This window comes from Muscardinus avellanarius (genome assembly GCF_963383645.1).
Source record: "Muscardinus avellanarius genome assembly, chromosome: 3".
In the NCBI taxonomy this organism is placed as follows: Eukaryota; Metazoa; Chordata; class Mammalia; order Rodentia; family Gliridae; genus Muscardinus; species Muscardinus avellanarius.
In genome coordinates, this window is record NC_137788.1 from 25,901,395 (window position 1) to 26,010,644 (window position 109,250).

At 45.3% G+C, this 109,250-nt stretch overlaps 2 protein-coding genes across 2 annotated transcripts; both read left to right on the top strand.

The window, feature by feature from the left end:
* Window positions 1-16,492: 16,492 nt before the first annotated feature.
* On the top strand, window positions 16,493-43,915 carry TMEM39B (transmembrane protein 39B; the record flags this gene model as incomplete). The annotated part of the gene is made up of 8 exons (XM_080692885.1): window positions 16,493-16,635; window positions 18,214-18,433; window positions 19,032-19,115; window positions 19,431-19,585; window positions 32,170-32,506; window positions 35,422-35,609; window positions 40,267-40,387; window positions 43,673-43,915. The coding sequence occupies 8 exons, from the start codon at window positions 16,493-16,495 to the stop codon at window positions 43,913-43,915; spliced, it is 1,491 nt and encodes a 496-aa protein (XP_080549011.1).
* A 4,151-nt stretch (window positions 43,916-48,066) lies between these two features.
* KPNA6 (karyopherin subunit alpha 6) lies at window positions 48,067-97,911 on the top strand (the record flags this gene model as incomplete). Its single annotated transcript, XM_080691370.1, is given in 16 exon segments — window positions 48,067-48,091; window positions 48,673-48,734; window positions 48,736-48,754; window positions 63,135-63,268; window positions 70,920-71,012; window positions 71,349-71,448; window positions 74,291-74,385; window positions 76,985-77,116; window positions 83,038-83,126; window positions 85,803-85,902; window positions 86,202-86,365; window positions 86,550-86,628; window positions 90,030-90,155; window positions 91,395-91,522; window positions 95,918-96,096; window positions 97,724-97,911. Coding segments are annotated over 16 exon segments (1,713 nt in total).
* Between the last annotated feature and the right edge of the window lie 11,339 nt (window positions 97,912-109,250).

Sequence of the window (109,250 nt, forward strand, 5' to 3'; positions counted from 1 at the left end):
GAATGCTCCTGGGTTCCACCCCTAGTACCGAGAAAAAAAGAACTTCAGTCCTCATGAGTCTGCCCCTTCTCTTTTTCTGGGCCAATTTGTACCTCCTGCTCTCTAAATTTATAGTCTCATATGTTAAAAAGCTAGCACACATCTGATGAATATTTAATAGCATTGAGCAGACAGGCTAGAAACAGCTGTCAGACAGTAGCTGACAGGGAGGGGAGGGAGTGCACTACGCTGCCTAGCCCATTCTTTTGTTTCTTGGTCTAGAAAGTAGGACATTCAAGGCCTGATAGAAGCAAAAGCTGGGTGATGGGCATTATTGCCTGAGTTCTGATTGCTGCTCTGTGATCTCAAGGAGGCTATACTCAAGCAGCAACAGACTGAAACTTTTTGTTGGGAAAACAACAGAAATATTCACTGTCATCTAGAATTGATTTTCTAAACCCTGGGCTGGAATCATCTATTTTGTTGTCTTTTCTGGAATTCGGGCTGAGTGTACATTCTTATCTAGTGTTCTGCTAACCACATCTCTTCTGAAATGAGGGAGGCTTGCAGGGGTTGGGTAGACACACATATAGTAATCCCAATTACAGGAGGCCGAAGCAGAAGGGTCACAGGTTCCAGACCAGCCTGGGCAACTTACTGAAACCCTTTCTCAAAATAAAAAGTAAAGGCTTAGGGATGTAGTTCATTGGTAGGATGTCCTTGACTTTGATCCACAATACAACCTTAAAGCCAAAAAAATAAAAAAAAAAGAGCTGGGTATGATGGCACATGCTTCTAATCCAATACTTGGGAGGCTGAAAGGAGTATTATGGGTTTGAAGCATCCTCAGCAATTTAGTGAAGCCCTGTTTCCAACTGAAAAATAAAATAGGGTTTCCCAGTACCACAAGAAAAAGAAATACTTCACTTGCTGATAAATAAGAGAATGGATTCAGGCAGAGGAGGACTGTTAGGAAACCTTAGTCCAGGCAAGAAATGAGAAAAGCATGTATTAAAGATAGGGGTATAACTTCATTGATGCCAGTCCTCAGCAGTATTTAAGGTGGGAGAGCTGGGGGTTTAGCTCCATGGTAGAGTACTTGTCTAGCCATACCCAGTACCACACACACACACACACACAAAAATAGGAAATAGAATAAATATAATTTGGTAATTAATTAGATGTAGGAGAAAAGGGCTATCTTAAGATTCCAGGTTACTGACTGAAACAGCTGGGGTAATAGTGACATTTTATTTTATTTTTGTGGTACTGGGGCTGGAACCCAGGGGCATTCTACCACTGAGCTACACCCCCAGCCCTACTTTTTATTCTTTATTTTGAAACAGGATCTCACTAAGTTGCAAAGGGCCTCACAAAGTGGCTGAGGCTGTCTGTGAACCTCAATCCTCCTATCTCAGTCTCCAGAATGCTGAGATTACAAGTGTACACCACCATACCCAGTTTTGTTGTTGTTGTTGTTTTTTAGGTGGCACAGGGGGTGGAAGCCAGAGGCTTTCTACCTCCAGGCTATACTCCCAGACCTATTTTATATTTTATTAGAAACAGGGTCTCACTAAGTTGCTGAGAGCCTCACTAAGTAGCTGAGGCTGGCTTCGAACCTGTGCGATCCTCCTGTCTCAGCCTCCCAAGCGCGGGGATTACAAGCGTGCGCCACCACGCCCGGCTCAACCATACCCAGTTTTTATTCTTTATTTTGAAACAGGGTCTCACTAAGTAGTTGAAGCTGTCCATGAACCTGGATCCTCTTGTCTCAGCCTACCAACGACTGGAATTACAAGCTTACACCCTTATACCCATTTGATAGTGACATTTTTAAAAAATAATTCTTTGGGTGTGGTAGCTCACACCTGTAATCACAGTACTTGGGAGGCTGAGACAGGAGGGTCACATGTTCAAGACCAGCTTCAGCAACTTATCAGTCTCTCAGCAACTTAGACCTTATTTCAAAGTAAAAAAAAAAAAAAAAAACAGGGCCCGGGTGTAACTCAGAGATTATCTCTGGGTTTATTGTCTAGTACCACAAAAAAGAAAACAAAGAATCCTGCTTTAGCCATGAGGTCAGGACCTTGCCTTGTACCCCAGGCTTAAGATGTATCTCTCCTTTGAGCAATCCTGAGTCTTCGAGGCTAAGATTTTAAATTAAAGAATAAAAAATAGTGCTGGGGATGTAGCGCAGAAGTAGAATGCCCCTGAGTTTCATCCCCAATACTGCAAAAAAAAAAAGAAAGAAAGTGGAAGCTATGAAGTGTGAGACTCTTATTACCTAACCAATTTTTTTTTTCCTTTTGCGGGTCTAGAGATGGAACCCAGGGGCATTCGACCTCCAAGCTATACCCCCTGCGCTATTTTTTTTCTTTATTTTGAAACAGGATCTCACTAAGTTGCAGAGGGCCTCACTAAGTAGCTGAGGCTGTCTGCAAACTGCGATCCTCCAGTCTCAGCCTCCCGAATGCTGGGATTACAAGCGTGCACCACCACACCAAAAAGAGTTTATAGCCATGCATGGTGGCACACACTTATAATCCCAGTACTTGGGAGGCTGGGATAGGAGGATCACACAAGTTCAGAGCCAGCCTTAGCTACTTAATTAGGCTCTCAGCTAAGAACTTAGTGAGATCCTGTTTCCATAAAAGTATAAAATAGGTCTGGGAATATAGCCTGGAGGGAGAAAAGCCCCTGTGTTTTACCCCCAGTACCCGCTACACACACACACACAGCTTATAGGCTGTTTTCAATCCATACGTGTACCTAGAAACCTGTACTGAATGCAACAATTGGAGTTGTGCTGTATGGTGGAGAGACTGAAGGGAGGCAGCCTGGCTAGATGGGAGGCTAAGAATCCCTCTGTGATATAGTAGCTTCGTGCTTTTTAATTTTTTTATTTGTATCTTTGCAGCTTTCAGAAGATTGGAAGCCAGGAGAGTTACCTGCTGTATAAAGGCTGACCTGAGAACATTTGCTGAGCACAGAAAAACCCAAGAGAGGAGATCAGCAGTTTTTCACCCTACCTTTTGAATCTGAGTTACCCACAGAAAACCAGCCAGGATCATCCTGAGTTCTTAGGCCCTGAATGGAGTCCTCAGGGATACAGGGGACTGTGATGCTAACAGCTTGAGTTGTTTAAGATTTTAAAGCGTTGAGGGGACTGACCCTGACTAGCATAACCCTCTAGATCTGAATAGACTGGCAATTGCTGTCTGCTTCCTCTTAATCTCCCACAGAACTGTTTGGAACACTGCCGCCACCACCTAATTCCCCTGCCATACCTGTGTAAAGTGCCCTTGACACTTCAAGGAAGCTCCCAGAGAGAGGGTAGCCCACTTTGTAGCAGGCTAAAGAAAGCCAAGTTACTTGGGCAAGTTGTTTAACCTTTGAGCCTGTTTTTCTCTTTGTTGTTCATTACTTGTCCAAAAGCTCTTGAAGGTTGGGCTTTTCCTGCTTTACCTTTGTACTATATTCCTTCCCCAACAAGTGTCTGCTCCTGAGGCTCTCAATAAAGGTTTGGTCAAGTGATGAATGGTCACACTCTCAGCTTTGGGAGAAAGCTAAAAGCCTCCCTGTTTAGCTCCCACTTTCCCTCTGTACTGGGCCAGCCATTGGTCCTAACATTTTCTCTTGAAGGATTGGAAAGTCTTTGATAGGGTTTTGGTTTTCTAAGGCCTCTGCCTAACTGATTTACACTGAGCTTCCTGAGAGGTTAGGAACCTACAACACTGCATTTTCCCCTAATGCCTCCTGGTTATTTATCCTAACAAAAGAACCCTGGGGAAGGACTCCTTTGAGAGAGGAGCCATCTGCATTTTAACTTTCCCTGGGGCATATTCTCTGCCTCTTGGGTTTTTGTTTTTGTTTTTTCATTTTGTTTTGTTTTTAGTTTTTTGGATTTTTGTTTTGTTTTTTTATATGGTACTGGGGGTGGAATCCAGGGTCTTTTCTACCTTTGGTCTCTACTCCCCGACCTATTTTATGCTTTATTTGGAAACAGGGTCTCACTAAGTTGCTGAGAGCCTTACTCAGTGAGGCTGGCTTCGAACCTGTGTGATCTTCCTGTCCAGGCCTCCCAAGCGCTGGGATTGCAAGAGTGCACCACCATGCCCAGCCTTATTTTTTAATTTTGAAACAGGGTCTAAGTTGTATAGGGCCTTACTGTAAAGTTGCTAAGGGTAGTCTTAAACCTGTGATCCTGTGACCCTTTTGTCTCCGCCTCCCAAGTATGAGGATTACAGGCATGTGCTACCATGACTGGCAACTTTATTATGCATTTGTTTATTGTGGTACTGGGAATTGAACCCAGGGGCATTCTATCTTTCTTTCTTTTTTTTTTTTTTTTTTTTTTTTTTTAGGTCTGGGGATGGAACCCAGGGGCATTTGACCTCCAAGCTACACCCCCTGCTCTATTTAGGCTGTCTGTGAACCTCGATCCTCCAGGTCTCAGCCTCCCGAATGCTGGGATTACAAGTGTGCACCACCATGCCCGGCAGAGGCATTCTATTTCTGAGCTACATCCCCAGCACTATGTATGTATTGAACCCAGAGGAATTTTTTTTTTTTTTTTTTTTTTTGTAATATTGGGAATGGAACCCAGGGGCATTCAACCTCTGAGTGACCTCCCCGTCCTATTTATTATTATTATTTATTTATTTATTTTTATCTTTTTTTTTTTCGAGTCTGGGGATGGAACCCAGGGCATTCTACCTCCAAGCTGCATTTCCTGCCGTATTTTTTTATTCTTTATTTTGAAACAGGGTTTCACTAAGTTGCAGAGGGCCTCACTAAGTAGCTGAAGCTGTCCTTGAACTGTGATCCTCCAGTCTCAGCCTCCCTAATGCTGGGATTACAAGCGTGCACCACCATGCCCAGCTTTTTTTTAAAAAAAAAAACAAAAAACAGGGTCTCACTGAGTTGCAGAGGGCCTCACGAAGTAGCTGAGGCTGTTCATGAACGGTGATCCTCTCATCTTAGCCTCCCAAATGCTGGGATTACAAGCATGCGCTACCACGCCCAGCTCAGAAGCATATCTCCAAGCTATACTGCCAGTCCTGTTTTACTTTTTACTTGGAAACAGGGTTTCATTAAGTTGCTGAGGCTAACCTTGAACCTGTGAGCCTCCTGTCTTGGCCTCCCAACTACTGGGATTTCAAGCTTATACTGTGGTGCCCTGCATGCCTGGAGCATTCTGATTAGCTTGGATTCATTCTTGGCAGAAACAGGTGTAAAGGGAGCCAGGCTTGGTGGCACATGCCAGCATTCAGGAGGCTGAGACCAGAGTATCTCAGTTCAGGGACAGCCTCAGCTATTTCGTGAAGCCCTTTGCAACTCAGTGAGAACCTGTTTCAAAATAAAGAAAAAAGGGACGGGGGTGTAGATCGGGGGTGGAATGCCCCTGGGTTCCATTCCAGACCCACAAAAAAGAAAATATAAAGGATAGGAACCTTGAATTCTTTGGTTTACATTAGGCAAACTATTTAACTTGTAGCCTGCTTGTCTTCATTTTTATTTTTAATAGAGATGGGGGTGTAGCTTTTTTTAATTTATTTTTGCGGTACTAGGGATGGAACCTAGGGGCTTTTTACCTCCGAGCTACACCTCTTGACCTTTTTTTATTCTTTATTTCGAAACAGGGTCTCACTGGGTTACAAAGGGCCTCAGTAAGTAGCTGAGACTGTCTGGGAACCACAATCCTCTTGTCTCAGCCTCCCAAATTACAAATGTGCCCCACCACTATAAATTTGATTACTATAAATAGTAGCTGGTAATTACCAGTAGGTTAGTAGATGCCAGGCACTATGTCAACCATTTGTATGTAGTTTCATTTAGTCCTCTAATCCATTATACTTTAAAGATAAGGAATCTGAGGATTCCTCAAGGGGGATTAATTAACTTGCTTAGGGTCATACAAGGTTCTATAGAACAGCCATAAGTACCTTGAAGTGGTAGTTTTCTGGGATGTGGGACTTGGACTAAAACTGGGAAAGTCCCAGGCAGACCTAAGTGGGTAAAGTCCATCACTTTACATTGGAGGCTCTGAATCCAGGGCCAGGAGTTAGGGCTTCATTTTCCTTGGCTTTTTGGTCTCTTAGGCCTGCCTTACTTTGTGGCTACAGTCCCTTCTGTATGTCAGAGGCAGGAGTTGCAGTTGGACTGTGGAAACCGAATGGCATCCTGGTCATAGATAGTGGAGGCTCTTGGCAGGTGTCCCCTCAGTCCCCAGGGTCAGGACATCTACTACTTGGATACCACAGAGTTTTATAGGGAAGCTCACAGGGCTAAAGCCAACCAGGTCTAGATTCAAATCCAAATCCCAGCTCATCAATATTTTCTTTCTTTTTTCTTTTCTTTTTTTTTTTTTTTTTTGCAATACTGGAGATGGATGGAACTGAGGGGTACTCTACCTCTGAGCTATACTCCAGCCCTATTTTATTTAAAGTTTTTTTTTTTGTTTTTTTTTTTTTTTTTTTTTTTGTCTTTTTGGAACCGGGGATCGAACCCAGAACATCACACCTACAAAAAAGCAGGTGCTTTGCCACTGAGCTACATCCCGGCCCCAGCCCTATTTTTTTATTTTTATTTTTGTGTGTGTGTATGGTACTGGGAGTGGAACCCAGAGGCTTTCTACCTCCGGGCTATACTCCCAGACCTTTTTTATATTTTATTTGGAAACAGGGTCTCACTAAGTTGCTGAAAGCCTCACTAAGTAGCTGAGGCTGTTTTCGAACCCGTGCGATCCTCCTGTCTCAGCCTCCCAAGTGCGGGGATTACAAGCGTACGCCACCACACTCGGCTTTATTTGTTTTAAAATGGTCTCACTGAGTTGCAGAGGGCCTCACTAAGTAGTAGCTGAGGCTGTCCTCGAACCTTGATCCTCCTGTCTCAGCCTCCCAAATGCTGTGATTAGAAGCATGTGCCACCATGCCTGGCCTTCCAAGGGCCTCTTTAATCCATAAAAGTGAGATAATAATTTCTCCCCCCTGAATGGGATTTGGGGAACAAATGAATTATGTTTAAAATGCCGAGTACACAATGCTGCCCAACACTTAAGCTTCTTCCTGCTTTATTTCAGGTTTGTGGGTCTTACCAGTCCTGACACCTGTCACACTGCCTTCACCCTCCTCCCAATACCACTTAGAGCGCTAGAAATCTTCCTTTGAGCGCTCTGACCTAGTGGGCTTGGCCCGCCCAACCAGCTGTCCTGCATGTCATTCACCTCCTGTGCAAGCTGAGAAGGATGACATTAGCCTTCTGCAAGTCTCTGGACTGTTCCATAAATATTTTAGAAGGGCCTTTCTCTGGCTGTTGCTAGGGTGATGGGCTCTCAGGGGACTAGGATGGAAACGTGGAGGTGGGGCTGGCAGTGCAGAGACTGGCAGCAGAGCTGGTCCTGGAAGGGCAGTATGAGGCCTGGCCAAGAGCCACGCTCCCAGCCCTGAAGGCTGTTGCTCTGCCTACCTGCCTTCCCTGTTTTGGCCCCTCAGAGCTGCTTTCATTGCTTCCAGGCCCAGCTCTGCCTCTGTGTGCTGTTTGATCTTACATTTGTTAAGTATCTCCAGGCTGTCTTTTGTAACATCTGTAATAGATTCCTATCTTAGCGCCCTTTCCGATAGACCCACTGACTTGTGCATAATTGGATAGGACCTTCCCTCTTCCTTCTGTTCCTCAAACTGGTCTCAGCTCTTTTTTCTAAGGTTCCAGGACTACCTACACTTGACTGGCCTGGCATATGGTATCCCAAAGAGTAGACTAGTGGCTTTGGGGCTTCTGATAGGTCTTTTTGGCTTAAGATACAGAAACCCAGGCTCCCAAATAAATGGCCTCCATTGCTGGCCCCGTACCATCTTCGAGACTTTACCCTGGTTGGCTGCCAAGCTCTAGATGGTGCAGCATGCCTCACCACCACCATGGAGGAGTCCTGGGTCCAGTCCAGGATTTCATGTCTCTGCCCAGTGGCGGCCAGCTCAGTTTGCCCTTTGCTCTGGGAGCTCTACCTCTCATTTCTTTGTATCAGGCGCCCTCTGGTGGTTGTCATGTATGCTGCAGGAGGATAGATCAGGCCACCCTTAAAAGTGGAATGGTTTGCTCCATGCCAAGGAAAAGAGTCTTCTCCACTCAATGAGTCAGTCACTCCCTTCCTCGTACAGGATAGCTCATTCATCTACTCCATCAATAACCTCATGACATTAAGAAGTATCTGAATTTACCGTTGAGAGAAGTAGAATCTTCAAATCGCTTATATCTGTAGCATTAAGGGATCCTCAAGTGAATCTGAACTGAATCTATTATTCCAACCTCATCTTCAGTTATCTCAGGCCAAAGTGGACTTGCTCCTCTAGGATACCACTGGACCTCTGCTTGTGCTGTTTCCTCATGTTTTCTCATGACCTCCCTCCTCCCAAGCACCTTGTCTCAAAACCCTGTGCTGTTGCTACTGCGCGCGTGTGAATCTGCAACTCTCCTGCTTTAGCCTCCCAAGTACTGGGATTACAAGTGTGTCACCATGCCCACCTCTGCTTTTTTTCTTCTTTTTGTGGCGGATGGAATCCAGGACATTCTACCTCTGAGCTATACTCCCAATCCTATTTTTTATTTATTTTGAAACAGGGTTTCACTGAGTTACAAAACGCCTCAGCATTTCCCACTGAGTTGCAAAGGGCCTCACTAAGTACTAGCTGAGGCTGTCCTCAAACCGCAATCCTCCTGTCTCAGCCTCCCAAATGCTGGGATTACAAGGTGCACCACCATGCCCAACTTTTTGTGTGTGTGTGTGTGGGGGGGTTCTGGGGATGGAACCCAGGGGCATTTGACCTCCGAGCTACACCTCCTGCCCTATTTTTTATTCTTTATTTTGAAACCTGATCTCACTGAGTTGCGGAGGGCCTTACTAAGTAGCTGAGGCTGTCCACGAACTGCGATCCTCTGGTCTCAGCCTCCCAAATGCTGGGATTACAAGCATGCACCACCATGCCTGGCTAACTTTTTATTTTTTTAAACAGATTCTCACTAAGTTAATGAGAATTTCACTTCTGACTGAGTTTTTTCTTGAATCTGTGATCCTCTTGTCTTAGCCTCCCAAGTACTGGGGTTACTTGCATGTGCCACAACACCTGGCTGTCTAAGTTTTGAAATGGTCTCATGAAGTTGTCAAGAGCCTTGCTAGATTGCTGAGGCTGGCCTTGGATCTGACATCCTCCTGTCTCAGCCTCCCAAGTACTAGGATTATATGCTTTCGCCACCATGTCTGGCTGGAGAAAGTGCTCTTGCCTACATTTTAATTCTGAAAATGCTGCCTTTTATTTCCATTGAATAAAACTGACACTCCAGAAAGCTGTGTTGTGTTTTATGCTCTGATTTCAGCACCTCTCTGTACCACCAGGGGTATGCATAATCCAAGTGAAAACTGCTGATCTAGAAGACAGACTGACAGCTTTGGTCCTGGGCTCAGAATAACATGACCCTGGAAGAGATCTCTGCTCCTCCTGACCCCCAGTGACAGGACTGGATTGGAACCAGTGGCATTTACTCAAAAACTCAGACTCCTAGAAGAGCCAATAGAGAGCAAGTTACTCAGGAAATAAAGGCTGAAAGAGGAGATGTGAGGGCTTCAAGGTCACAAAGCAGCTGAGATGTATGGTCACAGATCGGAAGGACAAGAGCCTATCCAACATCCTGCCATATTATGTTCTCTAGGAGGCAGATGCAAAAAGACTTAAGTCTCTAATGTTTCTGGTAGACACAGATAAAAGTGTATATTGCTTTTTTGTTTTGTTTCAGTTACAGTTATCAGACACCAAAATTTTTATAACAGAAAAATGCTTGGGATTGAGCCCAGGGCATCATACATGATAGGGAAGCTCTTTACCTCTCAGATATATCCCAAGACCACCTTTTTCTGCTTTTCTAATTTTGAGACAATCTCACTAAATTGCTCAGGTTGGCCTCAAACTTGCTATCTTCCCGCTTCAGTCCTCCAAGTATCTAAGTTAAAGACCTATGTACTGTACCTGACCAAGAAAATGATTTATTTTTTCTTCTGTGGTACTAGAGATTGGAACCAGGGGCATTCTACCTCTGAGTTATACCCCCAGCCCTATTTTATTTTTATTTTGAAACGGTCTGGCTGGGTTGATGAGACTCTCACCACTTGTTGAGGCTGTCCTCAAATCTGCGATCCTCCTGTCTCAGCCTTCTAAATACTGAAATCACGGGTACGTGCCACTATACCCAGCTGAAAGTGATTTCTTGATCATGTTTTCATTGTCAGGTTCTTCCTCCAAAGTGTTAAGATAGCTACCAAGAGTTTCTAGTTTATGTTCTACTTGATTACTCATCCAGGGTTGGGGGAGTAAGTTTCTTTCCCGATAGTCCCAGCATAGATTTTAAGATTGCATTTTATTTGGCCTGGCTTGGATCACTAATACCACCTGCCACCAAACCTAACGAGTCACGAGCTGGCAGTGGCAGCGATATTGGATGTTTTGATTTGCCAGTCAAGGATCATCTCCCCACCGGACCTGCAAGGTAAGGAAGCCCCACCACACCACAAATGGACTGAGTGAGGAAGGAAAAAGTCTTCCAGAAGGAGGAGGAATAGATAGTGGACATAAGTAAATGTTCCCTGAGTATTAAATACATACAAGGTCCAGCACCTTCCATACAACAGATGCACAGCAAAACATTTCCCTGCCACCACCCACAGAACAATTACCAGACTCAAGTCATTGCTTCTTCCTCATTGGGGTAGAATCCCACAGAAATAAATTCTGATGAGACTACCTCTTCATTCCCTCCCCTTTCTGAGTTAAGGCACCTCTGTCTACCTAGAACTACTGCCTTAAATTTTTGTTGTGATAGTACTGGGGATTGAACCCTGGGGCATTCTACCTCCAAGCTACACTCCCAGCCCTGTTTTATTTTTATTAGAATCAGTCTCACTATGTTGATGGGAGTCTCATTACTTGCTGAGGCTGGCCTCAAACCAGTGATTCTCCTTTCTCAGCCTCCTACCAAGTACTGGGATTTACAAGGGTGTAGAAGGGTGTAGCACCAGGCCCAGTTTTTTTTTTTTTTTTTTTGTTTTGTTTTAACAAGGTCTAGCTAGTTGCTAGTCTCAAAGCTGCAAACCTAGCCAGGTGTGGTGGTGCATCCTTGTAACCCCAGCATTTGGGAGACTGAGACAAGAGGATTGTGGTTCAGCTGTGAACCACACAGCTACTTAGGCCCTCTGCAACTTAGTGAGACTTCGTTTCAAAATAAAGAATAAAAAATAGGGCTGGGGGTGTAGCTCAGAGGTAGAATGCCCCGGTTCCATCCTTAGTACAAAAAAAAAAAACAAAACTGAGATCCTGTCTCAGCCTCCCAAGTACTGGGACTACAGGTGTGGGCCACCATACCTGACTTTAAAGTAATAGTTGTGTGTGTTGGGTGTGTGTGTGACACAGAGTAAGAGTTTGTTACTGGGTATTGAATCAGGGGCATGGGACATTCTACCTCCAAGCTACACCACAGATTTGAGGCCAGTCTCAGCAACCTAGCAAGACCCTATTTCAAAACAAAAAATAGGGCTGGGTAGAGCTTAGAGGTAGAACACCCCTGGGTTTAATCCCCAGTTCTCAAAAAAACAGTAACACAATAGAAGTTGTGCATGGTAGCACATGCCTGTGGTCCCAGCTACTTGGGAGGCTAAGACAGGATAATTGATTGAACCTAAGAGTTTGAGGCCAGCCTAGTCCTGAAAGACAAGGAAAGGAAACAGAGAAAGGAAGGGAGGGAGGGAAAAGAAGGATGGACTGGGCTCGTGGTGGTGTAAACCTGTAATCCCAGTACCTGAGATGCTGAGACAGTAGAACTGCAGGTTTGAGGCCAGCCTCAGCAATTTAGCAAGGCCCTTAGCAATTTAGACCTGTTTCCAAATGAAAAATAGGCTAAAGGTGTAGCTCATAAGTCAAATATCCCTGGGTTCAATCTCCAGAACCACAAAAGAGGAAAAAGCTCAAGACCTGGGGGTATGGCTCAAAGGTAAAGTATTTGCCTTGCATGCACCAGGCCCTAGATTGCATCCGCAACACAGGGAGAGGAGTTGTTCAAATCCTCTAATGGTTCCTTATTTTATTCATAGCAAAAGCCATATAACCCTACATAAGCCATCCCTCTGTCTTCTTTTTATGTCCACCCCAACTAAGCTGCACTGATCTTATTTCTTTTCTTTTCTTTTTCTTTTTTTTTTTCCTTTTCTGTCTTGTCTTTTTTTTTTTTTTTTTTTTTTTTTTTGCGTTACTGGGGATGAAACCCAGGGGCATTCTATCTCTGACCTACACCCCCAGTCCCATTTTTTATTTTTTATTTTTTTATTTTTTATTTTTTTGTGGGTCTGGGGATGGAACCCAGGGGCAGTTGACCTCCAAGCTACACCCCCTGCCTTATTTTTTATTCTTTATTTTGAAACTGGGTCTCACTGAGTTGCAGAGGCCTCACTAAATAGCTGAGGCTGTCTGTGAACCACGATCCTCCTGTCTCAGCCTCCCCAATGCTGGGATTACAAGCATGCTTGTTATTCCTTAAACACATCGAGCACACATTTGCCTGGAGGCTCTTGGACTGGAATGTCCCTTTTCTCTAGATATCTGTGAATAACTCAATTCCTTCCGTGAAGCCTACTCTACCTTATTTATTTATTAGTATGGGGGATTAGACTCAGAGGCATTCTGTCTCTGAGCAACATTCCCAGCCCTATTTTATTTTATTTATTTATTTTTGTGGTGCTAGGGATTGAACCTAGTGACATTCTATCTGGAGCTACACCTCCAGCCCTATTTTTATTATTTTGAAACAGAGTCTCACTGAGTTGCAGAGGGCCTCACTAAGTAACTGAGGCTTACCGAGAACCTGTATCCTCCTCTCTCAGCCTCCCAAGTACTGAGATTACAACCGTGCCCCACCATGCCCAGCTCCTATTTTATTTAGTTTTTTAATTTTTGAAGCAAGGTTTTACTAAATTGTGGAGGACCTCATGAGGTTGCTGAGGCCTGTGGTCCTCCTGTCTCAGCCTCTCAAGTACTTAGACTATAGGTATAGCTGTATGCCCTACGCGTGTGTGTGTGTGTGTGTGTGGTACTGGGGTTCCTGGAAACCCTTCTACCTCCGGGCTACACACCCAGACCTATTTTATACTTTTATTTGGAAACAGGGTCTCTTAAGCCAGCAAGGCTGGCTTCTAACCTGCACCTGCGAGATCCTCCTGTCTCCACCTCCCAAGCCCACGCCTGGCTGTATGCCCTATTTTAACTTGAAATCTTAACCCTTTTCTCCTTTTCCTTCTATACCAATCATTACCTTCTAAGCGACTACAGAATTTATGCGCCAACCACTGTGCTAAGAAATAGTGCTACAAGATCATCTAAGTCTCATAAAGGAAGAAAGTCTTAGAAGTCCTCTGAGGGGAGAAACCACAGTAAGTTCGTAGTAATAGCAGTAGTAGCAGCACATTTATCAAATGTGTTAAGTACGAGCCAAACATATTAACAAGGATGTCTAACACTGATTAAACCAGACTATTCTACACGCGTTATCTTATTTAAGCCTCACCAAGACCTATAAGGTGACTATTACCTACCTCACTGCAAAGGGTGTAGAGAAACAGGACTTCGAGGCTCGGAAATCGCAGTCAGGATCTACACTAAGGTGATGGCAGTGAGAAGGGAGAATGAGGTCAAATGTGAGAATTTAGGGTTAGCAAGACTAAGTCAGATTGGGTGTGAGAGGCGACGAAAAGGAGGCGGTGACTCCCAGGTTTAGTACGGGGTGGACCAAACTGCAATAAAGCCCAAGGGAAAAATAAAAACCAATTTGGGATGCGTTGAGTTCGAGGTGTCCATGAGCTGCGCACGGATACAGAACATCTCAGCAGCAGAAGCTGAGAGGCGGTTCTGGCCTCTCGCTCCCCAAGGGTTTCTTCAGCAGCTGGTGAGGGAAGGATGTGGGAGATCGGGAGACAAAGACTGAGCAGGCACCGCCTTTGTCCCGGCGGCCCCTTTAAGAAGCGCGCCCCCAGGTCCTAGCCCGCCTTGTATGCAAATCCGGCGGAGAGGCGGGAGCGCGCGGCTGATACCCAGGGACGGGGCTGCGGCGGTTAGTCCTCTCCCGGCCGCCGTCGCCTCCGACATATTGCCCGCAGGAGCTGCGGCGGCGAAGCCAGAGAGCGCCGTGGGAGGAGATGGGTGAGCAGAGCGAGTCAGGCTCGGCCCCGCAGCCAGCGGGCGCGGGGGTCAGCGTGGCCCAGCTGCTCAGAGCCGCCCCGTGCGGACCGGACCCGGGCCCGGGGGGAAGGGGATGCGGGCGCAGACGGGACCCCGCCCCCTCCTGGCGTTTTAAGGGGTGGGGCCTCCGTGCGGGGGCGGGGCATTCGAGTGGTGGGCGTGGCTTCCAAAAAGCGCTTGGGGGGCGCGGGCTGTCGTGAGGACCCCCCCTCACGGCTAGAAATGGGAAGGGACTGGGTGGTGGGCGTGGGTTCGTGCTAGGGGCGGGGCCTCTCCTGTCGGCGCTGGTGCGGGGGCGAAATTTCAGGGCTGTAGGGGCTTATATTGGGGTGGTGGGGCAGAAAGGAGCCCTTTCAGATCATGGGAGCCCATTTGGGAGCAGGGCTTCTGGGCCGAGAGGGCTTTCATTGGCTTGTGGGCGGGGTTCTGGGCTGACAGTTGTGTGTAGGCGGGGCTTCTGGGCTAGGGGGCTTTACGTGGGTGCAGAGCTTCTAAACACAGGAGAGTGGGTGTGGGCAGAGCTTCTGGGTTGAGGGTGTTTGTGTGGGTTTTTCCAAGCCAAATATAATACCGAACTTCTGTGCTGGGGGTTTTTTTGAGCGCCGAGCTCCTGGACAATAGCTTTTTGGAAACACGAGAAAAGCATCAGAAGCTAAGGAGCTGGGGCATGGGGTGTGTGCAAGCGAAGGCCGCTGTGTTGCCATGAGGAATACGGACGGATTTTAGCAATGATAGGTCTTTAGAAGTTTTTGCGGGTGGTTCCTGGGATTTTTGGCTAGACTATCAAGCGTAAGGAAATAGGTTGTGAACTCACGTTTCTCATCCACAACCATGGCATTCTCCCAGAGCCCACATCTTTGACCTGAGACCCAGAATTCTCTTTGATTTGGATCTCAGGGGACCGGAGGAAACGCTGTCATCGTAAACCTCCAGCAATTTGTAATCAAATGGGGCCCCCCGATATTGTCTCTAACACAGTGTACGCTCAGTTTCCTAACTGGAGAAACCTACCTTGTTGGGCTCATTCACTCATCATCTTACACTTGCTGGGCATTGTGCTAGGGATGGGGAACAGCAGTGAAAAAGATACCTGACCCCACTGACCTTCTATTTTAGTGTGCGAGATAGGCAATAAACAGGTTAACAAATGAAAAAGATAATTTCAAACAGTGAATTGTGAAAACAAAAAGTAGAAATAGGATAGAGAGTGATGGGGGCAGCTGCTTTAAAAATGGCAGTCAGAGCCAGGCTTGATGGCTCATGCCTATAATCCCAGTACTTTGGGAGGCTGAGACAAGAGTTGCAGGTTTGAGACCACCCTCAGAAACTTAGCAAGACTCAGCAACCTAGTAAGACCCTATTTCAAAACCAAAGAAAAAAAGGCTGGGATGTAGCCCAGAGGTAGAATGCTCCTGACTGCAATTCCCAGTAACACGCACGCACGCGCCTGCGGTTAGGGTGGGGGGTTGATCAGTGGTAGAGTGTGTGCTGAGCATATAGAGAAGGCTTTGGATTCAATGCCCAGCACTGCGAGAGAGAGGGAGAGAGAGAGAGAGAGAGAGAGAGAGAGAGAGAGAGAGAAATTAGGATCTCGGTTCATGGATAGCCTCAGCTACTTAGTGAGGCCCTCTGCAACTTAGTGAGACCCTGTTTCATTCTTTTTTTTTTTTTTTTTTTTGCGGGTCTGGGGATGGAACCCAGAGGCATTTGACCTCCGAGCTACACCCCCTGCCCTAGTTTTTATTCTTTATTTTGAAACTGGATCTCACTGAGTTGCCGAGGGCCTCACTAGCTGAGGCTGTCCGCGAACCGCCATCCTCCAGGTTTCAGCCTCCCGAATGCTGGGATTACAAGCGTGGGCCACCACGCCCGGCTGTGAGACCCTGTTTCAAAATGAAGAATAAAAAAACTGGGCTGGGGTATAGCTCAGAGGTAGAATGCCCCTGGGGTCCATCCTTAGTACCACAAAAAAAAAAAAAAAGTCAGGGAAGGGCATTTCAGACAGGAAGGATACAGCACGTGCAAAGGTAACAAACAACAATAAGCATAGCATGCTGAAGAAAGAGAAAGGCCGGGGTAGCTGAGCATGGGGTGAGGTGGGGCGTGAGGCAGAGGATGGTAGGAAATGAGGTTGAAGAGCTGGGCAGGGTGAGATCATAGGCCTGGTGAGGATTAAATGATAACACGAGACACCAGGTAACTGGTAACTAATATCGCTTTTACCCTCTGGCTTGAGCATCTCCTTTATGTTGAGCCCCACAGGAGGACGAAGAGGTCCCAACAGGACATCTTACTGTCGAAATCCACTCTGCGAACCAGGATCCTCCGGGGGCTCTGGTGGGGGCCACTCTTCCAGCGCCTCGGTGACAAGTGTTCGTTCCCGCACCAGGTGAACCGCCTTCCTTTCTCTCACCCCTCCCACAGCAGCGGGGACAGAGCTCTCTCTCCCTGACGGATTCTGGGATGCCACGTCCTGGATGCCAGGCGGGGCTCACAGCAGAGTGAGCAGCAGGAGGACCAGAGGAGCTCAGTTGAGGGCGGTCCCTGGGACAGATGCAGTAGACATGGCAGAATAAGTCCAAAGGACTGCATTTCAGTTAGTTCTCCTGATTTGCTGGTGGCTCAGATAAATCGGGCCTCTTTTTCTTCATTTGTAAAATGGACCTAATAATTCCCTCGTGGAGGATGTTGAAAGACCTGGATAAAATTAGGCATCGGAAAGGATTTCTTGGCTACTTTATCTGTAAGGCAATAAGCGGGGTGTGGTGGCCCACGCCTGTAATCTTAGTACTTGAGAGGCTGAGATAGGAAGGGTGCAGGTTTAAGGCCAACCTCAGCAACATAATAAGGTTTTCAGCAACCTTGCAAGACCCTGTTTCAAAATAAATGAAGCCGGGCATGGTGGTGCACACTTGTAATCCCCGCGCTTGGGAGGCTGAGACAGGAGGATCGCGCAGGTTCGAAGCCAGCCTCAGCTACTTAGTGAGGCTCTCAGCAACTTAGTGAGACCCTGTTTCCAAATAAAGTATAAAATAGGTTTGGGAGTATAGCCCAGAGGTAGAAAAGCCCCTGGGTTCCACCCCCAGTACCACAAATAAATAAATAAATGAAATAGGTCTGGGGTATAGCTCAGAGGTAGAATACTCCTGGGTTCAATCCCCAGTACCACACACAAATAAAAATAAAAAATAAGCCAGGCATGGTAGCGCACACTTGTAATCCCCGCACTTGGGAGATTGAGACAGGAGGATCACGCAGGTTCGAAGCCAGCCTCAGCAGGCTTAAGAGACCCTGTTTCCAAATAAAATATAAAAAAATAAGTCTGGGAGTGTAGCCCAGAGCTAGAAGGGTTGCATCCCAGTACCTAAATAAATAAATAAATAAGCCAAGCATGGTGGCGCATACTTGAAATCCCAGCATTTGGGAGGCTGAGACTGGAGGATTGCAGTTCGCGGACAGCCTCAGCTACTCAGTGAGGCCCTCCGCAACTTAATGAGACCCTGTTTCAAAATAAAGAATAAGAAATAGTGCAGGAGCTGGGCGTGGTGGTGCACGCTTGTAATCCCCGCACTTGGGAGGCTGAGACAAGAGGATCGTACAGGTTCGAAGCCAGCCTCAGCTACTTAGTGAGGCTCTCAGCAACTTAGTGAGATCCTGTTTCCAAATAAAATATAAAAAAGGTCTGGGAGTATAGCCCGGAGGTAGAAAGCCTGTGGGTTCCACCCCTAGTACTACCAAAAAAAAAAAAAAAAGAAATAGTGCAGGGGGGATAGCTCAGAGGTCAAATGCCCCTGGGTTCCATCTCCAGACCCATAAATAAATAAGTAAATAAATAAATAATAAGGAGGATGTTGTTCTTGTTATAAGCTGCTTTTCTCTGATCTTTCTCCACAGTCCTGTGTCCCAGAAGCCCTTCCTGGTAAGGTTCTCAGCTCAGCTCCTGATGCTATTCCCTTCCCTCCCCCAGGAGCAGTTCTGGGACCGGCCTCTCCAGCCCTCCCCTGGCCACCCAGACAGTTGTGCCTCTGCAGCACTGCAAGATCCCTGAGCTGCCGGTCCAGGCCAGCATCCTGTTTGAGTTGCAGCTATTCTTCTGCCAGCTCATAGCCCTCTTCGTCCACTACATCAACATCTACAAGACAGTGTGGTGGTATCCACCTTCCCACCCACCCTCTCACACCTCCCTGGTAGGTGCCGTGTGTGTGTGTGTGTGTGTGTGTGTGTGTGTGTGTGTGTGTGTGTGTGTAAGAGAGAGAGATTGGCGTACTTTCAGTTTAGCAGAGTCTACCAAGCATCACTGTGCACTTATCCCCATGTTAGGCATCAAGGGTATAGAGAGAATAGAAAACAAATTACTATTCTTGAATATTCCTCGTGTACTTAGGACCACACCGGACTTTGTAAAGGGCCCAGAGATGAATCTGACACAGATTTTGCCTAAAGGAGCTGAGAGTCTTCAGTCTTGTCTGGGAGATGAGTCACATGCATACATGGGTGTTTCAGAGTGTGGGAAGAGCCCTGCGCAGCAGAGGAGGGGCATGGGTGTTGAAAGGCAGAGGGCTCACACGCCACTCTCTTATCCCCAGGGACTATCCCACTTCCCTTCTCTGGGTCCTGTTCTACTCCTATAGGTAATTTCGTGGCCTGACTCAGCTGGAGGCCAACGAAGGTCAGAGAATGGGGACAGTCTCTGTGGAAAGGACTGGGTAGGGAAGGTAGTGGGTCTGAGAGATGCCCACGTATGGGCGAAGGGCCCATGTGACCCTCAGGCCTCTGCCCCGACAGAACTTCCACCTGATCGACTTCAACTTGCTGATGGTGACCGCCATTGTTCTGGGCCGCCGCTTCATTGGGTCCATCGTGAAGGAGGTGATTGGGTCTTAGAGGCTGGCCAGGGACTTTGGGGTCCCTTTTTCCCCTGGGGGTGCCAAGGACATATGCCCAGCCCTTCAACCCTAGGTATTTCCTTGGGGCTCCCTTTGGACTTATTTGAAGACTATTACTCACATTCCTTTCAGTCTCAGAGTTTACTGAGCCGCAGAGGAGGGATTCACCTTGCCAGGCTCTGCCCAGCTTGCTGTGCACCTTTCCCCGGGTGGGATCACATCCCTGCTGGGTGGGATTTGGGCACGGCCTGTGGCCTCCGTCCAAGGCCCCATCCCATCCTGTCTCGCCCCGCCCCAGGCTTCTCAGAGGGGAAAGGTCTCCCTCTTTCGCTCCGTCCTGCTGTTCCTCACCCGCTTCACCGTTCTCACGGCAACAGGCTGGAGTCTGTGCCGATCCCTCATCCACCTCTTCAGGACCTACTCCTTCCTGAACCTCCTGTTCCTCTGCTATCCGTGAGTACCCCTCACTTCACCCCGCACTGCCTAGCACCGCCCTGATCTCTGCCCTTAGTGTGGCTGGGTTATCAGGCCTCCATATCTGGAAGATTCCCAGACTGGCCACAACTGTATCCTGTCACATTGCCTGATAACACCCCCCTGAGATCATGTTTAGTCTTCTTTTACAGAAAAGGCTGAGGTGGCATAATTTTCCCAAATTCCCACTGATGGGAAGTCGGAATGGGACTCGGATCTGAGTGTATCTTCTGGAGGAACATTCCCAAGTGGGAATGCGCAGGCTTTGTCTCCCTGTCTTCCTTTTCTCTGTCTCTGATTCCTTATTTCCTCTCTCCTCCCTCACCTCTCTCTAATCTGTTATCTCAGGGTTTGTGTCATCCTTTGGAACCTCCCAAGTCTGTGCTAGCAAGCACCTGCATGCTCGCATGTCTCTGTGTGGTGTCTGTGCATGGATTGCACCTGGGTGTATGTACGTCTGCACATGCATGTATGTATGTCTGTCTAGCTCACTCATTCCTTCCATCTCAGCAGAACCCAGATTGTTGAGGATAGAGGGATAGTTCTGGGAAGAGCCCAGGACTACCCTTATCTGGCCTTGGGTTGGGGAAGGCTTTGGCAAGCTATCTAATTTAGCTGCCTGGGAAGGGTTTTCAACTGCCTAGACATTAACAGTTGTTTCCCAACCCTGGCCTTTCTGGTTCATGAACTTCCTGAGGATGGGCTGACCCTGGTCACAGGGAAGCTTCAGAGCTGGATGCTCCTCTTTGCATGACTAAGAAGGCACTGGCTAAGCTGGGCGTGGTGGTGCACGCTTGCAATCCCAGCATATGGGAGGCTGAAACAGGAAGATCGTGGTTCGCGGACAGCCTCAGTTACTTAGCGCGGCCCTTTGCAACTCAGTGAGACCCTGTTTCAGAATAAAGAATAAAAATATAGGGCCGGGGGTATAGCTCGGAGGTAGAACGCCCCTGAATTCCATCCCCAGTACTGGGGGGAAAAAAAAAAGGCACTGGCTGGGAGCCCTGTCACACTTGCTTCAGTGATATCCAGCTTTTTAATTATTAAAGAAGTGACACGTGTGTCTTATAAAAACATTAAACTCTACGGAAGGTTTTTTTTCTTCTTTTTTTGCAGCGCTGGGAATGGAACCCAGGGCCTTGCGAATGCTAGGCAAGCGCTCTTCCCCTGAGCGCTATCCCCAGCCCTCTATAGAAACTTTTATCATAGAAAATGTTTCCATTTTCAAGCTCCAGAAATCCATCCATCATTTGCAGCACATTATTCCTTTTTTTCTTGTGCAAATACACATACATACAAAAATGGGATCATACTAAGAACAAAAATGGGGTTTATGCTGTGCGTGTTATATAACCTACTACTACATTTTTTTCCACATAACCATATTACTTGCATATTTTTCCATGACAATAACATATGAGAATGACCTCATACTATTCTGTTATTGTATAGAATGTTAATTTGATTTGTCTTCTATTGGTAGACTTTTGAGTTGTTCCTATCTTTTTTTTTTTTTTTTTTTTTTGCGGGTCTGGGGATGGAACCCAGGGCATTCGACCTCCGAGCTACACTCCCTGCCCTAGTTTTTATTCTTTATTTTGAAACTGGGTCTCACTGAATTACGGAGGGCCTCACTAAGTAGCTGAGGCTGTCCGCGAACCGTGATCCTCTGGTCTCAGCCTCCCGAATGCTGGGATGACAAGCGTGCGCCACCACAGCCGGCTTCCTATCTTTTTCTTATTGGTAACAATGAGGCACATACATCTTTGCACACTTATCCAATAGTTCTTTACAGCAGATTCCCAGAAGTAGAATCACTGCACAAAAGGTACGTCCGTTTACATTTGTACAGATATTTTAAAATTGTCCATCAAAAGGATAAAGTTTTCAACAATTGATTTGATACTTTATAGTTACTCTTTGGTAAATCTGGTCTCCTGGAATACCCATATCCATATTTTACTTTATTTATTGTAGTATTAGAGATTGAACTCGCATACACTACCTCTGAGCTACATTATCACCTTTTTTGGTACTGGGGATTGAGCATAGGGACATTCTACCTCCAAGCTGTACCCCATGACGCTCACCCCATTTTTAAATATGTTTTTTTTGTGTGTGTGTGGTTCTGGGAATTGAACCCAGAGGCGTTCTACCTCCAAGCTACACGCCCAGCCCTATTTTTTATTTTTAAACAGAGTCTCACTAAGTTGCAGAGGGCCTCACTAAGTAGCTGAGGCTGGCGGAGAACCTGAGTCTCCTGTCTCAGCCTCTTAAGTACTGGGATGACAGGCATGCGCCACCACGCCCAGCTTCATTTCCTTTATTTTTTTTTTTTTAAACAGGCACTACCTAAATTGCTGAGGCAGACATCAAACCTGCAATCTGCCTGTCTCAGCCTTTCAGATCACTAGGATCACAGAGGTGTGCCGCTGTACTTGGCTTCAGCTATTTTTTTTTACTTCAAAACAGGGTCTCATGAAGTTACCTAGGCTGACCTTGAACTTGTGATCCTCTCGCCTCAGCAGTGGGATCACTGGCATGCGCCACCATGCTCAGACATACTTCTTTTTATTTATGCATTAATTTTACACTGTAGATTGAACTCAGGGGCATTCTACCTCCAAGCTACATCTCAAGCCCTGTGTTGTGTGTGTGGGTGTGGTACTGGGAACTGAAACCAGGAATATTTCTACCTCCAAACTATATCCCTAGCCCTAGTTTATTATGTTTTTGAAACATTCTCACCAAGTTACTGGAACTGGCTTCAAACTTGCTATCCTCCTGCCTCAGCCTCCCAGGTACTGGACTATAGGTGTGCACCACTACACCTAGCTGCTAACCCTACCTGTCTGTCTATCTCTCTATCTGTCTGTCTGTCTATTAATTTTTTGCTGGTACTGGGTATTGAACCTGGGCGCATTCCACCTTTGAGCCACACCCCCAGCCCTATCTCCCTAGATTGCTGAGTCTCACTACTTGCTGAGGCTGTCCTTGAATGTGTGATATTCTTGTCTCAGCCTCCCAAATACTGGTTTTACAAGTATGCACCACCACACCCAGATTATTTATTTATTTTTGTTTATTTATGTATTTATTTTGTGGTACTAGGGATGGAACCCAGAGGCATTCTACCTCTGAGCTATACCCCCAGCCCTTTTTTTTTTTTTTTTTTTTTTTTTTTTTTTTTTTTTTTTTTTGGTACTGGGGTTCCTGGAAACCCTTCTACCTCCGGGCTACACTCCCAACCTATTTTATACTTTTTTTAAAAATTTGGAAACGGGGTCTCTTAAGCCAGCGCGGCTGACTTCGAACTTGTGCAATTCTCCTGTCTCCGCCTCCCAAGCATGGGGATTACAAGCGTGCAGCACCACACCTGGCCCTGTTTTTTATTATTTTGAAATAGGGTCTCACTGGGTTGCAAAGGGCCTCACTAAGTAGCTGAGGCTGGCTGCGAACCACGATCCTCCTGTCTCAGCCTCCCAAATGCTGGAATTACAATGCACCACCACGCCTGGCTAATTTTATTTTGAAATAGAGTCTGACTAAGTTGCTGAGGCTGGCCTCAAACCTGCATTCCTCCTGTTTCAGCCTCCCAAGAAGCGGGGTTACAGGCATATACCACCATGCCTGGCTACTCTGCTTTATTTTTTGTTATTTGAGGTTTTTTTTTTTTACATAATACAAATACATCATAAGAAAAAAAATCAAACCTAGGGCCAAAGGCTTGTAATGAAAAGTGGTAGCCTTCAATCCTACCTTCAAGATCTTTAGTCCTATTCTTCAAAAGCAGTCTCTTTCATTTTCTGTTTGGAGGTGTGTGTGTGTGTGTGTGTGTGTGTGTGTGTGTGTGTGTGTCCACCACCCTGCATCTTCAGGCCTTTTTATTTTGCAACAGGGACTTGTTAAGTTGCTGAGGCTAGCCCCAAACTTGGGATCCTACTGCCTCAGCCTCGCACATTGTTGGGATTTTAGATGTATCTGTCTGCACCTGGCCTCACTTTCAAGTTTTAAATATTTTCTTTCCTATTTTTTTAGTGGTACTGAGGATATAACCCAGGGGTATTCTTCATCTGAGCTCTATCACCAGCCCTAATTTTAGTCTTTCTTTTGAAATAGGGCCTCACTAAGTTGCAGGAGGTCTCACTAAAGTAGCTGAAGCTGGCTGAGAACTGGTGATCCTCCTGTCTCAGCCTCCCAAGTATTGGAATTACAAGCATGCGTCACCATGCCCAGCTAATCTTTCATTTTCTGTCTAAGGCTATTTATAAAAATTAAATATTAAGCCAAGCATGGTGGCGCACGCTTGTAATCCCAGCATTCGGGAGGCTGACACTAAAGGATCGTGGTTCACAGACAGCCTCAGCTACTTAGTGAGGCTCTCTGCAACTCAGTGAGATGCTGTTTCAAAATAAAGAATAAAAAATAGGGCTGGGTGTATAGCTCAGAGGTATAAAGCCCCTGGGTTCCATCCCTAGTACCTAAAAAAAAAAAAAAAAAAAAATTAAAAATTAGCCAAGCCTGGTGGCTCACGCTTGCACTCCCAGTACTTGGGAGGCTGAGACAGGAAGATCACAGGTTTCCTGACATCCTCAGCAGTATAGCAAGACTCTCAGCAACCTAGCAAGACACTTTATTTTTTTGTGTTTGTGTGTGGTACCAGGGATTGGACCCAAGGGCATTTTATCTCTGAGCTATATTCCTATCCCTATTTTTTTTTCTTTAGTGTGAAACAGGATCTCACTTGGTTACTGGGGGCCTCATTAAGTATCTGAGGCTGGCCACAAACCTGTGATCCTCCTGTCTCAGCCTCCCCAGTACTGAGATTGCAGCATGTGCCACCATGCCCTGCAAGACACTGATTCAAAAGAAAATAATAAAGCCAGGCGTGGTGGCGCACACTTGTAATCCTAGCATTTGGGAGGCTGAGACAGGAGGATCACAGTTTGTGGACAGCCTCAGCTACTACTTAGTGAGGCCCTTTGCAACCCAGTGAGACCCTGTTTCAAAATAAAGAATAAAAAATCAGGCTGGGGTGTAGCTCAGGGTAGAATGCCCCCTGTGTTTCATCCCCAGTACTGCAGAAAGAAAAGAAAAAGAAAGAAAGAAAGAAAGAAAGAAAGAAAGAAAGAAAGAAAGAAAGAGAAAGAAAGAGAGAGAGAGAAAGGTGTAGCTCAGAGGTAGAATGCCCCTGAGTTCCATCCCCAGTACCATAAAAATATATGGCTCAATATAGTGGTACACGCCTGCAATCCTAGCAACTTAAAAATAAAAAAATAAGAAAAAAAGTAATAAATAAATGTGTTAGTAAGTAACTTTAATATAATTATGTGTACAGAAAATATATCCTGCACATAAATGCCATTCCTTCTTTATGGTTACTGAATTACAATTTTGGGTCTTGTAAAAAAGAATGTTCCAGCCAGGTGTGGTGGTGCACACTTGTAATCCCAGTACTTGGGAGGCTGAGACAGGAGGATCATGCAGGTTTGAAGCCGGCCTCAGCTTTTTTTTTTTTTTTTTTTTGTGGTACTGGGGATGGAACCCAGAGACACTCTACCTCTGAGCTATACCCTCAGCCCTATTTTTTATTCTTTATTTTGAAACAGGATCTCACTGAGTTGCAAAGGGCCTCACTAAGTAGCTGAGGCTGTCCGTGAATGTGGATCCTCCTGTCTCAGCCTCCCAAACGCTGGGATTACAAGTGTGTGCCACCACGCTCAGCTGAGCCTAAACTGTTTAGTGAGCTCTCAGCAATTTAGTGAGACTCTGTTTCCAAATAAAATATAAAAATAGGTCTGGAGGTAGCCGGAGGTGGTGATACATGCTTGTAATCCCAGGATTCGGGAAGCTGAGACTGGAGGATCATGGTTCACGGACAACCTCAGCTATTTAGTATGGCCCTCCGCAACTTAGTGAGACCGTGTTTCAAAATGAATAAAAAATAGGGCAGGGGATGTAGCTTGAAGGTTGAATGCCCCTGACCTACAAAAAAAAAAAAAAAAAAAAAGGTTTGGAGGTGTAGCCTGGAGGTAGAAGGCCCCTGGGTTCCATCCTCAGTACCACCAAAAAAAAAAAAAAAAAGTTTCAGCCTGGCATGGTGGCACATGCCTGTATCCTATACTTGGAAAACTGAGATAGGAAGCCAGGTGTGGTGGCGAATGCTTGTAATTCCAGCATTTGGGAGGCTGAGACATGAGAATCATGGTTTGTAGACAGTCTCAGCTACTACTTAATGAGGCCCTTTGCAACTCAGTGAGACCCTGCTTCAAAATAAAGAATAAAAAATAGGGCTGGGGGTGTAGCTTGGAGGTAGAATGCCATTTTGAAGACAGTACAAAAAAGAAAGGAAAACATCATTAATAGATATTTGTTATATGTTGAAATGTTGAAGTTTCCAACATTGGAGTAAGTAAAATAGAATATTAAAATTAAGTTCACCTCTTAATGTGGATACTAGAAAATTTTATTTTAAGCCAGGCATGATCACAGAATCTATCTGCAATCTTTGTTTTTTCTTTTTGTGGTACTACAGATTGAACCCAGTGCTATTTCATTTATTATTTTAAAACAGTGTCTCACTAAGTGGCTGAGGGCCTCATTAAGTTGCTGAGGCTGGCCTTGAACTTGTGATTCTTCTGTCTCAGCCTCTTAAATACTGGGATTACAGGTGTGCGCCACCATGTTCGGCTCGGCTATAATCCCAGTTGGAGGCAAAGCCAGGGAGTTTCTTACCCCATTATGCCATATCATGTCCTCTGTAGATGACAAGTATAAAAAAAGTAAATTGAGCAACAAATATGCCCCCTATATCACTTTGGAATTATACCATTTTTAGAGTTTTATTCTCTTGAGAAAATAGGTGAATGACTAGAGTATTTGGAAAATATATATATGTGAAAATATATCTAAAGGACATTTAAATCCTAGATTATAATTTTTTTCTTTTTCTTTTTCTTTTTTTTTGCGGGTCTGGGGGTGGAACCCAGGGGCATTCGACCTCTGAGCTATACCTCCTGCCCTATTTTTTTATTCTTTTTATTTTTTATATTTATTTATTTATTTATTTATTTATTTATTTATTTATTTGTGGTACTGGGGATGGAACCCAGAGGCTTTCTACCTCCGGGCTATACTCCCAGATCTTTTTTATATTTTATTTGGAAACAGGGTCTCACTAAGTTGCTGAAAGCCTCACTAAGGTAGCTGAGGCTGCTTCGAACCTGTACGATCCTCCTGTCTCAGCCTCCCAAGCGCAGGGATTACAAGCGTGAGCCACCACGCCCGGCATTATTCTTTTTATTTTGAAACTGGGTCTCACTGAGTTGCAGAGGGCCTCTAAGTAGCTGAGGTTGTCCAGAACCTAATCCTCAGGTCTCAGCCTACCAATGCTGGGATTACAAGCCTGAGCCACCACGCCCAGCTCTAGATTATAATTTCTAACCTATTAACACACCTTTCAATTTATAGAATTGAAAGCTTGGGACTTAAAGGGTTAAGTTTTTTAAAATCAAGTCTGAGTTCCCTATTTTTTCATATAGCCTCGCCCCTTGTTCACATCCCACAAAATATCCTGAAAAGTGTTTTGGGACTTCAATTGCAGTTTTCTTTCCTGTTGCTACAGAATCTCTACCCTGTTTCCTTTCTTTCTTTCTTTCTTTCTTTCTTTTTTTTTTTTTTTTTTTTGGAACCCAGAGGCATTTGACCTCCAAGCTACACCCCCTGCCCTGTTTTTAATTCTTTATTTTGAAACAGGGTCTCACTGAGTTACAAAGGACCTCACTAAGTAGCTAAGGCTAGCTTCAAACATGCACGATCCTCCTGTCTCAGCCTCCCAAATGCTGGGGTTACAAGCATTTGCCACCACGCCCAGCTTCCTCTTTTCTTTCTGAATCAAGTTGTATTGATCCATCTTCTATTCTGAGGCAGGCGTCATGTTGGAGGTTGTTGCAAAGACAAAACAATAATTTTTATGAAAGCCTGGCATGGTGGCCTGCCTGTAATCCCAGCTACTCAAGAGACCAAGAAGTCTGGGCAATTTAGCAAGTTACTTTCTCAAAGTAAAGTAAAAAAAAAATAAAAGGGCTGGGGATATAGCTAACTGGTAGAGTACATGCCTAGCAGGCATACAAAAACATACTTATGAAAATACTAATTTAAAGCCAGGCATGGCGGCACACACTTGTAATCCCAGCATTCGGGAGGCTGAGACTGGAGGATCGTGTTGGATGGCGGTTCGTGGACAGCCTCAGCTACTAAGTGAGGCCCTCTGCAGCTCATTGAGACCTGGTTTCAAAATAAAGAATTTTTAAAAATAGGGTAGGGGGTGTAGCTTGGAGGTCGAATGCCCCTGGGTTCTATCCTCAGACCCACAAAAAAAAAAAAAAATTACTAATTTAAGATAGGCATAGTGGCACACACCTGTAATTCATGGCCTAGAAGGCTAAGACAGAAGGATTGCAGGTTTGAGGATAGCCTCAGCAATTTAGAGAGACCCTCAGAAACTTTATAAGACTGTTTCAAAATAAAAAGATAAATTAGGACTGGAGGTGTTGGTCATAGGTAGAATGGAAGAATGCCCCTGGATTCAATCTCTAATACCACAAAAAATTATAATAATAAAAAATAAAAGAAGCTGCTGGGTGTGGTGGCACACGCTTGTAATCCCCGTGCTTGGGAGGCGGAGACAGGAGGATCACACAGGTTTGAAGTCAGCCTTGCTGGCTTAAGAGACCCTGTTTCCAAAAAAAAATATAAAATAGGTCTGAGAGTGTATCCTGGAGGTAGAAGGGTTTCCAGGAACCCTAGTACCACCAAAAAAAAAAACAAAAGAAGCTAGTTTAATGCCTAAGAGAAGAGGATCAATATAAGCTTTTTTTTTTTTTTTTTTTTTTTTTTTGGTGGAAATGGGGTTCCTGGAAGCCCTTTACCTCCGGGCTACGCTCCCAGACCTATTTTATATATTTTTTAAATTTGGAAACAGGGTCTCTTAAGCCAGCACGGCTGGCTTCGAACCTGTGCGATCCTCCTGTCTCCGCCTCCCAAGCGCGGGGATTACAAGCGTGTGCCACCACGCCTGGCAATATAAGCTATTTAACTTAGGGGAATTTTAAAAAACTGAGGCTCATAGAGGATATATAATTTTTCCTAAACCACAGACCTACTAAACTAAAGAGTGGTAGAGCTGGGATTTTAATCCAGGCCTCTTTGACCTCAAAGGTTATGTTGTTTATGAAACAGGGTCTTGCTCTGTTGCCCAGCATGGTCCCAGACTTTATCCTGGGCTTGAGAAATCCAGCCTTAGCCTCCTGAGTAGCTGGGGCGACAGGCATGTGCTACTGCGCATGGCTAAAGTTATACTTTTGACCACAGTTCTCTTAAGTGTGATTCTTAACCTTAACCTAGAAAGGATTGTGACATCCTTATTTTATAGACCAGAAAACAAAAAGCCAATCAGGCTAAGCTACTTACTCAACAGTACTCAGATATCTCTTCTTGGGACTCCAGAAAAAAAGAAAAGAAAAAATTATTGCTGTTAAATTATTGCTAGCCGGGCGTGGTGGCACAAGCTTGTAATCCCAGCATTCGGGAGGCTGAGACCGGAGGCTCGCGGTTCGCAGGCAGCCTCAGCTACTTAGTGAGGCCCTTCGCAACTTAGTGAGACCCTGTCTCAAAATAAAGAATAAAAAGGACAGGGGGTGTAGCTTGCAGGTCGAATGCACCTAGGTTCCATCCCCAGACACACACACACACACACACACACACACAAATTACTGCTGTTATTGGTGCTTACCTTCTGGGGACAGCCCAGGGACCCTTTTGGAGCTGGGGAACTAGGAAATTGAAGATGAATAAAAGGGAATACTTGTAAAAAGTTCCTACTGTGCAGATCATAGTAGCACACACCTTTAATCACAGTACTTGGGGTAATGAATCAAGAGAGCTAAAAATATATATTTTGGGGGGTGGGTGGGTGCAGTGGTGCACACCTGTAATCCCAGTATTTGGGAAGCTGAGACAGGAGGATCAGAGGGTCGATACCAGGCTCAGCAAGTAGTGAGACTAAATAACCTAGCAAGACCATGTTTCAAAATATAAATAAAAGGCTAGGATTGGTGGCGCATGCTTGTAATCCCAGTATTTGGGAGGCTGAGACAGGAAGACTGAGGTTCACGGACAGCCTCAGCTCCTTAGTGAGGCCCTCTGCAACTCAGTGAGACCCTGTTTCAAAATAAAGAATAAAAAATAGGCTGGGGTGTACTTTGGAGGTACAGTGCACCTGCGTTCCACATCCCTGGTACCACAAAAATACACACACATACACATACACACACACATAATAGGGCGGGGGGGGTTAGGTTGCAAGTAGAATGTCCTTGTGTTCAATCCCTAATACCACAAGGAAAACAATAATAATAAAATAGTGTAGCATTTGCATTATAACCTACGCATATCCTCCTGTATACTTTAATCATTGTAAAGCCAAGTGTGGTTTGTGTGCCTGTTATCTCTGTCACTCAGAAAACTGCAGCAGGAGGATCACCTGAGCCCAGGTGTTCAAAACCAGCATGGGCAACAGATGTAATGAGACCCATAAAAAAAAAAAAAAAAACAAACAACTGGACAACTGGGCATGGTGGTGCACGCTCTTAATCCCAGTACTTGGGAGGCTGAGACTGGAGGATCCGGGTTCGGGCCAGCCTCAGCTATTTAGTAAGGCACTCTGCAACTTAATGAGACCCTGTTTCAAAATAAGGAATAAAAAATTGGGCTGGGAATATAGCTCAGAGGTAGAATGCCCCTGCACCACACACACACACACACACACAAAAAAAAAAAAAAAAAAAAAAAAAAAAACTGGACAGACAAACTGCTATTCACAGTACAGCACTCATGTAATCCTAGCTGCTAGCTGCTGGGGAGGCTGAGGATTGCAAGTACAAGCAAGCCTGGGCAATTTAGAATACCTTATTTCAAAATAAAAGTAAATGGATTGGGGATATAGCTCAGTTGTAAAATGCCCCCTAAGTTCAGTCCCCAGTACTAGAAAAAAAGTAATTAGAAAATAAGATTATGAGCCAGGCATGATGGCGTACACTTGTATCCCACTACTTGGGAGCCTGAAACAGGAGGATCACTCAGGTTTGAAGCCAGCCTCAGCTACTTAGTGACACTCTTAGCAACTTAGTGAGACCCTGTTTCCAAATAAAGTATAAAATAGGTCTGGAAATGTAGCCCAGAAGTAGAAAGCCCCTGGGTTCCATCCCTGATAAAATAAAATTTTGGGGTTGGTACTGGGGATTGAATCTGGGAGTGTTCTACCTCTGAGCTATACTCCCAGCCTTATTATTTATTTATTTATTTATTTATTTATTTATTTATTTATTGCTGGGAATTGAACCCTGACGCTCTTAACGTCTAGGCTACACCCCTAGCCTGATTTTATTTCTTATTTGTCAGGGTCTCACTAGGTTGCTGAGAGCCTCACTTAGTTGCTGAGACTGGCTTTGAATCTCTGATCCTTTCTCAGCCTCCCAAGTACTGGGATTACAAGTGGACACCACCATACCTGGCTACTTTTAATATCTAATTCAGTGTAAACATTATGTAAAATGGCTTACACTATTGTTTGAAGAATAATAACAAGTAAAAAAAAAAAAAAAAGCCTGTTCATGCTCAGTATAGACTCGACCATGATAAGCCTAACTACATACACATCAGAACCAGCGTGCCATTTCTTCTTGGATATTTCCAGTCAGAGTTGGTTGAACTTGCAGTTGTGAAATCCACACATAAAGAATTTCCACTGTCTTCTTCAGGCTATGGGTCCACATAGTTTTCTCTTCACATAGTTCCAGACACACACTCAAAATCTCTTGACTCATTAGTTCCAACCCTGCCTGAAGGGTGCTGCTCAGGGGGGTGGATTTGTACTAAAGGGTCCACTGCAGTGCCTGGCACAAAATGAATATTTGTTCCTGAACTACTCTCCTCTGCACACAAAAAACTACCTCTCATCTGTGTAACCAGTTGCATAACTTACACCTGTTTTTTACAGTATTGTGTATACTTAATTACTGACTGTTTTGGTTTTTTTTTTTTTTTTTTTTTTTAGTATCTGCCTCTATCTTTGGTATCAGACAGCTGGGTCTGAACCCTGGCACTGTTTCTTCCTTACTAATTGTGTGATCTTTGGGAATTTCCCTCCCTTCTCTGAGCCACAGCTTCCTAGGCTGAAATGGGACAAAAATAACAGTACCTAAGGCATATTGTTCTTATAAGAGAAAAGGAGAGGCTGCGAGTAAAGCCTGGAACGCAGGCTGCGCCCGATGAGTGTGGGCGCTCAGTCATCACCGGCTGTGGGGTGGGACTCGGCTCTGGCTCCCCTCTGTATTCCCAGTGCTCAGGACACACTCGGTGATAAGACATGCCGGGTGAGCGTCAGATGGCTGGAAGATGGGCAGACTCTCCCCTCAGAGCATGCGCGAGAGCAGAGGCCGCTCGGGCTGCGGGCTGGGCCCAGGCCTGGTCCGGCCTGCACTCACTGTGGTCTCCCCCAGCAGGTTCGGGATGTACATTCCGTTCCTGCATCTGAACTATGATCTCCGCAAGGCCAGCCTCTTCAGCCACGTGACCTCCATGGGGCCCCGGGAGGCCGTCAGCGGCCTGGCAAGGAGTCGAGACTACCTGCTGACACTTCGGGAGACGTGGAAGCAGCACACGAGGCAGCTGTACGGCCCAGAAGCCATGCCCACCCATGCCTGCTGCCTGTCACCCAGCCTCATCCGCAGCGAAGTGGAATTCCTCAAGATGGACTTCAACTGGCGCATGAAGGAAGTGCTTGTCAGCTCCATGCTAAGTGCCTACTATGTGGCCTTCGTGCCCGTGTGGTTTGTGAAGGTACAGAGCCCAGCCCAGGGAGGGAAAGGTCTGGCTGGATGCTCCCTCTGCGCCCTCCTGTTTGCATGAATAACACTGCTTTTTTTTTTTTTTTTTTTTTTATGTTACTGAGGATTGAACTCAGGGGTATTCTACCTCCAAGCTACACCCTCAGCCTTATTATTTAGTCTTTTTTTCTTTTTTCTTTTTGGTGGTACTAGGGGTGGAACCCAGAGGCTTCTACTTTAGGGCTATACTCCCCAGACCTATTTTATACTTTATTTGGAAACAACGTCTCACTAAGTTGCTGAGAGCCTCACTAAGTAGCTGAGGCTGGCTTTGAACCTGTGCGATACTCCTGTCACAGCCTCCCAAGCGCAGGGATTATAAGTGTGCGCCACTACACCTGGCTTTTAGTCTTTATTTTGAAACAGGGTTTCACTGAGTTGCTGAGGCCATGTACCGAGATCCTCTTGTCTCAGCCTCCCAAATACTATGATTCCAAGTGTGCATCACCAGACCTGGCTTAACACTAATCTTTTCAATGGAATTTTCCATCTTTTCTCCTCTGGAGAGTTAGAGTAACTACTGCCTCCATTTCTTTCTTTCTATTTATTTATTTATTCATTCATTCATTTATTTATTTGTTTATTTTTGCAGTCCTGGGGATGGAACCCAGGGACATTCTACCTTTGGGCTACACTATTTTTTATTCTTTATTTTAAAACAGGGTCTCACTGAATTACAAAGCGCCTCACTAACCAGTAGCTGAGGCTGTCTGGGAACTGCAATCCTCCTGTCTCAGCCTCCCAAATGCTGGGATTACAAGTGTGCACCACCATGCCTGGCTCATTTCTATTTATTTAGATTGAACCCAGGGACATTCTACCTCAGAGCTATACCTCCAGCCCTAGTTTATTATTTTATTTGGAAACAGGCTCACTAAATTTCTGAAGCTGGCCTTGAACCTGCATCCTACTGTCTCAAGCCTCCCAAGTCTTGGGATACAAGCATGTACCACAACACCCGGCTGAACCCAGTGGCATCCTACCTCCAAGTTACACCCCAGCCCCATTTTTTATTTCTTATTTGGAAACAGAGCCTCATTAGGTTGCTGGGAGCCTCACTAAATTGCCAAGGCTGGCTTTGAGCCTGGGATCCTTCTGTCTCAGCCTCCCAAGTACTGGAATTACAAGTGTACGCTACCATGCCCACCTTACTGTCTCCATTTTTAAAGGAAGTGACCTGCCCAGGGTCATTCAGCCAATGAGATAAACAAAGCATAGTTATTCTTACTGCATGATAACAAAGAGCGTGACTTTGCACTTCATGGCTGTTTTGACACGGGCATGTCACAATATCCTTAGAGCTGAGTGACCCCAAAAGCCTGCGTTCTCTTTCTTGCTATTATATGCCTTGCTGGGAAGGTTCCTTCTCAGCTTCAATAGACTTGAAACTTTTCTTCAGGGAGTACTTTACCTAAAGATTTGAGGCTGAGAGGACTTAATGTCTGTTGAGCACCTACAACATGCTGTGAACTTTCATGTGTATTTTTGTTTTTTGCGGGTCTGGGGATGGAACCCCAGGGCATTTGACCTCCAAGCTACACCCCCTGCCCTATTTTTTTTTTTTTTTTTTTGGTGGTACTGGGAATGGAAACCTTCTACCTACCTCCGGGCTACACTCCCAGACTTATTATATATTTTATTTGGAAACAGAGTCTCTTAAGCCAGCAAGGCTGGCTTCAAACCTGTGAAATCCTCCTGTCTCCGCCTCCCAAGCGCAGGGATTACAAGCGTGCACCACCATGCCCAGCCCCTTGCCCTATTTTTTATTCTTTATTTTGAAACAGGATCTCACTAAGTTGCAGAGGGCCTCGCTATGTAGCTGAAACTGTCTGCAAACCGTGATCTTCTGGTCTCTGCCTCCCGAATGCTGGGATTACAAGCGTGCGCCACCATGCCTGGCTACTTTCATGTGTATTATAATCCTGCGGATGCCTCTCAGAGGTGATTAGAAGTACTTTTATCCTCTTTTAATAGATAGGGAAACTACAGCACAGACAACTTCAGTGACTTGCCCAAAGTCATCTGGTTAAGATGCAGCAAAGAAGCCGGGCGTGGTGGTGCACGCTTGTAATTACTGTGCTTGGGAGGCTGAGACAGGAGGATCGCACAGGTTCGAAGCCAGCCTTGGCTACTTAGTGAGACCTTGTTTCCAAATAAAATATAAAATAGGTCTGGGAGTGTAGCCCGGAGGTAGAAAGCCTCTGGGTTCCACCCCCAGTACCACCAAAAAAAAAAAAAAAGATGCAGCAAAGACACGACTGGAATCCAAGTCTCGTGGACCCCAGAGCGTGTGCTCTGGCTGAGTGGAGGAGCAATTTTTCATTGTAGGAAACTAACTAGTGAGGTGGCCATGGTGATGCACACTTGTAATCCCAGTACTTAAGAGGCTAAAACAAGAGGATTGCAGGTTTGCGGCCAGCCTCAGCATTTCAACAAGGCCTTCTGCAACTTAGTGAGGCTGTTTCAAAATAAAAAATAAAGCTGGGTGTAGTGGTGCATGCCCACAATCCCAGTACTTGAGAGGCTAAGACAGGAAGATCACAGATTGAAGGGCAGCCTCTGCAAATAGTGCAACTTTCATCAAACTATCAAACTAGCAAACTATCTCAAAATAAAAATAGGGCTGGGAATATAGTTCAGAGGTAGAATGCATCTGGGTTCCATCCCCGGTAACACGTGTATACGCGCGCATAAACACACACACACACACACACACACACACACACACACACACTGACTAGTGAGTACAGGGTCTAAGCCTTTGTCAGGTGTTTGACTCTTGGTTTGAGGCAGGTAAAATCGGGGAAGGAAGCGGAAGTGATGCTGTTATGGGCATGCCAGGCCTTACCTACTTCCTGCTGTCCCCAGAACACACACTACTATGACAAGCGTTGGTCCTGTGAGCTCTTCCTGCTGGTGTCCATCAGCACCTCAGTGATCCTCATGCAGCACCTGCTGCCTGCCAGCTACTGCGACCTGCTGCACAAGGCCGCAGCCCATCTGGGCTGCTGGCAGAAGGTGGACCCAGCCCTGTGCTCCAACGTGCTGCAGCACCCGTGAGTCACCCTCCCCCACTCTGCCCAGCCCCACCCCTCCTGCCAGTGTCTGGTGTCACTTGCCCACTTGCTCATTAACTCATCTACTCAGCCAGCAAAGAGCTATTTAGCTGAGTCATGCCTGGTGGCGCACGCTTGTAATCCCAGCGTTTGGGAGGCTGAGACAGGAGGATCACACGGGTTCATAGCCAGCCTCAGCTACTGAGTGAAGCTCTCAGCAACTTAGTGAGACCCTGTTTCCAAGTAAAGTGTAAAATAGGTCTGGGAGTATAGCTCGGAGGTAGAAAGCCTCTGGGTTCCACACCCAGTACCACACACACACACAAAAGCTATGGAGTTTGTCTTCTATATTAGGCGTGGTGGCACATGCTTGTAATCCCAACATTTGGGAGGCTGAGACAAGTTCACGGGTTCGTGGGAGGCCCTCCACAACTTAGTGAGACCCTGTTTCAAAATTAAGAATAAAAAAGCCGGGCATGGTGGTGCACGTAATCCCAGTGCTTGGGAGGCTAAGACAGAAGGATCACACAGAGGTTCGAAGCCAGCCTCATCTACTTAGTGAGGCTCTCGGCAACTTAGTGAGACCCTGTTTCCAAATAAAATATAAGATAGGTCTGAGAGTATAGCCTGAAGGTAGAAAGCCTCTGGGTTCCACCCCTAGTACCACCAAAAAATAATAATAGTAATAATAATAAAGAATAAAAAATAGGGCTGGGGGTATAGCTTGGAGGTAGAATGCCCCTGGGTTCAATCACCAGCACCACAAAAAAAGAAAAGAAAAAAGGAAAAAAGAAAAGAAACATTAGTCTGAGCCGGGTGTGGTGGCACACGCTTGTAATACCAGCATTCGGGAGGCTGAGACAGGATCACAGTTCACAGACAACCTCAGCTACTTAGTGAGGTCCTTTGCAAACTCAATGAGACCCTGTTTCAAAATAAAGAATAAAAAATAGGTCCTGGGGCATAGCTTGGAGGTAGAATGCCCCTAAGTTTTAGCCTCAGTACCAAAAAAAAAAAAAAAAGACTCTATTTTAAAATAAAAATAAAAGCTGGGCATGGACGCGCACACTTGTAATCTCCGCGCTTGAGAGGCTAAGACAGGAGGATTGCACACGTTCGAAGCCAGCCTCAGCTACTTAGGCCCTCCAAAACTTAGACCCTGTTTCAAGATAAAGAAGAGCTGGGTATGGTGGTGCACACTTGAATCTCAGTATTTGGGATGCTGAGACAGGAAGATCACAGTTGAGGCCAGCCTCAACTACTTAGTGAGGCCCTTTGCAACTCAGTGAGACCCTGTTTCAAAATAAAGATTTAAAAAAAAATAAGGCTGGGGGAGGTGTCAATTGAAGGTAGAATGCCCCAGATTCTATCCCCAGTACCACAAAATAAATAAATAAATAGAATAAAAATAGGGCTGGGGTGTAGCATGGAGGTAGAATGCCCCTGGGTTCAATCCTCAGTACCGCAAAATAAGTAAGTAAATTAATTAATTAATTTAATTAATTGAAATATGGCTAGGAGGTATAGCTCAGAGGTAGAATGCCCCTTTGGGCTCAGTCCCCAGTAACACAAACACACACACACACACACAGAAGAATGAACCATCAGTCTGGAACAGGTTGTGGTGCTGTTAGCTGGTATCTGGCCAAGGAAGGAAAGCCACAAGGAGGAAATGACAGATGAGATCCTTAGCAAATTCATAGACTGGTGGGAGAGATATCCAGGTATATAAATAGGGTAAGTGAGGTGAGAGAGAACTAGCTAAGGATAGCACTGCACCCAGAACAGAGGCAGATGTCACCTTGCTCAGGAGCCCTGCGGTGCCAGGCTGTCCTCCCTATAGCCTGGTTCATTATCGGTGCCTAAAATTTCTACAGCCCTTTATCCAAGTACTTCTCACTCCATTAGACTGTGGGCTCCTCAAAGTCAGGATCATCTCAGATCACATCTGAATCTTGGGCCCAGGACAAGGCCTGGCAGAGAGGGGAGCCCTAGAACAGGTTTGTAGAGGTAGGCCCACCAAGGAGCAGGAATGCCAGGGAGGCCACAGGAGCCAAGTCTCGCGTTGGCCTTCCACGCCGTCAGGGTCCCTTCCGTTCTCTGTTGAGGTCCAAAAAAATGACTGGACATGCTGAATGGGCCGAAAGGGAGCTTGGCTCACCCTGGGCCTGAGGGGAGGGAGCACTAGAAAGAAAAAGCGTAGCAGAACTTGAGGATGAACCTGTATGTGGCTCACCCAGGTCCTCAGATAAGATCCACGCTCCTTCCGGTGGCTCACAGCTGAAGAACAGTCCTGCCAGCCCTTTCCGCTCATCCCGAACCATGCCTTAATTCATATTCTGCTCTAGTCAAAACTCTGAGTTCTCCTGTCTTGGTGCATTTCTGCGTCTAAGCTTTTGCCAATGAATTATCCTTCTATCTTTCTTTTAAGGGCTGACTCCTATCCATCCTGTAGTACTTTGCTTCACGCTCTTCTTCCTTTCTTCCTTATTATTATTTTTTTTTGCCGTACTGTGGATTGAACCCAGAGATATTCAACCTCTGAGCTACAACCCCAGCTCTACTTTTTATTGTTTATTTTGAGGCCCTCACTAAGTAACTGAGGCTGGTCTCGAACCAGTGATCTTCCTATCTCAACCTCCCAAGTACTGGGATTACAAGCCTGCACCACCACACCTGCCTTGCTTCACATTCTTTTTTTGGGGGGATGGGGTCTGGGGATGAAATCCAGGGGCATTCGATTTCCGAGCTATACCCCCTGCCCTATTTTTTATTCTTTATCTTGAAACAGGGTCTCACTAAATTGCAGAGGGCCTCACTAAGTAGCTGGGGCTGTCCGCGAACCTCAGCCTCCCGAATGCTGGGATTACAAGCCTGCGCCACCAGGCCCGGCTTTCAGATTCTTTATGGGTTTTGTGTATAGTCTTTTTGTTGTGGTGATGGTGGTAGTGGTACTGAGGATGGAACCTAGGGGCATTCTACCTCGGAGCTACACCTCCAGCCCTATTATAGTCTTTTTATTTTGAAACAGAATCTCACTAAGTTGCAGAGGGTCTCACTAAGTTGCTGAGGCTGGCCATGAACCTGTGATCCTACTGTCTCAGCCTCCTTAGTACTGGGATTATAGACATGTGCCACCATGCTGGGAATGTATTTGTTTTTTAAAGAAGTTTATTTATTTTTTTTATCTTTTTTTTTTTTTTTTTTTTTTTGGTGGTACTGGGGATGGAACCCAGAGGCTTTCTACCTCTGGGCTATACTCCTAGACCTTTTTTATAATTTATTTGGAAACAGGGTCTCACTAAGTTGCTGAAAGCCTCACTAAGTAGCTGAGGCTGGCTTCGAACCTGTGTGATCCTCCCAAGCCTCCCAAGCGCGGGGATTACAAGCGTACGCCACCATGCCCAGCAAAAGAAGTTTATTAAAAGATAGAAATACAGAGGATAGGTACAGCTCCATACCAGACTGGCATGGAGGGGTGACTCAAATGAATACACCCGGAATGTATTTTTTATAGAATGAAATGTACAAGTTGCATCATGTACAATTCTTTGAAGGGTTTTATTTTTATTTGTTTTATTTTTTGAGGTGCTGGGAATTGAACCCAGAGGCATTGCACCTCCAATCTACACCCCAGCCCTTTTTTCTTTTCTTTTTTTGCATTTTTTGTGGTGCTAAGGATTAAACCTGGGGCATTCTATCTCTGAGCTATACTCCCAGGCCTCTTTTTATTTTTTATTTGGAAACAGGATCTCACTAAGTTGCTAATACTGACTTCAAACCTGTAATCTTCCTGGGTCAGCCTCCCAAGTACTTGAATTACAGGTGTGTGCACCACGCACAATTCAGTTCTATGAGTTTTTTGTTGTTGCTTTTGGCTTTTTTTTTTTTTTTTTTTTTTTTTTTTTTTTTTTTTGCAGTACTGGGGATGGAATCCAGGGGCATTGTATCTCCAAGTGACACCCCCAGCCCTATTTTTAATTAATTAATTAATTTGGTGGTACTGGGGTTCCTGGAAACCCTTCTACCTCCGGGCTATACTCCCAGACCTATTTTATACTTTAAAAAAAATTTTATTTGGAAATAGGGTCTCTTAAGCTAGCGTGGCTGTTTTCGAACCTGTGCAATCCTCCTGTCTCCGACTCCCAAGCGGGGATTACAAGCGTGCGCCACCACGCCCAGCTATTCTTTGTTTTAAAACAGGGTCTCACTGAGTTGCAAAGGGCCTAAGTAGTAACTGAGGCTGTCCGTGAACAGAGATCCTCCTGCCTCAGCCTCCCAAGCACTGAGATTACAAGCGTGCACCACCGCTCCTGGCTAGTTCAGCACACTTTAAGCAGGATATGGTCCAGCTCAGCCTGGTGTTTTACAGAGACCCCTCAGGCCGCTGTGTGGTGGACTAAAGCCGAGATCTGATAAAGCAGATGCACCCAGAAAGGAGTTTTCTTGACAGTCCCTCAGTTCTTGACCCTCTGACTCCCACTGCAGTGAATTCCTCATAGTTCTGCCTCCATGTCAGAGAGACAACTTATAAAAGGATCCAGAAAAGGAGTGATATGCCTAAATGATAGAAATGGGAGTAGAGCCTGTGCCCGAACTTCGGCACCCCTTTTGTGGGCGAGCTGGGTGTAAGGGCTCTCTCGGACTCTGTCCCCAGGTGGACTGAAGAATGCATGTGGCCGCAGGGCGTGCTGGTGAAACACAGCAAGAACGTGTACAAGGCCGTGGGCCACTACAACGTGGCCATCCCCTCGGACGTCTCCCACTTCCGGTTCCACGTGAGTTTCCTCCCCTGGGAAGGATTTCGGGGCCTGACGTAGAGGGCGGGGCCAGGGGATCTGCAGGGAGGAAGTTGACCAGCAAGAGAAAGCTATTTTCAGTGTTTCCCAACCTCAGAGGAAGTGCATGCGTGCAGCATGAGGACAGCCACACAGATGACTGTCACCTAACTGCAACAAGCATTGGATGGAAGGAGAGATCATGCCATCAAAGGGGTTCTTGGCAGTGAAAACAATAACCATTCCTTGCCGTGTGCAGGCACTGGGCTAAGCACTTCCCATGCACCCTCCGGTTCCATCTTTCCCACGGCCTGTGTGTGAGAGAAGTGTCTTCAAACACTGAAATCAGCTTAGAGAGTTTGACTTATTCCAGGGTGCCTTACCGGGAGACTTGGGGATGGATAGCGACAACACACACCTCAGCACTATGGAAAAAGGCTGCTCAAAATCAGCCAGGTGCCGGGTACAGTGCCATACACCTGTAATCCCATTATGTGGGAGACTGAGGCAGGAGGATTTCAGGTTCAAGGCCAGCTTGGGGCAATTTAGTGAGACCCTGTCTCAAAAATGTGCTGGGGGGATAGCTCACTGGTAGAGTTATCTCTAGTGTCATCCAAAAAAGAAAAAAATCACAACTGGGTGTGGTGGCTCACACATATGTAATTCTAGTAGTTGGGAGGGTGAGACAGGAGGATTGCAGGTTCAAGGACTGCCTCAGCAAGTAGTGACATTCTCATCAACCTAGTGAGACCCTGTTTCGAAATAAAAATAAAAATATGGGGCTGAGGTTGTAACTTGGAGGTAGATGCCCCTGGGTTCAATCCCTAGTACCCAAAAAAGAGAGTGAGGGAGGGGGAGAAGAAAGGGGAAGGGGAGGGGAGGAAAAAGAGAATAAGACCTGGGCTAGTGATCTTTATTTCTTTTTTTGTTGTTGTTTTGATACTAGAGAATAAACCCAGGGGCATTTTACCTTCTACCTCCCAGCTACTTCCCCAGCCCTATTTTTTATTTTATTTATTTATTTATTTATTTATTTATATTTATTTATTTTTGTGGTATTGGGGATAGAACCCAGGGACATTCTGCTCCTGAGCTACACTCCCAGCCCTACTTTTTATTCTTTATTTTGAAACAGGGTCTCACTGAGTTGCAAAGGGCCTCACTAAGTAGCTAAGGCTGTCCTTGAACCACAATCCTCCTGTCTCAGCCTCCCAAATGCCAGGATTACAAACATGTGTCACCACTCATGGCTAGGTTTAGGTATTTTGGCCCATACAAGATCCCTAGATATTGAATACTCTTTCGGACTTAGCAGAAAAGTTTTCTGAATCCAACACTCTCCCTTACTCTGAAGCACCAGGTAAGACTGAGGCGTTGCTCTGTACCCTGGCAGCTTTCCACCTAGCTAGTGTTGCTACACAGGAAGTAGTTCATTCTCAGGCTGTAGTATCTATAGTAAATTTCTATTTTTATTTTTATTTTTTGGTGGTACTGGGGGTGGAACCCAGAGGCTTTCTATCTCCAGGGTATACTCCCAGAGCTATTTTATATTTTATTTGGAAACAGGGTTTCACTAAGTTGCTGAGAGCCTCACTAAGTAGCTGAGGCTGGCTTTGAACCCATGCGATCCTCCTGTCTCAGCCTCCCAAGTGCGGGGATTGCAAGCGTGTACCACCACACCGGGCTCTATAGTAAATTTCTATGCCAATGCCCTAAGGTTCTAATGTGTTCAGGCCCAGTAATACCTCCTTTTACGTCATATAAAAGGAGCTTGAGCTGGGCATGGTGGCGCCTACTTGTAATCCTAATTCGTAGGAGATTGAGACAGGAGAGTCTCAGGTTCACAGGTAGCCTCAGCTACTTAGGCCCTCCACAACTTCGACCCTGTCTCAAAATTAAGAATTAAAAAATTAAGAGCTGAGGATGTAGCTTGGAGGTGGAATGCCCTTGAGCTCATTCCCCAATACCATAACACACACACACACACACACACACACACACACACACACACACACAGAGTTGACTTTAGATGAGAGAATTTGAAAGAGCAAACAAGAACTCTTAAAGGTTCCTGCTGGGCATGGTGGCACACACTTTTAATCCCAGCCTTTGGGGAGCTGAGACAGGAGGATCTCGGTTCGTGGACAGCCTCAGCTACTTAGTGAGGCCCTTTGCAACTCAGTGAGACCCTGTTTCAAAATAAAAAATAAGCCAGGCGTGGTGGCGCATGCTTGTAATCCCCGCGCTTGGGAGGCAGAGACAGGAAGATCGCACAGGTTTGAAGCCAGCCGCGCGCTGGCTTAGGAGACCCTTTTTCCAAATAAAAATGTAAAAACAGGTCTGGGAGTGTAGCCCGGAGGTAGAAGGGCTTCCAGGAACCCCAGTACCACAAAAAAAAAAAAAAAAAAAAAAAAAAGAATAAGCCGGGCGTGGTGGCGCATGCTTGTAATCCCAGCATTCGGGAGGCTGAGACCAGAGGATCACGGTTCGCAGACAACCTCAGCTACTCAGTGAGGCTCTCTGCAACTTAGTGAGACCCAGTTTCAAAAATAAATAGCCGGGCGTGGTGGCGCATGCTTGTAATCCCTGCGCTTGGGAGGCTGAGACAGGAGGATCAAAACCAGCCTCAGCTACTTAGTGAGGCTCTCAGCAATGTAGTGAGTCCCTGTCTCCAAATAAAATATAAAATAGGTCTCGGATATAGCCCAGAGGTAGAAAGCCTCTGGGTTCTACCCCCAGTACCACCAAAAAAAAGAAACCAAAAAAAAAAAAAAAGAATAAAAAATAGGACAAGAGGTTCAGAGGGACAGAGGTCAAATGTCCCTGGGTTCCATTCCCAGACCCGCCAAAAAAAAAAAAAAAAAAAAAAACCAGGGCTGACAGGGCTGGGTGTGTAACTTGGAGGTACAATGCCCCTGGATTCCATGCCCGGTACCAGAAAGAAAGGAGAGAGGGAGGGAGGAAGGGAGGGAGGGAGGGAGGGAGGGAGGGAGGGAGGGAAAGAGGAAGGAAGGGAGGAAGGCTCCTTAGAGGAGGTAGGAGTTGACAGCATCTTAAACAACTTGGGTGAAGCAGCAGCCCTGCAGCCCTGTCAGGAGGAACTCCACTGAGCCAAGGCAGACGAGACAACCAAATCTACTTCCAGTCCTACAAAGTCTTCCTCCCCACTCAAGCCTGCATAGGTCCCAAGAGTATTTCCCCTTCACTGACCCACTCAGAGCCCCCATCCAAGAGGCAGGTTCCTGGAGCATACCTTCTGGTCCATGCCTACCCTGTCCTGGGCAGTTCTTTTTCAGTAAACCCCTTCGGATCCTCAACATCCTCCTGCTGCTGGAGGGCGCGGTCATCGTCTACCAGCTGTACTCCTTAATGTCCTCTGAAAAATGGCACCAGACCATCTCACTGGCCCTCATCCTCTTCAGCAACTACTATGCCTTCTTCAAGCTGCTGCGGGACCGCCTGGTGCTGGGCAAGGCCTACTCATACTCAGCCAGCCCCCAGAGAGACCTGGATCACCGGTTCTCCTGAGCCCTGGGTGTCCCCAGGGGCAGCATCTGGGCTTCAGCCAGGAACTCCCTGGCAAGGGGCTGTGGGGAGGGGCAAGTGAGGGGTGAAAAAAAAAAAAGACAAAAAAAGTCCACCAGAGCTTTGTATTTTTGTTACGTACTGTTTCTTTATTTGATAATTGATGTGATAAGAGGAAAAAAAAGTCTTATTTTTATATTCCCAACAAACGTGTGTCCTGTGGTTCTTTTTCTTCTTGCCTGTCAGGCAGAGAGCCAGAGGTGAGGCATTCTAGGCCCGAGGCTCCACACGTGGCTCCCGGGATCCCAGGCTCTGCCTTCTCTGCTGGGCATGAGCTCAAGAGGCCGCAGCAGGGCGGGGATTGCTGCTGCTAACTGAAGGCTCCCTGCGTACCAGATGCTGTTGTGAACTTCCAGCCTGTCAAGTCTTTGATGATAGCCCTTGGAGTGTGGGCTGTCACTCCTATGAATGAAGACCTACAGTGACTTTCTTATGGTAACACAACCAAGACGTGGTACAGCTGGCCATAAAAAAAAAAAGCTCTGGCCAGGCATGGTGGTGCACACTTGTAATCCCAGCATTTGGGAGGCTCAGCTACTTAGGCCCTTTGAAACTCAGCAAGACTCTCAAAATAAAGAATAAAAAACTGGGCTGGGGGCATAGCTCGAGGTAGAATGTCCCTGGGCTCCATCTCCAGTACTTAAAAAAAAAAAAAAAAAAAAAAAAAGCTCTGGAAGCCAGGCATCATAATGCTGGCACTTGGGAGTCTGAGACAGATTGTAGGTTCGAAGCTATTCTGAGCAACTTAGGCTCTCAGCAACGTAGCAAGTACCTGCTTCCAAAAAAGCACAGAGCTGGGGGTGTACCTCAGAAGTAGAATGCCGCTGGGGGGTCAGTCTTCAGCACCACACACACACACACAGTCTCTGAAAGATGGCATTACTGTTCTACAGAAATGTGATGTCTTCATCCTCTCAGCGTGCAGTCACCAGTCTGCTGTGTGCCAGATGGTGAGGATGTGAAGGTAGAAACCAGCACTAGCTAGGCGTGTGGCTCACGCTTGTGATCCCAGAACTGGGAGGCTCAGGCAGGAAGATTGAGCAGGATCAAAGCCAGCCTCAGCTACTTAGGCTCTCAGCAATTTAGTGAGACCCTGTTTCCAAATAAAATATAAAATAGATCTGGGAATATAGCCCGGAGGTATAGCGCAGAGGTAGAATAGCCTCAAGGAAGGGTGGTCTATCCCTGGTCCCCTCCCACACACACACACACACACACACACAAAAGCAACACTGAGCTGGGATTAGTAAGAGTAGCAGAGGAGTGTTTAATGTTCTCTGGACTCTTTTTTTTTTTTTTTCTTTTTTTGCGGGTCTGGGGATGGAACCCAGGGGCATTTGACCTCCGAGCTACACCCCCTGCCCTAATTTTTATTTTTTATTTTGAAACCGGGTCTCACTGAGTTGCAGAGGGCCTCACTAAGTAGCTGAGGCTGTCAGTAAACTGTGATCCTCTGGTCTCAGCCTCCCGAATGCAGGGATTACAAACATGCACCACCATGCCCCACCACGCCCAGCTGCTCTGGGCTCTTAAAGGAGGAAAGTGTCTGAGCTGTATCAGGCACTTACTTCACAGGTGGAGAAGAGGAAGAAAGACAGTCCAGCAAGCAGGGGTTGCACATCAAGTCACAGGTTCAAGGCCAGCCTCAGCTACTTAGGTCTTTGCAATTTACTGACACCCTGTTTCTTTTTTTTAATAAATTTTTTTTTTCGGGTCTGGGAATGGAACCCAGGGGCATTTGACCTCCGAGTTACACCCACCTGCCCTATTTTTTATTCTTTTTTTGAAACCGGGCCTCACTGAGTTGCAGAGGGCCTCACTAAGTAGCTGAGACTGTCCACAAATTGCGATCCTCCAGGTCTCAGCCTCCCAAATGCTGGGATTACAAGCGTGTGTCAGCGTGTGCCACCACACCCGGCTACCCTGTTTCAAAATAAAGAATAAACTAGGAGTGGTGGCACACTCTTGTAATCCCAGGATTTAGGAGGCTGAGACAGGAAGATGGAAGGTTCAAGGATGGCCTCAGCTACTTAGTGAGGCCCTGTTTCAAAATAAAGAATAAAAATAGGGCTGGCATAGCTCGAAGGTATTATCCCCCTGGGTTCCATCCCCAGTACAGAAAAAAAAAAAAAAAAAAAAAAAAGCTGGTGTGGTGGTGCATGCTTATAATCCCAGCATTTAGGAGGCTGAAACAGGAGGATCTGGGATCATGGCTAGCCTCAGTGATTTAGTGAGGCTCTCTGCAACTTAGACCCTATTTCAAAATAAAGAATAAGCCGGGCGTGGTGGCGCACGCTTGTAATCCCCGCGCTTGGGAGGCAGAGACAGGAGGATCGCGCAGGTTCGAAGCCAGCCGTGCACTGGTTTAGGAGACCCTGTTTCCAAATAAAAATGTAAATATAGGTCTGGGAGTGTAGCCCAGAGGTAGAAGGGCTTCCAGGAACCCCAGTACCACCAAAAAAATAAAAAATATAAAAAAAATAAAGAATAAAAAATGCCGGGCATGGTGGCGCCCGTTTATAATCTCAGCATTTGGGAGGCTGAGACAGGAGGATGACGGTTTACAGACAGCCTCAGCTACTTAGGCCATTTGCAACCCAATGAGATCCTGTTTCAAAATAAAGAATAAAAATTAGGGCTGGGGGTATAGCTCAGAGGCAGATTGCCCCCTGCGTCCCATCCCCAGTACTGCAAAATTAGATAAATAAAAGAATAAAAAATAGGGCTGGGGGTGTAGCTTGGAGGAGGTAGAATGCCTCTAGGTTCAGTTCCCAGTACTGGAAAAAAACAAACAAACAAACACAAAGTTAAGGTACAAAGATAAAAGAGAGATAGTTGGGTGTGGTGGCGCAAGTTTGTAATTCCAGCATTTGGGAGGCTGAAACCGGAGAATCTCAGTTCCAGGTCAGCCTCAGCTACTTAGTGAGGCTCTTTGTAATTCAGTGAGACCCTGTTTCAAAATAAAGAATAATTGCTGGGCGTGATCCTCTGGTATCAGCCTTCTGAATGCTGGGATTACAAGGATTACAAGTGTGCACCTCCACGCCCAGCTGGCTGCTTTCAATTTTATTTATTTATATTTTGAAACAGGGTCACTAAATTGCTAAAGCTGGTCTCAAACTTGCAATCACCCTGTCTAAACCTCTCAAGTACTAGGATTACAAGCACACTTTTTTTTTTTTTTTTTTTTTTTGTGGTACTAAGAGTGGAACCCAGGGCTTTTTTCTACCTCCCAGACCTATTTTATACTTTATTTGGAAACAGTGTCTCACTAATTTGCTGAGAGACTCACTAAGTAGCTGAGGTTGGCTTCAAACCTGTACTATCCTCCTGTCTCAAGCATGCACCACCACACCTTTCTCTAATTTTCTAGTTTTGAAACAGGGTCTCAGCTGGGCATGGTTGCACAGTTTGTAATCCCAGTACTTGGAAGGAAGAGAAAGGAGGATCACAGGTTCCAGGACAGCGTCAGCAGGTGGTGAGATTCTCATCAATTTAGCAAGACCCTGTTTCAGAATTATAATAGGTGCCAGGTGTGGTAGCACATGCTTGTAATCCCAGCATTTGGGAGGTTCTGAGTTCACTAACAGCCTCAGCTACTTAGTGAGGCCCTGTTTCAAAATAAAGAATAAAAAGCCGGGTGTGGTGGCGTATGTTTGTAACCCCAGCTTTTGGGAGGCGGAGACAGGAGGATTGTACAGGTTCAAAGCCAGCCTTTGCTACTTAGTGAGGCTCTCAGCAATTTAGTGAGACCCTGTTCCCAAATAAAGTATAAAATAGGTCTGGGAGGATAGCCCGGAGGTAGAAAAGCTCTGGGTTCCACCCCCAGTCCCACCAAAATGAATACATAAATAAATATAAAAATAAAAAATAAAAATATAGGGTTGTGGTTGTAGCTCGGGGGTAGAATGCCCCTTGGTTTCATCCCCATTTAAAAAAAAAAACTAGGGCTGGGACATTAGCGAGGTAGAATCCTAGGTTCAATCCCCAATTCCAATTCTGCAGGGAAAACAAAAATTCCAAGTTGTGGAAGGTTTACTAAAATTGCTGAGGCTAACCAGGAAACTGTTCTAGGATTACAAACGTCTGTCACCATGCCCGTCCGAAACAATTTAGCACGTTTAATTTTCTCCTTTTTCGTGTGTGTGTGTGTGTGTGTGTGTGTGTGTGTGTGTGTGTGTACTGGGCACTACACCCCTATTTCTATTTTTATTTTAAATACAGTCTCACGTTGGGCGTGGTGGCGCACACCTATAATCCCAGCATTCGGGAGGTTGAGACGGGAGGATTACAGTTCAAGGACAGCCTCAGCTACTTAGTGAAGCACTTTGCAACTCAGATCTTGTTTCAAAATAAAGAATAAAACAATTGGGCTGGGGGTGTAGCTCAGAAGTAGAATGCCCTTGGGTGCCATCCCCAGTACCGCAAAAGGAAAAAAAAAAAAAAAAAAAAAGGGGTCTCGCTAAATTTTTAAGGCTGCCCTTGAACCTGCGATCCCCTGGTCTCAGCCTCCCAGATACTGGGATTACAATCGTGTGCCACCACGCCCGGCTTCCCAGCTCCTTCTTGGGTTTTCCTAAGCTATTTCCCTTCTCCGAGGCTGCGGTCTCTTTAAGCGCGGCCTGGGCTGGTCCCAGCGGCGAGCCGGGGACGCGTTCCGTGCCGGGGGAGGTTTGTCCCTTCCGGGCTGCCGTCCGCAGGTCCGCCATATTGTCTGCTGAAGCTACCGCTGAAGCTACCGCAGCTGCCTCCGCCAAGTCGGAGCGAGCGGAGCCGCGATGGGTGAGTAAGGAAACCCAGCCATTGGCTCCACGAGCTGCGGCGGTGTGGGGCGTGGGGTCTGGCGAGAGCCGTGTCTGGTCTGCAGATGTCGGAGCTTCTCCTCTCCAGGTCCGGGGAGAGGCGCCAGGCCGAGGGCGCCCCGCAGGCCAGCGCGGCGGGACCCGGGCGGCGCGGGGCGCCGCGCTCGGGCGGTGCGGGAGCCTGGCGCGCCGGAGCCCACGTGGGGCCTCGGCCGAGCCCGCGCGCCCCCGGGCGGGGAGCCGCCCCCGGACGGCTGGGACCTGGCCCTGGGCGCCCGGACCGGTCGGCTGCTGCCTGCGGCGGGCGCAGTCCTCGGTGAGGCCGCCGGGGAGCCCGCCCGGGCCGGTAGCCGGGGCAGCCAGGCCGCGGCAGCTCGGGCGGCCGGCGCCCGGGAGAACCCGCCCATCGAGGCGGAGGCCGGGCGGTTCGGTTGGCAGCGAGGGTCGCCTTCGTCGTGGTAGCATACCGGAGGCCGAGACCTCTTGCCATATATATCGGGGACTTGGATTGCTGGGCCAGCCCCGGTTAGGAGTAAAGGAGAGACCTGTTGATCTTTTCGAGAGGACTCTGGCGGCAAGGCCTTTGCCCAGAGAGAATACGATGGTGAAGTCTTTGGAGTTAGAGACAAACCCAGCCGTGGCAGACCTCTGCAGCATTAAAAGCTGCTCAGTTTGCTGAAGTCTCTTTGCAGGCGTGGTTCTGAGCGCTTTGCATGTCTTGTTTCACTTTATTTGTACAACCTAATAGGACAGGTGCTACCGTTATCTCTGCTTTACAGACAGGACAACTGAGGCTTAGATAAAGTAACTTACCCAAGGTCACACAGTCAGTGGCTAAACCAGAGTGATCACTCTAGAACCCTAGTTTATGGATGCTGCATTTTATGGCCTGGCCCTCTAGTGGTTGGGCTGGAAGAAGGGGGGAAAAAGGCTTTTCACCCTACACAACGTTGTGAAGGTATTGTTTGTTGTGATCCACTTTGAAATCTTTAGTTTGAATGAAACTCAAAAAGTTTGAAGTGAATTGTTAACCCCAACTGTTGTGTGGAGGAGCTGAACGGTATTCTGGAATTTTGTATGATCTCTAATTATTATTATTATTATTATTTTTTGTGGTACTGGGGTTCCTGGAAGCCCTTCTACCTTGGGGCTACACTCCCAGACCTATTTTATATTTTTGAAACAGGGTCTCTTACGCCAGCGTGGCTGGCTTCGAACCTGCGCGATCCTCCTGTCTCAGCCTCCCAAGCGCGGGGATTACAAGCGTGCGCCACCACGCCCGGCTGATCTCTAATTCTAAACAAATTATTCCCTTGAACTGCAAGGCAGTGACTTTAGCATCAAATCTCTTAAAATCAGACCTATCACTTTAATGTTATTTTGCTTCATTTCTGAGCCTTCCTTTCCTTTTCTTTAAAGAGAGAGGTGCGCTATTTCGTTTGGGGACCAAATGTTTGCCACCTAGTAAAGGCTTTGTAAATATCAAAACAGATTATGTTCCATCTTCCATAATGTTGGTTCCTTTCCCTTAAGAGGTTTCCAAAATCCTCTGAAAATAAGATTGATAAGCCCGTTAGTAGCTCCATCTTTTTTGTGTGTGGTCCTGGGATTGAACCCAGGCGTGTACTACCTCTGAGCTATACTCCCAACCCTATTTTATTTTATTGTGAAACAGGATCTCACTAGATTGATGAGAGTCTCACTACTTGCTGAATTTGTGATCCTCCGGTCTCAGCCTTCCAAATACTGGGATTACAAGCCTGCACCACCACACCCAGCTTTATCTTTGTTTTATTTTGAAACAGAGTCTTACTAAATTGCTGAGGCTGGCTTCTAACCTGTGATCCTCCATTCTCAGCCTCCCAAGTACTGAGATCACAGGCATGCACCACCACAAGGGACTGTAGCTCCTTTTTTTTTTTTTTTTTTTTTTTTTGGTGGGTCTGGGTCTGGAACCCAGAGGCATTTGACCTCCAACCTACACCTCTGCCCAATTTTTTATTCTTTATTTTGAAACAGGCTCTCACTGAGTTGCGATGGGCCTCACTTAGTAGCTGAGGCTGTCCGTGAACAGGAATCTTCATCTCAGTCTCCTGAATGCTGGGTTTACAAGGGTGAGCCACCACACCCGGCTTGCATCTTTTTTTTTGTTTGTTTGTTTGAACTGCATCTCGTTGTTTCAGTGAAAAAGATTATAGTGGGATGAGGATGTAGCTCACTTTGCCTAGCAGGTGTGATGCCCTGGGTTTGACTATTAGCACTAAAGAATGAGGTTTTTTTTTTTTTTTTTTTTTTCCGGGTCTGGGGATGGAACCCAGGGGCATTTGACCTCTGAGCTACACCCCCTGCCCTATTTTTTAGTCTTTATTTTGAAACCGGGTCTCACTGAGTTGCAGAGGGCCTCTCTAAGTAGCTGAGGCTGTCCACAAACCGTGATCCTCCAGGTCTCAGCCTCCCGAATGCTGGGATTACAAGTGTGCGCCACCACGCCCGGCTCAAGAATGAGTTTTTTTGTTTGTTTGTTTTTCCCCAGTACTGGGGATGGAACCCAGGGGCATTCTACCTCTGAGCTACACCGCCAGCCCTAATTTTTATTCTTTATTTTGAAACAGGGTCTCGCTAAGTTATGGAGGGCCTCATCAAATAACAGGCTGTCCACAAACTGCGATCCTCCTGTCTCAGCCTCCCAAATGCTGGGATTATAATCATGCGCTACCACGGCCGGCTAAGAAAAGAGTTTTTGTTATAGGCTTTGTATTAGACTTAGTTTTCTTTTTTTTTCTTTTTGGGTGGTACTTGGGGTGGAACCCAGAGGCCTTCTACCTTTGTGCTATACTCCCAGGCCTATTTTATATTTTATTTGGAAACAGGGTCTCACTAAGTTGCTGAGAGCCTCACTAAGTTGCTGAGAGCCTAAGTAGCTGAGGCTGGCTTCGAACCTGTGCGATCCTCCTGTCTCAGTCTCCCAAGAGCAGGGATTACAAGCGTGCGCCACCACGCTCAGCTTTTTTTGTTTTTGTTTTTGTTTTTTTAACTGGAACTGGAGACTGAACCCAGGGATGTTCTACCTTTAAGCCACACCCACAGCCCTTTTTTAAAATTATTTTTTATTTGGAAACTGTCTTGATAAGTTGCTAAGGATGGCCTCGAACTTGCAGTCCTCCTGTCTCAGCCTCCCAAGTACTGGGATTACTGTTATGCACCACCATGCTCAGCTGGACTTCAATTTCAGAAATTCTTGTGCCCCAAAGGAAAAGAACTAATGGACTGATGGTTATTAAGCCCAGTGAAATAGATTGAGAAACAACTTCAGAGAAGGTAAAAGCAAATATACAGCCAAACCAAGAATGAAAATTGGAAATTGAACCCAGGGACATTTTTTTTTTTTTTTTTTTTTTTTTTTTTGGTGGTCCTTCTTAAGCCAGCATGACTGGCTTCCAACCTGCGCGATCCTCCTGTCTCCGCCTCCCAAGTGCCGGGATTACAAGTATGCGCCACCATGCCCGGCTTTATTCTTTATTTTGAAACAGGGTCTCACTAAGTTGTGGAGGGCCTAAGTAGCTGAGGCTGTCATGAACTGCAGTCCTCCTGTCTCAGCCTCCCAAGTACTGAGATTACAAGTGTGTGCCACTGTGCTGAGAGCCTCACTAAGTAACCAAAGCTGGCTTCGAAAGATCCTCCTGTCTCAGCCTCCCAATTACTGGGATTACAAGCGTGTGCCACCATGCCTGGTTTTTATTACATGTGGGGGGAAGGAGTGTTATAATATACCATAGGGATAGAATGAATTTAAGGAGGATATATTTAAATCTAATATCTAAGGCAGGGTAGTTGGAGCTATCCCCATTCACGGTGAAAAACTGAGGCTTTGAGAAAATTAGGTGGCTAGTCCAAGGCTGGTAAACTAGGCCCTTTGATGCCAGGGATACTAACATGGTCTTCTCTCACCTGCCCTGTCCAAAATCTCTTGTATTCACTGTCTCCTAAGTGTACTTTTTCTCCAGCTCGGGCCTATATCCTATACTATTTCTTCTGTGCCAAGATTGACTTCCTTTATCAGACATTTGTAGTGATTTTACTGCCATTAGGAGTACTGTGTGGCTGATACTTGAATTTAGGAGGTTGCTTGTTTTGTTTATTTCTTTATTGTGTAGTACTGGCAATGAAACTCAGGGGCGTTCCACCTCTGAGCCATACCTCCAGCCTTATTTTATTCTTTTATTTTGAAAAGGGTCTCACTAAGTTACAGAGGGTCTCACCAAGTGGCTGAAGCTATCCTCAGCAACTTGCAATCCTCCTGTCTCAGCCTCCCAAGTTCTGGGATTATAAGTCTGTGCCGCCACCATGTCCAGCTAGGCAGTTGCTTTTTTTTTTTTTTTTTTTTCCTCTCAGTACTGGGGATGGAACCTAGAGACATTCTACCTCAGAGCTGCACCCTCAGCCTTATTTTTTATTCTTTATTTTGAAACAGGGTCTCACTGAGTTGCGAAGGGCCTCGCTAAGTACCTGAGGCTGTCCCTTGAATTAAGATCCCCCTGTCACAGCCTCCCAAATGCTGTGATGATGTGTGCCACCACACCTGACTTTTTGGGGGGGGTGTCTGAGGATGGAACCCAGGGACATTCCACCTCCAAGCTACACCCCCTGCCCTATTTTTTATTTTTTTTTTAATTTTTATTTTTATTTTTTATTTTTTTGCAGGTCTGGGGATGGAACCCAGGGGCATTTGACCTCTGAGCTACACCCCCTGCCCTATTTTTTATTCTTTATTTTGAAACCGGGTCTCACTGAGTTGCAGAGGGCCTCACTAAGTAGCTGAGGCTGTCCACAAACCGTGATCCTTCAGGTCTCAGCCTCCCAATGCTGGGATTACAAGCGTTGGGCCACCATGCCTGGCTCTTATTTTTTATTCTTTATTTTGAAACAGTGTTTCACAAAGTTGCAGACCTCACTTAAGTAGCTGAGGCTGTCCAAGAACAGATCCACCTGTCTCAGCCTTCTGAATGCTGGGATTACAAGTGTGTGCCACCACGCCTGGCTCACGCCTGGCTTTTATTCTTTATTTTTTTTTTTATTGGTGCATTGTAGTCAAATTAAATTAAATTAAAAATAAAAGGAGCCAGGTATGATGGCAAGAGCTTGTTAATCCCAGTACTTGGGCAAGTTCACAGCCAGCCTTAGCTACTTAATGAGGCCCTCTGCAACTTAGTGAGACCTTGTAGACCCTGGGCTACACTCCCAGACCTATTTTTTAATATTTTATTTGGAAACAGGGTCTCACTAAGTTGCTGGGAGCCTCAACCCGGATTCTTCTGTCTCAGCTTCCCAATGCTGGGTTTACGGGCATGTGCTACCATGCCCAACTTTTTCTATTATTATTATTATTATTATTATTATTATTATTATTATTTTTTGTTGTTGTTGTTGTTGTTGTTTGCAGTACTGGGGATGGAACCCAGAGGCATTCTACCTCCAAGTTATACCCCCAGTCCAAATTTTTTTATTTATTTTTTTTTAATTTTTTTGTGGACTGGGGTTTCTGGAAGCCCTTCTACTTCTGGGCTATACTCCCAGACCTATTTTATACCTTTTTTTAAAATTTGGAAACAGGGTCTCTTAAGCCAGCGCGGCTGGCTTCGAACCTGTGCGATCCTCCTGTCTCTGCCTCCCAAGTGTGGCCCAGTCCTTATTTTTTATTCTTTATTTTGAAACAGGGTCTCACTGAATTTCAAAGGGTCTCACTAAGTAGCTGAGGCTGTCTGTGAACCATGATCCTCCTGTCTCAGCCCCCCAAATGTTGGGATTACAAACACGCGCCACCATGCCCGGCTTTCTTTTTATTTTTTATTTTGAACCAGTCTTGCTAAAATACCTAGGCTTCTCTGGAACTTGAGATCCTTCTGTCTCAGCCTCTCATTCAAGTACTGGAATTATAGACAGGTGGTACACTGACTCAAAAGATTTTAATTAACCTGAATATTCATTGCATTATCTTCTAAGCAAACCCACAGTGAAAAAATAAGCCAAGCAGGGTTGGGGACGAAGCAGTTTGATATGGCTCTTGCCTCTCATGTTTGAAGGCCTCAGTTTGGTCTCCAGTATCACAAAAACAAAGCAAATCACCATAGGTACAGTTCTGAAAAGAATGATACTTTCTAAAATGGGCGTAGCGGCGCACTCTTGTAATCCCAGCATTTGGGAGGCTGAGACAGGATTGCAGTTCCCGGATAGGCTCAGCTACTTAGGCCCTCCACGACTTAGTGAGAACCTGTTTCAAAATAAAGAATAAGAGCCAGGCGTGGTGGCGCACACTTGTAATCCCTGCCGCGCTTGGGAGGCTGAGACAGGAGGATCGCACAGGTTCGAAGCCAGCCTCAGCTACTTAGTGAGGCTTTCAGCAACTTAGTGAGACCCTGTTTCCAAATAAAATATAAAAAAGGTCTGGGAGTATAGCCCGGAGGTAGACAGCCTCTGGGTTCCACCCCCAGTACCACAAAAATAAATAAATAAATAAAAAATAAATAAATAAAATAAAAATAAAATAAATAAAGAATAAGAAATAGGGCAAAGGGTGTAGCTGGGAGGTCTAATGCCTCTGGGTTCCATCCCCAGACTGGCAAAAAAAAAAGAATGATACTTTCTCAAGAGGAGCTTCAGACAAGCCCAGCATGGTGGCACAGGTTTGTAATTCCAGTACTTGGGAGGCTGAGACAGGAGGATCACAGATTTGCAGCCAACCTCAGTTACTTAGTGAGGCCCTCTGCAATTTAGTAAGACTCTGTTTCAAAATAAAGAATTAAGCCAGGCATGGTGGTGCACGCTTGTAATCCTAGCATTTGGGAGGCTGAGACTGGAGGATGCCGTTCACGGACAGCCTAAGCTCTTAGTGAGGCCCTCCATAACTTAGTGAGACCCTGTTTCAAAATAAAGAATAAGCCGGGCGTGGTAGCCCATGCTTGTAATCCCCGCGCTTGGGAGACTGAGACAGGAGTATCGCATGGGTTCAAAGCCAGCCTCAGCTACTTAGTGAGGCTCTCAGCAACTTAGTGAGACCCTGTTTCCAAATAAAATATAAAAAAGGTCTGGGAGTATAGCCCAGAGGTAGAAAGCCTCTGGGTTCCACCCCCAGTACCACCAAAAACAAACAAACAAACAAAAACACACAAAAAAAACAAAGAATAAAAAAAAGGGTAGGGGGTGTAGCTCGGAGGTGGAATGCCCCTGGGTTTCATCCCCAAATCCGCCAAAAAATAAATAAAGAATAAAAAATAGGGCTGTGTGTATAGCTCAAAGGTAGAATGCTCTAGGTTCAATCCTCAGTACCTCCAAAAAATCCAAAAGAACCTGTTGTTACAGGAAGTAGCAGTTGGAGCATGTTACTGTCCTGAAAACCTTCCAGTGAGGTAAAGATGTGGAGGTTGAAGACGATGATACTGAGTTTTTAGGCCAAGGTGTGTGTGTGTGTGTGTGTGTGTGTGTATGTTTTGCTGGGATTAAACCCAGGGCCTTGTGATATGCTCTGCAAGTGCTTTACCGTTGATCTACATCTGCAGCTATAATATGTATGTTTGTGTCTCAATTTTGTGTGTGTGTGAGTGTGTGCGGTACTGGGGATGGAACCCAGGGACATTCTACCTCCAAGCAACACTCCCAGCCCTATTTTTTATTCTTTATTTTGAAAGATTCTCACCGAGTTGCAAAGGGCCTCACTAAGTAGCTGAGGCTGGCTTCGAACCTACGCAATCCTGTCGCCTCCCAAATGCTGGGATTACAAGCGTGCGCCACCACGCCTGGCCTTGGTCTCAGGGTTTTTGTTTGTTTGTTTGTTTTTTGTTGTTTCTGCTGGTCTGAGGATGGAACCCAGGGGCATCCAGTCTCTGAGCTACACCCCCTGCCCTATTTTTTATTCTTTTTCATTTGAAACAGGGTTTCACTAAATTGCGGAGGGCCTCACTAAGTAGCTGAGGCTGCCCGCGAACCACAATACTCGGGTCTCAGCCTCCTGAATGCTGGGATTACAAGCGTGCGACACCACGCCTGGCTGTGTCTCAGTTTTTAATAAGTCTGAAAAGTAAAAACTACTACTAATACTTTGTGTGGTGCTGGGATTGGGCTTCCAGGGGCATTCTACCTCTGAGTTACACCCTAACCCCTATCTATGTTTTGTTTTGGTTTTTTTTTGTTTTGCTTTTGAAACAGGGTCTCACTAGGTTGATGAGAGTCTTACTACTTATTGAGGCTGTTCTCACCTATCCTCTTGTTTTAGCCTCCCAAGCACTAGTATTATGGGTGTGCACCACCATGCCCAGCTATCAACCCTTTTTTTTTTTTTTTTGCAGTACTGAGGATGAAACCTGGGGGCACTATACCTTCAAGCTACACCCCCAGCCCTAGTTTTTAGTCTTTTTATTTTTGAAACAGGGTCTGAGTTGCAAAGGGCCTCGCCAAGTAGTTGAGGCAGTCTGCCAACTGCGATCCTCCAGTCTCAGCCTCCCAAATGCTGGGATTACAAGGGTGTGCCACAATGCCCAGCCTCCTGGTTTTTTTTTTTTGTTTGTTTGTTTGTTTTGTTTTGTTTTTTGGTGGTACTGAGGGTGGAACTCAGAAGCTTTCTACCAGACCTATTTTTTTATATTTTATTTGGAAACAGGGTCTCACTAAGTTGCTGAGAGCCTCGCTAAGTAGCTGAGGCTGGCTTTGAACCTGTGCGATCCTCCTGTCTCAGCCTCCCAAGCACAGGGATTACAAGTGTGCGCCACCACGCTTGGCTTTTTTTTTTTGTTTGTTTTTTACTTTGATGCCAAGGATTGACCCCCCTCCCGGGGTGGGGGGTTTCCTACTGCTGAGCTACACCCCCAGCCCTATTTATTTATTTATTTATTTTTGGTGCTACTGGGGTTCGTGGAACCCCTTCTACCTCCGGCCTACACTCCCAGACCCATTTTTATATTTTTTTATTTGGAAACAGGGTCTCTTAAGCCGGCAAGGCTGGCTTCGAACCTGCCATCCTCCTGTCTGCCTCCCAAGCCTGGGGAAGGATTACAAGGGTGTGCCTATTTATTTTTTTGTTTTGAAACTAAGTTGCAGAAGGCTTTACTAATTTGTTGAGACTGGCCTTGAACCTATAATGCTCCTGTCTCAGCTTCCCAAGTACTGGGGTACAGGTGTGTGCCACCACACCTGGCCTTTTCTCTTCTTTTCCTTTTCCTTCCTTCCTTTCTTCTTCCTCCTTTCTCTCTTTCTCCTCTCTTTTTTTTCAGTACCCAGGGGCATTCTGCCTTCGAGCCATACTACCAGCCCTATTTTTTATTCTTTAAATTTATGAGATGGTCTCACTGAGTTGCAAAGGGCCTCACTAAGTAGTTGAGGCTGTCGCAAACTGCAATCCTCCTGTTTCAGCCTCCTAAATGCTGAGATTACAAGCATGTGCCACCACACTCAGCTTCTCTTTCTTATTTTGGTACTGGGGATTAAATTTAGAGGCATTTTACCTCCAAACCACACCACTAGCCCTATTGCCCTGTTCAAACAGGGTCTTGCTAGGTAGGGGAAAGCCTTAAGACTTGCTCAGGCTGTCCTTGAACCTGTGACCCTCCTGTCTCACCTCCCAAGTACTTGGATTATAGGTGTGTGCCACCACGCCTGCTTAATTTTATTTTTAATTTTGAAATAGAATCTTTTAAGTTGCTGAGGGTCTTGCTAAGTTAATGAGGTTGGTTTTAAACCTGCACTCTTCCTGACTCAGCCCTCCAGGTACTGGGATTACAGTTTGTACTACCCTGTCTGACACCAGCCCTTTTTTATTTTATTTTAAGACAGGAACTAAATTACCCAGTTGGGCCTTGAATTTGTAATCCTGTCTCAACCTCCCAAGTATCCAAGAAAGTAGGTATATACTACCATGTCCAGCCTGAAATAACATTATTGTAGTACTGTAGATTGAATCCAGGGTCATTTTACCACTGAACTAAATCCCTAGGCATTTTATGTTTATTTTTTTATTTATTGATTCTTAGTACTGGGGATTGGACCTGGGGCATTCTACCTCTGAGCTACATACCCAGCTCTATTTTATTTTATTTTATTTATTTATTAATTTTTGCAGGTCTGGGGATGGAACCCAGGGGCATTTGACCTCCGAGCTACACCCCCTGCCCTAGTTTTTATTCTTTATTTTGAAAGTGGGTCTCACTATGTAGCTGAGGCTGTCCGCGAACCGCGATCCTCTGGTCTCAGCCTCACGAATGCTGGGATTACAAGCGTGCACCACCATGCCCGGCTTATTTTATTTTTTAGTTTGAAACAAGTCTCTCTAGATTGCTTCAAGTCTCACTAGCTTGCTGAGGCTAGCCTTGAACCTGGGATCTTCTTCACTCGGGCTCCCAAATACTGAGGTTGTAGGCAGTGCCACCATGCCTGGCATCACCATCTTTTCATAAGGACACCAATTATTGAATTAGCAGTAACCTCATTTAGCCTTTTTTTTTTTTTCATATAGGGGATTGAGCCCAAAGGCATTCTAACTCCAAGATATATATCCCTAGCCCAATTTTATTTTTCTTATTTAAAAACCGCATCTCAGCCAGATGTGGTGGCGCACGCTTGTAATCTCCGCGCTTGGGAGGTAGACAGGAGGATCATGCAGGTTCGAAGCCAGCCATGCTGGCTTAGGAGACCCTATTTCCAAATAAAAATATAAAAAGTAGGGCTGGGAGTGTAGCCCAGAATTAGAAGGGTTTCCAGGAACCCCAGTACCACAAAAAATAAAAATAAAATTTAAAACAACAACTGCATCTCACTAAGTTGCTGAGGCTGACTTTGAACCAGCAGTCCTCCTCTCCCAGTTACTAGGATTGCAAGCATGCAGCCACCACACCTGATTTTAATTCCATTTTGAAGGATTCTGACTAGTGTCACGTTCTGAGGTACTGGGTTAGGACTAGATTGTGTGAAATGCAGGCCTCGTCGCTGTTGTGTTATTGTTGCTCTTCTCTTGATTCCAAACATTTTCAGAAAATGCCTGGTAACAGGAGAAACATACTCCTTAAACATAGGTGTAATTTCAAGGACCTTTGTACTTCGAGGCACTTGAATATGAAGCAGACCCGAAAAGACGCGATGGCACGCTCCTGTAATCCCGCGTGTGGGTTGCTGAGTCAAGAGGATCACATTCAAGGCCGGCCTCAGCAATTTAGCAGGACCCTGTCAGGTGCTAGGAAAAGGTTTATATTGTAGTTTTCTTTTTGTTGTTTTGTTTGTTTGTTAGTTTAGGTACTGAGGATCCCCAGGGGCATTCTATCTTCGAGCTACACCCCAGCTGTATTTTTTATTCCTTGTTTTGAAACAGGGTCTCACTGAGTTGCAATGGGCCTCACTAAGTAGCCGAGGCTGTCTGCAAACTGTGATCCTCCTGTCTCCGCCTCCCAAATGCTGGAATTACAAGTGTGCGCCACTCTGCCTGGCTGTGTGGTGGATTTTCTTGATCAGCCTCAATACGTAAGGAATGAGTGCTAATGAAAGAGCCCCTGGGCCCTCTGTTTTCTGATGCCCATGTACTTCCTTCCAATCAAACCTTCCCTGCCTGCTTCCCAGTGAAGTCATAAACATATATTTGTGATAGTGTCTTATCACTGTGGTGACACGCAGAGTATGGTTCACCTTCCAACTTCACTGTCAAGTCTACTCAAAGGACGGGACAGCTTTTGAGGAAATCAAGATTGAGAGTCATGAAAAACCTTGTGTCAGATAATGGAGGACAGCAGAATCTTTTCCACTTGGTAGTCTTAGGAACAGGAGGCCACTGCAGGTTCTTAGAACTTTTGTTTTTAATAATAAATACATCTGGGTTTTGTGAGATGGATGTGAAGGTGGGCATGTTGTAAAACTCTACTGCTGTTTCAGGTTCTGTATAAGCATTCTACCTCTGAGCTATATTCTTAGCCCTTTTTATTTTGAAACAGGTCTCACTAAGTTGCTGAGGCTGGCCTCAAACCTGCAGTCCTCCTGTCTTAGCCTCCCAGGTGTGCATCATCAAGTCTAGGTACTCTGTCTTTTTTTTTTTTTTTTTTTTTTCCAGTGATGGGAATGGAACCCAAGGGCATTCTACCTCAGAGCTACAGTCCCAGCCCTTTTTTTTTTTTTTTTTTTTTTTTGCAGTACTGGGATGGAACCCAAGGACATTCTACCTCCATGGTATACCCCCAACCCTATTTTTTATTCTTTATTTTTAAATAGGGTCTCACTGAGTTGCAAAGGGCCTTACTAAGTAGCTGAGGCTGTCCAAGAACTGTGCCACTACACCCAGCTAGATTGGGCAATTTCAATTATCTTGTCTGCAGATTTTGCTGCTACTTTTCTTTCTATTCAATTCTTCTTTTGAAACTCAGATGTGATGGCACACACACTTATAATCCCAATCATTATCTGGTCCCATGGGATACTCAGCCTGTAACAACTCTGTTAAATAGGAACTTTTTTTTTTGTGAGTCGGGGGATGGAACCCAGGGGCATTTGACCTCCAAGCTACGGCCCCTGCCCTATTTTTTTTTTTTTTTTTTTTGGTGGTACTGGGGTTCCTGGAAGCCCTTCTACCTCCGGGCTACGCTCCCACACCTATTTTTATACTTTTTTATTTGGAAACAGGGTCTCTTAAGCCAGCACAGCTGGCTTTGAACCTCCGCGATCCTCCTGTCTCCACCTCCCAAGCCCAGGGATTACAAGCGTGTACCACCACGCCTGGCCCTATTTTTTTTTTTTTTTTTTGGTGGTACTGGAGGTGGAACCCAGAGGTTTTCTACCTCCAGGCTATACTCCCAGACCTATTTTATACTTTATTTGGAGACAGGGTCTCATTAAGTTGCTGAGAGCCTCACTAAGTAGTTGAGGCTGGCTTCGAACCCGTGTGATCCTCCTGTCTCAGCCTCCCAAACGCGGGGATTACAAGTGTGTGCCACCACGCCCGGCCCTGGCCCTATTTTTTATTCTTTATTTTGAAAACTGGTCTCAGTGTGTTGCGGAGGGACTCACTAAGTAGCTGAGGCTGTCTGCGAACTGCAATCCTCAGGCTTCAGCCTCCTGAATGCTGGGATTACAAGCGTGTGCCACCACTCCTGGCCCCGGCCCTATTTTTTATTCTTTTTTTCTTTTTTGTGGGTCTGGGGATGGAACTCAGGGTCATTCTACCATTCTACCTCTGAGCTATACCCCCTGCCCTGTTTTTTATTCTTTGAGACAGGGTCTCACTAAGTTGTGTAGGGTCTCACTAAGTAGTTGGGGTGGCTGTGAACCTTTTATCCTCATGTTTCAGCCTCCCAAGAAATGAGATTACAAATATGCACCCTTTGTAATCTCAGGTTTTGGAAGACTGAGACAGGAGGGTCACAGGTTCATGGCCAGCTTCAGTAACTTTATGAGGCTCTTTGCAACTTAATGAGACCTCGTTTCAATATATAGATAGATAGATAGATAGATAGATACATACATACATACATAGATACATACATACATATAGGAGGGCATGGTGGCACATGCCTGTAATTCCCAATATTTGGAAGACTGAGATGGGAGGATTGCAGGTTTGAGGCCAACCTCAGCAGATTAGTATGGCCCTATTTCAAAATAAAAAAATAGGACTGGGGATATGGCTCAGAGGTAGAATGTCTCTGGGTTTAATCCCCAGTACCCCCCTACACACACACACACACACACACACATACACACACATTGGGGTGAATATAGCTCAGAGGTAGATTGCCCCTTGGTTCTATCTACAGTGCAGCCCCCCCCCAAAATTTTTTTTTAAATAAAGATAAGGAGCCAGGTATGGTGGCACAAACTTGTAATTCCCAGCATTTGGGAGGCTGAGACAAGGAGGATCGCAGTTCGCGGACAGCCTCAGCTACTTAGTGAGGCCCTTTGCAATTCAGTGAGACCCTGTTTCATAATAAGGAATAAAAATAGGGCTGGGTTGTCGCTCGGAAGTGGAATGCCCCTGGGTTCCATCCTCAGTACCGCAATAAATAAATCAATAAATATTCAAGAGCATAGAGATTAAAAGAATTTGTGATTCTCAGCAAGTAGAAGAGCTGGGATTTGAACCCAGACAGTCTTGATTTCAGAGTTCACACCTTTAACTGCCCTTACACCTGTTGCTGTAATCTCTTATACGTACCAAGCGTGATGTTTACATGTGTGTTGGGATGGGGGTAACACAAGAGGTGTCAGGTGCAGTCATTGGGATGGCTAGGCCACCCTGAGAAGTATGGATTAGGGGACAGTGGGGCATGGGTGGGTCAGAAACAGTGAAAAGGAAATGTTATTCTCTTGAGAGTCTTTGACAATGTGTTTGTATCTTCTTCTAGAGACCATGGCGAGCCCAGGAAAAGACAATTATCGAATGAAGAGCTATAAGAACAATGCCCTAAACCCTGAGGAAATGAGGCGAAGAAGAGAGGAAGAGGGCATTCAGCTCCGGAAGCAGAAGCGGGAACAACAAGTGGGTTAATCCAGAGCATTCTCAAACATAGTATTCAGAGCCAGGCATGGTGTATGCTTGTAATCCCAGTATTTGGGGGGCTAAGACAGGATCACAGGTTTGCTGCCAGCCTCTGCTATTTAATGAGGCTCTTCCCAACTTAGACTATGTTTCAAAGTAAAGAATACAAAATAAGGCTGGGGGTGTAGTTTGGAGGTAGAAGGCCCCTGGGTTCAATCCCCAGTACTGAGTAAAAACCACACCAAAAAACCCCCATAATATTCAGAAAAACAAGCCAGCCTGTGTGGATGTCCTCCAGTCTCACAATCTTTTATTTATTTTAATTTAATTTTATTTATTTATTTTTTTTTGGTGGTACTGGGGTTCCTGGAAACCCTCTACCTCCAGGCTACACTCCCAGACCTATTTTATATTTTTAATTGGAAACAGGATCTCTTAAGCCAGCGAAGCTGGCTTCGAACCTGCCCGATCCTCCTGTCTCCACCTTCCAAGCGAGGTGTGCCAGTGCCCAATCTCACAATCTTACACACTCACTTTCCCCTTAGATCGCATTCTTTTTTTGTGGGTCTGGGGATGGAACTCAGGGGCATTAGACCTCTGAACTACACCCCCAGCCCTATTTTTATTCTTTATTTTGAAACAGGGTCTCACTAAGTTGCAAAGGGCCTCACTAAGTAGCTGAGGCTATCTTCGAACCGCGATCCTCAAGTCTCAGCCTCCTGAATACTGGGATTATAAGCGTGTGCCACCACACCCGGTTGCTACATTCTTTACACCTTTCTTTGTCACACTTTCCTTCAGTGTTAGGGTTGGCCTTCAAGCCCCATCTCTAATCCTGGTCCATTAAGAGGTTTGTCAGCCATTCTAGGCTATTTTCTTCAGTATGTTCTTAAATATTCCTAGGACTAAGACTTATCTTTTTTTTTTTTTTTGGTGGTACTGGGGGTGGAACCCAGAGGCTTTCTACCTCCAGGCTATACTCCCAGACCTTTTTTATATTTTATTTGGAAACAGGGTCTCACTAAGTTGCTGAGAGCCTCACTAAGTAGCTGAGGCTGGCTTCGAACCCGTACGATCCTCCTGTCTCCGCCTCCCAAGCGCGGGGATTACAAGCGTGCGCCACCACGCCCGGCGTTCCATTCTCTTTTTTAAAAATTTTTTTAGCCGGGCGTGGTGGCGCACGCTTGTAATCCCCGCGCTTGGGAGGCGGAGACAGGAGGATCGCGCAGGTTCGAAGCCAGCCGTGCTGGCGTAAGAGACCCTGTTTCAAAAATATAAAATAGGTCTGGGAGTGTAGCCCGGAGGAAGGAAGGCTTCCAGGAACCCCAGTACCACCAAAAAAAAAAAAAATTTTTTTTTATTGGTGCATTATAGTCATACATCATATTGAGGTAAAAAACTTGTGTGGACATACATGTCCACATTACCCATTTAGCCCCTACCCAATTCCTACTCCTTTCCTCTCCATCCCTCCTTCCCATGTTTGGCTTGGTTGACTTCGATATGTTTTAGTACATTGTGTGTTTTAGAGAATTTCCTTCTTCCTCCCTCCCATCCTCTCATTTAGGTTGTATTGTTTGCTCTCTATAGGGTTTCCTTTTTCATCTAGAGTTCCTACTATGACCCATTTCTCCTTAGCTTTCACATATTAGGGAAAGCATCTGATTTCTTCTTTTTTGTGACTGACTAATCTCGCTTAGCATAATGTTCCATCCATTTACCTGAAAATGATGTAATTGAGTTTTTTTAAATGGCTGAGTAATATTCCACTGTGTACATATCCCACAGTTTTGTAATCCATTCATTTGTTGATGGACATCTTGGTTGGTTCCATAGTTTGGCTATGGTGAATTGTGCAGCTATGAACATAGATATATATGCATTAGTTTCGTAGTTTGGTTTCCTTTCTTTTGGATAGATACCCAGAAGTGGTATTGCTGGATCAAATGGTAGATTCGTTAATGGTTGCACTAATTTGCAATCCCACCAACAATGTTTCAGAGCTCCCACTTCTCCACATCCTCGCCAGCATTTGTTGTTGTATGTGTTTTGAATGATTGCCACTCTAGTTGGAGTTAGGTGAAATCTCAGAGTAGTTTTGATTTGCATCTCTCTGATTGCCAATGATGTTGAACACCTTTTCATGCATTTATTGACCATTTAAATTTCTTCTTTCGTGAAGTGTCTATTTCACTTGCCCATTTTTTAAAATTTTTTTTTAGTGTTGAGTTTCTTGAATTCTCTGTAAATTCTAGATATTAGTCCTCTATCAGAGGTGTAGGTGGCAATAATCTTCTCCCATTCTGTTGGCTCTGTGTTGAGGTTCTTGACAGTTTCCTTTGCTGAACAGAAGCTCTTCAGTTTCATGCAATCCCATGTATTGATTCTCCTTTTAATTTGTTGTGCCTTTGAGGTCTTGTTGAGAAAGTGTTTATCTGTGCCTGTGTGTTGCAGTGTTGGACCTATGCCCTCTTCAGGCAGCTTCAAGGTCTCTGGTTTAATTTCCAAGTCTTTGATTCATCTTGAATTGATTCTTGTGCAGGGTGAGAAAGTGGGATTAATTTCCAATTTTCTGCATATGGTTAACCAGTTTTGCCAACACCATTTGTTGAACAGGCTTTTTTCCAGTATATATTTTTGGCCCCTTTGTCAAAAATCAATTGGCTGAAAGTGTATGAATTTGTTTCTGGGTCTTCTATTCTGCTCCACTGGTTTATGTATCTGTTTTTGTGCCAGTACCATGCTGTTTTTATTACAATGGCTTTGTAGTATAGTGGGGTTTTTTGTTGTTGTTTTGTTTTGTTTTGGTGGTATTGGGGTTCCTGGAACCCCTTCTACCTCCGGGTTACACTCCCAGACCTATTTTGTATACTTTTTAAATTGGAAACAGGGTCTCTTAAGCCAGCGCTGCTGGCTTCGAACCTGTGCAATCCTCCTGTCTCTGCCTCCCAAGCGCAGAGATTACAAGCGTGCGCCACCACGCCTGGCTATAGTATAGTTTAAAGTTAGGTATTGTGATTCCTCCTGCATGATTTTTTTTTTTTTTTTTTTGGTGGTACTGGGGGTGGAACCCAGAGGCTTTCTACCTCCAGGCTATACTCCGAGACCTTTTTTATATTTTATTTGGAAACAGGGTCTCACTAGGTTGCTGAGAGCCTCACTAAGTAGCTGAGGCTGGCTTTGAACCTGTGCGATCCTCCTGTCTCAGCCTCCTAAGCGTGGGGATTAAAAGCGTGCGCCACCACGCCCGGCTCCTGCATGTTTTTTGTTGCTGAGAACTACTTTGGCTATTATGGGCTTTTTGTTATTCCAAATAAATTTAAGGACTGATTTTTCTATGTCTGTGAGGAATGATCTTGGTAGTTTAATGGGCATTGCGTTGAATCTGTAGATCACTTTTGGAAGGATGGTTATTTTATTGGTATTTATTCTGCCTCTCCATGAACATGGAAGATCTTTCCATCTTCTAAGATCTTTGATTTCTTTTTTCAATGTTTTATCATTTTCTTTGTAGAGATCTTTTGCCTCCTTGGTTAAGTTTATTCCTAAGTATTTTATTTTTTTGTGGGAGATCCTGAGTGGAAGTGTTTTCTGAATTTCTTTTTCAGTGGATTTATGGTTGGTGTACAGACAAGCTTCTGGCTTTTTAAGATTTATTTTGTATCCAGACACTTTGCTGAATTTGTTGATCAGTTCTATAAGCCTTTAGGTTGACTTTGTCGGGTTTTCAAAATGATACTGTATCATGTCATCTGCAGATAGTGAAAGTTTGAGTTCTTCTTTTCCTATTTGCACTCCTTTGATTTCCTTTTCTTGCCTTATTGCTCTGGCTAGAGTCTCTAGTACTATATTGAAGAGAAGTGGTGATAATGGACATCCTTGTCTTGTTCCTATTTTTAGGGGGAATTCTTGAAGTTTTTCCCCATTAAATATGATGTTGGCGGTGGGTTTATTGTAGATTGCCTTTATGATGTTGAGATATGTTCCTTCTATTTCAGTTCTCTGCAGTGTTTTTATCATAAATGGAGGATGGATTTTATCAAATGCTTTTTCAGCGTCTATTGAAATGATCGTATGACTTTTGTCTTTGATTCTGTTTATATGATGAATTATATGGATTGATTTTCATATGTCAAACCAGCCTTGCATCCCTTCATTCCTTTCTTTTAAAGCCTTTCTATCATCTTTTATACAAAGGACTTGTTGCTAACTGCAAGTCAGAGTTGGTTTTTGTTGTTGTTGTTATTTTTTGCAGTCCGAGGGATGGAACCCAGGGGCATTCTACCTCTGAGCTACACCCTAGCCCTATTTTGTATTCTTTTTTTTTTTTTTTTTTTTTTTTTATTGGTGCACTGTCTTCATACATCATAGTAGGATACATACTTTTGTAGACATACATGCACACTTTTCCCAGTCAGCCCCCACCCAATCCCCACCCCATTCTCTCCCTATCCCTCCCTCCCATGCTTGGCTTAGTAGTTGACATCTAGTATTATGGCAATTTATCTAAAATTAAAAATGATAATCTCACATAACAGTTTCATTTGGCTGATACCAAGCTTTTGATGACTTAAAGATAACATTTCAATATTTCTTTTTGCTTTCTTTCTTACCAGAGAATATTTTTTTTTCTATTTTTTAGGTGAAACTATCATATATTTATATATTTATTTTTCAGAAAAAAATCTATCCTAATATGGAATATGGACTCTAGGTACCCAAAACGATCTCAAAAAAGAACAAAGCTAGAAGATATATATTTTCTGATTTCAAACCATATAAAGCTACAATAATTGAAACAGTGTACTACTATTCTAAAGGCAGATATATAAACCATTGGAGTTAAATAAAAGCCTAGAGCTAAATTCTTCCCTATATTGTCAAGTTATTTTTGACAAGGTTTCCACGAACATTTGGTGGTGGAAATATTAATCTTTTAACTAAATATTGTTAAAAATAATAATTACATGGAAAAGAATAAAATTGGACCCTTACCTAATCCCATATACAAATATTAACTCAAAATAGATAATAGACCTAAATATAAATCTTAAGACTATAAACTTTTAGGAGAAAATCTGGGTCATAAAACCTCACAACATTGAAATTGGCAGTGATTTCTTGGTTATGATTTCAATGGCACAGGCAACAGAGGAGTATACAAACTCCCTAAAAAATAAAAAAATTATTGTATATCCAAAGACAATGTAAACAGAGTTAACAGTTACTAATAGAATGGGATAAAATATTTCCAAATGCTATATCTGAAGGTATATTAATATTCCAACTAGAAGTCCTAGAAATTAACAACAATAAAGGCAAACAATACCCTTTAGAGATAGGTAAAAGACTAACATAAATAATGAATCTCCACAGATAACCAATCTTAGTTGTCTGTTGGATGGAAAATCTTGTTTCTCTAGTTCTGGAGTGTGTTACCTATTTCTTCTTTGTAGTTAATCTCTTTGAGTATTTTCTCTAGTGCTGATTTTGAAGACATAAATTCCTTCAGTTTCTGTTTGTCATGGAAGCTTCTTATTTCTCCATCTAATTTGATAGAAAGTTTTGCTGGGTAGGAAATTTTTGGCTGGAAGTTGTTTTCTTTCAGAGTTTGGAATATGTTACTCCAAGCCCTTCTGGCTCTCATGACTTGGTTTGGGAAGTCTGGAGTGATTCTAATTGGTTTGCCTCTGAACGTCACTTGGCCCTTTGCTTTTGTTGCCTTTAAGATTCTCTGCTTGGCTTCCACATTGGTCATTTTGACAATTACGTGGCGTGGGGATCCTCTTCTCCGATTCTGTCTAAAGGGAGTTCTATAAGTTTCCTGGACCTGTGTTTCGACCTCTTGCTCTATGTCTGGAAAATTTTCTGCTATTACTTCCTTGAAGAGACTGTTGATCCCTTTGGTTTTACTTTCTTTTCCCTCCTCTATTCCAATTATTCTTAGGTTAGCTCTCTTAAAATGGGCCCATATTTCTTCAATATCAGATTCCTGCTGTCGGATATTTTTTTCTAGATTAGAAACTATGCGTTCATTTTTGGATTACTCATCTTCTAAGAGCGAGATTCTGTTCTCCATGAGTTCTAATCGGTTGTTTGTGCTTTGAATTGAGGCCTTTACTTCATTAATTGCATCCTTTATCTCTTTTTGGCTCTCTCTGAGTTCTTTTCGAAGCACCTCTATTATTTCTACAGTTATTTTCCTGGTTTGATCTTCTAGAAATCTCTGATTTTCAGTTTTATCGGGTTCTGATGTTGTGGGGTTGTAGGCATTTATTGCTCCAGTATTATTCCTCTTTCCCATGATTTCGGATGTTTGTGCCTTCTCTGGGTTCTTCCCTTGGGTCACTATGACTTCGCTTAAGGTGTTCTGGATCTCGAGTCAGTAGTATCTCAGACCCCACTACTCCTTTACTGGGTTTTATCACAGAGTCTCCGACCCAGAGAGTCGATAGAGGCTGCTTTAGACTGTGGGGGGTGCCAGGTTGCACGTTCTCCTATGGTGTGATATCTCTGCCACCGCCCCTCCCCCACTGGGTCAAGTCCCAGGGAGTATAGTACTGGGATTTCTCCTCTGTGGCCCGCAATTTGACTCACTGTTCTTGAGTACGCAGATGTAGCTGTACTGGCCTCGCTGAATTTGGTGCTGCTGCCACCGGTGGCAATATGGCACCGCTGCTACGCCCTTGGCTGTGGGGCTGATGTTTTTCTTCTTGGTTTTGATTTCCACTCTGAATCCCTGCAGCGTGTGCTGAGCTCAGCCACTGGGAGCTTTAGATGCTCTCTGCACGGAGAAATCCCACCTGGCTGTTCCGCAGTGGCTCACCTCGGCTTGCTGTAGCCGCCCGTGAATTCGCCGGTGCCGCCGGCAGTATGGCGCTGCTGCCGCGTCTGCCGCGTCCTCGGGCGTGAGGCCGGTTATCTCCTCTGTGGCTCTGTTCTCAGTCCGCTTTCTCTCTGGAGCCTAGTGATGTTTTGTTTCACTGGTGATGGTGTTTTCTGGCTATGAAAGGTGCTGATTTTGTGGTAATGGAGATTTGTTGTTAGCGGGGCTTAAGAGCCCCGCTTTTGTTGGTTGCCATCTTCCCGGAAGTCCTTCCTATTTTGTATTCTTTATTTTGAAACAGGGTCTCACTGAGTTGCAAGGGCCCCACTAAGTAGCTGAGGCAGGACAAAGAAGTTTTTACAGGCTCGGTGTGGTGGTACACGCTTGTAATTTAGCATTCGGGAGGCTGAGACAGGAAGATGTGGTTAGCAGTAGCCTCAGCTACTTAAGTGAGGCCTTTTGCAACTTAGTAAGACCTTGTTTCAAAATAAAGAATAAAAAAAATAGGGCCAGGACTAGGCAAAAATAGGCCAAAGGGTATAGCTCAGAGGTCAAATGCACCTGGATTCCATTCCCAGACTCCCCTGAAAAAATAGGGCTAGTGTGTAGTTTGGAGGTAGAATGCCCCTGGCCGCGAAACTGCAAACCTCCTGTCTCAGCCTCCCAAGCACTGGGATTACAAGCATGTGCCACCATGCCTGGCTTGGCCTCATTTTTCTTAATTATTCTAGCATTTTCTCGTCATTTGTGCCATGATTTAATAATGCGTTGTTCTATGTCCTTTGGTTCAGTGAATAGACTTACGACTGCTTTTTCACTTTTCAGCTTTTTAAACGAAGAAATGTGGAGCTGATTAATGAAGAAGCTGCCATGTTCGATAGTCTCCTCATGGACTCCTATGTGAGCTCTACTACTGGGGTAAGGCCCTTGCCTGTGCTTCTTATGTGTCATTTAGCAGCCTTACCAATAATGCTAAGCTCTTTCATGGGCTGTTTTATAGATGGTCAGCTTAACGAGTCAAAGATTGATCTTTTATGGAAAAATCTGAGGAAAGAATTAAGGGAAACTTGTAGATGATTCATAGATTAGGAATCACTTTTAAAATTCCTAACTTGAAGCAACCATGCATGGAACAAACTCCCTCTCCTGAGCCTACCCTGCTGTTCTCTAGAATGCAGACTGCTAAGAGGGATTATGTGGTCACATCTGGCTTCATATTGACTTACGAAGTCCTGAACTTGTTTTATATTCTAGGAGAGTGTGATCACAAGAGAGATGGTGGAGATGCTTTTTTCCGATGATTCTGACTTGCAGTTAGTAACAACACAGAAATTCCGGAAACTGCTTTCCAAAGGTATACAGTCTAGTCATTCTTGGAGGGGCCCTCCCTATACAATTTAGCTGCTCCTTCCTTCCTTCCTTCCTTCCTTCCTTCCTTCCTTCCTTCCTTCCTTCCTTCCTTCCTTCTCTCCCTCCCTCCCTCCCTCTCCCATTTCTTTCTTTCTTTCTTTCTATCTTTCTCTCTTTCTCTCTTTCTTTCTGTGGTACTGGGGGTGGAACCCAGGAGCTTTCTACCTTCGGGCTGTACTCCCAGACCTATTTTATACTTTATTTGGAAACAGGGTCTCACTACGTTACTGAGAGCCTCACTAAATAGCTGAGGCTGGCTTCGAACCTGTGCAATCCTCCTGTCTCAGCCTCCCAAGCGCAGGGATTACAAGTGTGCGCCACCACGCCTGGCTTTGCTGCTTCTTTCTTTTTACTGAGTTCATCAACTTCACTTCATCTTACTCATTCTGATCTATGTTACTTGCCTGGTATTTCTTGAACTAGCCAGACAAATTCACTTTGTGTGTGTGTGTGTCACTTAGGGGTGGAACCCAGGGGCAATCTACGTTTGAGCTACACGCCCAGCCCTATTTATTTATTTATTTATTTATTTGTTTGTTTCTTTTTTTTTTTTTTTTTTTGGTGGTACTGGGGGTGGAACCCAGAGGCTTTCTACCTCTGGACTATACTCCCAGACCTATTTTATATTTTATTTGGAGACAGGGTCTCACTACGTTGCTGAGAGCCTCACTAAGTAGCTGAGGCTGGCTTTGATCCTCCTGTCTCAAAAAAAAAAAAAAAAATTTTTTTTTTTTTAAATTTGGAAACAGGGTCTCTTTAGCCAGCTGAGGCTGGCTTCAAACCTGTGCCATCCTCCTGTCTTCAGCCTCCCAAGCGTGGGGGTTATAGCGTGTGCCACCACGACCGACTCTAGCCCTATTTTTTATTTTTTACTTTTTAAAATTAATTTATTTTGGTGGTACTGGGGTTCCTGGAAGCCCTTCTACCTCCGGGCTACACTCCCAGACCTATTTTTACATTTTTTTATTTGGAAACAGGGTCTCCTAAGCCAGCGCGTGCGGCTGACTTCGAACCTGCGCGATCCTCCTGTCTCTGCCTCCCAAGCGTGGGGATTACAAGTGTGAGCCACCACGCCCGCCTTTTATTCTTTATTTTTGAAACATGGTCTCACTGAGTTGCTAAGGATTTCACCAAGTCGTGGCTGAGGCTGTCCTTGAACCACGATCCTGTCTCAGCCTTCCAAATTCTGGGATTACAAGTGTGTGCCAACACGCCTGGCTTTCCACTTTTTTACTAGAGTTTTCCTCTGCTCAGTATCCTATACTTCCAGATATCTGTGCAACAAGTACCTGACTGTGCAACAAGTACCTGACTTCTGGTAACGAATCCTTCCTTCCTTCCTTCCTTTTTTTTTTTTTTTTTTTTCTCCCAGGTTTGGGGATGGAACCCAGGGGCATTCAACCTCTGAGCTACAGTCCCTGCCTATTTTTTATTCTTTATTTTGAAACCAGGTCTCACGGAGTTGCAGAGGGCCTCACTGAGGCTGTCCGCGAACCGCAATCCTCCAGTCTCAGCCTCCCGAATGCTGGGATTACAAGCGTGCACCACCACGCCCAGCTGAATCCTTCCTTTATACTTGGTTTGGTGGCGCACACTTGTCCCAGCATTTAGGAGGCTGAGACAGGAGAATCTGGGTTCATGGACAACCTCAGATACTTAGGCCCTTTGCAACTTAATGAGACCCTGTTTCAAAATAATAAAAAAATAGGTCTGGGGCATAGCTCAGAGGTAGAATGTTCCTGGGTTCAAACCCTAGTACTGCCAAAAACAAACAAAAAAACCTTACGTGAAGGGAGTGTAGGCATATTTATAAGAGTGATCAGAATATCTAGGGAAGCCGAGCATGGTGGTGCACGCTTATAATCCCCGTGCTTGGGAGGCGGAGACAGAGGATCGCACAGGTTCGAAGCCAGTGTCGCTGGCTTAAGAGACCCTGTTTCCAAATAAAAATATAAAAATAGGTCTGGGAGTGTAGCCTGGAGGTAGAAGGGTTTCCAGGAACCCCAGTACCACATACACACACACACACAAAAGAATAGGGAAGCCAGGCATGGTGGCACATGCTTGTAATCCCAGCATTCAGGAGGCTGAGACCAGAGGATTGTGGTTTGCGGACAGCCTCAGCTAATTAGTGAGGCCCTCTGCAACTTAGTGAGAACCTGTTTCAAAATAAAGAATAAAAAATAGGAGCTGGAAGCCAGGCGTGCCGAGGCATGCTCGTAATCCCTGCCCTTGGGAGGCTGAGACAGGAGGATTGCACAGATTCAAAGCCAGCCTCAGATACTTAGCGAGGCTGTCAGCAACTTAGTGAGACCGTTTCCAAATAAAATATAAAATAGGTCTGGGAGTATAGCCTGGAGGTAGAAAGCCTCTGGGTTCTACCCCAGTACCACCAAAAAAAAAAAAAAAAAATAGGAGCCAGGCATGGTGGCACATGCTTGTAATCCTAGCATTTGGGAGGCTGAAACAGAAGGATCACAGTTTGAGGCCAGCCTCGGCTACTTAGTGAGGTCCTTTGCAACTCACTAAGACCCTGTTTCAAAATAAAGAATAAAAAATAGGGCTGCGGATGTAGCTTGGAAGTAGAATGCCTCTGGGTTCTGTCCCCGGGACTGAAAAAAAAAAAATAGGGCAGGGGGTGTAACTTTGAGATCAAATGCCCCTAGGTTTCATCCCCAGACCAGCCCCCCCTCCCCCCAAAAAAAGGGAAGGATTGTGAAGTCACCCTAGTAAATGGGCCAACGGCTTTGCTGACTTCTCATCTGTTTCTCTTCTCCCTCTTCCAGAGCCTAGTCCTCCAATAGATGAAGTTATCAACACTCCAGGAGTAGTTGATCGGTTTGTGGAGTTTCTGAAGAGGAATGAAAATTGTACATTACAGGTAAAGCCTAGGAGCACTCAGTGACCAGATGAAAGCCCTTCATCCAAGAAACTATAGTGATATGTTTCTACAGACACGTCTCAGGAAATAGAAAAGTGATATGAGGAAACACATAAGGGAAACTGTCAGTTGTCTCAAGGCTTGGCTTCAAAGAACAGAGCTAGAATCTCTTCCTTAAAACAGTCTTACCAGGCCTGGCGGCACACAAATGCAACCCCAATATTTGGGGAGCTTAGACAGGAGGATCACAGGTTTGAGGGAAGACTCGGCAACTTAGTCCCTCAGCGACTTAGGGCTGGGGGTGTAGCTTGGAGATAGAATGCCACGGGGTTCAATCTCTAGTACCACCAAAAAAAATCTCAATGAACTAAGAGCATTGTAGTGCATGCCTGTAATCCCAGTGACTCTGGAGGCAGAAGAATCACAAGTCTGCGGCTAGCTTGAGCAACTTAGCGAGGTCTTGTCTCAAAACAAAACTTCAAGTGGTGGCGCACGCTTATAATCCCAGCATTCGGGAGGCTGAGACTGGAGGATCGCAGTTCGCGGACAGCCTCAGCTACTTAGTGTGGCCCTCCGCAACTTAGACCCTGTTTCAAAATAAAGAATAAAAAGTAGGACAGGAGGTGTGGCTCAGGGGTTGAATGCCCCTGGGTTTCATCCCCAGACCTGAAAAAAAAGAAAAAAAGAAAAATAAAACTTCAAGCCAGACGTTGGTGGTACACACACTTGTAATCCCAGCATTTGGGAAGCTGAGACCAGAGGACCACGGTTCGCAGACAGCTTCAGCTACTTAGTGAGGCCCTCTGCAACTTAGTGAGACCCTGTTTCAAGTAAAGAATACAAAACAGGACAGGGGGTGTAGCTTGTGGGTGTAGCTCGGAGTTTGAATGCCCCTGGGTTTCATCCCCAGACCTGCAAAAAACCAAAACAAAACAACAAAAAAATTCAAACCATGGTGACATATTACTGTAATATCAGTACTTGGGAGGCTGAGATAGGAGGATTGCAAGTTCAAAGACAGCCTTAGCAACTTAGCAAGACTCTCAGCAACCAAGCAAGACCCTCTTTCCAAACAAAAAATAAAAAAGGGCTGGGAGCATAGTTCAAGGTAGAATACCCTTGGGTTCAATTCCTACTACCACAACAAACTAAAAAGTAAAAATATCTAAGGTGTAGGCAATGGTAGAATGTTTACTTAGCCTGTGTGTTTTAATCTCAAAGAAACCAAAATATGACAAGATAGACTATTTTGTGACAAATCAGGGTCTAGTATATCTCTCTTTGTGAATAAGGCAAACCATCTAGCCTTTCTGGGTCTCTAAAAATGGGTGATGAATAAAACCATTAGCACTTACTAGAAAATCAACTGAAGAGATTGCAAGAGACCCATCTCTCCCTTGTCTCAGAAATGAAATTGAAGCTCAGGAAGTTAAAAAGTGACCCATAGGACCAGGCATGGTAGAACACGCCTGTAATCCCAGTACTTGGGAGGCGGAGACAGGAGGATCTCAGGTTTGCAGCCAGCCTTAGCTACTTAATGAGGCCCTTTGCAATTTAGTGAGACCCTAATTCAAAATAAAGAATAAAAAATATAGGGCTGAGGCCGGGCATGATGGCACACGCTTGTAATCCCAGCATTTGGGAGGCTGAGAGGAGGATCCCGGTTCAAGGACAGCCTCAGCTACTCAGTGAGGCCCTCTGCAACTTAGTGAGACCCTGTTTTGAAATAAAGAATAAAAAATTGGGCTGGGGTGTAGCTCTAAGGTAGAATGCTCCTGGGTTCCATCCCCAGTACAGGAAAGAAAAAAAATAGTGCTGGGGATATTGCTCAGAGGTAGAATGTCCTTGGGTTCCATCCCTAGTACTGCAAATGTATATGTATATGTATTGCTGAGGGTATAGCTCAGAGGTAGAATACCCCTGGGTTCATTGCCTAGTACCAAAAAATAAATAAATAAAAGTGAGCTAAGCGTGGTGGAGCACGCTTGTAATCCCAGCATTTGGGAGGTTGAGACAGGAGGATCACAGACAGCTTCAGCTACTACTAGGCCCTTTGCAAATCAGTGAGACCCTGTCAAAATAAAGAAAGAAAAACAAGGTTAGGGGTGTAGCTTGGAGGTAGAAGGCCCCTAGGTTCCATCCCCAGTACTGAAAAAAAAAAAAGTGGCCCATGGGTTTTGTTATAGTGCAGGACTAACCTGGACCACTGAAGGCTAGCTCCATTTTCCCTGTGTCAGTGCCATCACTGCTCTTTCGTGTTGTTGAGGGGGGGTTACTGGGTACTGAACCCAGGGAAATTGTACTTCTGGCCTACACCCTCAGCCCTTTTTATTAATTGTTTTGAAGCAGGGTTTTACTAAGCTGCTGCGAGTCTCACTATGTTGCTGAAGCTGTCCTTGAATCTGCAGCCTCCCGTCTCAGCCTCCTCAGACCTGGAGTACAGGCTTGGGCCATCACATCTGGCTCTTCCCATCATTTAAAGAGGGGAGGGGAAGGCATGTGGTTGGCTTTGTTTTTATTTATAGGTGTGAGGCCTTAATGGTTGCAAGTTGCTCAGTTTGGAATGACTTTTCAGTGATGGCTTAATCTCACTTTTTAGTTTGAAGCTGCCTGGGCTCTAACAAACATCGCCTCTGGAACCTCTCAGCAGACCAAAATTGTCATTGAAGCAGGGGCTGTCCCCATTTTTATAGAACTGCTTAACTCAGACTTTGAAGATGTACAGGAACAGGTAATTCTCATATTTTGCTTAATTCTTGATGGTACCAATGATATAATAAAAAACATTTGTTTTTTGCTCTTGGCACAGTGTTTTCAAAACTTTCTGAGTGATGTCTTTTGTCCACACCTGAGTCTGTGATGGGATAACTCAGAGTGGAACTTCCTTAGTACCCTTCAAATGTATTTGGTCACCAGAAAGATCAGCCTCATTAGGGTGGGAACTCTGATCCACTTCTCCCTGGAAAGCAGGGCAAGAGAGGTCTGGAGATTAGATCATAAAAACTCATAGCTGAACATGGTGGTACATGCTTGTAATCCCTGTACTTGGGAGGCTAAGATAGGAGGATTGTGGGTTTACGGATAGCCTCAGCAAGTAGTAAGACTCTCATCAACCTAACAAAACCTTCTTTAAAAAAATGCTAGCCAGGCGTGGTGGCGCATACTTGTAATCCCCGCTCTTGGGAGGCTGAGACAGGAGATCGCACAGGTTTGAAGCCAGCATCAGCTACTGAGTGAGGCTCTCAGCAACTTAGTGAGACTGTTTCAAAAAAATATATAAAATAGGTCTGGGAATATAGCCTGGAGGTAGAAAGCTCCTGGGTTCCACCCCCCAGTACCACTAAAAAATAAATAAAAAGTAAAATAAATAAATAAGGCTAAGCTGGGTGTGGTGGCGCATGCTTGTAATTCCAGCATTTGGGGGGCTGAGACCAGAGGCTCATGGTTCGCGGACAGCCCCAGCTACCTAGTGAGGCCCTCTACAACTCAGTGAGACCCTGTTTCAAATTAAAAGAATAAAAAATAGGACAGGGGGTGTAGCTCGGAGGTAGGATGCCCCTGGGTTCCATCCCCAGACCTGAAAAGGAAAAAATAATAATAAAAGCTGAAGTAGGGCGTGGTGGCACACGCTTGTAATCCATGTGCTTGGGAGGCTGAGACAGGAGGATCGCAGAGGTTCGAAGCCAGCCTCAGCTACTTAGTGAGGCTCTCAGCAACTTAGTGAGACCCTGTTTCCAAATAAAATATAAGTCTGAGAATATAGCCCAGAGAAAGCCTCTGGTTCTACCCCCAGTACCACCAATAAAATAAAATAAGGCTGAAGCCAGGCCTGGTGGCGCCTGCTTGTGATCCCAGCATTTGGGAGGCTGAGACAGGAGGTATGCAGATAGCCTCAGCTACTACTTAGTGAGGCCCTTTAAAACATAGAGAGATGCTGCTTCAAAATAAAGAATAAAATATAAGAGCTGGGCGTGGTGATGCACGCTTGTAATTCCCACACTTGGGAGGTGGAGACAGGAGGATTGCACAGGTTCGAAGCCAGCCTCTCTGGCTTAAGAGACCCTGTTTCCAAATAAAAAAAATAAAAATAGGTCTGGGAATGTAGCCCGGAGGTAGAAGGGTTTCCAAGCACCCCAGTACCACCAAAAAAAAAAAAAAAAAGTAGGGCTGGGATTATAACTCAGAGGTAGAATGCTTCTGGGTTTAATCCCCAGTGCCAAAAATGAAAAAGAAAATTCTTGAGCAATGAAGAAACTTGTGGGTTGGAGAACATATCCAGGTAATAGGAAGGTGGCAAGAGGGCGTGTAAGCACTACTACTACTACAACTGCACTACTCTTTTCCACTCCATATCTTACATCTCTTCTTTTTGGCTTTTCATAATTAACAGTCCAGTATGCTAGCCGGGCGCGGTGGCACACCCTTGTAATTTTAGCATTCGAGAGGCTGAGGATTTTAGGATTGAGAGGCCAGAGGATTGCGGTTTGTAGGCGCTCTCAGTTACTTAGTGAGGCCCTCCACAACTTAGTGAGACCTTGTTTCAAAATAAAGAATAAAAAATAGGGCAGAGCATGTAGCTCAGGTCAAATGCTCCTGGGTTTCATCCCCAGAACTGCAAAAAAAAAAAAAAAAAGAAAGAAAAAAATCCAGTACTTTGTGTGTGTGTGTGTGTGCGTGCGTGCGTGCGTGCGTGCATGCAATGCTGGGGATGGAACCCAGGAGCATTAACTTCGAGCTACACCCCCAGCCCTATTTTTTGTTTTGAAAAAAAAAAAAAACAAAAACAAAAATAAAATGCCATTTTATTTTTTTGCCATGCAGTGGTCTCACTGCATGGCAAAGGGCCTCGCTAAGTAGTAGCTGAGGCTGTTTGCGAACCAGAATGCTCCTATCTCAGCCTCCCAAATGCTGGGATTACAAGGGTATGCCACCACGCCCAGCTAAAATTACAGTACATTACCTGATCATGCCCAAGAGATAGGCTGGCTAGTAAACATAAAGTATTTTCTTGAATTCTCTGAATCACTCTGGTGAATTATTAAAGCTAAGAGAGAAGCCAGGTGTGGATGACACACGCTTGTAATCCCAACATTCGGGAGGCTGAGACCAAGGGATCGCGGTTCACGGATAGCCTCAGCTACTTAGTGAGGCCCTCTGCAACTTAGTGAGACCCTGTTTCAAAATAAAGAGTAAAAAATAGGACAGAAGCTGTAGCTCTGAGGTCAAATGTTCCTGGGTACCCTCCCAAGACCCACAACAAAAGAAAAAGTCTGAGAGAGAATTGTAGGGATTGCCAAAATTATAATTGGTTAATCGGAGCTACAAGTGACCCCTGGGACATGCAGCTGATGTCTGAAGCAGGGACAGTTTTGTGGGACTGACCCAAGCATTTGTCTTAACTCCAGAAATAAGTGTCAGAATTGAATTAAATTTGGACACAGTTGATGTCAGAATTGGTTGTTAGTGTAGAAAGAATTCTATACATTTCATGTTAGAAAAGGGATACTACAGTACTCATTTCTCCTACTGGATCCTGGCTATTTAGATAAAAATGGAGAGTTGCAGTGGGATATTTCCTCTTATTACAAAAAGACTTGGTCCAAAGTGGCTATAGGAATCTTTCTTTCTTTCTTTCTTTCTTTCTTTCTTTCTTTCTTTCTTTCTTTCTTTTTTTTTTTTTTGTTGTTGTTGTTGCAGTATGTGGTACTGGAGATGGAACTCAGGAGTATTCTTAACTCCAAGCTATACCGCAGCCCTATTTTTTATTTTATCATTTATTTATTTATTGTGGAACCCAGGGTCATTATACCTCTGAGCTACACCCCCAGCCCTAGTTTTTGTTTGTTTGTTTGTTTGTTTGTTTGTTTTGCAGTACTGGGGATGGAATCCAGGGGCATTGTACCGCCGAGCTATACTCTCAAACCTATATATCTTTTTTTTTTTTTTTTGGTGGTGGTACTGGGGGTGGAACCAAGGGGCTTCTACCTCTGGGCTATACTCTCAGACCTATTTTATATTTTATTTGGAAACAGGGTCTCACTAAGTTGTGAGAGCCTCACTAAGTAGCTAAGGCTGGCTTCAAACCTGTGTGATCCTCCTGTCTCAGTCTCCCAAGCACGGAGATTACAAGCATGTGCCACCACACCCGGCTATCTTTCTTATTTTTTGAAACAGGGTCTCACTGAGTTGCAAAGGGCCTTGCTAAGTAGCTGAGGCTGTCCAGAAACCATGCCCGGCTAGTGAGACCCTATTTTTTTTTTTTTTTTTTTGGTGGTACTGGGGTTCCTGGAAGCCCTTCTACCTCCGGGCTACGCTCCCAGACCTATTTTATATTTTTGAAACAGGGTCTCTTACGCCAGCGCGGCTGGCTTCGAACCTACGCGATCCTCCTGTCTCCGCCTCCCAAGCGTGGGGATTACAAGCGTGCGCCACCACGCCCGGCTATAGTGAGACCCTATTTTAAAATAAAAAATAGCAGGGCATGGCGGCGCACACTTGTAATCCCAGCATTCGGGAGGCAGAGACCAGAGGGTAAAGGTTTGCGGACAGCCTCAGTTACTTAGGGAGGCCCTTCGCAACTCAGTGAGACTCTATTTTATTTATTTATTTATTTTTGGTGGTACTGGGGTTCCTGGAAGCCCTTCTACCTCCAGGCTACACTCCCAGACCTATTTTTACATTTTTATTTGGAAACAGTCTCCTAAGCCAGCGCGTGCGCGGCTGGCTTCAAACCTGCGCAATCCTCCTGTCTCTGCCTCCCAAGCACGGGGATTACAAGCATGGCCACCATGCCCAGCTGAAACAGGGTCTCTTAAGCCAGCACTGCTAGCTTTGAACCTGCGTGATCCTCCTGTCTCCGCCTCCCAAGCGCAGGGATTACAAGCGTGCGCCACCACGCCCAGCTATTTTTTTTATTTTTTGGTGGTACTGGGAATGGAACCCTTCTACCTCCGGGCTACACTCCCAGACCATATATATATATATATATATATATATATATATATATATATATATATATATATATTTTTTTTTTTTTTTGGAAACAGGGTTGGGTCTCTTAAGTCAGAGGCTAGCTTGGAACCTGCGCGATCTTCCTGTCTCTGCCTCCCAAGCGCAGGGCGCCACCACGCCTGGCTGAGACCCTATTTTAAAAATAAAAAGAAAGAAGGGTGAGCCGGGCGTGGTGGCGCACGCTTGTAATCCCCGCGCTTGGGAGGCGGAGACAGGAGGATCGCGCAGGTTCGAAGCCAGCCGCGCGCGCTGGCTTAGGAGACCCTGTTTCCAAAATGAAAATGTAAAAAATAGGTCTGGGAGTGTAGCCCGGAGGTAGAAGGGCTTCCAGGAACCCCAGTACCACCAAAAAAAAAAAAAAAGAAAAAAAAAAAAGAAAGAAGGGTGTGGTGGCGCTTGTAACCCCAGCATTTGGGAAGCTGAGATCTGAGGATCACGGACAGCCTCAGCTACTTAGTGAGGCCCTCTGCAACTCAGTGAGACCTGGTTTCGAAATAAAGAATAAAAAATAGGGAAGGGGGTGTAGGTTGGAGGTTGAATGCCCCTGGATTCCATCTCCAGGCCTGCAAAAAAAAAATAAAAGAAAAGAATAAAAAGAAGCCAGGCGTAGTGGCATAAGCTTGTTGAAGCCAGCCTTACTGGCTTAAGAGACCCTGTTTCTAAATAAAAATATAAAATAGGCCTGGGAGTGTAGCCTAGAGGTAGAAGGGTTTCCAGGAACCCCAGTACCACCAAAAAAAAATAAATAAAAACGTAAAAAGAGAAAGCTGGGCGTGGTGGCGCGACTTTGTAATCCCAGAACTTGGGAGGCTGAGACAGGAGGATCGCACAGGTTCAGAGCCAGCCTCAGCTACTTAGTGAAGCTCAGCAACTTAGTGAGACCTTGTTTCCAAATAAGATATAAAATAGGTCTGGGAGTATAACCCTCTGGGTTCCATCCCCAGTACCACAAAAATAAACAAACAAACAAATAAATATAAAAAGAGCAAAAAGTAGGGCTGGGAGTGTAGCTTGGAAGTATAATGCCTCTGGGTTCCATCTCCAGTACCACAAAGAAAAAAAAAAAAAAAGGATCTCGGCCTCACTTAAGTAGCTGAGGCTGGCTGTGAACCTGTGATCCTCCTGTCTCAGCCTCCCAAGTACTGAGATTACAAGCGTGTGCCTTTTTTTTTTTTTACAGTACTGAGGATGGAACCCAGAGGCATTTTACCTCCTATCTCGAACCCCAGCCCTATTTTTATTCTTTATTTTGAAACAGGGTCTCACTAAGCTGCGGAGGTCCTCACTAAGTTGTTGAGTCTGTCCGCAACTGCCATCCTCTGGTCTCAGCCTCCCAAATGTTAGGATTTCAAGCGTGCACCACCACGCCTGGCTAGGAATGCTACTTTCTGATCACTTCTTTTCCTGGGAGGTGGGCATGGCAGTGTCTTGATTTGGCTTCTCTGTCTGCAGTACAAAATGGCAGCCTGTCTTCCTCACCAAACCAGGAATTCCCAGGGAAATTTCTTAGTAAGGATGTCAACAGGGAGGTTTCTGAGCTTTTTAGTGGCTCAGGCCTGGTGGGTGCTCTGTAGTACTGCCTATGAAGTAGTCACAGAAGCTGCCAGTCTCTGGTTAACAGTTCCTTTGTCCCCTTTTCAGGCAGTCTGGGCTCTGGGAAACATAGCTGGAGACAGTTCTGTTTGCCGAGATTTCGTCTTGAACTGTTCCATCCTTAATCCTTTGTTAACGTGAGTAATTTTAATCACCTGCACCCAAGGCATCTTCAGAGATGCCATTGGCGAGTCATTTTGGGGCAGCTTCCTTGATCCCTTAAGATAATATAAATACAACAACTTTAGAAGTGCATTTTTATCCCCAAAATCAAGGTGCCTGTTGAGATTAAGATTTTCTACTGGTTTGTGTCAAAGACAGTCTTGTTTCTTACTTAATTGTACTGTAGAATCTTGGCTAGTCACGTCTGCCTCACTGAGCCAGGGGGAAAGGCAGGACAATCCTGTCTGTAAAAATCCAACCTTCTCACTGGATACGGTGGCGTGCACTTATAATCCCAGTACTTAGAAGGCTGAGACAGGAGGATTGCAGGTTTAAGGACAGCCTCAGCAAATAGTGAGCCATTCATCAACCTAGTGAGAGATTGTTTCAAAATAAAAATAAAATATGGCTGAGGGTGTGCCTCTGAAGTAGAATACTCGTGGGTTCAATCCCTAGAGCCAAAAAAAGAAAAATAAATCTAGCCTTCTCTATGGAATGAATTGATTTGCTGTGGGGTAATGCATAGGTACATTGGACAGTTCTAAATCACAGATCAGAGACCCCCCCCCCCCATCATAGCCAGTATGGTTGCCACACCTGTAATCCCAGTACTTGGGAGGCTGAGACAGGATGATCGAGGATTTGAACCTTAGCAACTTAGCAAGACATCATTTCAAAATAAAAATGGCTGGGTATGTGGCTCAGAGGTAGAATGCACCCAGGTTTAATCCCCACTACCCAAAAGAAACAAAAGAACACAAAGGGTCATCTGGGCTCCCGCCCCATCCCCTTAGAATATGCTATGTCTAACAAAAAGATGGATGAATTGTTCTTTATGAGACCTCAGTATTATACCATTAGTTTCTTAGACCCTTAACAAAATCCTTATATACTGCATGGCTAGCACCCTCCCACTAGAACTTAACTTTTCTTTTTTGTTTTTAGCAGGATGGGGCTGTGTATGCTGGGGATTGAACCTGAACTCAGTAGCATTCTACCTCCTAGCTATACCCCTCGCCCTATTTTATTTTTATTTTGAAATAGGGTCTTGCTATGTTGATGAGAGTCTGACTACTTGCTGAGGCTGCGCTCAAACCTGTGATGCTCCTGTCTCAGTCTACCATGCCTGGCTACTCCAGCCCTTTTAATTATTTTATTTTATTTTATTTTTGTGGTACTGGGGATGAAACCCAAGGACATTGTATCTCCGAGCTATACCCCAGTTCTATTATTTATTTTTTGCGGTACTGGGGATGGAATCCAGGAGCATTCTACCTTCGAGCTACGCCCCCAGCCCTATATTTTATTCTTTACTTTGAAACAGGGTCTCACTGAATTGCAAAGAGCCTCACTAAGTAGCTGAGGCTGTGAAGCTCGATCCTTCTGTCTCAGCCTCCCAAAATGCTGGGATTATAAGTGTGTGCCACCATGACTGGCTTTTATTTTTTATTTTGAAACATGATTACTGAGAGTTTTACCAAATTGTTGATACTGGCCTTGAACCTGTGGTCCTCCTGTCTCAGCCTACCAAGTACTGGGATTATAGATGTGTGCCATTGTGCCTGGCTTAGCTTTTATTTTTTGCAGAATTGGGGACTGAACCCAGGGGCATTCTACTTCCAAGCTACATCTCCAGCCCTCCCCCTTTTTTTTTCTTCCCAGTACTGGGGATTGAACCCATGGGCCTTCTACTTCCGAGCTACATGCCCAACTCCATTTTTTATTCTTTATTTGGAAACAAGGTCTCACTAAGTTACAGAAGGCTTCACTAAGTAGCTGAGGCCGGCCACAAATTTATGATCCTCCTATCTCAGTCTCCAAGTACTGGGATTACAAGTGTGTACCATCATGCCCGTTTTTTTTCTGTGTGTGTGTGGGCCTGGGGATGGAACCCAGGGGCATTCAACCTCCTACACCCCTGCCCTATTTTTTATTCTTTTTATTTTGAAACAGGGTCTCACTGAGTTGCAGAGGGCCTCACTAAGTAGTTGAGGCTGTCCGCAAACCACAATCCTCTGGTCTCAGCCTCCCTAATGCTAGGATTACAAGCGTGCACCACCATGCCTGGCTGACTGGCTTTTCACTTAGCTTTTTTTTTTTTTTTTTTTTTTTTTGCGGGTCTGGGAATGGAACCCGGGAGCATTTGACCTCCAAGCTATATACCCTCTACCTAGTTTTTTTACTCTTTAATTTGAAACTGGGTCTCACTAAGTTGCAGCGGGCCTCACTTAGTAGCTGAGGCTGTCCGCAAACCACAATCCTCTGGTCTCAGCCTCCTGAATGCGGGGATTACGAGCGTGTGCTACCACGCCTGGCTCTCACTTAGCTTTTATTTCTGAAGAAAACATCATTCCTTTTTCAGGACTAGACTTAGGGGTACAGCTTGTTTTACCTTGAAAGCTTTATAGGCTTAAGATCCACCCTCTCTTTTGTCCCTATTTTCTGTGGTGGTAACTAGCCAGAACTGGTCCTAATCCTCTATACAGAGATTAGCTCAAACCACTCATAATCTCTATCTATGAGTAGGAGATACAGGCTGCTCTAGTCTTAGGGGTCTGATTGGATTTGCCCCACCCCTATCTCCCAGGGTTTGACAATGGCCCCATGCTAGTGTGTCAGTGCTCAGGATTTGGCTTTGCTGTTTCCTTCAGACTCCTTACCAAGTCCACACGACTGACAATGACACGGAATGCGGTCTGGGCCCTGTCAAACCTCTGCCGAGGAAAGAACCCACCCCCAGAGTTTGCAAAGGTGAGAGCGCTGCTTACCAGTCCTTGAATGATAGTGGATTCCATCATAGGGAGTGTTTAAAGTCTTTGGAATACCTTTTAGAGTCTCAAATCATGGGACTCAGAGGCATTTATCAAATGAAGTAGGCAATCTTGTATGCATGGATAGTAAAGTGAAAAGGTAGTACCAAAAGTTAAATGTATTAGAGAGTCCCAGGATCTAGAATTACTTGTTGGGGATGGGGTAGCAATGTTAAAGTTAGTGATGGAGCTGATGTAGCCCTGTCCCCCTGTGAGTCCTTCTCACTCTGCTTCCAACAGGTCTCTCCTTGTTTGCCTGTATTGTCCCGCCTACTCTTCAGCAGTGACTCAGACTTGCTGGCAGATGCTTGCTGGGCCCTCTCTTACCTGTCTGATGGCCCCAATGAGAAGATCCAGGCAGTCATAGACTCTGGAGTCTGCCGGAGATTGGTAGAGCTTCTGATGTGAGTGCTCTCAGAGAGGGCAAAGGTTCCCTAACCTTCTCCAAGTTTATGCTGCAGAGCTGCAGCCAGCAGCTTGCTGACCTACTCAAAGTCTGGAGCCACGAGAATGCTGCCAGCTTTGGTAGTCAGCAGGAAAGAATAAGGTATGCTGGCCTTTCACTGATCACATCTTTCTCCTCTGTAGGCACAATGATTACAAAGTGGCTTCTCCTGCTCTGAGAGCTGTGGGTAACATTGTCACTGGGGATGACATCCAGACACAGGTAAGGAAGGGGAGGGTGTAGGATCTTAACTTAGACCAGCTATGGGAGAGCATGGTGGAGAGCTGCATAGGGACAGAAACCTCTCCTGCCTTATGGAAGGCACATAGTCTAGCAGAGGAAGCATGGGCATTAGTGAAAAATTCCAGCTCTACCACTCCATCATAGGCAACTTGGTTTCTTCTGCAAATTGTAAACAAATCATCATCATCCAGTTAATGCTTGTGAAAGAAAACTAAATGGAATAACTGGACTTACTGGGATATTATTAAGGTAGTTGTTAAGTCTGAGCCGTGAATTTTTTGAGATAAAGCTATAAAACTCTACCCCTATTTCCTAGGCCTTTAGAGCCCCATGGACATTGCCTCATGTTAGTCTCATGTTAATGACCCTTCCAAGCCAGGCATGGTGGCATCTGCTAGTGTCCTATCTGGAAAGGCTGAAGTGGGAAGATCACTTAAAGCCCAAGATTTTTTTTTTTTTTTTTTTTTTTTGTGGGTCTGGGGATGGAACCCAGGGACATTTGACCTCCGAGCTACACCCCTGCCATATTTTTTATTCTTTATTTTGAAACAGGGTTGCAGAGGTCCTCACTAAGTAGCTGAGACTGTCTGAACAGCAATCCTCTGGTCTCAGCTTCCTGAATGCTAAGATTACAAACGTGCACCACCATGCCTGACAAGCCCAGGACTTTAAGACTAACTTGGATAATATAGCAGGATTCTATTTCAAATAAAATAAAATAAACCTCTTTATTGAGGACACAATAAATAAGATTCCCTGCCCTGTTTTTTTTTTTTTTTTTTCCTATTACTCGGGGTGGAACCCAAGGGCATTATACCTCCGTGCTGCACCTCCAGCCCTATTTTTTATTCTTTATTTTGAAACAGGTTATCACTAAATTGCAGAAGGCCTAAGTAACTGAGGCTGGCCATGAACCTGCAATCCTCCTGTCTTAGCCTCCCAAGTACTGGGATTACAAGTGTGCGCCACCATGCCCGGCTAAGATTCCCTGTTGAAAGCTAGAGATCTCAGTATTCTTTGGGTCTTGAATATTTGGCATAATTCTTTGGGATTCTTGACAGGTTTCTTGTAGATAGGTGATTAGTTACTCAAACTTACACCTTCACCTTCCAGGCGAGGGGTGGGGCTGCATGCTAAGGGAGGGCTGGCCTCAATTTCCTTCACCTTCCAGGTGAGGGGTAGGGCTGCATGCTAAGGGAGGGCTGGCCTCAATTTCCTTCACCTTCCAGGTGAGGGGTGGGGCTGCATGCTAAGGGAGGGCTGGCCTCAATTTCCTTCATCTGTAGGTGAGGGGTGGGCTGCATGCTAAGGGAGGGCTGGCCTCAACTTCCTTCATCTTGTAGGTGAGGGGTGGGGCTGCATGCTAAGGGAGGGCTGGCCTCAACTTCCTTCACCTTGTAGGTGAGGGGTGGGGCTGCATGCTAAGGAGGGCTGGCCTCAATTTCCTTCACCTTGTAGGCGAGGGGTGGGGCTGCATGCTAAGGGAGGGCTGGCCTCAACTTCCTTCATCTTGTAGGTGAGGGGTGGGCTGCATGCTAAGGAGGGCTGGCCTCAACTTCCTTCATCTTGTAGGTGAGGGGTGGGGCTGCATGCTAAGGAGGGCTGGCCTCAATTTCCTGAACTCAAGCTTTCTTTTTCTTCATACCAGGGCTCGAACCCAGAAGCATTCTACCTTTAGGATAAACCCCAGCCCTATTTTATTTTATTTTATTTTTTGTACTGGGGATTAAGCCCAAGGGCATTCTACCTTTGATCTATACCCCCAGCCCTGTTTTTATATGTACTTATTTATATGATGGTATTGGTGATTAAACCCAGGGGCATCCTACCTTCTATTTATTTATTTTTTATTTATTTATTTGGTGGTACTGGAGGTGGAACCCAGGGGCTATACTCCCAGACCTATTTCATTTTTATTTATTGTTATTATTATTATTATTTTGGTGGTACTGGGGGTGGAACCCAGAGGCTTTCTACCTCCTGGCTATACTCCCAGACCTTTTTTATATTTTATTTGGAAACAGGGTCTCATTAAGTTGCTGAGAGCCTCACTAAGTAGCTGAGGCTGGTTTCGAACCCATGTGATCTTCCTGTCTCAGCCTCCCGAGCGCGGGGATTACAAGCGTGCGCCACCACACCCGGCCATCCCAGACCTATTTTATACTTTATTTTGAAACAGGGTCTCACTAAGTTGCTGACAGCCTCACTCAGTAGCTGAGGCTGCCTTCGAACCTGTGCAATCCTCCTGTCTCAGCCTCCCAAGCACTGGGATTACAAGTGTATGCCACCATGCCAGGCTCTCTACCTTCTATTTATACCCAGCCTACTTTTTTTGTTTTTACACAGGGTATTGCTAGGTTGCTGAGCGTCTCACTACTGTATGCTGAGGCTGTCCTCAAACCTATAATCCTTTTTTTTTTTTTTTTTTTTGGCGGGTCCGGGGATGGAACCCAGGGGCATTCTACCTCCGAGCTACACCCCCTGCCCTATTTTTTATACTTTATTTTGAAACCGGGTCTCACCGAGTTGCAGAGGACCTCACTAAGTAGCTGAGGCTATCCGCGATCCTCCAGGTCTCAGCCTCCCGAATGCGTGTCACCACGCTCAGCTTGTAATCCTTTTTATATTTTTTTTTTGTGCTACTGGGGTTCCTGGAAGCCCTTCTATCTCCAGGCTACACTCCCAGACCTATTTTATATTTGGAAACAGGGTCTCTTAAGCCAGGGAGGCTGGCTCCCCCACCCGGCATAATCCTTCTTTCTGAGACTCCCAAATACTGAGATTACAGACTTGCACCATCACACCCAGATGTATTTATTTGTTTATTTATTTATGCTTTTTTTTTTGCTGCAGAGGGATGGAACCCAGGGGCATTCTACATCTGAGCTGTCCCCAGTCATATTTTTTTATTCTTTATTTGGAAACAGGGTCTCACTGAGTTCAAAGGGCCTCACTAAGTAGTTGAGGGTGTTTGTGAACTGTGATCCCCTGTGTCATCCTCCAAATGTTGGGATTACAAGCATGTGCCACCAATCCTGGCTCTAGCTGTTTTTATTTTGAAACAAGGTCTTGCTAAGTTGCTGAGGCTGACTGAGAACCTGTGAACCTCGTGTCTCAGCCTGTCCAGTACTGGGGTTACAGGCATGTGCCACTATGCCTGGCTGCCCCGGTTGCTTTTCATTTTGAGACAAGAGTTTTGCTGACTTGGCTAAACTGTCCTTGAACTTAAAATCCTCTGCCTCCAACTCTCAAATAGTTGAGATTATAAACATATACTACCACATCCTTGTTTACAGTGCCTTGGGACACAAACATTTTTACTTTTGATTAAATCCACGTATCCGATTTTTATTTTGTTTCTTGTGCTTTTGGTGTTGTAGGTCATTTTGAACTGCTCAGCTCTCCCTTGCCTCCTCCACTTGCTGAGCAGCTCCAAGGAGTCAATCCGGAAGGAAGCTTGTTGGACCATTTCAAACATCACTGCTGGCAACAGAGCTCAAATACAGGTAGAGCCGGCTGGAAAGTTGAGGATTGTGGGAAAGCATCAGAACATGGGAGGTTGTAGAATCGGCTTGCAAAGAAAGAATTTATTCACCTTTAGAAATTGGGATAGTCAGGTGTGGTGGCTCATGTTTATAATCCCAGCATTTGGGAGGCTGAGACAGGATCGAGGTTCATGGACAGCCTCAGCTACTTAGTGAAGCCATTTGCAATTCAAAATAAAGAATAAAAATTTCAAAATAAAGAATAAAAAATAGGGCTGGGGGTATAGCTCAGAGCTAGAATGCCCCTGGGTTCTATCCCCAATACCACACACCACAAAAAGAAATTGGATGAAGGGTCCAGGCATGATAGCTCTCTAGCATGCTCAAAAGTCTTGATTTGATCCATACCAAAAAAAAAAAAAAATAGCCGGGTATGATGGGACACGCTTGTAATCCGAGTATTTGAGAGGCTGAGACAGGAGGATCTCGGTTCAAGGCCAGCCTTAGCTACTTAGTGAGGCCCTTTGCAATTCATTGAGACCCTATTTCAAAATAAAGATAAAAAAATAGGGCTTGGGGTGTCGTTTGGAGGTAGAATGCCCCTGGGTTCCATCCCCAGTACAGGGGGGAAAAAAAAAGAATAAAAATAGGGCTGACATGACCCTGGATTCCATCCCCAATAAAGCAAAAAAAAAAAAAAAAAAAAAAAAGTGTTTAGAAAGCCGGGCGTGGTGGCGCGCACTTGTAATCACAGCATTTGGGAGGTTGAGACAAGAGGATCACACAGGTTCGAAGACAGCCTCAGCTACTTTGTAAGGCTCTCAGAACTTAGTAAGATCCAGTTTCCAAATAAATTATAAAGCTGGGCGTGGTGGCACATGCTTGTAATCCCAGCATTTGGGAGGCTGAGACCGGAGGATTGCAGTTTGCGGACAAGCCTCAGCTACTTAGTGAGGCCCTCTGCAACTAAGTGAGACCCTGTTTCAAAATAGGCTGGGAGTGTAGTCCGGAGGTAGAAAGCCCCTGGGTCCCACCCCTCAGTACCACACATACACAAAAAAAATCCAAAAAAATAGAGGTTAGATTTGTGCACACTGGTGGTTAAAGATCATGTACAGTCATGTACAGTGAAAACCAATCTGTCACCTATATATGAAAAGAACTCACAGATGAGGGCAGATAACCAAATCTTAGCTGATTTGGAGGCAGGATTTTCTTTCTTGAAGTGACTCTCCCTCCCTCTCATCATTTCTCTTTCAGGCTGTCATAGATGCAAATATCTTCCCTGTGTTGATTGAAATCCTTCAAAAAGCAGAGTTCCGTACAAGAAAGGAAGCAACTTGGGCCATCACCAACGCCACGTCAGGAGGAACCCCTGAGCAGATCAGGTACCACTTTCCTTCCCATTGTCATGAATGACATGTGCTCTTCTTCTACTCATGGTTTACAAAAATCCTCTTACCTGCATTGTTGGCATAGTTCGAATCTGGAATAAATTCCTGCAGACCACAATGTGTGGTACCTATTTTCCCTCCTGGAGAACAGAAACCTATGGCAGAGAGAGCCATCCCTCCCCTACCTTGTCCTACCTCCAGAGAAAAATCTGTGGAATTCTTAATTATTCATATACCTGAAAGGGAACCATGCTATAGATCAGTCAATGCAGCTGCTTCAAGGTATATTTTTGTGGGGCTAGGGATTGAACCCAGGGCTTTCCACATGGTAGGTATTCTACCACTGAGCTATACCTCCAAATTGGTAATTATTTTCCCTCTAAGCTCCTAGTGGCTTAAGCCCAGGGCCTTGTTCATGCTAGTCAAGTACACTAAACTACAGTTCCAACCCTCTTTGGGTAATCTTTTTTCTTTTTCTTTTTTTTCCCCACCCCAGTACTAGTGATAAAACCCAGGGCAATCTACCTCTGAGTTACACCTACAGCCCTATTTTTTAATTTTTAATTTAATTTTATTTATTTACTTTTGTGTGTGTGGTACTGGGGGTGAAACCCAGGGGCTTTTCTACCTCTGGGCTATACTCCCAGACCTATTTTATACTTTATTTGGAAACAGGGTCTCACTAAGTTGCTGAGAGCCTCACTAAGTAGCTGAGGCTGGCTTCGAACCTGTGCGATCCTCCTGTCTCAGCTTCCCAAACGCTGGGATTACAAGCATGCACCACCACGCCCAGCTCCCTATTTTTTATTCTTTATTTTGAAACAGGGTCTCAGTGAGTTGCAAAGGGACTCTAAGTAGCTGAGGCTGGCCGTGAACCACGATTCTCCTGTCTCAGCCTCCTAAATGCTGGGATTACAAGCATGCGCCACCAAACCTGGCTTGGGTAATCATTTTTGAGAAAAGAGACTTGAGGGAAGCAATTGTATGTACTCTTTGTTTTAGTTTCTGTTATCTGAACATTAGGAGGAGGAGTGAATTAGATAAATGCCATGCTCTCCACCTGTAACTTAGGAGTATAGTCAGTATACATAAAGCCTTAGAAGGAATGGCCAGCCAGGTGTGGTATAACACACTTGTAATCCCAGTACTTGGGAGGCTGAGACAGGAGCATAACAGTGCACGGCCAGCCTCAGCAATTTAGTGAGACCCTGTGCAACTTGGTGAGACCCTATTTCAAAATAAAAAGGACTGAGGGTATAGGTCATAGGTGAATGCCCTGGATGCCATCCCCAGTATCACCAAAAAACAAAAAAGAAGAAAGGATGTCCATTGAAGCCAGGGATGTGATACATCCCTGTAGTCCTAGTACTTGGGAGGCTGAGACAGGAGGGTCACAGGTTTGCAACCACACTCACACCCTAGTGATGCCCTCCACAACTTAGTGAGAACCTGTTTTTAAAATTTAAAAGGGAGGGGTACTGGGGATATAGCTCAGAGGCAGAATGCCACTGGCTGGGTTCAATCCCCAGTATCACAAAACAAAGCAAAAAAAAAAAAACAAACAGATCTGGGGGTGTAACTGAGAGGTAGAATGCCTCTGGGTTCAATCGCTAGTACCAAAAAAAAGTATGTGTGTGTGTGTGTGTGTGTGTGTGTGTGTGTGTGTGTACACGCACACTAGGGAATTAAACCCTGATGCATTCTACCTTCAAACCATAACCCTAGCCCTTTTTGTTGAGCCTAGCCTTAGCAATCTAGGCACTTAGCAACTTAGTGAGAGACTGTTTACAAACAATAAAATAAAAAAGGATTGGAAGGCATGGTGATGCACGCTTATAATCCCAGCACTTGGGAGGCTGAGACAGGATTGCGGTTCGTGGACAGCCTCAGCTGCTTAGTGAGGCCATTGCAACTCAATGAGACCCTGTTTCAAAATAGAGAATAAAAAATAGGGCTGGTAGTGTAGCTCGGAGGTAGAATGACCCTGGGTTTCATCGCTAGTACCGCAAACAAACAAACAAAAGGACTGGAGATGTATCTCGGAAGTAGAATGTCCCTGAGTTCAATTCGAGTAATTAATATGCACACACACGCGCACACCCCTCGGCAACATAGTGAGACCTTATTTCTTTCCTTTTTTTTTTTTTTTTTTTTTTTTTTTTTTTTTTTTTTTGCAGTACTTGGGATTGAACCCCAGGGGCATTATATCTCAGAGTTATTAAACCCCAGCCCTTTTTTTTATTCTTTTATTTTGAAACAGCGTCTCACTAAGTTTGTGAGGACCTCACTAAGTAGCTGAGCTGAGGCTGGCTGCAAGCATGCACAACCACGCCCGGCCTAGTGAGACCTTATTTCAAAATAAAAAAAGTAGTGCCAGCCAAGGTGGCATATGCTTGTAATCTCAGTACTTGGGAGGCTTAGATGGGAGGATCTCAAGTTTGTGGCCAGCCTCAGCTAATTAGTGAGGCCCTCTGCAACTTAGTGAAACCCTGTTTTATTATTTCCTCCCCACCCCAACCCTACCCCCGATACTGGGGATGGAACTCAGGGGCATTCTACCCCGGAGCTACAACCCCAGCCCCCGGCCCTTTTTTTTTTTTTTTTTGCGGGTCTGGGGATGGAACCCAGAGGCATTTGACCTCCGAGCTACACTCCCTGCCCAATTTTTTATTCTTTATTTTGAAACCAGGTCTCACTGAGTTGCGGAGGGCCTCACTAAGTAGCTGAAGCTGTCTGTGAACCGCGATCCTCCAGTCTCAGCCTCCTGAATGCTGGGATTACAAGTGTGTGCCACCACACCCAGCTTGAAGCCCTGTTTTAAAATAAAGAATAAACCGGACGTGGTGGTGCACACTTTTAATGCCAGCATTCAGGAGGCAGAGACTGAAAGATCGAGGTTCATTGACAGCCTTAGTTACTTAGCAAGGCACTTCAACTCAGTGAGACCCTGTTTCAAAAAAAAATAAAAGGACTAAGAAATAAGGCTGGGGGGTATAGCTTGGATGTACAATGCCCCTGGGTTTCATCCCCAGTACTGCAAAAAAATAAAAAATAAAGAATAAGCTGTGCATGGTGGCACACGCTTATAATCCTAGTACTTGGGAGGCAGAGACAGGAGGATTGCGGTTCGCAGACAGCCTCAGCTACTTAGGCCCTTTGCAACTCAGTGAGACCTTGTTTCAAAATAATTAAAAATAGGGCTGGGCGTGGTAGCACACGCTTGTAATCCCCGCTCTTGGGAGGCGGAGACAGGAGGATTGCGCAGGTTCAAAGCCAGCCATGCTGGCTTAAGAGACCCTGTTTCCAAATAAAAAAGTATAAAAATAGGTCTGGGAGTGTAGCCCAGAGGTAGAAGGGTTTCCAGGAACCCCAGTACCACTAAAAAGAAAAAGGGCTGGGGGCGTAGCTCCGAGGTACAATGCTCCTGGGTTTAATCTCCAGTATAGCAAAAAAAAAAAAAAAAATAGGGCAGGAGGTATAGTTTGAAGTTAGAATACCCCTGGGTTCACCCCCAATATTGCCCCAAAAAATAGGTACATAAGTAAAATATATAATTTTAAAAAATGGGGCTGGTGGTGTAGCTCCATTCCTAGTAACACACACACACACACACACACACACACACACACACACACACGTCTATAGCCGGGTGTGGTGGTGCACGCTTGTAATTCCAGCATTCAGGAGGGTGAGAAGGAAGATCACGGTTTGCAGACAGCTTCAGCTCCCATAGTGAGGTCCTTTGCAACTCAGTTTAAAGAATAAGAAATATTCAAAATAGTAATCCCCGCGCTTGGGAGGCTGAGACAGGAGGATCGCGCGGGTTCGAAGCCAGCCTCAGCTACTTAGTGAGGCTCTCAGCAACTTAGTGAGACCCTGTTTCCAAAAAAAAATATTAAAAAAAGGTCTGGGAGTATAGTCCGGAGGTAGAAAGCCTCTGGGTTCCACCCCCAGTACCACCAAAAAAAAAAAAAACAAAGAATAAAGAATAGTGCTGGAGGTGTATCTCGGAGGTAGAATACCCCCTGGGTTCTATCCCTAGTACCACAAAGAAAAGAAAAGGTCTACATTATCATGCCATATATTTGGACTCAGTGAAATAAAATAGGGAGCGTTAAAAAGGAAAGCAGTGTATTCAGTGGTAATATTGCAGCCAAGGTGAAAGGCAAGGAGGGAAGGTGTCTACAATGATACCCAGGTATTAAATGAACTAGACCAATAGCAATGGGAAGGCAGAGAGCCTGAGGTAAAGGTCAGTGGTTATCAAGGCTCTGAGTAGGTTGCTAAGAGTTGTTGACATGTGTAATGGAGACCCAAAAGCTGAAGTGTCTGCCTATCACTGTACTTATTCTGCATCAGTTTACAATTTGCCTGGTCTCTGGCCCTCAGGTACCTGGTGTCACTGGGCTGCATCAAACCCCTGTGCGACTTACTGACTGTAATGGATTCGAAGATTGTACAAGTGGCCCTCAATGGACTAGAGAACATCCTGCGGCTTGGAGAGCAAGAGGGCAAGCGCAGTGGCTCAGGGGTTAATCCCTACTGTGGCCTCATTGAAGAAGCCTATGGTATGTTCTCCCTCACTGACCTCATCTCTGCCTTAAGGAGAAAGTTTAAATCAGAACCTGGGACTGTAGTCTTTCAAAGCTGTACCTGTGCATACGCACTAGCATCCATAATTTCCATATTACTTGCGTCTCTGTCTCTAAAACCAGTGAAGAATTCCTGCTGTAGCCAAGTTCTACCATCCACAGGGTTTCCTATCTTCCCATAGGAGTAACAGGCATATGTTAAGAAGCTGGGATATAGCCGGGCATGGTGGCACACTTTTATAATCCCTGTGCTTGGGAGGCTAAGATAGGAGGATCGTGCAGGTTCAAAGCCAGCCTCGCTGGCTTAAGAGGCTTAAGAGACCCTGTTTTCAAATAAAATATAAAATAGGTCTGGGAGTGTAGCCCGGAGGTAGAAGGGTTCCACCGCCAGTACCACCAAAAAAAAAAGAAATAGAAGCTGGGATAGAGCTAGGATTTGGATTTGGGTCATCTTTCAAATCCACAGTCTTATCTACCAGTTCCTTTTTGCTGCCCTCCAAGGAGCAGTAGATCAGTTATTTTTTTTTTCTGAGAGGCTCTGCCTGGTAAATAGGTATGGTACAGATGCAAAAATAAATATCTAGCCAGGCGTGGTGGCGCACGCTTGTAATCACTGCATTTGGGCGGCTGAGAGAAGGAGGATCGCGGTTCACAGACAGCTTCAGCTACTTAGTGAGGCCCTTTGCAACTCAGTGAGACCCTGTTTCCAAATAGGGAATAAAAAAAAATAGGACTGGGTATAGTTCAGAGGTAGAATGCCCCTGGGTTAAATCCTCAGTTCGGGGGGGAGGGGGGATAAAACAAAACAATTAGAAGGCATGTATTTCCAGTATAGTTTATAGCAAGTTTCCATGAGAGTGCTGGGTTAACTTATCACCCATCTTGGAGAGGTGAATAATTTGCCTAGGTCTAGATTAAAGCAGAATCAGAACTAGGTGCTTAGCCAGGCATGGTGGCGCATGCTTATAATCCCAGCATTTGGGAGGCGGAAGCCAGAGGATCACAGTTTGTGGGCAGCCTCAACTACTTAGGCCCTTTGCAACTCAGTGAGACCTTGTTTCAAACATAAAAACGACAAAAAAATCGAGCTAGAGGTGTAGCTCGGACATAGAATGTCCCTGAGTTCCATCCCCAGTACTGCAAAAGAAAAAAGAACTAGAACCTCTAATTCGTAACTGACATTTTGTTCTCTTTCTTTGGGGACTCTGTAGTCTGGGGAAGATAACTTGACACTTTCAGGTCAAAGAATGATTTGATCTTATTTGTGTTTGTTAAAACTCACATAGCAGCCAGGCGTGGTGGCACATGCTTGTAATCCCCGTGCTTGGGAGACTGAGACGGGAGGATCGCACAGGTTTGAATCCAGCTTCAACTACTTAGTGAGGCTCTCAGCAACTTAGTGAGACCCTGTTTCCAAATAAAATATAAAATAGGTCTGGGAGTATAGCCCGGAGGTAGAAAGCCCCTGGGTTCCGCCCCCAGTACCACCAAAACAAAACAAAAAACTCACATAGCTCCGGGAAGGAAAAATACATAAATTTTTCGTGAGCCCACAGAAAAGCACTTTGACTTCACACTCCTTCCTTCTTCCTTGCTGCCATAGGCTTGGATAAAATTGAGTTTCTTCAGAGCCACGAGAACCAGGAGATCTACCAGAAGGCGTTCGACCTCATCGAGCACTACTTTGGTGTAGAAGACGATGATAGCAGCCTGGCTCCCCAAGTGGATGAAACGCAACAGCAGTTTATCTTCCAGCAGCCTGAGGCTCCCATGGAGGGTTTCCAGCTATAATGTCTGCCTCCGGGGAGGGGTGGGAAGCACCACCAGCCAGCAGAGAGCAGCCCTCTGGTGGGCGGAAACAGCCCCACCATCAGCCACATGCACCTGCTGCTCTGGAGACTGTGCTCTGACCTGCTCCACCCCTTCCCTGGAGGGAGCACCCTCTGGACAGACAGAACCATCTGAGGCTCACACTTGGGTTTTGTGACAAGAAGGGGACGTGTTGGGTTTTTCTTCCTTACACTATATTTTGGCTGCATACATGTCTTTAGCCCAGGAGCCCAGGGGTAGACAAAGGAGGACTGAGGTAATCATTTTGCACCTTTTTTTTTTTTTCTTTATTTCATAGTGGTGACTTCCTTTTATCTTCTTTTGTCCTTCCCAGTCCTCTGCCCTTATCTGTTTAACTCTTATACTGGGTACTTGAGCAGATGGAATATTCCAGAGGTGGGAGGTGGGAGGGGAGGGGAGAAATCCAAAACAAAGTGTTCTCGCTCTGACAGAATATTAACCTTGTATGCTTGGATTGAGTTATTTAATTTGTTTTCTTTTGCACATTTTTCTTGTATTAAGGTTGCTCTTCCCAAGAGACATGAGTTCCTTGTTTTAGGAATCCCAGCTGCCAGCACTGTCTGGGACTAGAGGCTGATGGGGAGGTCATCATGGAACAAAGGCCCCTCACTTCCTCTGACACTTTGCCCAGACCTCTTTAATTTGGGAGACCTTCTCACTCTCCTAGGGCACGTACACCCAGGGAGTGGAGGGAAGGAGCACAGGCCTTCAGAGGGCTTCTCATGTGTAGCTACTGATCCCATGTTTCCTATCCACCTTCCAAATGGTGCGATCCAACTTTATTTGTTTACTTGAAAATTCCCCTCAGAGTTGAGTGAGCCTGAGGTGGCTGTATTTTCTCCTAAGCTCAAGACGGGGCTGTGGTCCTTCCTTTCTCCTGAGGAGAAAGTCCTTGCTCTGGTGACCCGTGAGTTGCAGAGGAGATTGGAGTGAGAGTGTCATGTATTGGGATAGTCAGGGATCCCTACCGTTAGCCTTTCTTCTCTTCCATAGTTGAATCGTGTATATTTTACTTCCAAAAGAGAATGTCAAAATGTTCTGTATTTTTTTATATTCTATATATTAGGTAGGTCAATCTTAATTGGTCTGAAGAGGAGGAACTGTCTGTAATTTCTGTTAGTAGGATACTGTAGGAAGACCAAAAGGAGATGCAGAGGCTCCCCAGTGAAGGCCTGAGCTTGGTCCATTTCCTCTCTGAGGAGTCTGGGCCACCACTTGGGACCAACCCTCAGTTCTGTAACCTTTATAGATCAGGTCAGCCTCGTCTGAATGTCCCAGTACCTGACAGGAGCGAGGATGGCCTCAGGGCCTGGTGAAATCTACCAGTCTAGTCCTTCTTGCTGAGCATCCTCCTTATAACAGGAAACCCAGAACATAGCCTGCCTTCTCAAGTTCAATTTCAAGGCCATTGTTCCCGTAAGTTATCACACAGGCTGCCTCTATTATCATAGAAACTTAGCAGCCCTGATACTTTTGTGAGAACTGTTGGTTTCTTCTGCTTGCAATCCTGGTACCTGTTTGGGTTTTACCTTCCTGGTGACAGAATCTGGATGCCTTTTTTCACTCTTATTAGAGCTAGTAGTATCTTAGTGGCTTGCCTATGCCTCTGGGTAGGTTACACATGATAGTAAATCCCTAGCTGTTGGGAATGGGATGGAGAAAGTTGCTCAGTGTAGACCAGCCGTGGAGCTGACTGTACAGTGTGCCCTGCCTCTGCATCCCTATTGTGAGTCAGAGGAATCCTCATCTATACTTTTCTTTCCCGAGAAACAGCGTCATTCCTAACATCCCCTTTGGCTTAGGCAAAACTTGTACACCTTCCTCCACTTAGAGATCTAAAGTTCAGGTTTCTGTTGTCAACCATTGGGTTTGAATTTGCCCTTTGCTTCTAGACTTTAGGTCCTACTGTAGATCATTTGCTGAGGAAGATGGTTCAGGGCCAGCAGTTATCAATGGAATGTCACATCCATGTCATACCACCTTGGCAAGTCAGAGGCTACTCATCAGCTTAAGAAATATGGCTGCCAACCTCCAGTCTCCTAGAAAGGCAAGGAGCAAGACATCTTCACTGGCCCTACCGCCTCCATTACAAAACAGTTCTACAGATCAGCGGAAAAACCTGCCTCCACCACTGCCATTGCCCTTGTCAAAGTAGAGAGCAATATAGTAGGATCTACTTTGTACATCTCAAGCAACAGTCAAGTTTCTGGCGTTGAAGCCGGATAATTAGTATAAAACATAAATATCTTGCTTTCCCAACTGTTTCTTCAAAATCTATTTTGGATTTAGATTAGGGTCCTGTATCAGACGGAGACTCTTTGTTGGTCATCTGCCTGCTACATAAAAGCAGTTTTCTTCAGAGTGACATTTACTGGGAGAGAGGGGGGCGGTGGACTCAAGGACAATTTTCAGAAAAAATTGGCCTCTAAGTTTTCCCCTATGTCTCCCCAAAGCATGTTTTCCTCTAAATCTTCCTCGAATCTCCTTTCAGTCCACAGGTCGAGTTTTTCCAGCCCATGGAGGCAGTAACATCATCTTTCACATCTTCTCTCCTTTGGCCATCTTCTTGTGAAGAGCTGCTCTTTGAGGACAGTCCCCACCTGGATTCCAGACCCTGGCCTAGGTGTGGTCAAAGCCTTTCTAAGCAGATTACTGGGTGACATTTATCAGGAGGGGGGTGGTCCCCAGCCAGCACAGAATAGCCTGTGGTGGGCTTTTGGAAATCTCATGTGTTGGACCTGGCTCATAAGTCCATTTAAGATCTCTGAGGGGGGGGGGTCTAGGTGTGGGTTAAGAGGACAGGGGCCTTTTACTTTGCTCTTATGTTCAAATACTGTTTTAAACAGTGCCAGCTGTTTCTTATTGCCAGCCCCTCTGGGCATCCCATCCCCACATCTTTGCTAATACTAACATTAGAAGTACTTAAAGCCTGCCTTCAGTTTCCAGTTCTCTCCAGTGACTACCTGAACTTAATATTGACTGCAGCTTTCTGGTAGAACCACATGGGTTCCGTTCTCAGTTTCAGGGATCCTTGGTGTTCTCCTTTACCTAGAACCCTAACATCTACTGCTTCAACTCCTTAACCCTGGAAGCCATATTCCAGTAGTCCTATATTTGAAGCAAAACTGCACAGATTATATATATAGATAGCTGCTGTTGTTCTTGGTTAAGGAAAGGGGAAAAAAGACTCTTAGACACAGACTTTCTTTCAAACCAAACCAGTTCAAAAGGAATACTGTATAGCAGAATAAGCTCTATTTCCATTTCCTCTTGTCTACCTACCTGGAAGGCAGGAAAAGCCTAGCAATACTAACTTCTTCACCCCACAGCCCCTCTTTGAAGGTTTCACTGTTTTGTTCAGGCCTTGTCTCTTCTCCCTTAGACTCAGCTTGGTATCCATTGTCTTGTGTAATATTCCTCAGTAGATTCATTTTGTGGGCTCAGATTCTAGATTCTCAGTTGAAGGCAGAAAACCAGGTTCTCCAGGTCCCTGCAGACACCCAGTAGGGAGGGCAGGCTGAGTCAAGACCCCCAGGAAATGCCCATGGCAAGCAGCAGCATCTTCCAGATGGTATGGCCTAGAAGGTCATGAGACTGACTACTCAGAATGGGTTTCTTCCAGCCATTTAGGACTACGTATCCTAAACAAACCTTGTCCAGATTTTACCTTTTGGATTTGTTAAACCAACAAGGCGAGAACTTGGCCTTATAGGCATCCCTTGGTGGACGTTAAACTGCTCTTTGGCTAAAGCCTTCATAAGTGATTTAGTCATTCCTTTGTCTATCCCTGAGCCCTGCCCCAGAAGACGATCATGGCAAGGGAAGGAACTGATGTCGAGACCAGCCAAGCCTGTGAAGTAAAGCTGCAGGCCAGGAGCATACGGGAACAAGGCTGGCTGGGAGAGAGAAGCAGTAACGTTAAGTTTGAGGCCAGAACTCCTGGGAGGGAGTTTCCTGTCTTCGGCGGCTTAGCCTACTTCTGGGCCAGTCTGACTTCTGCTGCCCATATCAGCACACACCCAAACCCCTCTGCTACACACTAGCCCTGTTCCCCTGTGTAGGCCTGATTTTCAGTCCCTGGGTTTGGGAAGAGAACTGTATGTCATGCCCAGAGAGTTGTGTAGAAGTCAAAGCTCAGATCCTGAGACTAGCTGGAAACTTCTGACTCAAGAATATGTCCTTAAAGAGCTAGGTATTGGCTTTTCAGCCAGGTTTTGTGGGAACAGCCTTACTAACTAAGCAAGGGATGGGAGGATGGGAGTTCACCACCCAACAGATAGGCTGCTCCCCAAATACAGCCCCTCCAAATTCTAGCTAAGAATCTAAGGAAGGTGAATTGAATCCTCACTGGTTTTTCTTTCCAAAAAATTCATTTGATTTTATTTTTCTAAGAACTATAAATTATGGCTGTTTTCCATGTTCTCAGGGCCCCTGGGTAGACAGATAGAGGTTGATGATTTCAGAGCAGACATAGGCCAAGAAACCATGGCATTGAGTGTGCCGAGTCCAGAAAAATATTTATATACACATCCAAATTTGAAGAGAAAATGTATTTCTTTAGGTTTCAAACACTGTAATAGATATAAAGCAAAAATAAAAAATCTGTTGCAAAGTTCTAAATTGTCTTGTTTGGCTTGAAGGGACCCTAAACTGGAATTTTTAAAAATGAACAGGAGCCAGGCATGGTGACACACGCTTGTAACCCCAGCATTTGGGAGGCTGAGACCAGAGGATCGCGGTTTCTTGGACAGCCTCAGCTACTTAGTGAGGCCCTCTGCAACTCAGTGAGTCCTGGTATTCAAAATAAAGAATAAAAAATAGGGCAGGGGGTGTAGCTCAGAGGTCGAATCCCCCTGGGTGCCATCCCCAGACCCGCAAAAAAAAAAAAAAAACCAAAAAAAAAAAACTACTCTCCTGTTCACTTTTTTATTTTTTATTTTTTTTTTTTGCGGGTCTGGGGATGGCACTCAGGGGCATTCGACCTCCGAACTACACCCTCTCCCATATTTTCATTATTATTATTATTTACTTTGAAACTGAGTTGCAAAGGGCCTCACTAAGTAGCTGAGGCTGACCGCAAACTGCGATCCTCCCGGCCTCAGCCTAATACTGGGATTACAAGCGTGCGCTACCAGGCCCGGCAAGGAGAGGATATTTTAACTTGTACTTTTTTTTTTTTTTTTTTTTTTTTTTTTTGGTGGTACTGGGGCTGGAACCTAAGGGCATCGGTCCCCATCCTTCTTTGACCAAAACAAATATGTGTGTATGTTTGTTTGTTTGCATTATTGAGGATGGAACCCAAAGGAATTCTACCTCCGAGGGATACTCCCAGCCCTATTTTTTATTCTGTATTTTGAAACAGGGTCTCACAGTTGCAAAGGGCCTCACTAAGTAGCTGAGGCTGTCTGAGAACCACGATCCTCCTGTCTCAGCCTCCCAAATGCTTTGCACCCAGCCAAATGCTGGGATTGCAAGCATGTACCACCACACCCAGCTTTTACTTGTAATTTAACAGTGGAAATGAGAATTGCACAATTTTAAGCACCATGGCATGTGCCTGTATTCCCAGCAGTTCAGGAATGCTGAGGTAGAAAAGTTTCAGCTCAGGAAATTGAGGGCAGCCTTGACAAGACAGCAAGACCTCAAAGGAATAAAGAGCCCTACATGGTGGTGCATACCTGTAATCCCAGTACTGAGAAACTGAGGAAAACTGCAGGTTCAAGGATAGCTCAGCAATTTAGTGAGACCTTGTTTAAAAATAAAAATAGGGTCAGGCGTGGTGGCGACTGCTTGTAATCTCAGCATTGGGGAGGCTGAGACTGGAGGATCATGCTTTGCAGCCAGCCTCGGCTACTTAGCGAGGATCTTTGCAACTCAGTGAGTTCCTGTTTCCAAATAATGAATAAAAAATAGGGCTGGGGGTGTAGCTCCAAGGTACACCCTTGTCTCTGGGTTCCATCCCTGGTGCCGCAAAAAAAATAATAAAATATATGTCCTGTTCCCAAAAAGCTTCCATGAAAAATATTTTACTTGCCAGGCATGGTGGCACAGGCTTGTAATCCCAGCATTTGAGAGGCTGAGACAGGACGATCTTGGGTCACAGATACCCTCAGTACCTAGTGAGGCCCATTGCAATTCAGTGGGACCCTGTTTCACAATAAAAGCCAGGCGTGGTGGCTCACGTTTGTAATCCATCCCAGAATTCCAGAGGCTGACACCAAAGGATTGTGGTTTGTGGACAGCCTCAGATACTTAGGCCCTCCGCAACTTAGTGAGACCCTGTTTCAAAATAAAGAATAAAAAATTGGGCACGGGGTGTAGTTTAGAGGTAGAATGCCTCTGGGTTCCATCCCCAGACCCAAAAGAGAGAAATATAATTTGGGAGGCTGTGACTGGAGGGTCCTGGTTCACGGACAGCCTCAGCTACTTAGGCCCCTTGCAACTCGGACTTGGTTTCAAAATAAAGAATAAAAAATAGGTCTGGGGTGTAGCTTGAAGGTAGAATGCCCTTGAGTTCCATTCCCAGTATCACAAAAAAAAAAAAAAAAAAAGACCATGATCCTCCTGTCTCAGCCTCCTAAATGCTGGGATTACAAGTGTGCGCCACCACATCCAGCTTTATTTTTCATTATTTAGAAACAGGGTCTTGCCGGGCATGGTGGCGCACCCTTGTATTTGACAGGAGGATCGCACAGGTTCAAAGCCAGCCTCAGCTACTTAGTGAGGCTCTCAGCAACTTAGTGAGTCTCTGTTTCCAAATAAAATATAAAATAGGTCTGGGAGTGTAGCCCAGAGGTAGAAAGCCCCTGGGTTCCACCCCTAATACCACCAAAAAAAAAAAAAAAGAAAGAAACAGGGTCTCACTAAGTTGTGGCGGGCCCTCACTAAGTAGCTGAGGCTGGCCATGAACCTGTGATCCTCTTGTCTCAGCCTCCCATGTACTGGAATTACAAGCATGTGCCACCATGCCTGGCTGTTTAACTTTTTTTTTTTTTTTTACCTCCAAGCTACCCTTCCTCAGCCCCTATTTTTTATTCTTTATTTTGAAACCGGGTCTTACTGAGTTGCAAAGGAAGCTAAGTAGTAGCTGAGGCTGTCTTGGAGTGGAGATCCTCCTGTCTCAGCCTTCCAAATGCTGGGATTACAAGTGTGTGCCTCCAGGCCTGGCTCTGTTTAACATTTTTAAGTGTTATTAAAAAATGATCAGCCAGGCATGATGACACACACTTGTAATCCCAGCATTTGGGAGGCTGAAACCCGAGATTGCGATTCGCGGACAGCCTCAGCTACTTAGGCCCTCTGCAACTTAATGAGACCCTGTTTCAAAAAAAAAAAAAAAGTAGGGCAGGGAATGTAGCTTGGAGATCAAATGCCCCTGGGTTCCAGACCCACAAAAAAATAAAAAATAAAAAATAAAAATAAATAAATAAATAAATACAATGATCAATTATCACAATTTGCAACATGGTCCACCCCCAGCCTGACACAAGGCTCTGGGACAAGAATATTATTTAGCCAACAGTTCTTGCAAAGTTCACTGACTTGTAAGCAAACAGTAATTTCAGCATCAACTGCTAATGCTGACTAGAAGTCTTTCCAGACCTAGGAAGCTAGGTAAGACCTGCAGAGCACTGGGAAAGCTGTGGAGGGATTCTTGAGTTTGAGCTGGACCTCAAAAGAATGTCTTTTTGCCTCTAGCCCTTTTTTTTTTTTTTTTTTTTTGGTGGTGGTACTGAGGATGGAACCCTTCTACCTCCGGGCTATATTCCCAGACCTATTTTACATTTTATTTGGAAACAGAGTCTCTTAAGCCAGAGAGGCCGGCTTTGAACCTGCGTGAATCCTGTTTCAGCCTCCCAAGCACAGGGATTACAAGCATGTGCCACCACGCCCTGCCACCAGCCCTATTTTTATTTTGAAAGTCTTACTAATTGCTGAAGGCCTAAATTGTTGAGGCTGTCCTCAAATCTGTAATCTTCCTGTCTAACTTCCCAAGTACTGATATTTCAGGTGTGTGCTACCACACCCTACTAATAAGTACATTTTAAAAAATGGCTGGGGTATCCAGGCATGGTGGTGCAGGCTTGTAATCCCAGCATTCAGGAGGCTAAGACAGGAGGATCGCGGTTTGTGGACAGTACTGAGGCCCTTTGCAACTCAGCAAGACCCTGTTAAAGAATAAAAAATAAAAAAAAAAAGGGCTGGGGTGTAACTCGGATGTAGAATGTCCCTGGGTTCCATCCCTAGTACCACCAAAAAAAAAAAAGAAAAAAAAAAGGCTGGGGTATATAGCTCAGTGATAGAGTGTCCCTGGGTAAAATCCTGAGTAACACACACACACACACACACACACACACACACACACACACACACACACACGAGAAAAGAAAGAAAAGACCAAGAGAATGAAGATTGATGAGAAAGAGGCAGAAGCCAAACCACTTAGGTTCAAATTCCAGGTGCAGAGCCAGACAAGGTGGCACATACCTGTACTTGGGAGGCTGTGACAGGAGGATCGCAGGTTCAAAGCCAGCCTCAGCAACTTAGTGAGGGTGTCAACAACTTAGCAAGACCCTGCTTCCAAATAAAACACAGGTTAGGCCGGGCATGGTGGTACATGCTTGTAATCCCTGTACTTGGGAGACTGAGACAGGAAGATCAAGTAGGTTGGAAGCCAGCCTCAGCTGCTTAGTGGGGCTCTCAGTAACTTAGTGAGACCCTGTTTCCAAATAAAATATAGAATAGGTCGGGAGTATAGCCCAGAGGTAGAAGGCCTCTAGGTTCCATTACCAGTATCACACACAAAAAAATAAAATAAAAAAATAGGGCTGGGGGTGTAGCTCCAAGGTACAATGAATGCCCCTGGGTTCCATCCCCAGTACCACATTAAAAAAAAAAAAAAAAAAATTACCTGGCCTCTCCTTAAGAAAAAGCTTGCCATCGTAATCATTTCTTCTGGGTATAAAGTAGGGTAACAAATGGTTAGGATGGGTGCCTTATTTGAATCCCTACTTTTTTTTAATGTGTGTTTTGTGTTATACTGAGGATTTAATTCAGGGGCATTCAACCTCTGAGATACATATCTAGCCTGATTTTATTAATTTGGAAACAGGATCTCATTAAGTTGCTGAAGCTAGTCTCCAACCTTCAAACCTTCTGTCTCAGCCTCCCAAGTACTGAGAATATAAGCATGTGCCATCACACCCGCCTGAATCCCTACTTTATTTTACTATTATTATTATTATTATTATTATTATTAATTTGCAGCACCAGGGGTTCAACCCAAGGGCATTCCACTTCTGAGCTACACCCCCAACCCCAATTCTTTCTTTAATTCATCCTTTGTTTCTTTCTTTCTTTTTGTGGTACTGGGGGTGGAACCCAGAGGCTTTTCTACCTCTGGGATATACTCCCAGACCTATTTTATACTTTATTTGGAAACGGACTCACTAAATTGCTGAGAGCTTCACTAAGTAGCTGAGGCTGGCTTTGAATCTGTGCAATCATCCTGTCTCAACTTCCCAAGTGCTGGGATTACAAGTGTGAGCCACCACGCCCAGCTTGGCTTTATATTTTTTCAACAGGGTCTCACTGAGTTGCAAAGGGCCTCACTAAGTAGCTGAGGCTGGCCGTGAACCACGATCCTCCTTTCTCAGCCTCCCAAATGCTGAGATTATGAACATGCGCCACCATGCCTGGCTCTTTCCTTGTTGGAAAAAAAGAACTGGGAATTGAACCCATGAGTCTTCTACCTCTGAGCTAGGCTCCCAGACCTATTTTATTTGGAAACAAGGTCTCACTAAATTGCAGAGGGCCTCATTAAATTGCTGAGGCTGAGCCGGGCATGGTGGCACACGCTTATAATCCCAGTGCTTGGGAGGCCAAGACAGAATCATACAGGTTCGAAGCCAGCCTCAGCTACTTAGTGAGGCTTTCAGCAATTTAGTGAGACCTGTTTTCAAATAAAGCATAAAAAAATAGGGCTGGAGCCGGGCGTGGTGGCACACGCTTGTAATCCTGAGACCGGAAGATCGTGGTTTGCAGACAGCCTCAGCTACTTAAGCCCTCTGCAACTTAGTGAGACCCTGTTTCAAAATAAAGAATTTAAAAAAAAATAGAGCAGGGGTTGTAGCTCAGAGGTCGAATGCCCCTGGGTTCCAACCCCATACTTGCAAAAAAAAAAAAAGGGGGGGGGGCTGGGAGTGTAGCTCAGAGGTAGAATGCCCTTCGGTTCCATCCCCAGTACCGCAAAGAAGAAAAAAAAAAAAGGTGTGGGAGTATAGCCCAGAGGTAGAAAACCCCTGGGTTCCACCCCCAGTAACTAATATTAACACACACACTGCTGAGACTGGCCACGAACATTGATTCTCCAATTTCAACCTTCCAAGTATTGGGATTATAAACATGCATGCGTCATCATGCCGGGCGTGGTGGCTCACGCTTGTCATCCCAGCACTTGGGAGGCTGAGATAGGAGGATCGCACAGATTCAAAGCCAGCCTCAGCTACTTAGTGAGGCTCTCAGCAACTTAGTGAGATCCTGTTTCCAAATAAAATATAAACTGGGTCTGGGAGTATAACCCGGAGGTAGAAAGCCTCTGGGTTCCACCCCCAGTACCAAAAAAAAAAAAAAAAAAAAAAAGCATGCGTCATTATGTTCAGAGCGAATCTTTTACCCCTCAATATTGATGTGGCTTGGACAAGTTGTCTAGCCTTTTCATTATTGTCTTCTTCAGTCAAGGGGCAGGAATATTCAGCCAAGCATAATGGTGCACACCTGTACTTGGGAGGCTGAGACTGGAGGATTGGATCAGTTTTGTAGCAAGAGTCTCAGCAACCTAATGGAACCCTGTTTCAAAATTTAAAAGGCTAGGGCTGTATCTTGGCGGTTAGGATGCTCTCAGGTTCAATCCGCAGTACCCTCCTCTCCACAATAGTGGGAATAATTTTCTGATAACTCTCCCACTTTACAAAACATATAGATTTATCCAGAGTAATTATAAGGATCAAACTACTAGATACCAAGAAAGCACACAGTAAGTGCTCGGAGAACAGCTAGTATAAAGCCTCCACTGGATTAAGGGAAAGAAAGAACATACATTTACACAGCAAAACCAGTTTTTCAGTAAGGACGAAAGCCCTTGCGATTGCATCGTGGGAGCTGAGGCTAGCCCCGGTGCACGGAGGGATAGGTAGTCCTCGCCTTCCCCGCCCCACCCCCACTCGCCCGCCTCAGAGGCCGCCTTCGCTCCCTCTTTCCCGGCAAGCTCCGCGCCGGCG